At 38.5% G+C, this 144,179-nt stretch overlaps 1 protein-coding gene across 1 annotated transcript; it reads left to right on the top strand.

Moving 5' to 3' along the window:
• Positions 1–89,702: 89,702 nt before the first annotated feature.
• Positions 89,703–92,236, top strand: scrt1a (scratch family zinc finger 1a). The gene is made up of 2 exons (XM_039737353.1): positions 89,703–89,878; positions 91,061–92,236. The coding sequence occupies exons 1-2, from the start codon at positions 89,764–89,766 to the stop codon at positions 91,783–91,785; spliced, it is 840 nt and encodes a 279-aa protein (XP_039593287.1). The 5' UTR covers positions 89,703–89,763; the 3' UTR covers positions 91,786–92,236.
• Positions 92,237–144,179: the final 51,943 nt, after the last annotated feature.

Genomic DNA, 144,179 nt, shown 5'->3' with positions numbered 1-144,179 from the left:
TAACTGGAAGCAGTTTTTCCCCATTTACTGTAATGGAGATGAGCTTCAACGCCGTGGGGGCGGAGTTTCGTGTGACATCATCACGCCTCCCACGTAATCACGCAGTACATAGAAAACCAGGAAGACCTCAAAAAGCGCTGAAGAAAACATGCATTATATAATTGAGAAGGCAGCTAAACAATAAGAAGCGAGCGAAAGTGACATATACAACCATATTCATGAGTTCTGCTACTGAAACAAAGCACGATGTAAACCTACACTTTAAATTAAGTTCATAGACAGGCTGCGCTGGCGCTTGTAATTTAGTGCCTGCCCATATAAGGCCGTCCGTCAGCGCAATCCAATAGCAAACTGCCACTAAATATTCACGGGTTAAGGACTGTGATTATGGAGAGGAAGATGAGATGGTCAGGGTGGTGTTTGACACAAACTCAGCGAAACTGCGAGAGAAAGTTTTAAGTGCCAGGACTAAGGTAACATTAAATACAGCCATGGACATAGCACGAGATGGCACCAGCACAGCTGGGAACCTTCGATGCATGTACACCGAGTGGCTCACGTGAACTGACGAGTGCACAGATAAAAGGCAACAGTTCCAAAGAGCGCTGAACAAAACGAATTACACAATTGAAAAGGCAGCAAAAATATGAAGCGCCTCATACATACAAGCATATTCATAAATCCAACTACTGCGGAAACAAAGCACACGTTGGAAAAGTCAATGTCCCGCTAAAGGAAGACAGTGTAAAAACCCGTGCATGCAGTGTGTCAGGTCTCAGATAAAGAAGAAGACGAGCTGTTTATTGATGCAGTAAGAAACGAATCGATGAATGAAACCTGTCATCTTTACAACGATTGACAAACACGGAATGTAACTTGAACACAACACATCCTACAAATACGAACCTGATTGAAAGAAATAATGATAATCAAATCCTTGATGACAGCAACACTCAGTAACACTCACAAAACAAATACTGTATATTGACAGTCATGTTACGCTATTTTTAAAATGTTCCCTTTTCTTTTCTAGCTTTTTAACACACTACTCTGCGATACGCTGGTATATATATATATGTATATATATATAACCCGATCTACATACTCGAATAAGGGATACTTTATTCGCCATCAGTGATTGTTTTGGTAAAGCCATACTCAGTGTATTCATTAGATGAACGGTAAAAAAGTAAGGGCAAGGGAGGATGACTTATTGAGGCATGCAGGCTGTAGTGCGCCAACTCTATCTGAATTGCGATCACATTTGAAAAATATATCTTTTCAAGTTCTATTTAGTCCATATGTGTCAAACTCAAGGGCGGGCCACATCCGCCCGGCGTAATTATATCCGCCCCGAGATCATTTTATATACTGTATTATTGTTATTAAAGCCCGGTATATGAAGCGCTGGTAACACAATAAACTACAGATCCCATAATGCAGCGCTTCAGCTGCCTTGCCTAACAGTTACCGCGTTAATCAAGTCTACCTTAAGATGCTGCAAGTTATTGCGGCTAGCTCACACGATGCTGAAGAGAAAAGTTGATTCTGAAAATAGAGCCTTTAAAACCGATGGGAGGCTGAGTATATGTTTACTGAACCCGTGTGTCTCATTTGTGGAGCTAATGTGGCTGTAATTACAGAATTTAATCTAAGACGGCACTATAAAACAAAACATCAGGGTAACCTGAAAGACCTGAATGCAATGCAGAAGATACAGAAAGCAGAAGAATTAAATAAGAATCTGACACTTCAGCGGACGCTTTACCCGTGCACAATCACAAAGTGATTTCAATTGAGCTGCTTTTATGGGAGACACAACCACTTGCCCCACTTTCCCTGTTACCAAGTAATGTTAAACCAAGTCGCCACTACGGTGTTCCCAAATACGCACTTTGCTGATAAACTGAGCGCACTGAGTTTGCACGGCGCTTTGGTGACTTTGAAGAACAAAAAAAGTCCGTCTACATGCGGCTCGAACCTTGTGCATGTTTGGTAGCACATATCTGTGTGAGAAGCTCTTCTCAGTGATAAAGACTAACAAAACAGCACACAGGAGTCGCCTCACTGATGAGCACCTGCAATCCATCCTGAGAATCTCCACAACACAGAACCTCACACCAAACAGAAACGAACCTGTGCCAAAAAGATGCCAGGCGTCCAGCTCTAAAATGACATATGAGCAAAGACAACTGAATGATTTGATTTGTTATTGCTGAAAGGAACACATTTTATTTATATTTCCAGGTTTTGTTATGCAGCATGTTCATATTTGAATTTGTATAATTTTGACAGGATATATTTTTATGGAGAGCAAAATCTTTTGGGATATTTAAAATCTAAGTTTATTTTTATAAAATATAAAATTACATAAGAGTAAAGAAATTTGAATGTTTGTTCTTTTAATGTTTACTTTATTTCTAACTTGTATAATTTAGACAGGATATATTTTTATGGAGAGCAAAATATTATAAGTTGTTTAAGGTTTGAGTTGATTTATTCAGGAATAATATTCCTGTCTGTTTTTACCATTCCTACCAAAGATATTTCTGTCGACTAAATAAAAATTCCTTCTATTTAAAATTTAAATAGAACTTGAACAAATACGATAGTTCATAATATCCACGCAGACTTGCACGTAAGAGCGGGTGTCATCCGTTTTAACAAACAGCGTATTGCACTGATACGAAATAGCTGTGTGTGTATATATGTAGATATGTATGTATATGTATATATATGTTTATATATGTGTGTGTGTATGTATATATATATATGTATTTGTGTGTATATATGTGTGTGTATGTATAGATATGTATATATATATGTTTTGTGTGTGTGTGTAAATATATATATATATGACAACAACACTCATCACTCACAACAGTGACAAAACAATAACATTGACAATCATGTTACGTTATTTTCAAAATGTTTCCTTTTCTTTTCATTGCTTCTTTAACACACTACTTCTCCGCTAAGCGCGGGTATTTTGCTAGTCTATACTAATAAAAGGCAAAGCCCTCACTCACTCACTCACTCACTCACTCACTCACTGACTCACTCACTCACTCACTGACTCATCACTAATTCTCCAACTTCCCGTGTAGGTAGAAGGCTGAAATTTGGCAGGCTCATTCCTTACAGCTTACTTACAAAAGTTGGGCAGGTTTCATTTCGAAATTCTACGCCTAATGGTCATAACTGGAAGGTATTTTCTCCATTAACTGTAATGGAGTTGAGCTGGAATGACGTGGGGGGGGCGGAGTTTCGTGTGACATCATCACGCCTCCCACATAATCACGTGAACTGATTGTCAACGCAGTGCGTAGAAAACCAGGAAGACCTCCAAAAAGCGCTTAAGAAAACATGCATTATATAATTGAGAAGGCAGCGAAAAACAATAAGAAGCGAGCGAGTGACATATACTACCATATTCATGAGTGTTGCTGCCTCGGAAAGAAAGAAAGGTGTAAACCTAAACTTTAAATTAAGTTCATAGACAGGCTGCCGCTGGCGTTTCTCATGCCCACAGGAATGCGGGATACAAGTTTAATGAGAGGACGCAGGATATAAACGAGAGTTTTGATCACTTTGTAACTAAGTTAAAATTGTAGGTGAAGGGGTGTGCTTATGCAAATTCGAGACTGTGTTTGTGGGGGATTGACAGTTAAGGCGGGGGGGGGAGTCACGTCATCATCTCCCCTCCCATTTACCTCATTTCGGTCTGAGCTGAGCTCCGCGGCTAATGCCGTCTTTCGAAGCAACTTCAGACTGCCACCAAATACTCACAGAAAAATCCACAAGTTAATACACACGCTATCTCTCGAGTTTCTCCACACTGAATCCTCCAGGCACTACTTACAAAAGGTCACATTGACAATCGTGTTACGTTATTTTTAAAATCTTTCCTTTTCTTAGCACAAGCACAGCTGAGAAGCTTCGATGCATGTGCTCCATAACGCGTTAAAAAATAATGCATTTAATCACACTTTGCATTACAAGCAAAGGGAGCTTTTGTCAATGCATGATTTCCTGGTACACCGATTACATTGATCAGCGCATCCCGATTCATTTTACCCTCACACCACCTTAGTTTGAGAAGAAGTATGAAAAAATATGAGGTTAACACAGAAAAACATCACCAATTCAAGCTTTATGAATAATCGATTTGCCATCAATAATTGTTTTGGTAAAGCCATCCTCCTTCCATTTTATAATTTTTCCGCCAATAGCCATGATTAAATGAACGGTAAATAAAGTAAGAGCAAAGCGAGGGTGACTTATTTAGGCAGGCATATATATGACAGCAACACTCATGACAATGTCAATCATGTTACGTTATTATTAAAATGTTTCCTTTTCTTTTCATTACTTCTTTAACACACTACTTCTCCGCTGCTAGGCGCGGGTATTTTGCTATATATATAATATATGAATGACCTCCAAAGAGCGCTGAGACTTTTGATATCATGAACGTGTGTACAAAAGGGGTCTCCTGCCCAGCAAAGGTCGAGCAGCCAGCGCGCGCATAGCTGTGCCGGCCTTTGAGACGCTGACTGCGCTTCTGCCTTAAGTCAAAGTGAGCACTTTTAATTTTTTTCATCCTCCCCCTGCGCTATAGCCCAGACAAGTGCAAACACGGGACCCCTTTTCTACACCACGGAAAAATAATATTAAGGCGATTCACACTTTCTTTTGCACGTATACGATTATGAGGTCATCACCTCGGATTATGAAGACACGCACACGAGTGGAGGACTGACAGTGCCATCACAGCTGATTAATGGCAGGGACGCCTCACCAGTCTACACAAGACCCACCGCGACTGTCCCCAAAAGGCGATCATAACGTCAGCGAACACATCTCTCTATACTATATAAAAGAAAAAGGCAACTTTCCTTTCTTTACACCTTTTATCCCAAACCAAAGCCCTTCTCTCTTAACAGTGCAGAGGACACAAAACTAATTTTCTTTAAATGCCGGTAAGGCACATTACCAGAGGCACAAATTTGAACGTTCACATAGAAAATGTAATTTCTATACCACAGCCGTCGTGTAGCGCCTTTCAAAAGGGATCTACTACCGAGAGATGATCCATATATATTTTAGCTGCTGTTAGTTACTTACCTGTTGTGTTACACAGTCTTTAAAATGTAGTTTACCCGCAACCACTCCAGTAGGGCTCAATGTACCTGTACTTCTTAAAACGTTAATGTTTTACTGTTTAATAACTTATAGACTATATTTTATTATTTTTCCCTTGCACTCAGTGACCAAAGCTATACACACACATATAGACACATACAAACATACACACAAGTATATATGTGTATATATATGTATGTATGTATATATATATATATACACACACACACCCCTATCTACATTAAATATATATATATATATACACACACACACACACATACATACATACACACATATATATAATTTGTGTGTGTGTATGTATGTATGTGTGTGTATATATGATGTAGATAGGTATGTATATATATATGTGTATATGTAGATATGTATATATAGATATGTAGATATGAAGATATGTATGTGTATATATATGTGTATATATATATGTATGTATGTGTGTGTGTGTGTGTGTGTGTGTGTATATATATGACAGCAGCAATCCAAGCTTTGAGAAAACAGTAAAAAGGAGGCGTGTCAGACGTCGTGGTACATTTTCTGATGCAGCTACCGAAAACAACTTCGTGACGCTGCCGCCAAATACACAAAACAATTACTTTGACAATCATGTTACATTATTTTTAAAATGTTTCCTTTTCTTTTTCATAACTTCTTAAACACATGACATCGCTAAGCTGGTATTTTGCTATATATATATATATATATCACAGCGACACTCATAACAGTGACAAAACAATTACATTGACAATCATGTTACGTTATTTTCAAAATGTTTCCTTTTCTTTCTCTTTCCTTCTTTAACACACTACTTCTCCGCTGCCAAGCGTGAGTATATATATATATACTAGCAAAATACCCACGCTTCGCAGCGGAGAAGTAGTGTGTTAAAGAAGCAATGAAAAGAAAAGGAAACATTTTGAAAATAACGTAACCTGATTGTCAATGTAATTGTTTTGTCACTGTTGTGAGTGATGAGTGTTGTTGTCATATATATATATATATATATATATATATATATATATATATATATATACACATATATACATACATATATATATCTACATACATACACACACATATATACACACAAATACATATATATATATACATACATACACACACACATATATAAACATATATATACATATACATTCATATCTACATATATACACACACAGCTATTTCTATCAGTGCAATACGCTGTTTGTTAAAACGGTTGACTCCCGCTCTTACGTGCAATAACAAATCAAATCATTCAGTTGTCTTTGCTCTTATGTCATTTTAGAGCTGGACGCCTGGCATCTTTTTTTGGCCACAAGTTCGTTTCTGTTTGGTGTGAGGTTCTGTGTTGTGGAGATTCTCAGGATGGATTGCAGGTGCTCATCAGTGAGGGGACTCCTGTGTGCTGTTTTGTTAGTCTTTATCACTGAGAAGAGCTTCTCACACAGATATGTGCTACCAAACATGCACAAGGTTCGAGCCGCATGTAGACAGACTTTTTTTGTTCTTCAAAGTCACCAAAGCGCCGTGCAAACTCAGTGCGCAATAACTCTAGCTTCGCAATAACTTTCAGCATCATAAGGTAGACTTGATTAACGCGGTAAGTGTTCGGCAAGGCAGCTGAAGCGCTGCATTATGGGATCTGTAGTTTATTGTGTTACCAGCGCTTCATATACCCAGGCCATTAATAACAATAATACAGTATATAAAATGATCTCGCGGGCCGGATATAATTACACGCCGGGCCCGGCCCTTGAGTTTGACACATATGGACTAAATAGAACTTGAAAAGATATATTTTTTCAAATGTGATCGCGCAATTCAGATAGAGTTGACGCACACTACAGCCTGCATGCCTCAATAAGTCATCCTCCTCGCTCTTACTTTTTACCGCTCATCTAATGAATACACTGAGTATGGCTTTACCAAAACAATCATTGATGGCTAATAAAGTATCCATTATTCGAGTATGTAGATCGGTATATATATATACATATATATATACCCGCGTATCGCAGCGGAGAAGTAGTGTGTTAAAAATGGTAGAAAAAGAAAAGGGAACATTTAAAAATAACGTAACATGACTGTCAATATACAGTATTTGTTTTGTGAGTGTTACTGAGTGTTGCTGTCATCAAGGATTTGATTATCATTATTTCTTTCAATCAGGTTCGTATTTGTAGGATGTGTTGTGTTCAAGTTACATTCCGTGTTTGTCAATCGCTGTAAAGATGACAGGTTTCATTCATCGATTCGTTTCTTACTGCATCAATAAACAGCTCGTCTTCTTCTTTATCTGAGACCTGACACACTGCATGCACAGGTTTTTTTTACACTGTCTTTCTTTAGCGGGACATTGACTTTTTCCACCGCGGTGCTTTGTTTCCGCAGTAGCTGGATTTATGAATATGCTTATCAGACGCTTCATATTTTTTGCTGCCTTTTCAATTGTGTAATTCGGTTTTTGTTCAGCGCTCTCTGGAACTGTTGCCTTTATCTGTGCACCGCGCCAGTTCACGGAGCCGCTCGGTGTACATGCATCGAAGGTTCCCAGCTGTGCTGGTGCCATCTCGCTATGTCCATGGCTGTATTTAATGTTACCTTAGTCCTGGCACTTAAAACTTTCTCTCGCAGTTTCGCTGAGTTTGTGTCAAACAACACCCTGACCATCTCATCTTCCTCTCCATAAGCACAGTCCTTCACCCATGAATATTTACCCGTGGCAGTTTGCTATTGGATTGCCGCTGACGCACGGCCTTATATGGGTGGGCACTAAATTACAAACGCCAGCGGCAGCCTGTCTATGAACTTAATTTAAAGTGTAGGTTTACATCGTGCTTTGTTTCCGAAGTTAGCAGAACTCATGAATATGGTTGTATATGTCACTCGCTCGCTTCTTATTGTTTCGCTGCCTTCTCAATTATATAATGCATGTTTTCTTAAGCGCTTTTTTTAGGTCTTCCTGGTTTTCTATGTACTGCGTGATTACGTGGGAGGCGTGATGATGTTACACGAAACTCCCCCCCACGGCGTTGAAGCTCATCTCCATTATAGTAAATGGAGAAAAACTGCTTCCAGTTATGACCATTACGCGTAGAATTTCGATATAAAACCTGCCCAACTTTTGTAAGGAAGCTGTAAGGAATGAACCTGCCAAATTTCAGCCTTCCACCCACACGGGAAGTTGGAGAATTAGTGATGAGTCAGTGAGTGAGTGAGTGAGTGAGTGAGTGAGGGCTTTGCCTTTTATTAGTATAGATAGATAGATAGAGATATATATATATAGATAGATATGAGAACAACATATATATATATATATATATAGATACTGTAGATATATATATATATATATATAGAGATAGATATGAGAGTAAATATATTTTCTTTAAAGATTTTTAAGCACGAGAATAATTCATTATACCATAGAATGCAGAGTGTAATAGTAAACAAAATGTAAAAACATTGAATAACACTGAGACAAACACCCAGGCTCCCTGCTCAGCTGCATGCAAGCCTGCGCTCGCTCTCTCTCGCGCTCTCTCTCGCGCTCTCTCTCTCCTGCACCAGCTTTCTCCTCCTGCTTCCTGCCTTCTCCTGCAACCTCCCGTTCTTTCCTGTTCTTTTCTTTTTTCCTTTAGCCGACTCGCGCTTCTGTTTATGAAGAAGAGTGGTAGTCGTGGCAATCAGCAGCTCCTGGGAACAATTACGGATGTGGACCGCTTCTCACCTGTGTACTTAGGTGAGAAACGCCCTCATCATGAACTCCTCAGGAACCGCTTCGGCCACACACCAGCACGCCCCCTCACTAAGCCGCGAGTGCTGTGATTATTTATTAAAACTGGCCTTTTTGACGGGAGCTGTGGACCCGCTATACCACAGGAGGAAGCTGGGTTGAGAGGAGGTTACAGTTTTGAGGGAGAGTCCCTCTGTATGATGCACCGAGAACAATGTACAGTACAGGGAGAGACTGAACACGTGCAGAAATCATCGGCGCGTATGAACAAGAAGGGAAATGAAATAGAGCACAAAGAATTCACAGCGAATGCACAGGGAGAGACTGAACATGTGCGGAAATCATCGGCGTGTACGAACCAGAAGGAAAACTGGCTTGTTACCTGTTACGCAGTGGCTATTTTCCATTTATGGTCAAGTAACTGAAAAGACTTCATAAAGCAGAAACAACTTGCTAATGTAGTTCTTTCTACTCACACACAGCTCAACTTGCAGACAGAGGATTGCCTGCCAGCCCGCCTATACAAAGAGCTCATGACAGAGAGTAACGTTGTACCCAAACAAACAGTCTGCTGGTGTTTCATTAAATTGTATTGGGGATCTGTTTGCCATCAATAGCAGTTATCACAGCTGAAAAGGAAGAAAGTATGCAAGTTGGTATAACTGCTGTTAAGCTAAAAATGAAACTTTAAAGTAATTCATTGTTAAAGAGGCACAGAATGTTTATCTGTTTTAAGATAGAGGAGTTTGTAGACTTCCCAATGCTTTTCAATGGAAAATTGTGAAATTTCAAAACTGTGTAGAGTATGATGTGTCTTGACAAATTTCCTTGAAGAATGAGTGTGTCACATTTCAACAAAACTGGCCCACTGTGGTCCAAGTTGTCTCATGCAGACAGGCAGACGTACTGACAGACAGATGTAGTCTACTACAATGGATGCTTTGCACGTTGAATGTGAACAGAACTAAAAAGGGTTAAAGGTGATTTCCACGATGAAAAGGAAAGAATGTTAAAGACACAACATTTTGGCTGTATAGCCTTAGTGAAGTGTACAACTGAAAAAGAAAGAGCTGCTCACATATATAAGAGGGGACAAAGGAAACAAAGCCAGGAAAGATGAAAAAAAAGGTCGGAGTAGGGGATAAAAAGCAGCCTTATAGAAGACAGGGAGATTAAAAAGTTATTAAGACCTAGGGAAATATGTGATACTGGTCTGTAAATAAGCTGAGCTTCGGATTTTCTTTGAAAAGCATCTCTGAAGCCCTGTGAAAGAACACAAACTGAGAGATCACTGTAGCTCTGATCAAGATGTGAAGTGATCTACAAAAGGCTTAGTGTGGTCTTTGATTTTAATAACTCGAATGTGCTCCCTAAAATATTCTACATTACGTCTCCCTATTTCACCTATGTAGATGGCTGGATAATTCAAACAAAAAATGCAGTAAATAAGATTTTTAGGTGGGCAGGAGGCCTCTTGTTTAATATGGGTAGAGAAGAGTTGTGACTGTGTGAGTTAATCTGAAATAGACAGAGGTTTCAAGTCTTGGAAAACTGAGAGAAAGAATTATATCTAAAAATGGTAGCCTTGTGGTAGAAATGTCTACTGTAAACCTTAAGAGATGCATGTGAACTAATAAAATCATTAATTCATTTCTGCAGGTGGCTTCTGGAACAAGATGAGGCACCAGCACAATTGGCAATATTTCTTTTGTATAGGTTTGGTACAAAGTCTAGGCAGACTTTATATATTAAACAGAGTCTTCTTGACCAATGAATAAGGAGGGGTAGGTGGAACTTCAATTGAAAAGCACAGTATTATGGGAAAGCATTTTTTTTTGTTTATCTTGTATGCTCAGATTTATAGTATTAAAATATTTTAGCAAAAAATTGTATGTATTTTGAACATTTTGAACATGTAAATGGTTATGTGAGAATTGTTTTCTTTTTCCATGGATGTTTTCCACATTGTTTGTTGTTGCCCAGCATTGATCATGATTGGATCAGAATCTTTGTTTTTTACTTTCTCCAAGAAACACATGGGATTAAAAATTTTTGTGAGTGGAGTATTCCTTTAAGGCTACTTCCGCCCACAATACAAATATATGCTGTTTAGTAAATCAGCATTTCCAGCTTGCCATGTGCTGGACTGTTGACCCATCTGTTGTGTTTTTATTTGATAGAATCGCCAACAGCTTCCTGAAATATTTCATGGAAGAAGCAACCATGAAATGCATCTATGAAAAGAAGGTATGTTTATGACGGTAAGTTTTGTCTTCTTGTTTTGTCATTGCTTTCTTTTCCAACAGTTTATGCAGTAATTGTGTATTTTTAAGACATCGTTTCATCCTCTGCTGACATAAATGCTTTATAAAGAGTTTTGAAGAAATGTCACGTAAAATATAAAGATAAGATGAGGCACCAGCACAATTGGCAATGTTTCTTTTGTATAGGTCTGGTACCAAATCTAAGCAGGAAAAAAAGAAACACTCTTCCACACAACCCACAAAGATGTTGGTATAGTTAGATCCCCTTCTGGTACCCACTGCTACTCCACTGATGTGGTGTAGAAAATTTGTTATCAAAAGAGAAGGTATTGGGGGTCAGAACCAGTTCTGCCAGTCTGATGAGTTGTTTGTTGGAGGACCTTGGACTGGATGTCTATTGAATGCCTGTCTGAGGGCAATGATACCTTCATCATGAAAACTGACTGTGTACAGAGAGGTGGTTTCCAAGTAAAAGATACAACAATCAGGACCATGAAACCTGAACTTGTCTAACAACTGGAGAGCATGGTTAATATTTTTTAAGTATGAAGGGAGTTCTTCAGACATTGGTCTCATAAGACTGTAGAGCAGGGGTGTCCAACTCTGGTCCTGGTGGGCTGCGGTGGCTGCAGACTTCCATTCCAACCTTCTTCTTAATTAATGAACCATTTTTGCTGCTGATTAACTTGTTTTGCCTTAGTTTTCATTGACGTGACTCAGACCCCTAAGTTGTTTCTTTTTCCTTAATGAGCAGCCAAACAATAATGAGACACAAAACAAGTCTCCACATGACCAGCTAACCTGAAAATAAAGAAAGGTGAAGGTCTCGGTTGTGTTGGTCTGGTTGTGTGACCAAAACATCTTGACAGTGGTCTTAGAAAAAAACAGAAAATCAACAGTGTGCTGTGGTAGAATGAGAGCAGCAACAAGTCATAATATTCAATAATGACTTTAATTAACAGTAGAATTGGCTTCTCATTAAGAAACTGGTTGGGGTGAAATAGTCTGGAGTTTCTTGTTCCAATTTAGCTGATCATCTGTTGGCTTGTTTCACATCTCATTTCTGTTTGGCTGCCATTTAATGAAGAAATTAATCAATTCAGAGGACTGAATCCTTAAAAACAGGGCTATTAAAATGAAAGGGAAAGGAGTTCATTAGCAGTAAAAACTGTTTGCTGATTAGGAAAAGGGTTAGAATGAAAACCTGCAGCCACTGTGGCCCTCCAGGACCAGAGTTAGAAGCCCGTGCTGTAGAGGAAAGCTGCAATTTGAGTAGTGGGACAGTTGCATGCATGTTGTCCTGGATTGTCCAGTTTGTTGATTTTGGGGTGGGAAGGCAAAATTGGAAAATCTATAGGTTTTCAACAATGAGCTAGTGAGCACTGGGAGGCAATTTCTTTCTGCAATGAGAAGAGAAATGGTAGAACTTACCTACTGCTGGTAATAATTTGTCAAATCCTGTGTGAGGGGAAGATGGGTGGCTGTGTTAGCTATTATTTGAATTAATATATGTATTAATACATCAACTAACAATATAATATCTACAGTATATTAATATTATTATTAATATACGAGGTGCGATCCAAAAGTTCCTGGAATGCATTTATTTAAAAGCATACACACCAAATAACAATTAATGGTGAACAGTTCCTTCAAAATAGTCACCCGCTGAGCTGATACAGCAATCCCAGCGAGATTTCGACCTTTTGAAGCACCTCTGGAAGTCGTTTTTTGTCAGTGTGTTCAAGACGTTGGTTGTTACCGCTTGGATCTCCTCCACTGTCTCAAATCTGCGTCCCTTGTGCCTCATCTTCATCTTAGGAAATAAAAAAAAAATCAGATGGCGCTAAATCAGGGAGTACGGAGGGTGGGGAATGGCAGTAAACTTTGTAGAAGCCAAAAAGTTGCGCACAATCAGAGATGTGTGAGCTGGTGCATTGTCGTGATGCAAAAGAAATGACTTGTCAGCCCACATCTGAGGACGTGTTTGGCGAATTCGATGACTTAGAACATAGACTAAGTAAAATAGACTGTAGGATAATAGACTGCTCCATTCACCGTCTGTCCTTCTGGATGACACCCTTCACATCAAAGAAGTAAATGAGCATTGACTTGATGTTGCTGTGAAGTTGTCAAGCTTTTTTGGGTCTTTCAGATAACTCATTTTCATGAACAACCCTTCACAGACACAACCGAAGTTTAAACGAGAACTGCGACTTGAAAAACAACTGTGCTGATGTTATAACACGTGATAACTGCTCTCAAGGACAACTTAAACTGCTATCTAGCGGCGATTGATATAACCAAACCCTTCTGGCTGCAGAATAAATGCATTCTGGGAACTTTTGGATCGCACCTCGTATGTATATTTAATTATGTACTAAACACAGTCTTCCTGACCAATGAATAAGGAGGGGTAGGTGGAACGTCAATTGAAAAGCACACTATTATCGGAAAGTGTTTTTTTTTTTTTGTTTATCTTGTATGCTCAGATTTATAGTATTAAAAAAATTGTATCATTTTGCACATGTGAATGGTTATGTGAGAATTGTTTTCTTTTTCAATGGATATTTTCCACATTGTTTGTTGTTGCCCAGCATTGATCATGATTGGATCAGAATCTTTGTTATTTACTTTTTCCAAGAAAAACATGGGATTAAAGATTTTTGTGAGTGGAGTATTCCTTTAAGGCTACTTCAGCCCACAATACAAATATATGCTGTTTAGTGAATTTGCATTTCCAGTTTGCCATGTGCTCGACTGTTGACCCATCTGTTGTGTTTATTTTTTTGTTTTTTTTTTGATAGAATCACCAACAGCTTCCTGAAATATTTCATGGAAGAAGCAACCATGAAATGCATCTATGAAAAGAAGGTATGTTTGTCTTCTTGTTTTGTCATTGCTTCCTTTTCCAACAGTTTATGCAGTAATTGTGCATTTTTAATACATCGTTTCATCCTCTGCTGACATAAATGCTTTATAAAGAGTTTTGAGGAAATGTCATGTAAAATATAAAGATAGTTAATTTATTGATTCCCTGATGCACTCTGCCTAAATGACAATATTATTGTTTATTCACCCTTTAGTGCACATTGTGAAAGACACCATAAGGGATAACATTTATTGACTGTTGTATATAACAAACACACATTACATAATTCTTTACTTTTTAAAAGATGTAAAATATTGCATAAGAAACATAAATATATATTATACTCAGAGGAAGCAATTTATATTGATATGGGACCCCCTGGAGTCTACAATTTTATGTTACAGCAGTCACTTGGTCACTGATTTCAAGGTAAATTATGGCATATGGGCAACCTAAATGACATCATCTTACAGTTTATTAAAAATGGCAGTCATCCATTTATTGAAAGTCAACAATATGCTGGAACTATCCATGCCATTTTTTGGAGCAAATGGAAATCATCAAAATTTGAGTTTTTAAAGTGTTTTCCTTGCGATACTAAACATAGTAAATCTATTCAGTTCATTGGGAGGCTAAATTGCATGAAATTGCTGGAAGAATTTTTTTTATATAATGTTTTATTTTTTTATTATAATGGAACAGTACACTTTCATTACATAATTAATTCTATCCATCCATCTCATGGTAACCACAGACATACAATTGACACACACATCAGTGGTCAATTTAGAATCACCAGTCCACCTAATATGCATGTCTTTGGACTGTGAAAGAAATCCAAGGCACTCATCACACAATTCTGCATGATAATTATAAGAAAGAAAGAAAGAAAGAAAGAAAGAAAGATTACATCAGTAATTATCAAAGCCCTCAGCACATTCAAAATAGCATAAGCACAACCCTCTGATATTAAGAAATGTATCTAAGTAAATGTTTTTATAACACAGATTAATTCAGACCATAAATTAAATATAACCCTATTGCAGTTAAATACAATTTAATTTATGTGGTATTTACTGTGAATTGTATGGTCACTAGGGGACTTCGCAGTCCCCCAAACACCTGGCATAATTACTCCAACTTCAAATTGTTTTATCTAAAAAAAATCCCTCCTACAGTTTTATTTTCCTTTAAAATCCCTATAATCGTAATTCTTCCTGACTTTCTCCACTCCTCCCAAGCAAGTGTTGTCCAGCTTCTCCTGACTCTTAACTTTTTGGAACACATGAAGATCTCCCTTTTGAACCTAACACAACAGTACCTCTGGTTCCCAATCAAAGGAAGCACTTCAGGTTCAAGCGGAACCACCCCTAGCCAGGGAACTCAATTTTGTAATAGCTCCCCCTGGCGGTATCAGTGGAACCCAACAGGGCACTCTTATAGAACCACAGCTTGTGTGCTACCCCGCAAGTATTCAAACAGTGATTCTCTATAAGGGATGCTGCCCCTCCAGTGTACAAGGATGTGACATGAGCACAACAGGCAGCTTGTCATTCATTCTAGCTGGGACGCCCCCACATTGTCATCCGCTACACTGTCTTGACCATCCCTGCTGGATCTTTTGTCATTTTGACTGAGACCATCCATTATGTTGGCCTCCTGCCCAATAAGGGAAAGAGGGCCACCATCACATGTAAGCCCATACATCTACGACAACTGTTATTAAAACAAAAGAGCGAACAATAGCCAAATAGTCCAAATTTACATTAATTTATATCCTAAATTATTAATATTGTTCCACAAAAAGACTGCAAGCAACTAAAAACATATCAAGTGTAAAAGTATGATTAATTAAACCACATATATATATATATATATATATATATATATATATATATATATATATATATATATATATATATATATATATATCAGTGTTGTGTTCTCCCTAACATCTTTTAGTGCCCAGCTAATTTAGTTGAGCGCCTGGCTGTCATCTCGCATAACATTGTGAGATGACAGCAGCAGATCTGCAGGCACAGGCAGATCTAATGATCTGCACAGATGGCAAGGGACGAGCGGGCGGGAGGGCAAATATTGCTAAAGCTAATACCAGGGATGAGGTGGAGCAGAGTTCACAAGCAAAGAGTATGGGGAGGTGTGGTTTGGAGAGCATATATATATACACACACAATTGTTTAAGCATTAGGTGTGTTCTGTGGGCAAAAATCCTTGTAGCACTCACTGTGGTTCCTGTTTAAAGTGACCCCATCTGCCGTTCTTATATTTGCTCATATTTGGACATGCGTCCATATTGCAAAAAGTGTGCAGAAACCCTTGCAGCACACACTGTGTCCTGAGCAAAAGTTTTGTCACTGAATTGCTGAGGGTTTTGTACAGAAGCGTATTAGGGCCACGGTGAAGAAAAAAAAATACGGACAAAGTAAAGAAAAAAAACTATATGTCGAGAATAAAGTCGAGATGTTGACTTTATTCTCGACATTCCCACTTTAATCTTGATGTTTATGATGAGAATAAAGTTGACATGTTGACATGTTGCTACATAACTTATGACGGGGTTTGAGAAAACCTAGTAGATTAAACATTCATTTTAAGATGAAGTTTAGTTTACGATGTTCTACTTTAATGACAAACTACGAGAATAAAGTCAACATGTCGAATTTAATCTCGAGATAAAAAGCGAGAATAAAGTAGAAATGTTGAGAATAAAATGGAAATGTCGACTTTATTCACGACATAAGCGTCGAGATTAAAGTGGAAATGTCGAGAATGCATACCTGCCGTAGTGCAAGTTTGAACTGAATATCCAACAGGCTCTCCCTTTCCCACTCAAAAGTCTTATTCATAGGTACTTTAAATTTTTTTCAAACGTTTTACCAACATGAGCAAAAGAAGTGTTCAGAAAACAACACTGCTCAATTATTTCAGAAAAGAGACATCACAAACTAATGAAGGTGCGGCGTCAACTCCTCATGTGGCAATTTCAGATAAAGACATTGCAGAAGCTGGTCCATCAGGGGAAATCTCTTCAGCACACACTCTGCCAATTGATAAATCTAAGTGCCGCTTAACCGGCATAAACAAACAATGGTTTAAAGATTTTGATTGGCTAATGGTCAAAGAAAATGTTATGTGGTGCTCATTGTGCATGAAATATTCAAACAAACACCTCCCAAGGAGGGGTTACTTTGGGTAAACATAACATACACAAGAATTCGAAAAGAAAGCTTGCTGAACCATGAAAAAAGTAAAACGCACATTGAGTCTTCTGCTGACCTTTTAGGAAAGCATGTACTAGAGTAAACTGGAATCAGTCAAATTGAAAAATCTGTATCTGTGTTAAATAACTTACAGAGAGATGCCTTTGTGTGAGCTTTAAGATCCATGCATTGTTTAGCAAAAAATGAGTTGCCACATACAATGTTGTTTGAAAAGCTGTTGGAACACTGTAAAGAAATAGGTTGTTCCTTTTTACAACATCTCAATATTGGTAAAAATGCACATTACATCTCTGAAAGAATAATGCAAGAGCTGCTGGATGTCTTAACATCAGAAATAAAATCTAACATACTGAAAAATATACACACAGAAAAGTTTTCAGTATTCTGTGTGATGAAACCACAGACATCTCAGTTGTAAAACAATTAATTATTTACATTAAATATGTTTGCCAGGTCACTAAAGAGATCAGAATTAGTTTTGTACGAACCCGCAATATGATTGATGGCAAAGCGGAGACTATAACCAACACACTGAGTGAGACTATGGACACTCTAGGCTTTAAAACTGCTAATCTGGTTGGACTAGGGTCAGATGGATCGGCTGTTATGATTGGGAAACAGAAAGGTGTGGCAAAACTGCTTAGAGATAAAATATCTGGACTCTTGGTCAACTGCCACTGTGTAAACCGCCGATTGCCCTTTGCAAGTGCTCAAGCAGCAGCTGCTGTACCTTATTTAACAAGACTGAATGACATCTTAAGGCAGCTGTTCTATTTCTTCCAAAATTCTTCAGTTAGGATGGCTGGTTTAATGGAAATTCAAAATATTCTGAACATTCCCCAAATTAAGCTGAAAAGGGCCAGTAACACTAGATGGCTGTCTGATGACTTTGCAGTACAGTCACTATGACAGTGTATGATGAGTGATCTCCTTGGAGGGCCCAGATCCTGGGGACTTTGATTATGGGAAAGCTGCAGACAACTGGGCCTCTAGGAAGAAAAGAAGAATAAATATTTAACTGAAGACACCTTCTGTATATGCAAGTTGACTTTGAAGAATATTTTAAAATTTTTCTTCATAAGGTTTCCTATACTTTTTTTCATTGTTTTCTCTTTTCTTCCCGACAGCGACAATACTTGTGCCTCTTGGTTTATATCATAACAATTGTTATTTAAAATTTTTGTTAGGGTTGCAGGATCCTAAATTGGATTCTTCTTAAATTTAATAAAAATATTCTGGCACAAGTGTCAAACCTTAAAAAAGGAAGTCATATTGAGCTTTGGAAAATAATTCATAATAATTAACTAATAAAAATAGTGCACATTTAATTTTCCCCACCACCAAATTTCCCCACCCCACCCAGCTACTTTTTCTTGCCACCCGGCTGAAAAAAAATTCTGGGGAGAACACTATATATATATATAATATTTTTTTATGTAAATATACAACAATTTTTTTTGAAGAATAGTGAATATCACACCATGGGGATCAACTTAGATCATTTGTACACAAATTTTACACATTGTTTTTTGAAGAAGCGTGAATTTCAAAGTCAGCCTGTCATTAAAAGTGTGTGTTTACAGCCAGTGGCTTTACAATCGACCGCAATGCCTGTGAATCTGATCTGCGCTTCTGTCACCCATGCACATCTGAGGATCACCTTGCCTGCTTTGATATGTGGTAGCACCCAAAGGGTGAGAGGGGGCGCTGTTGATAACTGTTCTCTTCCCTTGTTTCAGGAATCCAAATGAGCACACCCCCATCATTTTCTCAACTCCCACCCCTTCTGGTTTGGAAACATATACAAAGAGCCCATCCCTGTAACCTGGCATCTCAGTTGGACTTGGACTTGCAGTTGGACGGAGCTCACAGTTAGACTAATTCATATTTTGCGTTCTAGCAACAATCCCGAAAAACTGAACCTGTTTATTAAATTACAACCGAAAAAGATATTAAAGAAGGTGGCCGGGCTGGCACCCCAACTATTTTTGGGACCCTGACATTTCACTCGTTCTCCACATTTCAAGCGATGGTCCTCAATACATTTTTATCCCTGTACTGTACAGTAAGAGCGTAGAAAACCCTGTGTGAATTCTACCTTTGCCACCAGCGTTATGATGAGACAAACAATTTTGCAGTCTGTTTTACTATCTATACTGTAACTACTTCTTCTAAATATCCATTTAACTCTAGAATGTAAATGGATTTAATAGTAATCATAAAGCTTATATACAATCTTCCTCTTAAGTTAGAGAAACTATATAGCATAATTTATAAATTTTCATTTTAGAATCTAACAATGCGTTTGCAATATCAACAATATTATTACCTGAAAATACCCCTGCCATACCTACTGTACTTCTGCTTGCTGATATTATTCCACTCGTAAGCTTTTCTGCTCTTTCATCCATTTTCTAATACCCTGAAAATTCCATGCTTGGTGATTGAAGACGCAAACTTTTATATCATATTCTTATACAGTCTTCACTATTGTAAAACAAAAATGACCTCTGTCCACACTAGCCTTTTCACATCATTTATAAAAGTGTCTCCGTTGCCCACACTAAACAACAGAAAATGCTAATGACATAGAGGTTTCCCTAAACTGGGCATCCACGCATCGGCAGAAAAATCCTTGAAGAGATGGTAATGTCAGCAGCCACGGGATTTCTTACAAAACTGTATCGGCTGGTAAATTACTTGCCTTTTGTGCATGGATGTGGCATTCAGACTGTACGAAACACAAGACAATACGTGCCATGGGAAGCAATTCCTCTGTGTCTGCTATGTTGGATTATGTCCAAAGTTTTCTTCTTTGTTATGGCGACCGATAAGGGAATGATATATAATGAACAGGGTGCAGTCCCAAGAGGACCATGAAATAAGTACAAGCCAATCACAGCGCAATTTCAGTCTACATTTTTAAAAGTACATTTTCACCCATCCACACTGCAACACTAAGTCTGCATTTTCAGAAGAACTTTCAGGGGTAAAAAACACCGGGGTAGAGAGGACAAACATTGAAAATGGAGACAAAAATCTGCATTTTTAAACATAAATGTAGTAATGTGGACATAGCCTACTAAAACTTTATTTTTCTTGTGATGAGGAGTATTTGCAATGAAAATTACGAAACTGTAATGCATGTCCTGCCTATAGTGTAGCTATGATTATGAAGGTATGGATTTAATCCCAAGTAGAGGAACATCAACAGCAGGCAGTAAGAGCAAATCTAATTTAGTATTTTAACAACACAAAGTTACACGTGGTAAAGGAAGCTGCGGAATTCTGGATTTGTTGCATTGAGCCTAATATAACATTCCTAAAAACCTGCTTTGTCAAAATCGGGTTAGCTGGGAGGACACAGGATATCCCTACAACATTGGCTGTAAGACAGGAAGGTACCCTGGATATGACATTTACATTTATTCACTTTGCAGATGCCTTTATCCAAAGAGACTTACAAAAGAGGTCATACATAGTCGAGTGACATCAGCTTGGGGATTCTTTTAAAAACAAGCATTAGATAAAGAGATTACAAAATTGATAATCACAAGTGAAGAGTCCTAAACCAAACAGAGCAACACAAGTCTAATTCCTCTTATCTTGGATATTAAAATCAAGTATCACAGCTAGTATCAATTGGAAAGCTATTCACAGAACTAGATAGTCTTCAAACTGCTCTTAAACACACTGAGGGAGTCAGCAGTTCAGATGGAGGTGGGCAGCTGACTAGCTAGAAACTACACATGAAAAGAGTCTGGATTGAGATTTGATGCCACGCGGAGGTGGTATCACCCGACTCTGTTCACTGGAAGACCTGAGTGGGCGAGAAGGAGCAGAGGAATTTATGAGTGCCTCCATGCACATGAGTGCTGACCCACTGACTACTCTGCAGGCAGGCATCAAGGATTTAAATGTAATTTGTGCTGTCTGCAGGGAGCCTGTGGTGTCACCTGAGAAGAGAAGTGACATGCATCCATGTTGGATGGTTGAATACAAGAGGTGTGGCAGCATTTTGAATCATCTCTAGTGGATTGGTAGTGCATGTATGGTAGCTACTCCTGGCAGTAAGGAGTCCATTGCAAGATTCACTAACACTCACTTCCATACTTGCACTGGGCCAATTAATAATTACTAATTACCTAGCATGCTCATCTAAGGGACTGAGAGGGGAAAAGCGAAGCAACCTCGGAATAACCCATTAAGAAACGGGGGAATGCGCAAATTCCACACAAACGGTGAATAAGCACAGGGTTGGAACTTAGGATGATGGAATTGTGAGGCAGCAGTGCTAACTAAAGTGCTGCCACCCACCAGTTGTTTCCTATACATCAAAACAAGTCTCGGCACTTCTGGATTTAATATAAAGTTGCTTAAATTAAAACATTAAAACAACAGAAATCCTCATACATCAAATACAATATAATACAAAAAGTTTACAGTTACATCAAAGCTGTGACTATACAGGAGCCATTTCTCAGTTCCATCTGTTTTTTTTATTTAGTGAAGTCATGTTATAAACATGTGGTCTGGATTATGGAGACACCTGCAGAAAATAACCGGGTGCCATCAGCATTTGTCACGCCTCTCACCTTATTGTCACTTCTTTCCCAATCTATTCCTGTCACTGTCTTTCTCCTGTAGACTGTTTCATTCCACCTCCCTTGTCTGCTCCTTGTTCAAACCTCTCAAGCTACAAATAGCCCCAAGAATGTTAGAGTCCACATAAATAGCATTGGAACCGTGTTATCAGTGCAGTGAACACATCTATCTTTTGTTATAGATTTTCTGTTATAATATGCCTAAGGGATGTGGGTTCCCTCTAAATTGTTTCTTAATTTTCAAACTGAATTCAAGTTAATTTTCAAACGGAATTATAGGTGAACTGCTGTTAAGGGTGTGGTAAATATCGATCATGTCCTTCTTGAACAAATAAAAGCAATACATTTTTAGGAGACATACCTTAAAATTGAGTCATGCCATGCAAGCTAATTTTTTACAAGAAGACAAATTGATCTTGAAACTGCATAATCTTTACATTTTGTACATCAGTGTCCTTAGTTATTTAAAACCTTGTACTCTCACTTAGCTTTCTATTATGATGCCCCATGCCGTTTCCAGAAATGGATGCCCTGGGTCCTGCTCCTATTTTTTGTCATAATGTATAGTTTTTGATAAAAAAAGGATCTGATTAGTTTTAACTGATTGAAACCAAGTAAGTTTCCAAAAGGGCAAGATGAAGAGTAATCAGGGTTAGGTTAAAAAAGCTTTAAATCATCAATTAAAATCAAATACTGTACAGAACAAAACATCATTAAAACCAAAATCCAAAAAAAAAAACAAAAATTAGAAAATAAGTTAACTCTGTTGAGTTGGAGTCTTTCCTGTAAAGAGATGGAAGGACTGTATGAGGATAGTTCTGTTTAGCCAAAGATAAAAATATCTTTAAAACAACAAATTTGTAACCTGACAATCAAAAATGGACCAAGGATATTCAAGCCAAGTTATGATCAGTATTTTTTATTAATTTTTGCTGCTTTGTCCTGAATGGATCCTGACTGTCTTTGTGTCTTTTCTAGGATTTTAAAACACAGGTATCCCAAATTTGAAGACAAATTTAATTTTTAACACCTTTTTGATGAAATTATAATTTATTGGAATTATGTCATGACATCATTTGGTTTGTTCAATGGCCACTGCCATTTTGCAGATCCCATGACTGTGACATAGATTCCACTTGCTAAGAGAGTGGCCTCAAATGTCAACACATTGAGGGGTCAATTATGTGAAGGGTTAAAAAGTTGCAGTGTTTGACACCATTGACCATTCTATTTTATTACACAGGCTGGAAAATGACAGTGGCTCATAGGCAATGCCTTTGCTTGGTTTAGTTTTTAAGTAAGAAATGTACTGACAGTGCACTATTATTGTACTCAAAAGTTAAATATGGTGTCCCACAGGGCTCAGAACGTGGTTGTAACATTACTGTTCAAATATGATAGTTTTAGTATTCACTGTCCATCAGTGAATAGATAGATAGATAGTGTGATAGACGGCTGCACAGTCGGGATGCCTGGGACGTGGAAGGACCGGGAGATACCAATACCTCCGCTGGGAAACAAGAGGGCTACCGCCCTGGGGTGCAGGGGAGCCACAAAATCGGAGCTGGGGATGCCCAAACGTTCCAGGCAACATGGACTGCAGCACTTCTGCCTGAACAGGAAGTGCTGCTAAGCCCAAAGGCAGATACACCCAGTGTGCTTCCGGGTGCTTGTGCAGCACTTCTGCCAGACCCAGAAGTGCTGCAGGAAGCTCGTCGAGAAGCACCTGGAGCACATCCTGGTACTGTATAAAAGGGGCTGCCTCACTCTATTCAGGGAGCTGGAGTTGGGAGATAGCGTGACGGAGCTTGACGAGAGAGGAGTGGAGGCAGCAGGAGAAGAAAATAACAAAGGCTGAGAGTGTTTTTGCCACTGTACTGGCTGAAGGAAACACAATAAAAGAGTGTGTTTCGGACATAGCTGTCTTGGTGTTTGTTTGTGGTCAAGGCCGGTCTTCACGATAGATAGATAGATAGATAGATAGATAGATAGATAGATAGATAGATAGATAGATAGATAGATAGATAGATAGATAGAATTCTGTTTGTCCTCAGGGGGAAATCTGGCTTTTTACAGAAGCTCTTTAAATGTGAATTTCCCCTTGGGATTAATAAAGTATCTATCTATCTATCTATCTATCTATCTATCTATCTATCTATCTATCTATCTATCTATCTATCTATCTATCTATCTATCTATCTATCTAAATAAATAAATATATAAATAGGTAAATAATTTAAGTAAATATACAAGGTGTGGCAGAAAAGCAATGAGACTGGCAACACTGCAAGCAATCTGGCAACGCTGCGCTGTTGTCCTTGATAGAGCACGTGTATCAGTACCCTCCCATAGCTCAGTGCCAGTTTCAGCTCCTTCCGTTAACTACGTGATTTTTGTGACTGCTATTAGCGAAGTTGTGTTTTTGGTTGTGCGTCACGCAAAATGGAACAGCGGAATTTGGAGCAACGTTGTGCCATTAAATTTTGTGTTATGTTTGGAGAATCGGCAAGTGTGACATTTGAAAAGTTAAAACAAGCCTATGGGGAACATTCTTTATCCCGAGCTCAAGTTTTTCGCTGGCACAAATCATTTTTGGAAGACAGAAAACACATTGAAGATGAACACCGTTCAGGGAGGCCTTCAACTTCGAAAACCAATGAAAACATTAAACGTGTGAACACTCTTGTGAGATCAGACCGTCGTTTAACATTAAGAATGTTGAGTGAACAATTAAATTTGAACAGATTTACCGTTCATCAAATTTTGACTGAACATTTGCACATGCGAAAGGTCTGTGCCAAAATGTTGCCGAAAAACCTCACAATTGAGCAGAAGGACAATCGAAAAAACAAGTGTCTTGATCTTTTTGACAGAATCGCTAATGAGCAAGATTTCTTTAGTCGTGTGATCACAGGTGATGAATCATGGATTTTTGAATACGATCCTGAGACCAAGAGGCAAAGTCAGGAGTGGCACACTGCAAACTCTCCTCGACCAAAGAAAGCTCGAATGAGCAAATCGGAGATCAAATCAATGCTGATTTGTTTTTTTGACAAAAGGGGAATCGTCCACAAAGAATTTGTTCCTCCAGGACAAACTGTCAACCAAGTTTTTTATAGACGTCCTTGAAAGGCTCAGAAAAAGGGTCATTCGCGTGAGACCAGACATTGCAGACAAATGGATGCTCCATCATGACAACGCCCCATGTCACACTGCCCTCTCCATAACAGAATTTTTGACCTCAAAAGGCATTCCTGTGGTTCCCCAGCCCCCTCATTCACCTGACCTCAGTCCGTGTGACTTTTTCCTTTTTCCTAAACTGAAAAATGTCCTCAAAGGATGTCATTTCGGGACTTTAGAAAACATCCAAAAGAGTGTAACGGACATGCCGGTTGAAGACTTCCAGCGCTGCTACCAACATTGGGAACAACGTCTCCATCGGTGTGTAGCTGCCCAAGGGAACTACTTTGAAGGGGATAACATTGATGTTTGAAAAAAATAAAAACTTTGGTAAATGAAAAATCAGTCTCATTACTTTTCTGCCACACCTCGTATAAATATACACACACACTTTGGTCTGAACACACAAAATTCAAAAGAAAGAAAAGTTTTGACTCGGCAGTCCCAGTCCCACTGAGGCATTATGTCTGAACAAACACCAGTATGACTAAAATGGAAGAACATTTTAAACAAGAAAGGGGAGAAACCTTTTAACTTTACAGTCCCAGTTACAGTGAGGCATTATGCAGATGTATTGCTGCTGGTATAAAGGAGTCCCCATAGCGTTTCTTGACACACTTCTGCTGAATGATTCATTCAATGAAAGTACTCAGTGTTAGTGTGTCAGAGAGAGGATGTGCAGCATTGTTCATAATGGCATTCATTTTTGTTTTAGTTCTCTCCTTTGCTACGACCTTCAAGGGTTCCAGAGTTCGTTCTATAACATTTTTAAGTAGCCTGTTGATTAAACTGAAAAATAAAACAACTTTCAGTCTATCATACCATATGAAAATTGATTGTAGCACCTCGTCAGTTGGTTAATGGCTTCCAGCATAGAGTCAATGATTGAGTCAAGCTGGTCTGAGATATTTCTGACCTGTGAATCAGTTCAATGAGAAGAAACAATAGGTAGCCAAAATAAACTGACGAATAACCTAAAAAGTTCTTCAGTACAAATACACAGCATCAGCCTTCTCACAATGAAACTAAATAGAGTCTGTACATCATATGCGTTCCTTTGAGTTTTGATATTTTTATTATGTCAACGTACATTATAATAACAGCTCAGTAATATGAATTATAATACGTGAGGGTCATCATTTAGCCCAGCGTTTCTCAACCTTTAAGTATTCGCGACGCGAGTTTTAATCGCGCCCCCCTAACGTTTTTTTGAAAATAGCCCACTAATACCAATTTGTTCTTTTTAAATTAATGATATATCATAGATGCATATTTTATTATACCTACTTAACTTTTCGCGACATTTATCAAACTATATATATTTTTTTAGTATCAGAATGTAGTTTAAGTTAATTGGTTTCAGTTTCAATAGATGTATTTTTCATATTTTCGATTCTTGTTTTCTTTTTTTCACATCTTTGCGCCCTCCTAATGGGGCCCGCCCCACAGTTTGAGAACCTCTGATTTAGCTTTAGTTGGTTTGGCTGCATTCCCCTACTTCATTGAGGATGTCCGCATTTCCCAGTTTCTCCAAAATTATCTAATCTTCTGGGATTTCCAGACACAACAATCTCTAGAGCGGGGTCCCCAACTCTGGTCCTAGAGGGCCCCAGTGGCTGTAGGTTTTCATTCTAAATGTTTTCTTAATTAGTGACCTGTTTTTGCTACTAATTAACTTCAATTGAATTTATTTTATTTGACTTGCTCTTGAAGATTTTTTTTCTTAATTTTCAGCCAAACAATAATGAGGTACAAAATGAACCAAAAAACTTTATTGATCATACAATATCTAAAAATAAAGAAAGATGAAGGTCTCAGGAATGCTGATCTGCTCAGATCCCCAAAACATTTTGTCAGTGCTCTTAGAAAAGAGAAAATCAACAATTTCAGAAACGTCTGCTATTGCATAATGAGAGCAGGAACAAGCCATGGAATTAAAGAACGGGTTTAATTAATGACAAGACTGGGTGCCTAAGCTGCTTCACTCTGAGAGAAAAGCTATGGTAGCTCAGATAACTCTGTACAACTGTGGTGAGAAGAAAAACATCTCAGAATGTGCAACACATCAAGTTTGGGCATTGATGGGCTACAGCAACACATGACCATGTCAGGTTCCACTCTTGTCAGCAAAGAACAGAATGATAAGGCTACAGTGGGCACAGGCTCACCAAAACTGAAAGGCTGAAGACTAAAAAAATATAGCCTGACCTGATGAATCTCTATTTCTCCTGAGGCACACAGATGATAGCGTTAGAACTTTGGGCCAAAAGAATGAATTAATTTACCCAATTCTGCCTTGTGTCAACAGTTCAACCTTTTTTGTTGTGTAATGGTGTGGGAAATGTTCTGTTGGCGCACTTTGAAATTCTTAATACCAATCAATCATCACTTTAATGTCATGGCCTATTTGAGTATTGTTGCTGACCATGAGCATCTCTTCATGGCCACAATGTACCCATATTCTATTTGCTACCTCCAGCATAACAATGCATCAGGCCACAAAGCAAAAGTAATCACAAACTTGTTTCATGAACATGACCGTGAATTCAGTGTCCTTTAGTGGCATCCAAATCACCAGATCTAAATCCAATAGAACACCTCATGGATGTGGTAAAGAGGAGACTTGAAGCATAAATGTGCAGCTGACAAATTTGCAGAAATTGCATTGATACAATTGTTGTCAACATGGAGGAGAATGCCAAAAGAATGTTCCCAAAATCTTGTGGAATCCATGTTATCTATCTATCTATCTATCTATCTATCTATCTATCTATCTATCTATCTATCTATCTATCTATCTATCTATCTATCTATCTATCTACTGCCACACACATGCAATTGGGAGACAGTTTATGGACTCATATAAGTGTATGTTCCCAACAGACCATAGGTTGATACTGCCCTCTACCTCTTTCCCTGCAGACCAGCCAAAAAACCCTCAGCCTAAAGCAACTTCCAGTCCTCAGAAGACAACCAACATCACTTCTTCTGGTTCTGAAGACCCCCACCTCCTTCTGATGTCATTTCCGCTTCCCAGAATACCATTAGTCCATTACATCATTTCCCATCTGCCACATATACATGGCAGCCATTTTTGTTTTCTCTTCAGTTCTGTTTTAAGCTCATGTCTGTAAGGACCTACTCTATACCAATCTTATTTCAAGTATACAGAGTGGATCCCCAAACCTTTCACGTTGTTTTGTATATTCTTTTACACTATCTATAAATAAATGTATTGTCAAGTATGTGTGTTTAGGGGGCATCTTCAAGTCTTCAATCAGGCTATGAATTTCACCCTGATCAGACAGGGGACACTGTTGCTATCACAATCTCCCTTTACTTCTGCAGTCTGGACAGACGCCAATCAGAAGACGAGTGACCTCACTTCCTCCCTGAACAGGGAGGCCCACCTCATCCATATGGCCACTATAAAATGTAGCTAGCCTTTGGAATTGAGCGTTCATTATTGGACTCTTGCCTTAGAAAGACAGAGCTTCAGCTCAAGAGTGCTCTTCGTATTTGAGAACATTTTTCTTTCATCTGAACAGAAGCTGTTGTTTTGCACCTGTGTCTGCTATTCATTTTCAAACATTTTCTTATACCATCATTAAATGGCGATTCCAGACTGGTACTCTTTGGGATGACTATGTTACATTTATCTTACATTATGCCAAAGTACCCAACATTGTCCAGGCGTATTAGTATAATGGGTTAAGGTAAGAAAGCAAATATTTATGAATCTTTTAAATGTTGTCCCTTTTGTTATTGCTCTGTACTACCTCTCTGATAAATATAAATTACTCTGCTCTCATGTAACCATTCTTGGAATTATTAGCAGAGTTATCATCATTATATTATCATCTCAAGATGTATCCTGTTAATTTCTTTAAAATTTTTTCTTACTCCTATCCTTATACCATTGTATCATAATCCTCTTTTGTAAGTCTCTTCAAATATAAAGTTACACAGAGTTATAATGGTGTGATGGGCAGTACTTCCTTGAGATGCTGGGATGTTTGGAATTACACTAATGCTTTCTTTAATAACGATATTTTAAGTTTATTTGTTGGGTGTACACATAAACAGATTGTTACTGCTGCCGACATGAGAACACAGCCCATACAGTAGCCATCATTCATTACCATCAGCTGAGTCATTTTAATGTGGTAACACAGTTTTAGTTTTGTACACAATGCCATTACAAACCTGTTTCTCAATGAAACTTGTGAAAGGCCTTAAAGTCAGAACTTTAAGTTGTGTCAACGGTAATTTGCAAGCAAAGATTACATGAACTTGGACTCAGCGATCTTGAAGTAATGAACTTTTTGCCCCAAATTAGAACCACCCTGTCTTAATGAAATTTTTTAAATGAAATGTAGCCTGGATTGTTGCTTGGTTCAGCTTTATTATCCATGCAAAATTACGTTGAAGTCAACTGAGCGATTTTGAAATAAGGCACAGTTTTTGGGTTGCCCCCAATTACAATCCTCCCTCCCTGGTTAAATTGTTGAAACACCATATAATCTACAGTATATTGTAAGATGGATCAATGGCATTCTACGTGCAGAATTTCATGAAAACAGTTTCATATATATTCTTTTGTGATTTGTGAACTACTAATTATTATTCTTCCATGGCTGACGCCTTTCTAAGGTGACTTTCAACATTTATTGATTAATGATCATTGTAACAGAAATAGCATTATAGCATATCAAATAGCATCGAAATAGCATATCATCTTGTACAGGACAACTGAAGCATTTTCAAAAATAAAATAGAGATAAAATTGATATAATATTTTTTAAATTCTTTGCCCTTTAAAATTGGTATATATATATAAATTTAAATATATACATCTGAATAGACCAAGTAGAGGTGATTACCGACCGGGCCAGGGGGTGGCGGGGTGTTATAAACCTATTTCTGTTAATTCTGCAGATCAAATATGGGAAAACCTGCCTGATTCAACGTCACTTCCGGTCCCGGCTCCCAGACTGACATCACTTCCAGTTCCGGCTCCCAGATTGAAGTCACTTCCGGGTTACGGACTATAAATCCGCCATATTGCCAAACCGAGTGAGTTCATTTTGGGAACTCAAACCAACAACATCGATGGTGCTCTAAAAGATCCTTTTGCAACTAGGAACAATATACGGGTGGCTGCCCCAAACCTTCTTTTAGTGTGTTGTGACTCATCATTTCACAATATATTTTAATAGTTTGTCCTACTATTAAAACAGACGTAAATACAAATCATTACCTTTCTTTTGTTGTGAGAACAGGCAGGTGAAGTGACTTGTTCCTGGTCACACATAGTGTCAGTAGTGGGATTTGAAACCTCAACTTTAGGGTTTCAAGTCTAACACCTTAACCACTACGCCACACTGCCTGACTAACTAACAGACAAACCAACACACAGAATGCGATCTGAGGGTTGAAATGAAGTGTTCAGTGTGCAAACGAAGCTAAAAAATACAAGAATGGCAGAGTGTATTACGATATTATTTATATAGATATACTGAATGCCAGATATGCTTTTTTTGCATGTGTGCCTTTTGCTGATATGTTCAACTGTTCTGAGAAGACCTGCAAGCAGCACTCTCATAGCACCATATGCACCTCAAAATAAACTTGAAATTTAACTTCATTTTTTCACCTTGAAGGATAATACAAATTAGTGTGTTGCCTCATGGTGTCATAACAACCTGTTCAAAATGGTTGCATGTGTTGATATTGCTAACATATAACTAAAGAAACAGTGAAAAAATAAACAAAATGGAAAAAGTAAATAAATAAAACAGCAAAATATTATTTTTACTAAATCTTGACACTATTTTGCCTCTCACTCCCCATTACGTTGTATGGATTGGACAAGACTCAATGCTATATGTAATTTTAGACAATATTTTACTACATTAGCAAAGACTTAATTATTATAATTTTGCTTTTTTTCAGCAACCTTCACTTTTTTACAGTATGTGCGAGAAATGATATAACTTTTTGTAGTTATATCATGAAAGATTATTGTAATAGAAGTAGCATTTTCACCTTGTACAGATATCATAAACAGGACAATTGAAGCATTTTCGAAAAATAAAACAGATATAAAATTGATATAATTTTTTCAATACATATATATATATTTTTTTTTTAATAAATACTTTGCCCCACAATTAGAAAAGACAATGAAGCACGCACACGTCTTTGTGTCAGTAAGTGACTGATACCCTCCAGGTCTGCTTTGTGGCTTCTGGCTCTCCAAATATGGTCTAAACAGGTGCATTCTATTCTTTTGTTCCACAGTAACTGCCCTTTTCCAGCCAGCTAATCTGGATGCTATGGAGTCTAGCCCTCCGCATCCTCCCTTCAACATTGTTGTAAATGGAGAAAAACAGGTGATGCAATTGTGTAGCTCAGGCAGTGCTCAGCCTGCTGGAACAGCCAGTCTTGCTGGAGCTCCAGTCTGCAATAAAAATGCTAATCTGCTGAATTCCCTCGATGGCCTGGGCTATGTAAAACAGGTTAGAGTTCCTTGCTCCACATGTGTACTCTCAATTTACTAGCAGCCTTTTTTTATTTTAATCTCTTTATGTATTCTTCATTAAACATCCTGCCCTGGATGTTTTTACACCTCTTTTCATTAATGACAATGGCTTTATTTCCCTCTGAGTTCTAGAGATAGTTATTGCATCACATTAATTAAAAGATGAAGTCCTTGAGATTATAATTATTATCATTTCTTTCTAACAGAATGCCCCAAAAAGTAAAAATGAAAGTATACTTTTAATGCTATGAAATAACTAGTTGGATAAATGTGTTACTTATTTTTTAAAATAAAGAATACTACAAAAATGAACAATTTAGGTCTACTGGCCATTGTATGTGTGTACATGTGTCTGTAAATAAATACATGTCCTAGAGATTAGTACCCATCATTGTCAGAAGAAGTGAGCATTAAAATTGGGAAAAGAAGAATTACAACAAGAAAGGCGAATATTCTTTAATAACCTGCTTTGCCTTTAATTATTATTTGTTTCTATGGTATAATTTTTACAGTTATCTGTCAATGGCACAACAACAAATTGCTGTCTTTCAAACAGCATATGTTTAAAGTTAAACATGGATCTCATGAAATTTCAAGATGATTCAGATTTTAATATATTTGCAAAAAGTCCATCTCATTTTTTCAAACCGATTCCTTCCAAGCCAGGGTTTCAGGGAGCTGGGTGTCTAATGACAGGGAGAAGAAACATTGATGGGACACCATTCCACCATGAATCACTGGTGTGTTTGAAATAGGTTCATATCTTACTTTACCTGTGGATTGTCATTAAAAAAAAAAAAAAAAACCCTGAATGTAAAGTTTCAGGGCTAAATATGGGCAAACACTATTGTATAGAAAGAATACACTGAGCCAGTCATACCAAGATCAGCTTGCAACAAGTATGATGAAAACGAACAAAAAGACGCTCTGCTTGATATTCTAAGGGAGCTGACAATCCCATAGTCACCCAGTGGCAGCTCTGATTTTCATTTTGAATGACTTTTGCAGTCAGCGTACAAAGTCCTTGCTGTAAGTCAGCCTGCCTTTAGTTATTTGTACCCAAACTATCCTCCAATTCAGTAGATTCTGAACCAAGTGTGGATGGTGGGGGTGCTGTAGGGCTACTCTGTTGAAAGACAGAAAAAGAAAGAGCGACAATTATAAAAGGATTTTAGTCAAAGTGTCCAATTATCCCAATCTTTGCAGCTGATTCATCACAAAAAGTGAACTAGGGGGGCAGCTCACAGCTTTTTCTACAAGGTCTTTTTTTTTTTATACGTCCAATCTAAAGGGGGAATGAAAGGGAGCAGGGATAGGCAAAAATCAAATAGTATTTGCATAATGTCGCTTTTGTCCCCATTTTAGCCTCTTTAACTTTCACATCTAATTAGGTTCACAGACTGCAGGGATGAGATAAAGGGGTCCAGCAAATCCTCAAATCGAGGGCCCAGGCTGGCCAGGATTCCCTTGGGACCAGTTATGACAAATAAGATTAATGTTGTCACGGTCCCCAGGCACAGAGTGATCTGACTGATAGGTGATTTTCACATGAGAGGCCTGCCGTGCACATGCAGGAAGAGTCTTTATTTGCTCTCCTATGGCAGTACATGTAGAGAAACTCAAATGCTAAAAGCTATCATGACACAGGTTGGGTGATCCCAACAAAAACTTTAAATGAGCGAATGTTAAAATATAATGTGAATAAAGAACCTAGTCTAGCCACTTGAATAGAAATAGAATAGCCTTTACTGTCATTCTACAATGTGCAAAAAAATGGAATGGCAGCTCCCAATATAACATAAACTAAGACAGAGACATAATTTTTAAATAGTAATATAAATATAGGCTGCGCCAACTATATAAAAACAATTCACCAAAAAATAAACATAAATTGCATGAAAATAAGAACATATATAAACATAGCCATAGGCTGGGCTAGCTGTATAAAACAAGTCTATATAAAGAATAAAATGTAAAGTGCATTAAGATAGTTGTGCCCAAAGTGAGGATTTCCAGATAAATCTACTTGTTTCGCTCTGCATTTAATTTAATAATAGCCCTAGGATAAAAACTGATTTTGAGCGTGGAGGTCCGGGCATGCAGGGTTGGGAACGCCTGCTAGAGGGCAACAGGGTGAACAGTTGAAGGCCAGAGTGAGCCGAGTCTTTACAGATATTAGTAGCCCTGCAGAGACGGCGTCCATTAATGGAAGCTGGGTCCCAATAAACATTTTCTTTGGTGGGCCTTTATTTCTGCTGCAGAACAATTACAGTGCCACACTGTCTAAGAGTAAGGACACTCTTTATGGAAATTCAGTCGAAGAACATTAGCAACTACTCAGACAGACTGAATTTTTTGTAATGTTCCAAGGAAATAAAGCTTCTCTTGTACCATCTTGACCAATGATGTAGTGTTGGTCATCCATGAGATGTCCTCCATGATGATGTAAGTTCCCAAAAATGTAAAGGTCAGGATTCTTTCTACTTATTCCCACCAATTTATTGCTAGCGGTACCAGGTAATTCCTGTGCCTCTTGAAATTGATTTTGAGTTCTTTGAGTTTTTTATTGAGCAACAGGTTATTCAGTACCCATTCTGTTAGGCTTTGCAACTCTTTTCCACAGGCAGACTCATCACCCCGATTAATGTCATGTCATCTGCAAACTTAACAATGATGTTATTTACAAAAACTCGGAAAACAATCATAGGTGTAAAGAGAGTCAGAAGAGGGCTCAGCACACAACCTTGAGGAACTCCAGCATTGACTAACAGAGTGGGTGATGAGTGAGGACATAATCTGACTGTCTGGTGACAATCTGTTAGAAATTCATACATCCACGAACTAATGGACTAGCCACTCCAGGTCCTGAACTTTTGTGACCATTCTCTTTGGAATTATACTATTAATGTAGTATTATCTATGCTTGGTTTAAGTTGTTTCCCAGTATATACATTGCCAAAGCCTATTAAAGTTCCATATGAACAAGCATAAGAAAACTGATGCCAGGTCAAAATGAAAATATAAAAACTCCATCTACTTAGTTGTTGGCTGAAGGACGAGATCTAACTTTGTCCTTTCTCAATCTACCTCAAAATTATTATTATTATTATTAATTATAACAATGCCAATAATAATAATAAACTAAATTGGTAGTAATGAACAGATGCTGAAAGACCATACCTACATAAAAAAAGAGGCACTAATTCAAATCAGATGGATGTGTTGAACAGTACTATAATTTAACATTTAAAGAGGAACTACTTTTGTCAAAGAGCGCCTAAATTGAAAATAACAGGTTAATACAGAATGGAATTTCTAGAAATGTCAACATTTTCTTAACCAGAACTCACCAGGACAATATTTTCAAATGTCAATTGAATTCTTTTATTATGGAAATGATTTCTTAACATGTGCTGCAGGGATGTTTACATCACGGGTACTCGTGTTAGAGAAAGCAAACCAAAATGAAAAGTAAATCAGGGTTTGCTTATTCCTGATTTTTAAGAATGACCTTGTCAAAAAAAGGCCCAGCTGTTTCTGTCTGGGTGAATCTCCATACAATAATACTAAACAAACACAGTGTTAATTGCTCTCCTTCTTTACTGGCACTGTTTTTGAATCTCATGCTATTGTCTTGAACTGAGAATGTGAATTTTCAGTTTGTCCTTGAGAGCCAGCAGGCAGTGTGGCATAGTGGTTAAGGCTTTGGACTTCAAACCCTGAGGTTTTTTCTTCAGATGCAACTACTGACACTGTGTGACCGCAAGCATGTCACGTCACCTGCCTGTGCTCCAATTGGAGAAACAAAAGAATTGTAAACCGATTGTATCTCTCAAGAGCTGTAAGTAGCCTTGGATAAATGTGCCAAGTGTAAATGAAAGGAATGCTTTGGAAACTGACAGTGTGGGCATTTTCAAAACATTTGGAGACTTCATATTCATTTGTGGGAAGTGTGTAATATAATTTGTTCACAACAGATAAATGTATTTATATAGTATATTTTCATACAAAAGTGTAGTACAAGGCCTGTTATAAACAGTTAAAGGTAAAGTATTACAATTACAAAAAACAATAAATGCACTGATCATGCAAGACTGCACCCACCACACAACAAATCACCTGGATTTGGACCCGAGTGTAGCAGGTGACACCTCAGCACCACACTGGAACAGTGTGCATTTTTTTTTTTTTACGCTGGCTGGAGTGACAATACTGCCATCAACCCCCAAGTTTTCCCTGTAAGTTGGAGGACCTGCTTGCAGGGCTGGATGCAGATTAACGTCATACCACAAAGCAATTGCAGGTTAAACTTACAATTAAACTAGAAAGTGTGTAGACCTCCTGTCCTAAAGTGAAGGTAGGTTCATATATAACAGGGGTGCCCTACTCTGATCTTGGTGGGCCGCAGTCGCTGCAGGTTTTCATTCTATGCCTTTTCCTAATCAGCGAGCAGTTTTCACTGCTAATTAACTCCTTTCCTTTCATTTTAATAACCCTGTTTTTAAGGATTCAGTCCTCTGAATTGATTCGTTTCTTCATTAAATGACAGGCAAACAGAAATTAGATGTAAAATAAGCCAACAGATGACCAGCTAAATTGGAAAGTAAAACTCTAGCCAATTTCACTACAACCAGTTTCTTAATGAGAAGCTATTAATTAAAGTCGTTACTGAATATCATGACTTGTTACCACTTTCATTTTGCCACAGCAGACTGTTGATTTTCTGTTTTTTCTAAGACCATCGTCAAGATGTTTTGGTCACACAACCAGACCAACATGACCGAGACATTCACCTTTGTTTACTTTCAGGTTAGCTGGTCATGTGGTGACTTGTTTTGTGTCTCATTATTGTTTGGCTGCTCATTAAGGAAAAAGAATCAACTAAGGGGTCTGAGTCACGTCAATTAAAACTAAGGCAGAACAAGTTAATCAGGAGCAAAAAATGCTCACTAATTAAGAAGATGGTTAGAATGAAAACCTGCAGCCACTGTGGCCCACCAGGGGCCTCATGCATAATGCCATGTGTGGAATTCGCACTATAACATGAAGTAAGCACAAAAGCCGAAATGTGCTTATGCACAAAAAATTCCAGATGCAGGAATCTGTGCATTCGCCAACTTCCACGTTCTTCCACTACATAAATCCTGGTCAGTGTGAAAAGTAACGCTCGTGCACGTGCCTGTTGTCCCGCACCAACTCCTCTCAGAATTACACCTCTTTGAATATGCAAATCAATATAAATAGCCCTTAAGCTCAGCGTTCTGTGAAAAGACAATGGGAAAAGCACAGGGGAAACTATAAGAATTTCAGCGAATACCAAGTGGAGGCAAAGAAAAATGTACTATTTGTTGGTTTAAACAGTGGTATAATCAACAAAAGGAAGTTGATCGAGTGACATAGCGTGTTGGAGAAACTCGAAAGCTCAAGTTCACAAAGTCACACAGTGCCCGAAATAAAAAAGTTGTCACATATCAAAGTCGCTGTGAAAAGGCAGGTTGTAGCCCACCGTCTGAGTGTCATATGAAAGCTTATTAGGGTACAGAGAAAAAAAAAGGCACACAGTGGGGGAAAAAGCACAAAATGTCAACTTTAATCTCAAAATTTCCACTTTAATCATGTAGTTTATTTTGTCATTAAAGTAGATCATCATAAACTTCCTCTTAAAATTGTTTAATTTATTAGTGTCTCAAATCCCATCGTTACTAAAATAGCACGCTAAATGCTTTGTTATGTATTTGATCTTCTATGTGATCGATGTGTGTGAATCATATGTGCTTCTTAAACTGACAGGACACAGAATCCATTACATTCGTGATATTACAGCTCTCTGAATAATTAAAATTCTGAGATGTATACGTGATATAATTTTCATGATGATAGGAGTTAATGCAAGTTATTAAACATGGGAACACTGTGGCGCAGTGATTGTTCATGTCCTACGCAAGATATTTGCTGCGCCATGCGCGACCTTCAATGAAATGCTTTATTTCAGCAGCACTGTCTCTTTCAAACATACTAACCTCCAATTCCTGTCCTTACTTTTCTTTCCCCAAATACCCAATCACCATACAATCAGCTCTGTAATAGACGTTAAGCCATCTGTAAGCTTAGAATGCCGGATCTTCAAAACTTTTAAGGAACATTGAAATATCTTTGTAGTACGTGTTTAATTATTCTATCCATCTATCCTTTCAGTGTCACGCCAGCCCCAGCAAGAATACAGCGCGAGGCAGGAACAATCTGTGAACGCAGCTACACCGTGCCCTCACATGTTTAATTATTAACAATATAGATTATTTAAATGAAGTTAAAGTTTTATCTGTATAATATAATAAACATATTTTGCTGCATTTCATCTTAAAAATGATATCGTCATCATATGTAAATACGCGCTTTATAAAGTGGCTCAGGTTGTGCAATATTATAACTGTAGTGCAAGTTTACAGTGAGGTAATTGTACTTATAAGTACAAACAGTTCTACAAGGAGCAATTGATGGAGTGCGTTTATAGTTCTTGGGATGAAACTGTTTCTGAACCGCGAGGTCCATACAGGAAAGGTTTTGAAACGTTTGAAAGCAGTTCAATAGACAGCATGGCTGAGGCAGCGTGTGCTTGATGCTGTATAATGATAATTCTCTTTCTTAGCTTCTTTAGATCTTTGATTCCCTACTCAGATACAGTGATATAAATACTCCGAGTGGTGCAGTGAGAGTAATATGGAAAAAGATGATCCGCTGTGGCAACCCCTAACGGGAGCAACTGAAAGTAGAAGAAGAAGATGCAGTGAGAGTAACAACACTAAAGCAGCTATGGTACTTAGAATAGTTTGACCATTCTGTGGACCATAATATTGTTACAGGTTAATTACAATCAGATGCATTAAACTAATAAAACAATATACGGTTAATTTCAGTGTATTTATAAAGCCGCGTCAGGGATATGGATCTGAAAAAGAATGGGTAACCACACAGGAACAGTAGCACTGCTTTAATGCTGGGTGCCACCAGTCTGCAAAACCGAGCGGAGAACTTGTATGTGACAGGGTATGAGGTACCGTGGAAATATGCGTGGCTTTATGCCAAGTTTAGGTTGTATACATTGAGATTTGAACGTGGAAACATTCTTACGCAACATTTCTGTGCGTACGCACCTTTTATACATGAGGCCCCAGGACTAGAATTGGACACCCCTGATATAGAACAAGCTGAACATTTTCATAATGGCAACACATCGTTTAATTTTCAGTATGAAAAAATACTGCACACATCACCAACCTTACTTTGAAAAATAGTGGTCCTCAACTGAACACTGATGTAAGGATGAAAAAGGAATGTTTGGATATTGGCAGAAGCTGTGAGTATTTGACAGTCTCGTTGTTTGTCAGCATACACTTCTGTGTAGTTGTTGTTCTTGTATTCTGTATCGTAGAGTATGTGTGGCATGTCAATGAGCCATAGTATTAGTCAGCTGTTCAATTACTGTATTTACCTCTTGTCATTCTTCATCACTGATGCACCTTCTGTGTTTGCCTGGAGTTCTCTTTCACACCATCACAGTGTGTAGCATTGTGTTTGGTGGTCATAATGATCACTTTGGTGTGAGGGCAGGAACACAGGTCACTTTGCGTAGGCATTTGTCTGTCTTATCAGTTTCTCCATACTTGATGCTCAGTAGAGGGTGCTGCTGTTCTTTTCTTTTCTGCTATGTTACCCTTTCAAGCAGTTTGTATGAAAGAAGTGAACCCTGATAGCTTTATGGAGATTGATTCTACCCAATTATTTTAACAGTGTGTATCACAAAATAAGCTTTCGATTAAGACCAAGATCACGGTTCTGGCACCAAAGTTTCACAAATATACAGATGGACACAGCCCTTCACATTATATATATATTTAGATTCAGGTACTTATAATTCTCAAATGATTGTAATGAGAAAACAAAAAAAAAAATCAGCTGGTATGTAGGTTGGAGAACTTAAACCCTTGGTGATGCAAAGTTGAAAGACCAACCAGCACAAATATAGCATTCTACTTTACTGAAATGTGATAGGGTTGTTGATTATTGACTATGTATGATGAACACTTTGAGAAGGTTTGACACTGTAGATAGGAAGACAGGAGTAGAATCCTTCATTTGTTTTATTACATGGGTGGGCAAAATCAGTCCTGGAGGGCTGCAGTGGCCACAGGTTTTTGCTTCAACCCAGTTGCTTAATTAGAAAACAATCCTCGCCAATAATTCAATTTCATGGCTTGTTAGTGCTTTAACTCTGCCATGATAAAGATATCATCCAGATGATTTGATGTCTAATACTGATGTGTAATTCTCAGTCCTTCACTTTTGTCTCTTCACTTTCTTTCCAGGTATTTAATTAAACCAAATATTGCATGATGAATATACACAGGTGTCAATGCTAAATGGAGAAATGCTGGCTTATTTTGTCATTTAAGCAATTAGGTTGGAACAAAAACTTGCAGCCACCACGGCCCTCCAGGAACAACTTTGCCCAGCCTTGTTCTATTATTAGAGGCACAGAGAGTGTTAGAACACTTGTGACAAGAGCAGGAAATTTATCGGAACTAGTTTCTCCATCCTATTCACTGTAGAACAAAGTGGGCATTGCCAGTTTTGTTAGGCATTTAGTAGCAAGTATGGCCCATTAAGACATCAAATTTAACAAAGGTGCAGAATTCAGCTGCACCCCTGTGGAAGTAACCATTGAGGAAGACAGGAATAGTTCAATCAGTCAGTCAGTCAGTCAGTCATTGTCCAACCCGCTATATCCTAACACAGGGTCACGGGGGTCTGCTGAAGCCAATCCCAGCCAACACAGTGCACAAGGCAGGAACAAACCCAGGGCAGGGCGCCAGCCCACCGCAGGGCACACACACACACTAGGGACAATTTAGGAATGCCAATGCACCTGATGTGCATGTCTTTGGACTGTGGGAGGAAACCCATGCAGACATGGTGAGAACATGCAAACTCTAGGCAGGGAGGACCCAGGAAGCAAACCCAAGTCTCTTTACTGGGAGGCAATAGTTCAATCAATCAGGTTTTTATTCAGTCACAGCTGAGTACATGGATTCCATGTTGCAAGGCAGAAGAGCAAAGTTCCCACTTTTCAATCGTCTTTTAATATTCATTTTCCTCTGTTCCCCTTACTTCCCTAAAGTGAACAGCATCTAAGCATTTAATCTTATATTACGCCAAACGGCAAACTGTTTCTCTTTTGTTTATGTATCAAGAGGGGGCCCAAAGAAGGAAAAGTCATCCTTCCTGTGTCTAACGGACGCATGCTAAATAAAGAAGCTGTCCTACGTCAGCTTACTGAAACCTGACATGACAGACGCCTGTATGAATAACCTGCCATTATAACAAAACAACTTTTAACCCTTAGTAGCTTGCAAGCAGTTACATTTTCTTTCACAGCCCCACCTCTATTCCTGAGTGAATACTAATGTGAATGGCTGAACTGCAGCTTTACTGACATTTTGGTCAGCCCTGTACTTCATCTAATGACAAAAGAGTATCTCAAAGTCAAGTTGCACTCCTTCAAACAAAAAGGCATCCATTTTAGACATGCAACTGCTAACTGAGTTCTGGCTTGATACGATAGTCAAAATAATGCTCCTGTAAGCAGGCACTGGATCTGTAAAAGGAGGAGACCTTGATCCAATCGTCAGAGGTTACAGCTTCCTTCAACATTACCTACATTCACCTCTTCTGTCTCTTTTGGGGACCTGAACGCTAATGAGCCACTTTTTCCTTTGGGGGAGCTGACCATCTGTTGTGACCTGAAAACTGATGGCTTGCTCTCTTTGAGGGGAAGAAGTCATCCACTGTCTGCAAAGCAAAAAGCTTATAAACCTTCTTTGGTCTGGAAACTCCTCTTCATAGAGCATTGGAGTTAGACTACCTGAACAAGTTCTGAGACCCACTCTATGTGCTAGTGACTAAGCCCTGTCTGAGAAGACTGAGAAGCAATCATTACTTCAAGAAGTGAACTTTATTGCCTGCACTCTTGTGCCAGAAAGACTACTGCTTTTCCACTTTGAAGTTGTGGAGGGCAACGCAAAGAGCCTAACAGCAAGCTAAGAAAGGCAACACCACGGAACAAAGGATCATGTAGCAAAGATAAAGAGTGCACTCCAGCACAAAAAGAATCCTCCACTTGAACATGGAGCAACAACAATTAAATCCATACAGCACAGGACTTCATCCTTAAAGCCTTATTATCATAAAACTGTTTATATGTGCCAAAATAAACTCAAACTCTAAAAGGCCAGTAAGCAGTAAGCCTCTTCTGTGTTACGTGTTTGCCTGTTTAATTTACTGATTTCATAATGAATTTAAAGTATAATAAACTGTTCTGAATGTGCCTGGTGAACATCTCCAAGCTTATTTGTTCCATTTTTGGAATTTATTTGTTTATTTTTGTATTTATATATTATATCTTTTTGCTGCCAATGCTATTTTGTGTTTTATTTTTGGTATCATCACAAATACAAGGCAGAAATTGTGTAAAGCCTCAAAAAAGGTGCAAAACCAGCCCAGGACCTTCACCATTCTGTCAAGAGACAGGCTTTACCCCAAGCAGCCTGACCCCAAACTCAACAAACAGGCTTCAAAGCTTACTCTGACCCAAACATAGGCCACAGAATTCTAAGAGTTGAAAAATTCTTTTAAATGCCCTCCGCACCCCCCAAATCAAAACAAAAATGCACTTCCAAAAAATATAAGGAAACCAATACTCCCAAGAAAGATCTCTGTTCCACAAACTCTAATGACACACCACTGAGACCATCTCCTCAATCTCAGCATAAAAGCTAAGAGGAGGCCTCCAAAGGACTGACACCATTCAAAACACAAAAACTGACATAAAAACCTTAAATCCACAATACATAAATACTAAGTAATTCGTTAACTTACTAGAATTAACAAAAATCACATAAAAACAAAACAAATGAAAAACAATAATTCACAATAAAAGCACACAATAGAATGAAATGAAACATAAGGCAGGGAACAAACCCTGACTCTAACATAACAGTATCTATCATTCTGTGGCTATGTTGTTTACAGCTCCTGGTCATGTAACGCAGAGACCATGTGACTCACTGTTCCCTCACACCTATATAAGATAGCGGCGCATGTCATCATTACATCCAAGTGATGGATCTGTTATTTAAATCCACAAACCTCTTTTCTTTAGTGTTAATGAATGCTAAGATGCACTTCTGTGAAGATTTTTGCATTAGGATTTTTTGCCTTGTGTTTTGGGTTTTTTTGTTTATTTCAACTCTGGATTGCCTCCTGACTGTGTTTCCCTCTGCTCCTACAAACATGTAATCCATCTTTTTGCCTTTTTGGGCTCCAAGACAACACTGAGCACCTATGTATTCTGTACATAAACCTAAAATAAAATACTCAGCCCTGTTATTTGGTTTAAATAGGTGTTTTTTAACTCTTTATTTGTTGGACTGCTAGGCAGATACATACAACATGCAAATCCTGTAATTGCTCTAGTTGGTAAAACCTGGATAGAGAAACCTTGTCAAAAAGGTTTTAAACACAGCCTCTGACTGTTAAATAAAGGTTGCTAGCATATGAATGTGGTTGTAGATATGTAGAAGGTAGATACATACTATTACATATCAATATCACTGAGGCTTCTCATGGTCAATAACTACAGTATAAGCACATAAAAAAGTTACATACTGTACATGAGGGGATCATTCATTCCATCATAGTTGAATGTCTGGTTATTAACTTGATTGTCACAATATATCATCCACATGCTTTTTAAACAATTTCAAGACCCATCCAAGAACATGACTTCGGTATTTCTTACTACTACTCTTAGAAGCATTTCCTAGTTTCTGTCCTGAATTAATTTCTCCTTATCCTCTACAGATGTCATTAATAATTTGATTTTTTGTTTGACTGGATATCAGCAGTTGTACTAACCTCACCATCCTTCAAGTAGCATTGATTTTGTATTGGTCTAGTTTCTCATCTATTTTTGGGACCCACCATAGTATTACAATTTGCTTTAGCTTGACTTTTGTCCCCTTTGTATATTCTAATTAATGATGATGTATGTATTACGGTTGTTATGCATGTGAGCCTGGGGGACCACCTTCCTGGCTCTGGTGAGGTAAGCAGTTCCAACCCGGGGGCAAGAGGTGGGTGTGTTGATGCTAACCTCTTCTCTTCCCTCATAGCATCGAAAAGCCATGTAAAGGTGATGACTAGCTCCACCCTCAGCCTCCGAAAAGACTTTGCCCTTTCCTGCATCTTAAAATAAAAACTGGGAAACCCAGGGAGCCTACCGTTAGACTTTGTCCCTCTAGAGACAAGGACAGAGCTCCAACTCCACATTTAATCAAGTGCTTATTAAGCACAGGCTATCAAGAGCCACATTTTTGTTTCATTTTGCCACTGCATGGCTGTATTTTTGTTCTAATTAAATGGGTGACCCATCTAGTGCCCCAACATTTAGTCTGTTTCCCGGCAATGTTACCTCTTTGTGGTTTATTTGGTAAGTCACCTTGTATAAAGTCGATAAATAAATAATAAATATAGAAAAATAATAACTGAAAAGAGTCTTCTGAATCATCTGTATTATTGTCTTTAAAACTTTGCATAGAACTCGATTAGATGCTTATATACTGTCACACGCATGCACTTAGCAGACAATCAACAAGCCCAAAGGTGAGTGAAACATTGTGAGACAAAGGGTTGATGCACAGAACTAACATCTCTCTTTCTTTCTTTTCATTAGACAAAGAGAAGAAAAATAATGACTTACTTCCGGGTTCCAAGATGGCCGCCAAGACGTCACTTTCAGCACCAGCAAATGATGTTATTTCTGGCCCTACCAAATGACACTACTTCTGGCTCACTCTGATGACATCACTTCCAGTCCATCTTTGATGATGTCGTATCCGGCCCACAGTTCCGACATCATCTCCTGCCAAATCACTTCCTGTTTCCATTTTGCCTTCTGTATATAAATGACATTTTCTCATGTATCTGTATCAAATGCTATACATGCTTTTTGATCCCTGCTAAAGTCTTTCTGTTTTTTTTTTCTTGTCTAACGGACATTATACAGGGATGGCCCCCAAACATTTTTCTTTGTGGCAATCCATTTATTTTGAGGAGAAAACGTATTACAATACACTCCTAAAACTATGGGTGCCAAAGCGGTTCTTCAGTGTAATTCTAAAGGGAGCCATCTTTGGTTCAAAATGAAAACATATCTATGCAAAATACTCCAAATCAATTGCTAATACAAGTTACAAAATAATTGACCACATAAATATTTACATCCTTCAAGTGAGTATTTAGTATTTTTTTTATTTTGACAGCCAGGACAACCTAAAATCTCTGTGCACAGGTCTCTATCACCATTGCACATCTTCAATGTTTCTCCATTGTTCTTTGCAAAACAGCTCAAGCTCTATCATGTTTCATGGGGCTCACACGTGAACAGCCTCTTCCAAGTCCAACTACAATTTCTCAGTTGGAATGATGATCTGAGCTCTGACTTGGCCAGTCCAAGAAATTAACATAGATGTTTTTAAGCTATTCCTGTGTAGCTCTGGCTTAATGCTTGGGGTTGTTGTCTTGCTGGAAAGCAAATCTTCTCCCTAGGCACAGATTTCTGTCAGAAAGTAGAATGCTCCCAACTCTCACAAGCCTTCCAGGGCATGCTGCAAAGAAACATCCCCATCGTGCTTCACGGGTGGGATGGTGTGTTTTGATGATGTACAGCACTTGTCTGACGCCAAACATGGCATTTGATCTGATGGCCAATAACAACAACAACAACAACATTTATTTATATAGCACATTTTCATACACACAGTAGCTCAAAGTGCTTTACATAATAAAGAATAGAAAAATAAAAGACACAATAAGAAAACAAAATAAGTCAACATTAATTAACATAGAATAAGAGTAAGGTCCAATGGCCAGGGGGGACAGAAAAAAAAAAACTCCAGACGGCTGGAGAAAAAAATAAAATCTGTAGGGATTCCAGACAATGAGACCGCCCAGTCCCCTCTGGGCATTCTACCTAATATAAATGAAGCAGTCCTCTTTGGATTTAGGGTTCTCACGGAAGGACTTGATGATGATGGTCACGTAGACTTCTGCCTTTTAATCCATCCATCATTGTTGGAGCATCATGAAGCTTTGAGTAGGTGGAGGTGGCGCAGGCCACCACCACAAAGAAACCGGAAAAAGAAACAGAAGAGAGAGTAGGGGTCAGTACGGATTTTAGAGCCACCATGAATAGTTATTATGATGAATTGAACATATAGAGTATCAGGATTAAGTTAAAGTGAAGTTATGAAAAGGCCATGTTAAAGTAATGTGTTTTCAGCAGTGTTTTAAAGTGCTCTACTGTATCAGCCTGGCGAATTCCTATTGACAGGCTATTCCAGATTTTAGGTGCATAGCAGCAGAAGGCCGCCTCACCACTTCTTTTAAGTTTAGCTTTTGGAATTGTAAGGAGACACTCATTTGAAGATCTAAGGTTACGATTTGGAATATAAGGTGTCAGACATTCCGATATATAAGATGGAGCGAGATTATTTAAGGCTTTATAAACCATAAGCAGAATTTTAAAGTCAATCCTGAATGACACAGGTAACCAGTGTAGTGACATCAAAACTGGAGAAATGTGTTTGGATTTTCTTTTCCTAGTTAGGATTCTAGCAGCTGCATTCTGCACTCGTTGCAAACAATTTGTCTTTTTGGGTTATTCCTGAGAGGAGTGCGTTACAGTAATCTAGTCAACTGAAAACAAATGTGTGATCTAATTTCTCAGCATCTTTCAAGGCTTGTAATTCCTTCAGAGTTTTCAAAGAGTTTTAGTGGTGTCACTCACAAGTTGTCTTCTTGCATGATCATTCAGTTTTTGTGGACAGCCTGCTCTAAGTAGAATTACCACTTTGACATACTCTTTTCATTTCTTGTTGGCTGATTTAACTGAATTTCCAAGGATATTGGTCACTATCCAGTGACCTGAGATGAGGACTGGACTCCTTCAGTACTGCGTCTCTTCAGAGAATCCTTGGGTACCGTTGGTTTGACTTTGTGTTAAATGAGCCGTTGCTCAAGGAGTCCCAAATGAGGCACATTGCCTGCATTGTGAGTGAGCGTCAGTTACGGCACTATGGCCTGTGGTGTGATTCCCCGAGGGTGATCCGGCTCATAGGATCCTCATTTTTGAGGACCCGAGTAGCTGAACCAGGCCAAGGGGATGCCCATGTAACACCTGACAGCAGCAGACAGAGGGTCATTTCTGGAGGGTGGGACTGGACCACATGTCTGCCTGGGGGGGTTGCCAACCAGGATCCCGAGCTGTTTCATCATGTGGTGGATGTAGCAATGCACTGTACCAGGACATGCTCCCCAATTTGATCTGAACCTGACCTGGCCTGACCAAGAATGTTCAGTGAATTAAAAATGTTCTAGTCTCCATCCCCTCACTTGTGCTTTTTAATCATCTTTTCACTCAGTTCTTTGGAGTGTTCTTTTGACTTCAGCATGTGGGTTAGACCACCATTCTGATTCACCACATGACTTATAGATGCATTTATACTACAATCACTTAAAACCCCAGGCAGGTGATCTCTACTAAACTAATGACGTGACTTCAAAAACCAGCTAGTTGCACCAGCGAGCACTTAGCTGTGTCATATTAAAGGGGGTAAATACTTATGAGATTAATTACTTTGTGTTTTACATTTTTACATAATATAGAACACTTCCCGAGGGGAAATTGTCATTTCGCGTGACCAACATTGTATAGTAAAAAAATGTGAAAATTTCCAAAGGAGTAAATACTTTTGATTGGCACGTACATAAAGTCTAAATGCCACGGACAACGAGAAAATGTTATGAAGAATAAACTAAATGAAACTGTCCTCAGATCTAAATAATAATGCTGAATATTTTTCTAATTTTCAAATAGCATTAAACGTTTTTTACTTTCAACAAAACAATAACCATAAATGACCTTTGGTGTTTGAGCTTCATGGCTTTCCTGCTCCTTTGAATGCCACTGATTCATTAACCTGTGTCACAATGAAATAATTTCATAAGGGACATAACGGAATCTGCTAATCTCAGATACTTAACCTCCTTGTAATTCACGTACAGTCTATTTCCTTCTGATGATGAAGCATTTTGCTACAACTTCACCCCTATTGTATCTCCTGATGCTTTGCAATTACCACACCTCTGTTTAAGTTATCTGTTACCGCAGTAAAAAAATAAAATAAAAAACTGATTGGCTGATTTATGCTTGCTACTAAAACCAAGAGCAAGACTATCAGTCCATAACTACAGAAAGGTGATCCCCACTGAACTAATTATGTGATTGGCTGCACCAGATGACTTAGGGGTGTCATATCATTATAAAATCAGTCAGTCAGTCAGTCATTTTCCAACCCACTATATCCTAACTACATGGTCACGGGGGTCTGCTGGAGTCAATACCAGGCATCAAGGCAGGAACAAATCCCAGGCAGTGCGCCAGCCCACCGCAGGGAACACACACACAGCACACACTAGAGACAATTTAGGATTGCCAATGCACCTAACCTGGATGTCTTTGGAATGTGGGAGGAAACCAGAGCACCCAGAGACATGGGGAGAAAATGCAAACTCCACACAGGGAGGACCCAGGAAGCAAACCCAGGTCTACTTACTGCGAGGCAGCAGTGCTACCACTGCGCCACCATGCCGTCCTATTTTTATAAAATGCAATCATTAATACTTTTGAGATCTGTTTTCACTTTGACATTAACGAGTCTTTTTCTGCTGATCAGTGTCAAAAAAGCCATATTAAATTCACAGTGACTCAATGTTGTATAACAATAAAATGTGAAAACTGAAAGGGTGGGGAGGGGGCTACTTTTTATAGGCACTGTAACAGATTCTGCATTAAATATCACATCCCAGTTCCTGACCTATCATTCTGCCTCCCTCAACACAGAAAGAGTAATAGCTCTGGTCACAATTTGCTGTGCAATCATGCATTAGACAATACACAGTGTATTGGATCTCTTCTAAATGCCATCAAAAGGAAGAACGCAGGAGGTAAACAGCTGGGCAAGTAATCGCTTTGCATTCAGCCTCATGCACGGTAATTATATGTTTGAAGAGTGAATGACTACAGTGTCAACAGTCCAGTACAGGTTTGTTTTCCAACTTATTTTATGTTGCTTGTATAATAGCCTGCTTGGTTTTCCAAACGATGCAGACAGCTCTTGCCAGCAGAATACACCTCAACTGGCTGATCAGTATCTGCCAGGCAATGAGATGGATACTCATCACAACCCCAGTACGCTAACTGAGTTACTTCAAGTATTCATTCATGGGGGAGAAACTATAAATGTGGCATTTATATAAGCAGTGAAAAGCAGATCAAAAGGTTCATGGTGGGTATTGCCTACTGAATTTTCTTTATAAACACCCTGGTTGATCAAAACATTTTAGAAATACTGCTATGAAGAGAAGAACCTTATGTGAAACATTAAAAGTCAGAACATTATACATGGAAACATACAGCCCAGTTAATGTTTCTAAGAATATATTCTGCTTTTACATACTGCAACACTTTAGCTCACTTTCAGGGAACTCCATTAATCTCACATGGAGTCATATTTAATCATGAAACAGACTGAAATCAGAAGATTTGCCTGTACCTGGCAATGCCTGAAGCAACAACCCCGGTCCTTCTTTGTTTCTCTCGCACACTGGCAACTTCAGCAGCTCATGTTTTTTTGGCTTTCCAGCTTGAGAGACTTATTGCCTGCAGATGGTCGGGAATGAAGCAGCTGATCTGTTGACAAGGCCTAAATGCTATAAACATATTGTGCCACCCTTCTTATCTCTCAGCTACCTACTGAATCTCAGTAAAAATTCTCTAATGGTGTGTGCAGGCCTTTTATTGTATGAAATAAGCTTTCAGAGCTTAATTAGGATTAAATTGCAGATCTTCTGTTTTTTATTATGCTTAAACTATCATCAAAGGTATGTTACAAAGGCTGATGATTTAAGATGACACTTTTCTGTTTTGCTGATCGCAACATCTCATACTTTTTTGGCTTGCAGTCACTGCATCCATTTGTTGATCTTCTAAGCACATAATCTATCATAGCGGGCTCCGTTTCACTCCTGCAGTCTTTTTTACCTAAAGCGTACTGCTGTCTGCTTTGACACATATTGTCTTGTTTCTCCCTTATTATTGTTATTAGTATTCACAGCAAGTCAATGATTGTATTACTTGAGAATAACATTTGCCTTAATGTTTTACTCTTCCAAGCTTGTTTGCCTCTGCTTAGGTTTGTGTAGAAATAGAATTTGTTCTTGTACAATCACGTAATGGTAAAAATTTTGTGTTACTAACCAACGTATTTGCACCCAGAAGTGGTCATTCAGTTTGTATGAAAGATGGCATAAGGAGCAGGCAATCAAAGAGTAAGAAATGATTTCAAAATTAAGCTAAGAAGCAATTTGTTGTTTTATGGTGGAGCATAAGTAAGGAATAAGGGAGTGCATGTAATGCAAGTAAGTATGTAACATCCAAACAAGCACTGTGTAGATCTAAGGTTCCCATCGGGGGAGGTACTGCCCACCAGTGGGTACTGAAGAAATCTAAGGGGGCATTTCTGGTCCAAGACAAATTAAGGGGGCGTTGAGGACCAGCCCCCGCCCCTTTGGGCAATACTCGCAAAAACACACTGAAAAGTTTGATTAATACTAAAAATCATCAAACGCATGTTTCAACCAATCATTCTAAATGTCCATTAAGAAAGACCCGTCCATATTAAATAGTAGGTATTGGTACATTATATTTACAAGTTTGCACAAATCATGTATTCTCAGATCATGCAAGTCCTTACAAGATTAACGCACGTGCAGAGGACCGAATCTATGCATGTTTTCACAGGTTCATTGAATATTTTTTATCAATACCAGATTGTTTCAGAATTACTTCAGAGCAAGTGTAAACCTAAAATTACAGTGCAGTACCTAGAGATAACATCCATCCATCCATCCATCCATTATCCAACCCGCTATATCCTAACTACAGGGTCACGGGGGTCTGCTGGAGTCAATCAAAGGAAAACTTATGTGGACTTACTTATTAAAAACTAGGGGGCTTCACCCCGTGCTCACTTCGCTTGCCAACCCCTGCCTGAACGCCAGCCTCTTTGCGTCTCTGCCACTCGTGTACTGTATATAGATTTCACTTACACCAAAAAACAAATCTTTTAATTCTCATGGGTAGGCCTCTTCATTGGGAAGAAACACTACTTTTCCCTGATGGCAACACGAATTAGACGATCTTCAAATCTCCCATCATCATATTTAGCCGAAAGAGGATTTAGCATGGTAAACAATCTAATAACAAAGAAAAGAAACAGATTGTCAATAGTGGAATATGGCAATTTAAGATTGCTGATGACAAAAATGGCACCAAACATCAAAAAATATGTGTCATCACACCAAGCTCATCCCACTCACTAATAATATTATATTCATTTTTTTGATAATATATATTTTTTTAATCATACTTTGAGCAATACACCAATATTGCTAATATCTTCTAATAAAATAATTTTAAAAATCTGTCCTTGTTTTTCAATATATATACTCAGCAAAAAAAGAAACGTCCTCTGACTTTCAACTGTTTTTACTTTCAGTAAACTTAATGTGTAAATATTTGTATGAACACTAAAAGAGTCAACACCATAAGACATAAACTAAAAATGTTTCACAATGTGTCCCTGAATGAAGGGAGGCTCAAAATCAAAAGTACCAGTCAGTATCTGGTGTGGCCACCAGCAGCTTGAAGTACTGCAGTGCATCTCCTCCTCATGGACTGGACCAGATTTATCAGTTCTTGCTGTGAGATGTTACCCCACTCTTCCACCAAGGCACCTGCAAGTTCCTGGACATTTCTGGGGGGAATGGCCCTAGCCATCGATCCAAATCGATCCCGCTCCAGGGTACAGGCCTCGTGTAGCGCTCATTCCTTGACGATAAACACGAATCCGTCCATCACCCCTGGTGAGACAAAACCGTGACTCATCAGTGAAGAGCACTTTTTGCCACTCCTGTCTGGTCCAGCGAAAGGTGGGTTTGTGCCCATAGGCGGCGTTGTTGCTGGTGATGTCTGGTAAGGACCTGCCTTACAACAGGCCTACAAGCCCTCAGTCCAGCCTCTCTCAGCCTATTGCGGACAGTCTGAGCACTGATGGAGGGATTGTGTGTTCCTGGTGTGACTCGGGCAGCTGTTGTGGCCATCCTGTACCTGTCACGCAGGTTTGATATTCGGATGTACCGATCCTGTGCAGGTGTTGTTAAACTTGGTCTTCCACTGCGAGGATGATCAGCTGTCCTAGGCGTCTCACATTGCGGACATGGCAATTTATTGCTCTAGCCACATCAGCAGTCCTCATGCCTCCCTGCAGCATGCCTAATGCACGTTCACGCAGATGAGCAGGGACCCTGGGCATCTTTCTTTGGGTGTTTTTCACAGTCGGTAGACAAGTCTCTTTAGTGTCCTGCGTTTTTAGAACTGTGACCTTAAATGCCTACTTTCTGTAAGCTGTTAAGGTCTTAACGACCATTCCACAGGTGCATGATTAATTGATTATGGTTAATTGAACATGCATGGAAAACATTGTTTAAACCCTTTACAATGAAGATCTGTAAAGTTATTTGGATTTTTAAAACATTATTGTTGAAATACACAGTCCTGAAAAAGGGACAGGATAATAATAATAATAATAATAATAACACATTCTATTTATATAGCGCCTTTCCCATGCTGAAGGCACTTCACAGAATTTAAGAAAGAATGGCAGAGTATACAGCATATAGCCATTGTACAAACCAAATAAATAAATAAAGAAGATTAAGACAGTAAATTCAGAGAAAGCCTAACAGACAACATAATTGATGGTCTAGCACACACACATACAGGTTACATGAGCATCTTGACAGAGAGGTAAACTGAGAGAAGGGTAATAAAGTCAAGTAGAGCTAAAAGCCTTCCTGAACAGATGAGTTTTGAGTTGTTTTTTAAAAGAATTCATGGAGTCAGCTGATCTGATTAATTTCGGTAGGTCATTCCAGAGTCTGGGTGCTATACAGCTGAAGGCCCTGTCACCCATGGAGTGTAGATTAGTGTGGGGCACAACAAGATTGCCAGAATCAGAGGACCTTAGTGGGTGGACAGGCACATAGTGATGGAGAAGGTCACTGATGTAGTTTGGCGCAAGGTCATTTAAGGCTTTGTAGGTTATTAGTAGAATTTTATATTCAATCCTGTAAGACACAGGGAGCCAGTGAAGGTGGAGCAGGATGGGTGTGATATGCTCACTGTTGCTGGTTTGAGTAAGGACTCTTGCAGCTGAGTTTTGAATAAGCTGGAGCTGTGATATAAGATTAGAAGGGACACCTGCCAGTAGGGAATTACAATAATCGATGTGGTCTGTGATAAAAGCGTAGACAAGTTTCTCAGCATTAGAAAAGGAGAGGAAGGAGCAAACACAGGATATGTTACGGAGGTGAAAGTAAGAAAGTTTCTTAATGTGATTTATGCGGGTGGAATAAGAAAGGGAGGAATCAAAAATGACACCAAGATTCTTTGCAGTAGAGGCAGATCTGATGAGATCACTGCCAAGATGGACTGGGAAGGAGCTCATTTTATTAAGTTGCACTTTAGTCCCAATTTGCAGGAGTTCAGTTTTGTTGCAATTTAATTTTAAAGAGTTCTGCTCCATCCAGGTTTTAATTTCACTGAGGCAGGTTGTGAGCTGAGAAAGCTCTGATGAAGTTCCACTTTTAACATTGAAATAGAGTTGAGTATCGTCTGCATAAAATGATAACCCAGTCTATAGCTACGAATAATATGGCCAAGGGGAAGCATATAAATACAGAAGAGGAGGGCCGAGGACAGAGCCCTGAGGATCTCCTTGTGTGACTGGTGCTGAGCTGGATCTGCCGTTGCCAAGACTAACAAACTCTTGCCTATCAGTTAGATAGGACTTGAACCAGTGGAGGGCAGTGCCAGAGATACCCAGCATGTTCTCCATTCTGGACAGTAGAATGTCATGTCTGACAGTGTCAAATGCTGCACTGAGGTCTAATAGAATTAATATGCTGGTTTGTCCAGAGTCTGCTGCCATAAGCAAATCATTGGTTACCCATAGCAGAGCAGTTTCACAGCTGTGCTGTGCCCTGAAACCAGACTGAAAGGGTTCCATCAAATTATTAGAGGTTAAGTAATTGGTGAGTTGGGAGGCAACAAGACACTCAAAAACTTTTGGCAGAATAGGTAAGTGGGAAATAGGCTGGAAATTGTTAAGATCGTCAGCATCAAGACCAGACTTTTTTAACATTGGGGTTACAGAAGCGATTTTAAAAGTGAGCGGTACAGAGCCAGTGTCAAGGGATGAGTTTATTATTGTTGTAACAGTCGGGATTATGGCATGAAAGCAGGATTTAAGTAGTGTGCTGGGGATGGGGTCCAGTATACAGGTACTCGGCCTCATCTTACAAAGCAGGTTATTAATAAACGCAGATGTGACTGGTGAGAACTTAGAGAAGAAGCTGGATGGAGTGGGAAAGCATGGAAAGATATAAACAGATGATGTATTTATGGTAGTTGAATCGTTTAGATGTTAAATTTTGCTACAGAAAAAGTGGAAGAATTTCTCACAGACTTCAGTAGAAGAGGTAGTTGGGCCAGATGCGGGTTTGAGTAGTTTATTAACTACAGAAAACAAACTCCTTGAGTTATCATGGCCACTTTCTATTATTTTTCCATAATGGGTGTTCTTAGCTGCAGTTAGTGCTTCTCAGAGAAAGCCTGGATGTGCATGGTAAGGCCAGTCTTACGTGACATTCTCTCAAGGCATCGGCCAGCTGCTTTCATAGATCGCAATTCTGAGTTATACCAGCAGTTCACTCCCAGATAATCAAACAAGGCATGAGCTGGGAGAACTTAGTGAACGTTCTGCGACAGTGGGGGATAAAATAGCAGAGTGCTTGCTGTTTGTCTTAATCGGAACATTTACAGGACAAAAGACGCTGATGGAGAGGTGTGAACAGATTTAAGGTGGGCTGGATTTACAAGTTTTCTCCTAAATTCTTCTTTGATATTTGCTTATATGCAACTCTTTCATTATCACCCCCTTAAGTTTCAGCTCACACTGAACAGTCAGTAGTTGTTAGCGGTTTGTATAGCTTTCCCGTTGCCGCATTTTGAGTAAAAGGCAACTGTTGCACAACACAATTTCTGGAAAATTCTCCTGTGCAGGACAGGGAAGCTCAATCAAATGCGATAAAGCTTTTGAATTAAATACCTGCCTCTCCCCTCATTTGTTGGTTGTTAAAGAACGCCAGTTTTTCAACAGCAGTTTGTGAAGCTGTGCTGGTGAACTGACCTTCTGCTTCTCAGACTTGCACTTATACAAGGCATACTTTCCACCCAATAATGTTTTCAGTCACATTATACATTCACCTTTAACCTCTAATTGTCTGTCTCTCCGATTACACACTGAAATGTTGATATTACGTGAAGTGCCACTGTAGCCAATGAATGAGCTATTCCTGGACAGCAGTCCTGACCAATGACTAATAGGAGAAGCAGCTCTTCAGTACAAAAGCACATTCTCATTTGAACATGCTCCACGTTGGAGTATTGTGGTGGGTGACCCTTCTACATATGTTCCGGGGAAGCCACCATGGGCGTCTCAGTACCTCTCCCAGGACGCTTGGTGGCAGCCTCCCTGGCTGACGATGGTACCTCAGTTTCCCGCAGGGCCCCATGGGAGATGGAGTTCGCCACAGCCCTGTTGGGATCTGGGGTGGCCGCCAGGGGGTGCTGCATGGGTCCCTGAGACGGTCTGGACAACTCCGGGTGGGCTATAAAAAGGGCCAGCAACCACCACTCAGAAAGCAGAATCAGGAGGAAGAGGGCGAGGTTGCCAGGGAGGAGTGGTGGTGCCAAAAAGGAGTGTTGTGGTGATTTGTTTAATGCTTTTGGGACTGTGTTGTGGCTGGAGGGTTCACGGGAATGATGTGCCATCCAGCTGAAGAAAAATAAAAGTCTCTGTTGGATTTTACATGTGCCTCTGTGTAAGTCTGTGCTGGGTCGGGCACTATACAGTGTCCAATCCACAGTATCAAAGGGCTTTCTACAAGTGGTTTGTTTAACAATATTTTAAGAAAAATACATGTTTGGAGCAAATGAGTAGATAGATAGATAGATAGATAGATAGATAGATAGATAGATAGATAGATAGATAGATAGATAGATAGAACTTTATTTGTCCCCGGGGGAAATTTGAATTTTTGCGTAAGCACTTTAAATACATAAATCCATCCATCCATCCATCCTCTTCTGCTTATCCAAGGTCAGGTCGCGGGGGCAGCAGCTTGAGCAGAGATGCCCAGACTTCCTTCTCCCTGGCTACTTCTTTTAGCTCTTCTGGGGGAATCCCGAGGCAATCCCAGGCCAGCCGAGAGACTTAGTCCCTCCAGCATGTACTGGGTCTTTCCCAGGGCCTCCTCCCGGTTAGACGTGCCCGTAACACCTCACCAGGGAGGCATCCAGTAGGCATCCTGATCAGATGCAGTGGAGCAGTGGCTCTACTCTGAGGCTTCTCACCCTATCTTTAAGGGAAAGCCCAGACACCCTGAAAGGAAACTCATTTCAGCCGCTTGATTTGGCGATCTCGTTCTTTCGGTCACTACCCATAGCTCATGACCATAGGTGAGGGTAGGAATGTAGATCGATTGGTAAATTGAGAGCTTTGCCTTACAGCTCAGCTCCTTTTTCATCATGACAGACTGATGCAGAGCCTGCATCACTGCAGACGCCGCACTGATCCGCCTGTCGATCTTACGCTCCATTCTTCCCTCACTTGTGAACAAGACCCAGAGATACTTGAACTCCTCCACTTTTGGCAGCATCTCACTCCCAACCCTGAGAGGGCACTCCACCCTTTTTTGGCTGAGGACCATGGTCTCAGATTTGGAGGTGCTGATTTCCATCCCAGCCGCTTTACACTAAGATGCAAACTGGTCCAAAGAGAGCAGAAGATCATGACCTAATGAAGTAAACAGGAAAACATTATCTGCAAAAAGCAGTGACCCAATCCTGAGCCCACCAAACTGGACCCCCTCAACACCCTGGCTGTGCCTAGAAATTCTGTCCATAAAAGTTATGAACAGAATCGATGACAAAGGGCAGCCCTGGCGGAGTCCAACTCTCACCAGAAACGGGTTTGACTTATTGCCGGCAATGCAGACCAAGCTCTGACTCTGTTTGTACAGGGTCCGAACAGCCCTTATCAGGGGGTCTGGTACCCCATATTCTCAAAGCAACCCCCACAGGATTCCCCAAGGGACACAGTCGAACGCCTTTTCCAAGTCCACAAAACACATGTAGACTGGTTGGGCAAACTCCCATGCACCCTCCAGGACCCTGCCAAGGGTGTAGAGCTGGTCCACTGTTCCACGACCAGGACGAAAACCACACTGTTCCTCCTGAATCCAAGGTTTGACTATTTGACGGATCATCCTCTCCAGGACCCTCGAATAGACTTTTCCAGGGAGGCTGTGGAGTGTGATCCCTCTGTAGTTGGAAGACACCCTCCAGTCCCTTTTCTTAAAGAGGGGGACCACCACCCTGGTTTGCCAATCCAGAGGCACTGTCCCTGATGTCCATGCGATGTTGCAGAGGCGTGTCAACCAAGACAATTCTACAGCATCCAAAGCCTTGAGGTACTCCGGGCGTATCTCATTCACCACCAGGGCCCTGCCACCAAGGGGTTTTTTGACTACCTCAGTGACATCAGTCCGAGAGATGGAGGAGCCCACCTCCGAGTCTCCAGGCTCTGCTTCCTCGTTGGAAGGCATGTTAGTGGGATTGAGGAGGTCTTTCGAAGTACTCCCCCCACCGACCCACACCATCCAGAGTCAACGTCTGCAGCGCACCATCCCCACCATATACAGTGTTGACACTGCACTGCTTCCCCTTTCTGAGACGCCGGATGGTGGACCAGAAGTCGTTCTCCATTGCCTCCCCAAACTCCTCCCATGTCCGAAGTTTTGCCTCAGCAACCACCAAAGCTGCATTCCGCTTGGCCTGCCGGTACCTATTAGCTGCCTCCAGAGTCCCACAGGACAAAAGGGTCCTGTAGGACTCCTTCTTCAGCTTGACTGCATCCCTCACTGCCGGTGTCCACCAACAGGTTCGGGGATTGCCACCACGACAGGCACTGACCACCTATGGCCACTGCTCCAGTCAGCCGCCTCAACAACAGAGGCATGGAACATGGCCTATTCGGAGTTAATGTCCCCCACCTCCCTCGAGATGTGATTGAAGTTCTGCCGGAGGTGGGAGTTGAAGCTACTTCTAACAGGGGTCTCTGCCAGATGTTCCCAGCAGACCCTCACAACACATTTGGGCCTACCAGACCAGACTGGCATCCTCCCCCACCATCAAAGCCAATTCACCACCAGGTGGTGATCAGTTGACAGCTCCGCCCCTCTCTTCACCCGAGTGTCCAAGACATGTGGCCGCAAGTCCGACGACATGAACACAAAGTCGATCATCATACTGAGTCCCAGGATGTCCCAGTGCCAAGTGCACATATGAACACCCCTATGCTTGAACATGGTGTTCGTTATGGACAATACGTGACGAGCACAGACGTCCAATAACAAAACACCGCTCGGGTTCAGATCGGGGGGGCAACTCCAGAGTAGTAGAGAGTCCAACCCCTCTCAAGGAGATTGGTTCCAGAGTCCAAGCTGTGCATCGAGGTGAGCCCGACTATATCTAGCCGGAACTTCTTGACCTCGCACACTAGCTCAGGCTCCTTCCCCTTCAGAGAGGTGACATTCCACGTCCCAAGAGCCAAATTCTGTAGCCGAGGATTGGACCATCAAGGTCCCTACCTTCGGCCACCACAAAAGTCACACTGCACCCAACCTACTCTAAAGAAAAAAAAACTTTGGACAGTGTTTTCCCTCGCCCGGATGTGGGTCACCAGGGCCCCCCTCTGCAGCCAGGCCTGGAGGTGGGGCTCGATGGCAAGCAGCTGGTTGCCTGGCCTGCACCCATGGGGCTCGGCTGGGCACAGCCCGAAGAGGCAACGTGGGTCCCCCTTTCCATGGGTTCACCGCGTGTAGGAGGGGCCAAGGAGGTTGGGTGCAGTGTGAGTTGGGTGGTGGCTGAAGGCGGGAACCATGGTGGTCCGATCCTCAGCTACAGAACTACATAAATAGGTAGATAAATATATATGGATTATGTGACATGAGTAAAATAAGAGTTTTTTTGTAGACATTTTGATATTCATTGCTATTTGTTCTGTGTTGTCCTCCATTGAAGCCTGTTGAATTTGGAATTTTGTTATCTCCTTTCTGCCATTAAAATTAAGAGATTAAAAGTTTCTTTGACCTGTCATCTCACTACTAACACACTGTAAGTAACTAATAAAAATGTTTTTAGGTAGGTTGTGGAAAGGCGTTTGAAAACCTTATGGGGGTCATCAGCTGTATGAACCTTTGCTTCCCCATTACGGGGATCGATCCTCTGATGTCAGTGCCTGAGGCAAAGCCTCTGACGTTGCACCACGGTGGCTGGTTTGCTTATTTGACAGATCAGAAAATCAGAGTATTACATTCTTAGGTCTGAATCTCAGTCTGATTAATTAGGTGGTTACCAACCAGGTATAGATGTATTATACAGTAGATGTATTACGTGCATAACAGCTGCATACAGTACAGTGCCTTGCTAATTGCTGACTATATTTTCTACAAATTTGTCTCTTTTGACAGCAAAGCAGTTTGGTAGTTTAAGTTGAACAACGTTTAAGGTATTTTTTTTTTTTGGGGGGTTTAATTAAAATATTTTAAACTTAAGCATGTTTGTTAGAATCCACATTAGGTTTGCTTATGGAACAGTTACTAATAACAAGATGTCTTTTGAAGCACTTTGAATATGCAGTATATTGAGGATATGTTTGTGCTAAAATGAGTTTTAGCATTAAATTGGGTTTTACACTTCCAACTACTTCAAACACTAACAAGAAAACCAATTTCACTTAAGCCTTTATTTTAAAATGGAAAAATGAATAGAACAGAAATATAATCTGAAAAGTTATGCTATTTCCATACTTGTCATGGATTACCTTCTCAACATGCATCGCACAAAAAAAAGTCAGCGAACAAGAACTGGAAATCCCAGCAGTTCATAGCTCGATGTGCTGCTCAAAGATCAAAGCTCTCTAGGAGCCTCGAGAACAAACCATTTGCTCCGCAATGCTACTCTTGTAACCCTGCAGTATTATCTGTATATCTAGTTTACCTCCACTGGTTGGTATTTGGACTGCTACCTTTTGCTGAGCTAAATCATTGGAAATGATCAGAATTGTTGGCCCATTTTTCAGTTTTTGTCGAGGTTTTTTTTTTTAAATGTGCTTGATAATACATATAGACATATGAATATCACATGATATTGTAAATAAGGCATAAAAGTTTTTATTCATTAATATGTCTGAGACATACATAAAACAAATGTGTAAGTCTGATATCAGAATAAAGTTGGTACAAAAAATCCTTCCTCCCATTGAATGCACACAATCATCAAGAATATGTAAATGTATAATAATTTAGTGTACAGTATATAATGGTTACACCTGATACTTTAAGGCAGTGGTGGGCCTACATTTTTGGGGCTGTGAAGCCCCTTCACAACCAGCAACGAGGTCTGGGCGACCATTGCTATCTTCTTAAATGGGGCTGTTCCATGATAGATCACCACAAATTACATTTTTTGATGCTTTAATAACCTTATAATTTTTATTGTAACTATTATTTTGTATTGAATTATACTCTATCATTAATAGTATTCCTTTTCAAAAGCCCTTTCTCATACAATAGACACTCCAAATTTGTAAGCAATGTGGACTAAAGTCGCTTCTGGGCTCCCTCCCTAGGGGTCCTAAAGGTTCGGCTTCATTAGTTTCAGAGTAGAACCACCCCTGCTTTAAAGGGTTATCAAGAGGAGTAGACTACTGACAATGTGGTGAGGCACTGGTAAGCTCCATTGCCCCCCCCCAAATCCTGGCATCATCACCATGTAGCATTCTCTCCTGCCTTGTGTGATGCTGCTAATTGATGACAATTGTGCACAATCTTTGACTGGATTGGGTGGATGTCTAAAGACACATCTAAAAGAAATGGAACACCAGTCACTGAAAAGTATTAAAAATTCTAAAGAAGGCACAAATTGAGAAAAAGGTGCTGCTTAATAACACCCCAAAACTGAAGATCTGGATACAAAGTACACTTTTTCTACAAATATTATTTTTCCTATAAAATTACACTATTCAATGTATAGTTGTCTCAAAGGCGGAGTGGAGTATAATCGTCAGGAGGATGGACTTAGATACTGTCTTCCACAGTGTGAAGCATTGTGGGAAGCAGGAAAGAAAAGAGAAAAAGCGTGCTTGCTCTCTGTGTCCGCTTACAGTGTTAGTTTGCCCTTTAAAATAGATCAGATTGTTGTAGGGTTCCTTATGTAGTGAGAAGTCAAGCAAAATGACACCTTTTATTGGCTAACAAAAAAGATTACAATATGCAAGCTTTCACAGCAGCTCAAGCCCCTTCTTCAGGTAAGATGTATGAATAATGTGTGTCATATAACTAGCAATCTTATACTTTTTAATTTTGATTTTTTTTAAACTAGGTAATCAAGTTTCACATGGTTGCTTCAATTAAAACTCCCTTCTTTTTCAGGCAAAATAGGATTCTCTTCTCGAAACTGACTATCTCTCCTCCTTAATAAAAAATCAGAGTGAATCTCTAAGTCACCTTTATATGTCATTTGGTCCTTTCCTATCGTAAGTGATAGAATGCGCATTTTCTTTAAGTAAAAGAAATATATTGTAAGTTTTCTAAACTCTTTTGGGACTCCACCCAACGGGACGACACACCGGAGAGTGTCCCGAAGTGCGATCACCGCGTCTGTGGAAGACAGCTTCTCTGTTGACGGGGCAACCACAGGCTCCCAGCACTGCAGCAGCTCGTCATAAAAGCAAATCCGAGTCAATCGTGGTCGCAGTATAAGTGCTTGTCGTCGATGGGTGATGCAAGGAACAGCATTACTTGGCCACTAACCTGGCCAGGACCCTGCTTGCCTGCTGTGTCTGTGTATAGGTGAGAGGTAGATCACGTTACAATAAATAACCGTGCTGTTCCTGTTTCAAGCTGAATAAAGCTGGTTTTGCTAAAGTACTGAGACTGAGCCTCGTGTTTTGGGGTGCAAGACAGGGACTCGCATGCCACAATATGTATTTGTCAGCTGACTGTAATCAACTAGTAACAGCTCTGCGCCTCTTGGTCCTGGACACACAACTACAGTAGTAAACCATTTAGCAGAAGGCAGTTTTTATGCTTCATGGAGAAACGATTTCCCTCAAGCCCAAGCATTGCAAAAAGTCACAGAATGACAATTTAGTACATTTGAGCAGAATCCCGTTCCATCACTATATGCTGGGCCAACACTCTCATCCATATAAATAACAATTATAATTCCAATTTTTATAATAAGACCTGTATGAATGTTGCATAATTATTTAGGGAGGAGATACATACACATACACACCTTGAGAGGTTTTTTCTAATCTCTATAAATATAAAATCGAATCTGTCTGTCTGCTTGTATGTCTGTCTGCTTTTCATGAGAAAACTACTTAACTGATTTAGATCTGTTTTTTTTCTATAATTTGCTTGGACATTCCAGATGATTTTGCGACTTTTCTCATCGGAGTAGGGGGCCGAGTGGGGCCCTCCACACTCATGCACCAGCCTCTGTTCGAGATGTTCTACCTCTCGCCACATGTTGGAGCGTACCTTCCCTCCGCTTAGCTAGCAATACCTGTATGTTCAGCAGACATTATCATCTACAGATTGTTAAGGAGTAACATTTAATGTTCTTGAGAGAGAGATCACAGCTACTTGTGTTTAAGAGGGTACCTGGTCATTGGCAGAGATATCATGGTCACATGCTCTTCTCCCCACGTGGGGGACGCTCTTCCGTCAGAGCTGAATACGATCAGATACAGTGGCAACGTTTGAGGCTGGAGTGTAACTACATTCTGTTTGGCCAGAGATACCCTGTCAACTTTTTACATTTTTTACAAAGAGACCACAGCTACATTCTCGCTTCTGATAGCAAAAACAAAAATGTTGTATATCAAGAGGTCTTCATTTACGAAAGTTATCAATATAAATTATTCTCAATACAAATGATTAAATTTAAATTGTTTTTATTGATTTTTAATGTTTCTACTGTTTCACTGCTACATGGGTGAAGCCGCGGGGGAAAGCTAGTTTAACATATGTGGACATGTCATGATCTGATCTTCATTTAAACAGTATGTTTAGATAAAGGTAATGTACTTAAAAAACTGTAAATGTGAAATTGTAACAATTTATTGAAAGAAAAATGAACAGATACGCCATTTCTGTCAGAAGAAAAAAAAATAAGTCTACCCTTGACACTAACGGTTGGTATTGCCCCCTCAAGTAGGTGTTTCCTCTAACTGTCTTGCAGTCTCTGACATCAACTGGGAGAAAGCTTTCCCACTCTTCCATGCAAAATTCTTCAGCTGTGTGATGTTAGAGGGGTGTCTTGTGTGCACAGCCTGTTTCAGTTGCCCTCACAGTAACCAGTAGTGACTTGGCCAATCCGGAGCCCTCCATTTCTTTCTTTTCAGCCATTCCTTGCTGGATTTCCTGGCATGTTTTAGGGCTCTTGTGACATTGCAAGATCCACTTTCAGTTACACTTCAATCTTCTGACGGATGATCTCACATTTATCCTCTGGAACACTCAGGCAGAAAAAAAGAATTTCTAGTGGATTCTGTGATGGTGAGCTGTGCAGGCCCTGATGCAGCAAAGCAACCCCAATCCAGAACATTTCCTCCACCATGCTTTACAGTTGGTATGAGGTTCTTCTGGTCAAATCCTGACTTTGGTTTTTGCAAAAATGTCATCTGTTACTTTGGCCAAATATACCCATCTGTCTACAGCACGTTGCTCAAAAAGCTCTGGTCTTTGGTTCATGAGCAGACTTTAGTCTTGTCCTGATGTCCATTCTAGACAGCAAGGGTTTCCTCCTGGTACACCTCCATTTAGATGTAATTTGTATATATTCCTTCTAATGGTAGTCTCATGCACTTTGACATCAACAGTGAAAACAGCTACCTGTAGATCTTGGGAAGAAATTCTGGGGTCCTTGGAGACTTGCATCTTGCATTCTGCTCTTGGGCTGAACTTATAGGGCGACACGGCCTGAAAAAGTCGTCAATTGTTTCAAGTCATTTCCACTTGTAGATGATCTTCCAGATAGTGGAATCATTGGTTTCCAATTGTTTGGAGGTCTTTTTAAATCCCTTCCCAGACTCATAGGCATTTACAACTTTCTTTCCGAAGGCCACATAGAGCTCTTTCAGTCTCTCTGTATGGTGATAACACACAGTTCAAGAACAAATCAATCTAAATGACTGAGGATCAAATAAGGTAGGTTCAGACATGATCCTCTCTCGTGATATTCTAATCAATTCTAATTTTAGGCATTTGATGAATTTAGTTTTTCCCAGGGCAGCACGGTGGCGCAGTGGTAGCGCTGCTGCCTCGCAGTTAGGAGACCTGGGTTCGCTTCCCGGGTCCTCCCTGTGTGGAGTTTGCATGTTCTCCCCGTGTCTGCGTGGGTTTCCTCCGGGCGCTCCGGTTTCCTCCCACGATCCAAAGACATGCAGGTTAGGTGGATTGGCGATTCTAAATTGGCCCTAGTGTGTGCTTGGTGTGTTTGTGTGTGTCCTGCGGTGGGTTGGCACCCTGCCCAGGATTGGCTCCTGCCTTGTGCCCTGTGTTGGCTGGGATTGGCTCCAGCAGACCCCCGTGACCCTGTATTCGGATTCAGCGGGTTAGAAAATGGATGGATGGATGGATAGTTTTTCCCACATGTGAAAGTTGCATTTATGTTTATTTAAATTACACAATGGAGAGCCAAATGTAAATGTGGTGTGATGTTTATATTACATCAGTTTTATCTGTGGATACTGTTTAAATGAAGATCAAATCATGATATGTCCATCTATATTAAAAACGAAAGAGCGCTTCATGGAGTGTATTTACTTTCTCACATGACAATTATGTACAGTATATTAATTATATATTAGTAAGTATTAATTTATGCATTATTTATATTACAACATTTATTTATTAAAATGAAAAACAGAAATATGTAACCAATTCACAATTCATTTTTGAGTTTAACCTCTTTAATCAGGATTCATGCATTCGTACATACTGTTTTTTCAGCTAATTCAACCGATACATGAAATTATTCTAGGGAACCCATGGTACGAGAAACAGAATCCACAAATAAAATGGACCACAGGGCTAAATTAACAAGCAGGGCAATGTGACCAATAGTGTTTGGTGGCACAGTGGCTCAGTGATTAGCAATACTGCTTCACAGAAGTTGTGCACCTTTAATACCCCCTCTGTCTTTTTCTGCTGTTATTTTGCATGTTACTCTTTTCTATATATTAATGTTTTACCAATATTTTTGTGATGTCATTGCAGCACAATTTCAGGCTTCGGTTTCCTACCGTGTTTAGGATTCCTACATTACCAGGGGTCTTGTGTTGTTGCTAACAATACCTGCTTGCTATCACTTGACCACAAGTGTTTTATGGCCAGATATAAGGATTGTTTGCATCTCTTGGACTGACACAGACAACCTGTCTACAGACCCACATTGTACTGAAAAACTCATCAGAAACTTCAAAAGACTTTGTTGGACAGTTGTCTTATCCAAAGATCTTGACCATGCATTGTTTTCCTCTCTTGCTAAATGAATCTTAGCCTGAAGAAGTCTATTAATTTTTTACATTTAAGGTGTCTCACTTAAAGGTTTTCCAATGTTTTTATTTGTCCTGGTGTCTATATGAACAAAGTGAACTCCAGTTTCTGTATTACATCTTGCCTGAAAGGCCCCTGAGTTGCCTGAAAGATTGCATATTGTAATCTTTTTAGGTAGCCAATAAAAGGGGTCATTTTGCTTGACTTCTCACTACATTCACAATTTCTAACACTTGACCAATAGAAATTTGATGTCTGAAATCTTCACCATGCCTCTATTTTAGATGGCACTACAGTAAAGTCTTTGTCCAAGTTTACAGATAAAACTGAAATTGCTGCACTGCATTGAGCTTGTTAGGATCTTGCAGGAATCTGAATTTTTGCTTTGTCTTTTGACTTACATTTTTGGCATCTTCCACCTACACAAACTAAAGGCTGTAATTGCTGACTACTGACTGACTACTTCTAATTTCAATTATTTTGTGTTTTATATTTCTAATTCATTTAGAACACTTTGCAGAAATGCATTTTCACTTTAACATTAAAGAATCATTTTCTGCAGGTCAGTGTTAAAAAGACAAATGAAATCCTCTGTGATTCAAAGTTGTATAACAAAAACAAACTTTCAATGGGGTGAATACTTTTTATGGGCGCTGCATATTCAGAAGCCTATTAAGATCTTTATTCTGTTCAATGACTCACCTGAGCCCATTGGTTAGTTGGGCAGGTTGTTGTTACTGATGGTGCCACATTGCTACCTCATGATCTCCAAGTGTGCCAGGTGTGATGGACTGAAGCCCAGTTTACAGGTTAATTGGTTTAAATGTTGTTACAACATCATGGAGTCAGTCTATTTAATGCATTTGGTTCGCAATGCAATTTTTTACAGTATAGCCAGTACTGTACACTTCAGTTCTAAAATAATGGAAAGATGGGAACAAAGTGGATCATTTGTGTTTATTTAAAGTGATTTTTAAAAAGGCAGAAGTTCCTTCTTGCTTACCTTGTTAACGGGCAGTGAAGCAGTGGCAAGTTTTTATATTAAATGTCAAAACGGAGTACTGGCTGGGTCAAGAATTTAAACCATTTGGCTGCAGCCACAATTTGTTTTGGGGAGGTTGAATGGTTCCAAGAAAAAAAAATCTTTGAAAATTCTGATTGCTTTTAATTGGACAAGTACCTGAAGTGACTTTAAATTTTATTATGTTAAAAATGTGAGAAATATATATATTTTTTTTGTGGTAGGAATGGGATAATGTGTTTGTTGGAGTTTAATTAGGCTCTGAAGATCCCTATAGGTTAAGTGGTATATTCTAGTCAGGGCAGATAGCTATATAGCCAGGTGGGGTCAGAGCATGGGGAGGTAAGTTTTAGGTAAGCACTTGTTAAGATTACTTCAAATTTTACTAGATCGTTTACTTAAGGGTATTTTTGGGGCATGGAATGAAGACATTAAGCCCTTTAATTTAAAAAATAAAAGCTTTTTATATGGTGTGGCAGATGCCTGGGGGGGCAACCCGTCCGGGATGCCTTGGAGGACCGGAAGAGGGCATACGCCCACCTCAGACCACGTGGGGGCGACCACCCTGATTGCTATGGGGACCAGGGGGCGTCCCACTGCCTTGGAGACCGTGGACCTCAGCACTTCCACCACACCCGGAAGTGCTGGGGGTAAGAAGAGCAGGGACACCCGGAGTGCTTCTAGTGATGCAGCCGGCACTTCCACCACACTGGGGCATGTCGGTGGAAGATTGCCGGGAAACACCTGGAGCACATCTGGGTGATTATAAAAGGGGCCGCCTCACTTCATTCAGGGCTGGAGTCTGGAGGAGAAGACAAGGTCTTGGAGGAGAGGCATGGAGGCGGCCTGAACTTTGGGGTAAAGTGGGTTGTGTGGCACTTGATGATTGGCTTTGTAAATAGTGTAAATAAACGTGTGGTGGTTGTTAAATATGTCTACCTGTCTGTGTCCGGGGCTTAGTCCACAAGAGTTGTAATGGACACTAAAAGTTTACATTAATAAAATCTAGTTAACCTATTGTGTAGTATTTGGTAGAGGTATTTCTCCCTTGTCTACACAAACAATTCCCAGAAAACACAGCATTAGCCTGGAGTGACCTGGTCCTGTGGGGAAATATATATTTTTTTTATTTTAGCCCAGTTGCTGACCAGCACAGTTCACCACCCCAGGTCTGACATCACTGCACTGGTGCTAATTATGATGATGAAACACTTGTTGTGGCATGTATGTTTTTGGATTTGTGAATGCAAATTCTTTTGTGTGATTGAAGAGGGTTACAAGATAACTAAATAGTTTGAATTTTATTTATTTATTTGGCATTTCATCACTGTCAACTCAGTTTTGGGCTTGGCTATTTAGTTTTTCTGTCTTTTCAGTCTTCTTGCCTCCCAGTCTGTTTTCACGTCTTGCCTCAAGCTAATAAATAGCATAGCAACATATTGAAGAGTTAAATAATATTGATTTAGGAAATGTTATGCAACTTCTGCAATATTTTTTTTTCAAAAACTCAGTAATGGGCACTGAGTGATTTATTGCATTGTAACTTGGTTTAAAACATTTTCCAGAAACACTTGACAGTTTTTATTTTCAGGTTCTCAAGGCATCCATACGATTTATTCAAGGGTTCAAACCTCACCACACTCCCTTCATTTTGCACCTTGGCTATAGCTATCACTTTCAATCAACAATCTCTATTATTATTATTATTATTATTATTATTATTATTATTATTATTATTATGTCCAGTTTTTCACGTTGACATTAAATTTATAATTATTTTGGTAGTAGTAGATTTTCTTACTAAAACAATACATTTTGTTTCTTTTCCATCTGCATCTAATTAAGATGTTAAGGTTTGATGATTTTCCCATATAGAAAATAAAATTCATTTCATTTTAAGTCATCATTCCAGGGGAAATGATAATACTGGAAAGCATTCTTCCTAGAAGGACAACTTAGAATCATATGTATATGAAAAAAAATCAACCTACAATAAATATACGAGAAACGAGAGAAGACCATTCGGTCTATCAAGTGTGTTTGTTTAGCTAATAGTTAAGTTGCCCCGATATCTGATCCAGATTCTTCTTAAAGATTGTTAAGGTTTTGGTTTCAACTACATGTCTCAGTAGTTTGTCGCAGTTTCCCATAACTCTTGGAATAAAGAAGAGCTTCCTGGATTCACTTCCCCTTAATTTCTACCGATGTCCTCAACTACAGTACACAATTCATGTTAAGCTGAAAGAATTTATCTGGATCTACTTTATCAATGCCTTTGAGGATTTGAAACATCTGTGCAGGTAATTACCCAACATCTCAGGGTAAGAAAATTGTACTAACGTACTCAAAAATCTCAGAGTGATGCAAATTTGGTCCTGGTCTTAGGAGTAGGGAGTAAAAGCATTTTATCAATGCTTCTAACTTCACCAGGATTTAGGAGAACTTGTGAGTTGTCCTAACTCACAAGGAGCTGCCAGAAGATAGCATTCAGGCAAAGATGGGCACACACAAATCCTGCAAAAAGGTGAGATGGTTTGGAATGTCTGGACAATAATTAACTATTTAAAAGATATCAATCTGAAAAAAGGATAACTAACATTTATAGCTAACCTTACAAGTTAATTGATTGCTCTATCTATGCAGAGAAGCCATGCGCTACCAGCCAAAATCAAAGTGTTGGTGACGTTATGTATTAAATGCAACATTAATAACTTGGGAATTTCACAACTTTTTCTATAGTACTAGGTTGTTGTACCGTGTTAGCCATTATGAATGTAGAGAAAAGCCGAGCAAAATGACACCTTTTATTGGCTAACTAAAAAGATTACAATATGCAAGCTTTCGAGGCAACTCAGGCCCCTTCTTCAGGCAAGATGTAATACAGAAACTGAAGTTCCCTGAGTTTATATCCACACACTAGGACAAGAAACAACAATGGTAAATTTTTGAATGAAAACTCTTAAATGTAAAAAATTAATAGGTTCATTCAGGCTAAGATTAATTTAACAGGAGATGGAAGAACAATGTATGGTCAAGATCTTTAGATAAGATAACTGTCCATTAAAGTCCTTTGAAGTTTGTGAAGTTTTTCAAAACAATGCAGATCTGTAGTCAGGTTGTCTGTGTCAGTCTGAGAGATGCAAACAGTCTTCATATCTGGCTATAAAACTCTTGTCTCTGTTCAAGCCATGCTGTAATGTATTAAATTTTAACATGAGCTTAACTTCCCATTCTTTTTTCTCTTGCTGCGTTTTGAAGTTGCCCATAAGCACTGTGACTTTAAAGTCCCTCTCACAGTGTCCATGGCTGTTGAAGTGGGCCGCTACAGGAACATCTGTGTTGCCATGTTTAATGTGGAATCTGTGTAAATTCATTCTCTGGCGGAGTGTTTGTCCAGTTTCTCCCACATAGAGTGTAGTGTCAGGACATTTCGAGTTTTCATTCAAAAATTTACCATTGTTGTTTCTTGTCCTAGTGTGTGGATATAAACTCAGGGAACTTCAGTTTCTGTATTACATCTTGCCTGAAGAAGGGGCCTGAGTTGCCTCGAAAGCTTGCATATTGTAATCTTTTTAGTTAGCCAATAAAAGGTGTCATTTTGCTTGGCTTTTCTCTGCAACTTTTTCTAGAATTTTGCACCAAACTCTTATAATGCATGTAAGAATCTGTAATACACAGATTCAAAAAATTCCCCACGAATTCACATGAGGTGAGGTTAAAGCATTTGCATTCATGCAAATGAGCAAACACATAAAGAGCATTGTCTCAAATGTGAATTAGCATGCATCTGTGAATCGAATTGATATCACAGTATAAACACCTAGGCAGTCATGGATATAAACTGCATTGTAGTAGCAAGCATACAACCGTGAAAATGATCAGAGCTGGATGGGTGATAGCAAAATGTCACACAGGTACACTGAGCTCTGCTTTCCATGAAACCCTGCAACATTCACTTTACACCTTACCACCCTGGGAAGGTTCAAGGTGGCAGGCAGAAACCTCCAAGGCATTGTATAAATAGAAGATAACAGAAGATAAGGGGGGGATCACGGAGAGGGAAACAGCCTAGCATTGAGGAAGATGATTCGAGACACTGGAAGAGTGAACTTGACTTCAGAAAGAGCGCATGGCTAGTTTCAGTACATGTTACTTTACAATGTGCTTCCTGTGACCATAATAATAGGAAGGTGATTCTCCTAACAGTATGGCCGTGGGTCGTTCAATAAATAAACTTGCCCAATTTTAGACTTTTCTCTCATTCAGTGTGAGTGTCTTGTTTTTCCATCACAATGGTCAGTATAGTATTAATCTTGATGCTGTTCTGAAGTGACAACAATTAGCGTAACATCCGACCTTCTGTTTTCCTTCTTTTTCTTTATATTATTATTATTGTTATCGTTATGGTGAAGCAGTAGTTTTAATATCAGAAAACTACAAAGCGTCATTCTGATTTCTAAGGAAACTACTAAGCATCACAGTGAGTACCACTTTACTGCTCGGGTTGCCATAAAATTGTGATTGTCATTAATTCTCAACACAAACTCTTACTCCTATCTGGAAGTGAGAGTACATTTCTCATGTCCAACAAATTCATATCCTAGTCTGACTTTTAGTGCAATTCCTAGGACTAATTCAGAGATGCTTGATAATTACGTACACTCGATTAGCTCCTCATGAGGTCTCCTCTGCTCGAGACTAAACAGGTCTGTCAGAATGGGACACGTCCTTCAGTCCTGGGATGCACTTGCTTGCTCTCCTCTGCACAGCTTCAAGTGCTGCTATGTCTTTCTTATAACATGGTGACCAGACGGGGTCTCACTAGTGCATTATATACTCTAAGCATTACACCTCTTGTTTTATATTCAACAGTTTCCAAGACATAACCTAACATTTTATTTGCTTTCACAATTGCTTCTGCTCATTGCTTAGATGATGAAAATGTTGTGTCAAAATAAACCTTTAAATCCTGTAGGACGGTGTCTCCCATCTTGTATTTAAAGTCGATGTTCCTTGTAGCACTTTGCACTTTCCACATTAAATTGTGTTTGCCCAATTCTGATGCTTGTCCACATCTTCCTGAATTGTTTTTGCTGCCTCCTCATTATTTGCCATTCCCTCCATATGTAGTACCAAATTCAGGTCATTTCTAAACATTATAAAGTGATCCTTGCCAAAGACTCTAGCTTGGGAACATCTGCTTTCACATCACACACACAGATCAATATTTCATGATAATCTGAACAACTTTTGCTAAATCTTTTGGGATGAAAAGTCGACATACTGTAGAGCCGTGGTCCCCAACTCCAGTCCTGGAGGGCCACAGTGGCTGCAGGTTTTCATTCTAACCCTTTCTTAATTAGTGACATGTTTTTTCCTACAAATTAATTCCTTTTCCTTTCATTTTAATTGACTTGTTTTTAAGATTTGTTCCCCTAAATTTCTTCATTGTTCCTCTTTATTGCTTCATTTCTTTCCTTAAATGACACCCAAAAAGAAATGAAATGTGAAGTGAGTGAACCAACAGAAGACCAACTAAATCTAAATTTCACTCCAACCAGTTGCTTAATTAGGCTCTCATTCTTGTCGTTAATTAAACCCGTTTTTTAATTCCGTGGCTTGTTGCTGCTCTTATTGTGCAATGGCAGACATTTACAAAATTGTTCATTTTCTCTTTCTAAGAATGCTGTTCAAATGTTTTGGGAACATGAGCAGATCAATATTCCTGACACCTTCATCTTTCTTTATTTTCAGATGTTGTATGATGGACACAGTTTGCTGGTTATGTTTCAGTTAATTTTGTATCTCTTTATTGTTTGGCTGCTAATTAAGGCAAAGAAAAAATTAAGGGGTCTAAGTCTTCAAGAGCAAGTCAATTACAATTAGTTCAAAAGAAGTGAATTAGCAACCTAAACAGGTCACTGATTAAGAAAAGAGTTAGAATGAAAACCTGCGGCCACTGGGGCCCTCCAGGACCGGAGTTAGGGACCCCTGACGTACAGCAACACATGCAGTATGTTTGAACCAATTGTGTAGTCCCAACAGTATAGTATTTTGCTTGCTCAACCACTGCTGATTTGTAAACTAAGGTAAGGCCTCATTATTTGAAAATCAATGATTTCGATATTGCTGCTTACTTAAAGAAAATACAAGTCTGTGCAATAAATATATCAAAACAGGACACTGGGCCTGTTCAATCCAGCAGATTTTGCTATTGCCTCAAGTGACTGAATAGAGAGGATACTGTATCCAAAATAAAATCAACAGCTGACATTTGCCATTAGTTTACTGCTCTGTGACGCTGCATTGTTCTTGAAGCCTGTATTATTTTTTCCACTTTTGGTGCCTCGCTACAATTTACCTCAGAACTAGAGAGAGCTTTACTCTGACAGCTACTGAAACATGTGCATTACAGTCTTATGCATCAGAAATCATGGATGGAAACCTAAATGAGAAAGGAAAAGGAGCTGTTTTCAGATGTGAAGAGAATAAAAATACCTCTGAAACTTTGATTGAGCCTAGTGTGATTAAATACGGAATTTACATAAACGCCATGCAAATGTCACACATTAAATTGTATCATTAACTTTTCCTGAACACATATGCTTGGTGCTCAAAGTGCTATACTTGTATTTGAATAAAAAAATACCATTAGTATTAGACTAGATGCAAATATGAATTTATATCACATGATTTAGACTAAATCATTACGTATGGCTTCCACTTTGCAATAATAAAGTAGTTCAACTGTTTTTTTATAAGTGAAACTATGTAATTATATTTTTTAGGTTAACACTGATACATTTACGCATTATTAAATAAATACATTGTGAATATCTTAGCAGCAAAAAGTAAATATGAAATACATTAATACATAACAGGGTGGCTGTTTTCAACTCTCTTATCCCGTGTAGATAACAGACAGCCGACAGTCCTCCATTTCAAGCATTATATAACCCTGAGCCACAGAGAAAACCGTAAAGCCGTAATGGTAAGGCAGATAGCCCTTGAAATCTCATCTAATTGTGCTTGCTTTAGATTCCTGCAGTACCTAAGATGACACTACAAACAACAGCAAAATTGGCACCTGCTTCAAAAAGCAGATGGCGGTGTGATGAAAGGTGCCGGAAGACTATGAAGAGGTCTTGCTCTTTTATTTCCCAAAACTAGCCCTGATAGCACTACACTATTGTATTCCAGATGCTCCTAACAAAAGCGTTGCTGAGCAATAAAACCACAAGGCAATTTAAAAACAATTACGGCTCAATGCAGGGGGTTTGCTAGTATGCACACTGCTATAATATAGTAAATTATTAGTGCCGGCCTCTCATGTATAAAAAATATAGCAATTAGTGAATAGAGGCTAAACTCTGGGTTATTAGGTTGTATTCCACTGTTAGACAAAGCAATTTTCAAATGCATGTGCAAATAACTACTGTAATGTACTGATTTAAATGAGGAAAAAAAGCAATAAGCAGAACATTTATCAACATGTTATCAAACTCACATGTATACTTACTCGTCAGGATAAAATCTTGGATTTAGAAGTGCTGCTCAAAGTATTCAAATAAGTGATTTGTTTAAGCTTGTAAGGTACACAATTTAAGCAAAATACAGAAAAAGTCAAAAGTACTAGTTTTGATTAATTTAGATTAGATTAGATTAGATAAACATTATTAATCTCATGGGGAAATTCAAAACGTATGTTATTTATATATATATATCATCTCACATTATTTTCTAGAGGGCAGAATGGTGTTGCAGGGGTTAGTAGTGCTGCATCATAGATCCACAGAGTTATTTGTGTGGAGTTTTCCTGTTCTTCCTATGTCTGTGTGAATTTCCTTTAGCTACAATAGTTTTATTTCCATATCCCCAAACACATACTGGGTAGGCTAATTGGTATTCCATGAAGAGGTTATTTTGCATTTTATACACAGTGCTTATTGTAGTTTTGATTTATTTTGATATTTCTCTATTATAAAAGGAAATTCTGAGATGAGACTTTCCCGCGAGAGATCATTTCAAGTCCCGCGAGATGAGACTTTTTGCCAAGAGATTTGGACAAGTCCCACCCTCCTCTGAAAAATTTACAACCATGTCCACTGTCCAATCACTTCTCATTTGTGTGAATGCTATTGTCAGACACAGTTCTTGCGCTCTCAGCTCCAAGCAAGGTAAATAAAATAAAAGACAAAGAGTAGAAGACAAGGTAGAATGTTGTAAAGAGGTTCAAAAACGTTGGCATGATACACATGCAGAGAAAGTACTAAAATTCAAAAGTCTCAAAAAACTAACAGTAAAGATCTCATTAATGCTAACAAACGGAAATTATTACTCGGTGAAATAACGGAACAGCGAAAAGAGGTTGAATATATGGACATAGCTGATATGACAGAAGTATGCAGATATTGTTTGGCTTTAAACTTTAAGTTGGAGACATGTAGATTGTCTAAATCGTGTTGCCTCCCAATTAAGAGGTGTATCCGTGAGAATTAAAAGATTTGTTGTTTGGTTAAAGTGAAATCGACATGCACGAACATCAGAGTGTCTGCCCGGGAGTTGACGAGCAAAGTGAGCAGGGGGCAGAGCCCCCTAGTTTCATATAATATAATCTCACATGTGTTCTCTACCGGGAAGTATGGTACACATAGAGTTATCCCTATAGACTTTGTGTGTTCTTCCTGTCCCTCTGCGAGTTTCCTTTATTTACTATAATTTCAAAAAGTTATTTTGCATTGTTATGCACAGTGCCTATAAAAGTATTAATCCCCTAGGAGCTTTTCACATTTTATTGTTATACTCTATTATATGCCCTTACATGTCTGCAGCTGCATGCTTGCTACACTGAATGGATTAACATGTGTTTACTCAGAGCTGAGGTGTGGGTAGGTTGTTGAACACCATTTGTATGGGGGACTGGGGCTTGCAAATGCCCAATAACAGGAATTCCCAGTAAATGTAGGTCTTAAACTCACACTGATTAAGTCCCTAACCTTTGTACACTCCTCTTCTACGACTACACATTGGTTGGTTTAGTGAAGTCCCCTGCTGTAGTCACTCACGACCTCTGGTGGAGCACCCAAAAGATGAATCAAACATGACTGTAGAGGAAATAAAAGTCATTGCAAGGTTTTGTAGGTGAACCTGTGGAGGGATCACTACAGAGCTAAAGGGGTGAGAGTGGAGAGCCAGCGTGTCCTTTCTCCAGCTGGTCCTCCACCCGAGCAGTCCCGATGGAACCTAACCCTATTTTTCTCACAGGATCTATGCTTCATGTATCCATGTTTAATGTATCTTAGGGGGTTCAGGAAGGTAGTCCCCATGAATAAAGTGAATTGACTACATCATATATAAAATTAACGCCTGCTGGTATGAGATGGTCAAAGTGTCAACATGTGGAGACACCACCAATCTTTGTGTTTAGGGCCTTGTTCCACAATTTAAAGCTATGGATAAAATGATCCTTGAGAAAGGGACCAAGATGGCTCCAAAACTTGTTTGACAATTTATTTCTCTATAGCAGCAATATTTTCACTCTGCCTCTCTTTTGGAATACAAATATTCATCCTGGCGTCTGAATCCAAGATTTGGAATGGCTCCACCTCATACTGGAGACCTTGTGGGATCCGATACTCCAGGTGTAAATGTTTTTTAACATGGCTGTCCTCTAGAACCACGGCTTCTAGCAGTTGCAGGTCTACTGGATTGAATTGATCCAGATACACTTAGTAATCTTTATACTTTATTGGTGGTGTTGGATACAGGTATAGGTTTGGGTTTGTTTATTATTACATTTTGGTTTATTTATTATTACCGAAATATATTTCCTAGGAATTTCTGTTTGTATTACATCCATACACATAATAAGGTAAAAACAATTAAACAACACAATATTCAATACATGACACTGTCATAACATTATACACAGTAGTAGTATGTGATACATTCGGACATTCCACCACGGAGCACTGGATATGTTATTTGTAACAACCCTACCTTCTGTAGGGTATTGTGTATTGTGACCACTGCCTTGGGTAAGGCCAGATTCTTATGACTATCATTATTGAATTGTACACTTGGATTTTTAATATGATAAAACATGCACTTATTGGTTTAGAAGAATGCTACCACTAGATGGCCAGTATTACTCTGAATTCCATTATCCCATTATTTATTCCTTATTTATGAAAGACCCATTATTATTAATTTTCTTTAATTTTATTGATTTAATGCAGCGTTTCTCAACCTTTAAGTATTTGCGACCCGAGTTTTCATAACAGTTTTAATCGTGCCCCCCTAACATTTTTTTGAAATGTAGATGCATATTTTATTATACCTACTTAACTTTTATCGACATTTATCTAACTCTATATTTATTGTTCTAGTATCAGAATGTAGTTCAAGTTAATTTGTTTTGGTTTCAACAGATGTTTTTTTCATATTTTTGATTCTTGTTTTCTTTTTTTCACATCTTCGCTCCCCCTAGGGTCGCCCGCCCCACAGGTTGAGAACCACTGATTTAATGTTTTCTATATTCTGTTGTCGAATCTTCTTACCTTTGATTGGTAGGGTCTCCATAGGTCAACACTTTTGGTAACTCATATCAACAGGTGATAATTCCATACGTGATACATTTGCTATTCCAATCTTGGTCTGGTGTGGTGTGTATCCGTGACTGTGCCCTCTAATGTACTGGCATCCCCGCCAAGGGTTACCTCTCAGCCTACTTCCAGTGTATCCAGGATAGGCATTGAGATACCCTGTGAGTCTGAACTGGATAAGGGGGTTAGAAAATAGATGGATGGATAGATGGATGAATGAATGAATAGATAAATATTCTGTCAACTGTGAAACAGCCAAAATGTTTTCTAACAGGTTAAAATTGATTTACATTCTTTACTGATTTAATAATTAACTACATGTAAAAATGCACTCTATATAAGCTTTTAATATATGTCATAAAAAGGAACTTCTAATAAGTGCATGCAACTCCTTTCATTCTTTTTAAACTCAAATACTATTTCAGCTCCCCTTGACCCTGGAGATCAGTTCAGCAAGTTCAAAGATGGAGCGGACAGAAAAGCCTTAATTTCTGGGGGCATACGAATTTTAACTCTGGAACTTTTACAAATCAATTGAAGTGAAGACTTTTTAACTATGACAGTACATCATGTATGTTAAAAATGAAATGCTTTGCGATTGAGTGAAACTGCTGGCCTGTGAAACATATAAAAAGAGTCAAAGAGCCCTAGCCATTAATGATTTTTTTATTCACATACACTAATCTGAATTTAAGATACTGTACATGCTATTGACAAGTAGCAATTAAAAATGCTGAATGCACAAGTATATTGATTTTTTCTTACATAATTAAAAAGGCTTTCATGTAAACCACCTTTTCTCATTTCTCATAATATTTTGATGGCGAAGTTGTTGTGGCTCTGTTTTAACAAAATTTGATGTATTAAAGATGTGCTTACTGTTCTTTTTACTTTCTCGTTGTTGTGATGTGCAATTTTGCATACAAATTGATAAATACTTTGTATGTCTTTATTTGTAACATAGACAAAGCAATGTAATATTAGTGTTACATTATAGATAATAACAGCAACATTTAAAGAACCCCTTCCCCCTTTTAGGAATGAATCTCTTTGTAATTTTACGACAGGGTTGGGGGAAGTGTCTCAAACAAGTTTGACCAATATTTCTCTGCTAAAGTCTCTCAGTCAACGCCCACAGGAAAGACAGACTGCCTAAGTGACAAGCTTTAGCTTAATATATGGTTTGGAGGGCAGGTGTGAAGGTATTCTGTCCCCCAGTTTTATTTGTCTGAAGTATGGCTATTTGTATCAGAAGCCTTTAAGTACCACGATGCCCTATTGGCTCTAGGGGTTGGACAGAAAATCTATAAATTTGCTTGCTTTACCTCACCTTATCTCTATCTGACCAAACTGATGAAAGACCATCTCACACCCCATTAACTGAAATGGTCAACACCATGAAGAGAACAGCTCGGCAGCCATATTGAGACAGGCATGCGACCTATTCTGAAGAACGCCGACCACAAATGATTAACTAGACACATTTTAAGTAACTAACAGGTTTGTGTGCCACCTGAAACTACACATCAGCATTTATCAGGTTGTATGGTTGACAATATTCACTTGTACTTTGCATATTTTTATTTATGAGTATTATCATTAACACATTATTTAAAGTGTAACTTAACCCCTGCTTGTGTTTTACTACACCTAATTGCCTGAGGTTATGAATGTACAGTAGAATGGAAGGTGGAGAGAAGTTATATGGTACAATACAATACTTTATAAACAGTGATAAGTCTGTGAGATCTGAGACATTCTGACAAAGGCTACATATTAATAATACAAAAGGGGAAAGTAGAGTAAAATATTACTCTACCAAGACAAAACACTTGTATACATAGTATAGAGAAAGTATAGAAATCGTGAAAAAATTCAACCTTGCAATTTTGATGAATCTTGACATTTTAGATCTTCCTGAGTCTGAAAAAAACATTTTTGAAATTATACCTGTCTGTGTGTCTGTGTGTAAACACGATAACCCGGAAACACTTTGACCTCAGTCAATGAGATTTTGTACACCTGCTTTATATCAAAAGTAAGGAGTCCTATTAACTTTTGGACCACTTTACCTGAACATATTTCAGATTTTTCAAGCCAACGGTGGCTATAAATGAAGATATTTGATTCAGATTTTTTGTGATATTAGAAATGACGAAAAAAAAGTAAATATGAAATTTGAGAAAAATCTCGCACCCAGAAGTTGCACCATAACTGAACACTTTCACAAATTTTCAGTTAAACTTTGGTTATAATTGTAGATAGATGATTCAGGTTTTGCCTAGATGTTTAAAATGACAAAAAGCAAACATATGAAGTTTGAGAAAAATTACTCAACTGGAAATAGTATTTTATTTAAACAACCATCCAAATTTTTTCTATCATGGAAATATAAATGTGTACACGACATTAAAAACTGTATTCAATATAATACATATTCTTTCGATAGCTTTTATTAATTTTATTTTAATTTATACATCACCAGTTTAACAATAATGTGTAAACATTGAACATGCCAAGTAAATATAAAGATGCAATGGGAACAATAAGTCTCTGTCATGTTCCAGGTAATACATTTAACTTTATAATTTTTTTTTATTTCCGCCATCATTATCATAATTAAATGTAGCTAAATGCAGTTTTACCTATAGCAATTTATTGCAACAAATATTATATAATCCTAACACTTTTTCTATGTTTGTAGGTGTCTATAACTCTTTTTTACTTTGCACATAATCTAGGTAATACATATGTAATCATGAAAAAGTCCACCACTGTTTACAACCTCCCTAGGTGTGAAAATATTAGTAAAATTTGATTATAAAGAGATAAATGATTGTGTATCAATATTATTAATCAGTTATGATATTTTAAAAATATTGGGCAACTGAAAGTGGTTCTGATGACCTTTTCCTCTGTCTCAGTATACGAGAAAGTCGAAGGGAGCACACTCCCGATTTTTGATTATTGTATAAATAATTCCTAAACAAAATTGTTCTATTTATATGGATGTGTTTCTTCAGCAACCCAATCATGTCGTCTTTTTCTTCATAATATTCAGCATATCCGACCATTCACCACTAATTATGCCACACAACTCCTTGATCAGGCGCTAGTTCTGTCTCGGCTGGTCTCCTGACGGGACTTCCTTCAACTGCTATCAGACCTCTCCAGCTCCTCCAGAATGCACTTTCTCAACTGGTGTTCTCTGCTCCTCGATTCACTCTTACTACTTCTCTGGTTTCATCTCTCCACTGGCTTCATGTTGCTACGAGAATGCTGTTCAAAACTGCTGTCTTGACTTATGGAGGAGCAGAGCCATTAAGAGAGCTGTATCTCCAGTCTTTAGTTTCTCCATATGTCCCTTCAAGAAGTCTCCATTCTGCCTCTGCCTGTCTACTGAGACCGTCCCTTCACTTGCCAGACATGCCAAGACTAGACAGGGCTTCTTCATTTTTGCACCAAAGCTGTGGAATGATCTCCCTTTGTCAATATAAACTTCACCAAATTCACTCATGTATAGACATCTTTTGAAAGCGCTCCTTTTCATGAAATATTTTGGAGCTGCTTAGCGTCTCTTCTACACAGTAACTTCTGTTCTACTGACAAATAGTTTAGGATAAAGATTTATGTCTCAGTCTAGATGCAGGTATAATTATGTTGTACTAGTATTAGTCCTACTCCTTCTTATTTGTTTTTCTTTTTGTTTTACATTGGTCTTAATGCTTGCAACTTCTTATCATTCTTGTATATGTTATAACTTGCTTTGTAAGCCACTTTGGACAATGATGTCTGCTAAATAAATAAATCATCAACATCATCATCTGCACTATTGTTAAATACAATCAACGTTTCTCCTTCTAATTGCAAACTTTATGACGAATTACACAGGTGTAAATTAAAAAAACTGTTTTGATAATTTTTAGCTGCTGAATTTCGAAAAGAACACCATTTTTCTCCATCATGAGACATTTTTCCACAAAACTCATTTTTTATTCTGTCAATTGTAAGCTTTTTTTATTGTTTTTGCACTATAATTAATTAAATGTCCATACTTTATTTGAATGACACTTTGTTATAATTCACTGTTTTTTAATATTAAAAATAGTATCCTTTAAGTAAAACAGTTATTTTTCTTGATAATAAGATCACACTGTAGCTGTAATTGAACACGATAATGAGTCGCAGGCCTATCTTACTGGGTCGGCAGTCAGGCATATAAAATTGCCGATATTTTCTTTACAAGAGCAGAACGAAGAATTGACTTTGGGTTCAGAAAGAATAGCCAACTACAAAAACGGTAGAGGTTGGTGCCAAAAACATCATAGGAATCAGCTTGGTGGCTCCAGATCAATTGCTGCCTCCCACACCCTATCAAAAGATTGAGTGTGTTGGATGTATTTGTGCCCAAAGTCTACGGGTTTGTCTGAGGATACATTGAAAGGACATTTTTGCCAGATCTGATACTTCAAAACAGATTTCTGATGCACAAATGGGAGACTTGGGTATTAGTCAAAGAAGTAATTTGCAAATTTTTAGCTAACAATAAAGATCCAGATTTTAAGTAAACTAGCACAGTGAAATGCCAGTTTAGTAAAATGGTACAATAGTCAGTCTGTTTTTCTCGATCACATTGTATGGTTTCGGGCCTTTACATCCTCCTTTCTTTGTGCGTCTTGTTGGCTTTGATCATTGGACATTACAGCCCTGATGTTTTATATATATATATATATATATATATATGTATATATATATTGTCACACACGTGCGCATGGGAGGCAGCTAAAGGGCTTGAGTGACGTCAGTTCTGAGGCATGCCGGGAGCTGGCAGAGTGCACTGACTCTTTTTCTCTCTTTCCTGTAGACCATTCCTGGGAGATTCCATCTGGCTCTCTTGACGTCACTTCCAGGACTGAGCCAATGGAAGGAGACCTTACCGGCTTCGGCCCCTGTGATGTCACGTCTGGGCTCGAACCAATGGCTAAAGAACATGAGCCTGATCCTTATGACCTCACTTCCTGTCTCCCCCTTTAAAAGCCTGTCCCTTTTCCCTAAATCCTCAGTCTTGTTTTGGACTCGTTTGTATGCACATCAATGCTGTTTATATTGATAAAAAAACGACTTTAAAGCCAGGATACCAGATTATACGGGTGGCTGACCCAAACCTTTATCTGAGTATGTCTCATTATTGTGACATTATATATATATATATATATACAGTAGGACCTCAGTTCATGACCATAATTCGTTCCAAAACTCTGGTCGTAAACTGATGTAAATAGAATTAATCCGAATTAATCCGTTCCAGACCATATGAACTGTATGTAAATATATATATTTTTTAAGTTTTTAAGCACAAATATAGTTAATTAAACCATAGAATGCACAGCATAATAGTAAACTAAATGTAAAAACATTGAATAACACTGAGAAAACCTTGAACAACAGAGAAAACTAACACTGCAATAGTTTGTGCTATAGCGCTACCAACCGCCGGCTAAAAGCACTTTTTAAATGAGTTTTAAGCACAGGGAAAAAAATGAACATTTGAAAAAATCCTTAATTTAAAAAACCACCAAGAAAAATAACACTCCAGCGATCTGTTCGTAGCATGCATTGTTGCAAACAGAAGTGAAAACAAAATCAAGCCCAGTGCATTCTTTAACTGCCTTCCTACCTGAATGCGTCCAGCTCTCTCTCGTGCTGCCTGTGTGTCTGCATCTCTGGCTGCCTCTGTGTGTGTGTGTGTGTCTTTCACTGCCTGTGCGTGCCTCTCTCCTGCTGCCTGTGTGTGTGCGCACCCGCGCCTCTCTGAGCTGCCTGTGTGTGTGTGAGTGCGTGCGGCCTCTCTCGCGCTGCCTGTGTGTGTGTGTGTGTGTGTGTGTGTGTGTGTGTGACTGTGTGTCGCGCTCTCTCGCTCTGTCTCTCGCTCTCTCTCTTGCTCTCTCTCTCTCTTCCTCGCTGCACAGGAAATGCACAGGGAGAGACTGAATATGTACAAACCGAAAGCTTTGGCTTGTTCATATACCGAGTGTGTGGTCATGAACCGAGGCAAATGTTTGGCGAACTTTTTGGTCATAAACCGAGTTGTATGTGTACCGAGACGTTTGTGAACCGAGGTTCCACTGTATATATATATATATATATATATATATATATATATAGACTGCTAGCCATCCCCCTGAGGCTTCGCCCATGTGAAACAGAACAGCAAGGAGGGCCCTGCCTGCCTCCCTACTCCTAATGTCATGCTTCCCCCTCCCCTCGGCCTTCAGCCTCTGTCTCGGATTAGGGTGAATATATCCCTTCAGCAATCGAACTATGATTCTTATTGCAATGAGAGAAGTTGCAAAATGAACCAGAATGTTGAAGCAAATTCTAGAACAAAGCCCAATCTAAATCCATTAAATAGTTCTCTCATTCGGTAGCTAAGTGGACGTAAGATACGCCCCGAGGCTGGCAGGTGAATGAGGAGGGCCCCGCCCCCCTCCGCTCGGCCCACTGTGTCTCTCTTGGATTGACGCAAATAATTTGATACCGCAAGTGAACTATGATACTTAGCACGATGAGAGAAGTTGCAAAATCAACTGGAATGATCAAGCAAACTATAGAAAAAAACCCGATGTAAATCTGTTAAGTATACTCTTGTGAAAAGCGGACAGACAGACAGATAGATGTTGGATTTTATATATATATATATATATATATATATAGATGAAAAATTTACATTTATTTACTTAGCAGATGCCTCTATCCAAAGCAACTAACAAAGTGAAGTCAACATAATCAAGTAACATCAGACTAGGGGCTGTTTTTGAACAAGTGTAGCAGGACAGGGTCCAAAAAGTTGATCACCACAACTGAAGAGCTATATTAAAAAAAGAAAAAAATCAAGTATTGAAAATCATTAATTAGCAATTGATATGAATGCAATAAAAGCTAACCTAACAAAAATCATCAATTAACAATGACAGATCCACAGAGCAAAAAAAAAGCATTCCTTAACAATGTGACAGATCTTCACAGAACAGCAGGATTTTCAATGGCTTCTTAAACACATTTTCAGCCATTTGGATTAAGGTGGGCAGCTCGTTCCACTAACTGGACATCTGGATTGTGATTTGATACAACGCAGAGGAGGCATCACCAGGTGCTGAGTGGGCAAGGAGGGGCAGAGAACCACACCATTGTCTTCATACACACCCATTGACTACTCTGTAGGCAGTCATCAAGGATTTGAGCTTAATGTGTGCTGCTACAGAACCAATGTAGAGATGAGTGGCATCACCCATCTTGGCTGGTGGGATACAAGATGGGTCACAGTGTATTGGACCATCTGCAGTGGCTTGATAGCACATGCGGGTCCTCCAGCTAGAAGTGAGATGTTGTAATCCAGACATGATAAGACCAAAGCCTGGACCAGAAGGTGTATTGGACAGTCAGTCAGATAAGGTCTGATTTTGTAGATGTTATACAGCATGAAACTGCATGAACAACAGGCAATAGCTAGCCCCTTTTGGGCACTGGTTTCACCTTACCCGGAAGTGCAGCCGAATGTCACCAATCAAGCACCTGGAGCACTTCCGTGTACCCAATAAAAGGGAGCCAGTGATCACCACTCAGCAGCCAGAGTCAGGTGGAAAGAGGACAAAGCTTGCTGAGGAGGAGTGGTTGGGGAAGAGAGAAGAGTGCTTGGTGTGACTTTTCTACTATGCTTGGGATTGTGTTGTGGCTGGAGGGATTACGGTGAAGAAATGCCCTCCAGCTGAAGAAAATAAAAGTATTTTTATTTTATACCTGCCTCTGTGTCCATCAGTGTCAGGTCAGGCGCCTATATAGCACCTTTTCTTACACTTGGCAGGCCTTACTGACAATGAGTCAACTGTACAGAGATGCATAGTTGGACATAACAGTTGGCTGGGATGACAAGGAGCTCTGCCTTTGCTGGTTGAGCCAGAGATACTGGTCCTTCATCCAGGCTGAGGTATCAGTAAGACATATCGTTTGGTCCCCAAGAGGGAACGACAGGTACAGCTGAGTATCGTCAGTTATAGCACTGATATGAGAACCCATGGCATTGGATGATAGGGATTAATTTATTTATGACTAATTTATTAGGAAGGTTTAAAGAATTGGGTTGCAACACGTGTCTCAAAGTTCATTGTTTGGATTTGCAATTGGAATTTTTCCAGGAAAACCTTAGAGTGATGAGTGCAGAGCAGGGTGAAAGATTCCACTAGGATATCAAGGGTATGAAAAGAAAGCACCAGGGATGTCCAAATGATGGGACACCAAACAAAGTTTTGAATTAAAAAAATTTGGAAGAACTCATACTGTATGTAAGTCAAAGAATATGTGTTGTTGCTTTGTACATATATGTTTAAAAAATATTAGATTGACTGAATGTTTTCATGTCAAATTATATACACAAATAAATTGTATAATTTATTATATCTTAATTGAATTATTTTTTTTTTCAGTTTTGTACTTAAATGTGGAAAAACATTCTAAATATATTTTTCTTACTTGGTTCATGGAAACAAAGTAAATAATAATAAAAAAAAAACTTTCAGAATTAAGACAATTTATTATGAGTTTAATTTTGCAGACCTGTGTGATTTAATACATTTATCATATTCTTTTCTTTTCACTTTGTGACTTAAATCACTGCAAGGACAATAGCACTTTACGAGATTAAGGATGGGGGAATTGACTGACTGACTGACAGATAGATTGATTGATTGATCGGCTGGTTGATTGATTGGAGTTCCTCAATCTTTAAAAATGAATGGCACCCACCACCTTTTATTATTTTCATTCTGAAGTTAAATATCTTGTTAAAATGTGTACATTCCTTTTTAAGAGCTGTTTTTTTTTTTTGCCCGGTAATTATGTACAAATTCTGCAATCTTCCTTTGTAGAATCCACATGAAACTAATCAGTGCAAATATATTAGAAAGCCCAGCCGTTCCGAGGATGCCCACAGTTTAATAGATGAATTAGAAGTCTTGAGAGACAGGGAGTATGCTTTGTACACAGTGCTAATCCCACACTCGATTCCACCTATATCTTTCCATTATTCAACACTTCACTTTTTTTTTCTATAGCAACAATACAGGAGAGGCGTATTGTTGAATAACTAGTCATCCACAGGTTGAACGTAATGTATGTGTGGCAAAACATTGCGTTTTTAACCATATAAGTCAGCCTTTGAGGTTATTAATGTAAAATCAAAAATCCGGAATTAAATGCTAATGAACCTTTCTGATTTGGAAGTGACAAGACGTTTCAGTGTTGCGGCACATCTCAGGCTATTATTATGCAAATGAGGACAGCTTCTTTTTCTCGTTTTCAGCTGAACTCAGCACTTCTTGGGAACAGGCAGAATTCGGTGAATGGCTCTCCTAACGTCTTTCTAATGAACACGTCAGGTCAAGGCAGTCGGAGAGTTATGTTAACTCCAGATTCTTTCGTTTGATGAGAGCTACTGATTAGATACGTGCGGGAAATTCAGGAAAGCAGAATTAGACGCTATAGCCGTAAACGGTTCGGGGTTGCTGTTATTTCAATAGTGAGGCGCTTTTTTCGCAAATTATTTTAATCGGAACACACAAGCACACACGCGGACTTTTTAGATTGAACACAGACAACAGGTTTGATTGCCACCTTCTTCATTGAGTGTGATGGTCTTTCCATATCGGTGTCAGTTTCTACCAGACCCCTAGCCTCCGTCGAGTGCTGATGATTGGCAACGTGGCTGAATGTCAGTGCGCCCTGCCATTCACTTATAACGTCCCGTCCTGGACTGATCTCACCTTGTGCCCGTTGCTCTTAAATGTGAACTGAGCGAAAGCGCCCTTGAGTTCTGTTTATATGCCAAGAAGAAAAGTGAGTCAGAAAAGGATGGATGGACGGGCAACAATTTTCCAGTAACAGCCTCACACAAGAAAGCGTAAGCTTTCCAACTCGAATTTCATAAAATATACTTAAATAATCCCGGGTAAGAATGTAACCCACAGAAATCGGATAATAGCACAGACTGGCACAACCACCGTGACTTTATAACTAAAGTAACCGACGCGATTCGCTTTGTAAGACACAGTTTTACGGAATCAACCAGTGAATTTGCTTTATCTCGTACAGGAGACGTTTGACTTTAAGGGCAAAGAATCAACAAAAACCAATTCATCAGCACCTAAACGTTAGTTGTAATTAATTAACCAATCATTCAACAGAAACATATTTCTATGTATATGCCTATACATGTATTATAGTAACTTGTTACTAGTAATCCCTCGTGATTTTTGAGTGCAGCCTACAGAACAATCTGTCGTACACTTTCTCTGGCTCATTTCAGTGTAAAAGATGCAATTGTTCCTAGAATAAAGGATGGGGTATTCCGTCCATTGTCTTTGATGGACATTGATGTCGTATCGATGAATTGTATTCACTTCTTTAATGCTCAATAGGACGGGCTAAAAAAAGAGAGAGAACACTATTTTTCCCCGATCTCAGTTAATTACGGACATATGTCTCCTAAAGGAATCATTGAAGAAAAAGGCCTTCTGGTACCCAGTGACATTATTTGCATACACAAACGCGGTTGGTTCACAATGAGTGACGTAGCCGCGTGACCGACACTCTTCTAGCCACATTCAGTTGCTAGTTTAGCTGTTAGCGTTATATACACGGTTGAAAATCATGCGGGAGGGAACAAAAAGTAATTGTTGCATATACATTTTTGAAAAAATAAAGTATCAGGTGTTCAAAATAATGTTGCTCAAACATTAACGTCCATCATTAGGTAGTGTACATCAGTTAGAGTGTAAACGTAAGTTTTGTTTTGATATTTTCACGAATGAAAGCAGACAGTAAAAATCGAATAAACTTCAACACGTGGAATTGTTAAACTAATACGGAATTCCTCCGTAGCAAACATCAATTACCATCCAAACTGTAGTGTTGTGGTCGCAGGACATGTGGTACGTGCACACGTGTTTAGCAAAAGAAAATTAAATCAGGTTGTTGCGTGTACACGTACACTATAACAACAAACAAATCCGTATTAGTATTACATATTACCTGACATAATAATCAATTTCCCAACGCGATTTTAAAAATGACCTTGCAGCGCTGATTGTCAATTAAATAATGAAATGCTAAAACTAAGCCATCGATTGTAGCCGTTCAACTTTTTTTTTTTATCATCGCAGTGAATCTAACCTTTACTGGCCATCTACACCTCATAAGCTCGAACAGAAAATACGAATAATGTGGTTTTAAATTATAGTAATATAATGATTTTCTTTATTAGTACAACATAATTCAAGTAAGCAGTAAGTAGTCCGATGTCTTATATGTGAAAAGAGATACCAACTGCGGGAATAACTGAGAGAACCAAAAAACAAATTCTTTAACTTTACATCAACTGGTGACCGGCAAGGAAATCTCTTTATATGGTATTAGTAAACTTAGCCAGTAAAAAATTTTTTTGGAACAAACCTGTCCGAGTACTATACAATTTATAACAGTATGCTAGTTTAAAAATAAATATTTTTGGAATATGAGATACAATAATGCGACTAACCATGAAAAAGGCACTGAAAAGTACCATCGCTTTCTATAGACGACTCTAATTTTACACTTTTAGCATCTAGCAGCTATATTTAAGAGAACAAGATTCTGTTATAAAATTTAAAGTATATGATAAATCGCATATTCCGTTGTATTGTTTGCAAAATTTCTTTCCGTTTGTTTCCCCCTTCTGAAAAAAATGCAACAGTGGCGACGAGGAACAGAATCAATAAATCATTCTACCCCAATGTTGTTCCCGGGAGATTTTTTGATGGATTAAATTAAGCACTTCCATTTCCATCTACCACCTGATCGCAGCCCTATAAATCCCAACAGCTGATCAACAGAATCCAGAAATTCAAGACCTTGAAACGAAGAGGTTGAGGTGGAGACTGGGAGCTGTCTAGCTATTTTTTTTTTATTACGGGGAGGTTTTCTTTTTATTTGTTTGTTTTCTGTTCTTTGTTTCCAGCAGTCAACTGAACTGCAAGCTTCCGCATTACAGCAGATTTGAAGTAAAACGTGCCAAAAGCTGGAAACCATCCAGTTCTGACGAAGCGAGCCCACAAATAGACCTGTTTTTTGGTGTTTTCCCCCCTTTTTTATGTTTAAGTTGAAGTACCGCAGCATCAACAGGAGAAGGGAGAGGAGTGGACTTTCAATGCGGGAAGCTATCAGATGCTGAATTACATACACTACGCCGAGCGTGCCGCAAAAAGGAGCTATCCAGTGCTGAAGTTGCATTTCTTTACAGCGGAAAGCGAGGATACTGAACACCAGCATCAGTACTGGATTTGCCCTGTGCTGGCATCTACATTTCAGCACAGCAAGGCCACATTTCTATAAAGCATCGCGACGGAGAAGAATTGAGACAACCTGTTCTGTACGAGATTTTTATTATTATTATTATTATTATTTCGTGCAACCAATAAATAAGAGAAAAATACTATACAAAGATATATATTTTTTTAAAAAATGCCAAGGTCCTTCCTGGTGAAAAAGGTCAAGCTTGATGATTTTTCATCCGCAGATCTCGAAAACTCTTACTGCAGACCCAGGACAAATCTTACCGTTCAGCTACACGAAAAAGGTAAATACAATAGTTACAGAGTATAATATTTAATGAGTCATTTTTTCTGTCAAATGCACTTTTCACGTTTTAAAGATATTCACACTGACAGCCGCTGAATTGCTTTTCTTTTCAACTCCTATCACTTGTTTAAAATTATGACAATCAAGACCTAGTTTTCTTTTTCTTTTTTTTTTTTTCTTTCTGTTGTCTTTGAGATTGTATTATTGCAAATGTGTTGCAATTGCAGTACAAAGCAGGCGTAATTGACCCAGGTCACGCTGTGTTCAACAGAGGCTGGGTTTTTGTTGACTCTGCAAATTTAGGCAAAAGATTACACCCCATGGAAAAACTGGGAAAGAAATAATTAGAGTAAATGAATGTCTTTTCTATTTAGCTTGGCTGTCTGTTTTGTGCAATTGTGCACGCTTTTCCTCAGAAATGTCTTTTTTATTTATAGGGATGCCTTAATGATACCACATGAAAGCGTCTTAAAATAAGAAATGTGGGGGGAAAAAAACACGAGCAGAGGGCTGTGCATGACATATCAGCGTCCAACAGGCTCCTATTCTTGAAAGACTGTTGCTCTCTAGACAAACTATTTCCGCTTGTAAATTCTGCTGATTGTTACAGATATTTGAGATGTTTTGTTATAGTTCACACAGTATGCAGTGTGATGTGTGCATTAATATATACTGTATGTCTGTATATGCATATTCACACGCAGACGCATTTACTCACTCGCGCATATATGCGTGGTCTATAAAATGTCCAAAAATGTATGAAAACACAAGAAATCACATTCAGCGTGAGTCTTTTATTTGCATTGCTCTGACCTAATTGTGCGATTTCTTTGTTCAAAAGCCCAGGTGCAGCACATAGCGGAGCCTAATTTATTTCTCGTGCCTTTGTCCTTAAACGGGCTACACTGTTAATTGAAATGGAGTGCTATTGATTTATGGGAGTGATGCAGAAAAAACAAAAGCTTCTTACTGAATCGATGTATTTGCATGCTGCTGGGGTGACCTCGTCTCTTTATTTATAAATAACTGAAATAATTGCAGGGACTGGGCAAATTATGTGGAAAACTGCCAAACACCGCTTGTTGCGTCTATTAACCTGAGAGTTCTCACTTTGGTTCCCGTGTGCCTATAAATAATTGAATAAAGATCTTGTCCTTTTTTTTTTCTTCCCCCGTGCTAGGATATATTAGCGACTACATCACCCCGTCCGTCTACGATGGAGAAAACGACAGTGCCATTAAAGTGCCCTCTCCTGAACCCATCTACGACAGTGTGCACGGCGATTACGAAGCCCCTGACTCAGACCAGCCAGACAGCCCCCAGTCGGAGATCACATCTGGTTACATCAATGGAGACAATGCCGTGAGTGAAGGCTACACAGTGGACGCATTCTTCATCACGGATGGAAGATCAAGGAGAAAAGTCATAAACAGCCCTAGGACGGTACAACGCCATACGTGCAACGAATGCGGCAAGACCTATGCCACGTCTTCCAATCTGAGCAGGCATAAACAAACCCACCGGAGCCTAGATAGCAAAATGGCCAAGAAGTGCCAGACCTGCGGAAAAGTGTATGTCTCCATGCCAGCCATGGCTATGCACTTGCTGACCCACGACCTGAAGCACAAGTGTGAAATCTGTGGCAAAGCCTTCAGCAGACCTTGGTTGCTGCAGGGACACATGAGATCGCACACTGGAGAAAAGCCGTTCGGTTGTGCTCACTGCGGGAAAGCCTTTGCAGACCGCTCGAATCTGCGCGCCCACATGCAGACTCACTCTGCTTTTAAGCATTTCAAATGCAAACGCTGCAACAAGACTTTTGCCCTCAAGTCCTACCTGAACAAGCACTACGAGTCCGCCTGCTTTAAAGGAGCATTCTCGCCTTTAAGTCCGATTGAAGCCTAACTTCATTATTAAGGAAAAAAAAACAATAATTATAATAATAATAATACAAATAATAATAATAACAATAATAACAATTCAAACAAAACTTTAGAGAAGGATCTACTACTTCATTTCCAGAATAGCACATTTCTTCTCAATTTCTCCTTCAATAATGGAATGAAGAAAAAAATAAACACCTGTGGATTTCGTCGCATGTATTTTAAGATGACTTTTGTTTTTTTGTTTTTTTTTTCTTAATGAAAGGAAATAAAAATGTAGAACCTAAATATCATGTCGTTTTGCTGGAAACTCAGTGAAGACTTTAAAATATCTCCTCATTTGTCAAAAAGGTCAAACCTTTTATGATTGGATAATATTGTACTGCTGCCAGTGACCACAAAAGTGTTCACCTTTGAGGTAAATGTATTATTATTATTATTATTATTTATTTGTTTATTTATTTATTTATTTATTGGCGTTTTATTTATTTATATTTATTTATTTATTTAATGTGCTGTATAAATGTATTGATTATGCTAATGCAAATTATTATTTTTATGTTTTGAAATCAGTCCACTTTTATTTTGCACTTTACTCTTATTTTGCCAACCCTTCATTAATATGCCAAAGCATTTGCCACTTTCTGAATATTTTTTTAAACCCTTGTTTTGCCACTTTTTTGAGCGTTATTGCATGCAAAAAAAAAAAGGAAAAAATCTATGCCAATTTATGAAGCTTTTGATTTTTGCCAAAATCTAGATAGTATCTGAGGGCAATATTTCTTATAGGAGTCTCATAATGAACTATAGAGCAATAATGACGTAATGCATGGTATTTTTAAAAGAAATAGTATATCAGTTTAAAAAAAAAATCAGGTATGGTTTAATCCAGTATTCGTAATAGCCGAACAGAAAACCAATATCAGGGAAAATGCCAATGTAGTGTTCTAGGATTACTGATAAATAGAAAATTCTTCCTTTCGTCTATGGTTATGCACTGCCTGCCTCTAATTTAAAGTAGTTTTAGGATGTAGTAGGCTTGTGGTGCTGAAGAATCAGCTCCAAGCAGTTCAGAGCATCTACTCAAACCTGCGGAACGTCCACTCAGGCAAACAAATAATAAAAAAAAAAACAAATATATAAATGTTGGCACTTCCATTCATTTCACTTGGTGAGAAAAAAAGTAGGATTAGTGAATTGCTTCCATAAAATCGAGATCAAAGACTGTTTGCACTGTATTCAGACACCAACTCAAGTTGACCGAATAAGCAAAGCAGCGCCTTGTTTTCAGCCACGTGGAGGTCCCTCAGATTTGTTCTTTTAAAGCACTTCATTTTAGACATTTTCAACTGAACAAGGATAAGTAGCACAAAAAATTAATAAATAAAAATTAAAAAAAAAAAAAACTTATAGATTCAGGTAGAAGGAACTTGTATTAGCTAGACCTCTGTTTTTGTACTTAAAATGGAATAACTGTTTATTGCAAGAAGCCTTGTAAATAATCCTTTGAAACCTAACAAGATTTTTACAACTGTAAAGAAACTAATATCGTAATTTCTCAAGACTTTCTTTTCTTTTCTTTTTGTTTTTTTTTTCTGGGAATTTTTGATCCAGTATTTGAATGATGTAAGCACAATGACACCAGGCATTTTGTTGCACTTCATAATAAAGAAAAATAATAATTAAAAAAAAAAAAAAGTGGTCTGTGTTTGTTCTTAAGAGCTGTGCATTTTCTAACTGAGCCTTTCGTGTACATCAGCTGTACTGAATTCACGTAGCCATATAATTTATTTACTGACCTAGTTAGGCTGAATATGAAACATCACAACAGAGAATCACACGCCAAACCCTCAGCAGTTCACTGTTTAAGTAAATAGATTTTTTTTTTTGTGTGTGTTTCAGATAAAAACACAGACCTTCATCTGCGCCTTTCAGCTTGTCTTCTTAATTTAAAAGCTAACCAATCAACAAACTAATGTCTTTGATAAGAATGTATGGTGTGTTGAAACAGGAAAGCATTCTTTAACCTGGATGATGAATCTGGGCCTTACAACTCTGATTAGCTGGATCGACTAGGGGCCTGGGGGCTTTGGGGGGGATAATTGGGGAGGGTCCTCAATTGTTCCATTTCTGTCGTGCTAGTGTCCTTATGCCCTTCTCTTCCAATAGAATGAAGAAACCTTCAGGATCTGATTTTCATTACTCCATGTCCCTAAGCAGTGGCTCAATTATGCAACTGAGCATTTTTCTTTCTTTTTTTTTTTTTTTTGGTTCATTTTTCCCTTTCATTATGTTAATCTCATTGTTTCTCTTCTTTAAATTACTTTTATGGAAGAATGACAAATAAATTGTTCTCACGTGTTAAGAAGCTATGGATTAAAGCACAACTAACAGTAAATGAAATGTCTTGTCAGTGTTTTCCGTGGGGCATGTAGAGGAAGAGTGTCTCATAAATGTGATTTGGTGTCTTTGTATTCTGATGCTGCTGATAAGATTTATGTTATGTTCTAGTTTAGTCTGTATACATTGCATTTGAAGTTAGGAAACATCTATCTATCTATCTATCTATCTATCTATCTATCTATCTATCTATCTATCTATCTATCCAATGTGTTTGCTGGCATAGGCACCTTATTATGCTGCAATAGTAAAAGCAGGATCAGGAGAAAGATGAATGGATATAAACATTGCAAGTGAGCTGTACTATCATATAATATCTATCTATCTATCTATCTATCTATCTATCTATCTATCTATCTATCTATCTATCTATCTATCTATCTACTTTGAAGTTTTACAGATCTGTTTGTAATCTCTGACATTTAGCTGTGTATGTAAATATTTCTGCTATTTTTTCATTCTGAATTAGACAGGTATCTGCTGTATTAGGTGAATGCTTATTCTCCTCGTAACGTTTGGACGCCCGCATATGACTCAGAGCTGTTCATTTTTAAAAACGTTTGCAGTGGACAGTCTTCAGATCACTGTTTTTGTGGCTACTTACACATTTTCATTACATAGATGGCTATAAATTAGAGGCAAAATGAATAGTTCAGTTGTAAGATCACCTGTTGATTTGCTTTTCGATGCGACTGCTGAATGCTGAAGTGGCAGTTGATTGCTGAATATTATTGGTATAAAGTAATAACTGATTGCCCCCTATAATTTATATAAAGCATTTAGTTACTAGAATGCAGTGCATTTACACCACTGCCAAATTGGAGCACAGTAGCTATGTTATGTTTTAATGAACACTATAAGTGCAGCTGCACAGTGAAAAGGACTTTCTTGTTACGATTTTCTGGTCAAACATTCAGGAGATTGTGGATTTTTCCCCCTGGACAGTCTTGTTTGAAGCGTGAGATCTTTAAAACCCAGAAAGGCCATCTAACAAATGTTGCATGTCCACATGACTCTCAGCTTCCCCATAACAGATAACAGAGAATGGGGAGAGTGAGAGAAAAAAAGCCTAGCGAATACCCCGTCAGGATTAGTAATGGTTAAAATAATCTGCATGAGAGACCACAGATGTTCAGCATAAAATTACAGGGGCTTTTTTTTTTCCAAACAGGGCATTGTCTACACATATAGGAGGCAGAAACATGGCCTACAAGTGGTTTACTCTACCCCATCACGTGCAATGTTTTCATATCACTTAAACACGACTGAACACTGAAAATCATACTGTAATTTTTACATTAGTTAACAGCTTTAAAAAGGGGACAATAACTCTGACACTTTCTAATGGATACTCTTCGTAACGCTATTCAGATGTCCAACATTGCCTTCTTATTTTAAATATGCAAAATCAGAAAGAATTGGCTGGCTAATTTTGTTTTTGCAAGAGTCGACTGCATTTTTACATAATGCAAATTATGCTTCAGAATAAATGTATGCATTTATTAAAAGTAAAGCATTTTATATGGTAATTAGAATGCTTTTGGTAGCCAGGTAGACACTAATGAAGTCATCTGAAGCTGTCTATGAAATTATATGCTTTTAATGAGATATGATTAGACTTTTATTTAACAACTTTTATTAAATTAGGGTTGCATCTGGTTGGTTACAGCTCTAAAAAAATCTCCCAAAACATTTCTTCGGTTTTGTGGCTCAGTTATTTATTTTTTTTATATGAAGGCCCTTTTGGCAAAACTGGCTTAAGTCAGCACTTCATTTCTCCTGTCATTAAACCTAAGAGCTGCAGAATTTTTAAAGGGCTGGTGTTTCATGTTCAGATTACAATCTGATTTTTTTTTTTTTGTCACTGCATTAGAACAAAAACACTTTAGGACATTTAGGACACAAGTGCGTGTTTTGATTGGCCACATAAATGTGTCAAAGGATGTAAACAGGTCTGCCCTGTAGCAGGTCACAATATTATCGTGAATTAGAAGTTCTCCTTTCTTGTTACTAACCTACATTCAGGCACGGGTTCTCAAGTGCTGCTTGTCATCTGGCACACAAAGAACCAGATACAAGTGTCATTGTTGAGCAGTGAACGGGTCAAGGGTTTCTTTATCTTTAATGTAATTGCCTTAAAATTCAATTGGCTACTTTAGCGCTGAGGTCTCCAGTCTATCACTTTCACCTTGTAAGACCCTGCAATGGGTCTCTTATTAACTGAGTGGTCTCAAATAAATTCCCCAATGGACTATCTTTTTTACAAGAAAACCACAGCACAATTGTATCCTAACAGATGCAGTCCTAGAATGAAGAAGTCTATATAAATAAATAATTGACAAAAATAGAAAAAAATATTATTTGGGAGATAATTTCATTTAAACAAGAAAACCTATTAAATAATTACATTCAGTTTTACTTTTGATAATATCACATTAATTACAGTGATATTATGTATTACTGAAAACAGATTAGAGATATACAACATTGAATGCCTCCATTACAGAAACATCTTACCACATTTTTTTAAGTTGAACTCATATAACCAAGCCAATATAGCAGGAGCTGCCAAAACATCTGACACCACAATAATATAAAATGACTATAACATAAATTGCTAACTTATGTTGTTGTAATAGCATGACTTTACACATACTACAGAAGACATAGATATCAAAGACGATGATACCAAGACAGTGCATACTAACGGATTGACAGAAGAACATTTAAACTTATAAACTACTGAAATAAATGGCAACAGGCACAATGAAAACAGTCTATAACTGTAATGAAGCAACAGTAGATAGCAGTTAATGTGTCACCACCAAATACGGGTTACATACTCCTAAAGGGCAGGGAGAATATCTATCTATCTATTATATAGTGCCATTCACATATCTTTCTATCTATCTATTATATAGTGCATTTTATCTATCTATCTATCTATCTATCTATCTATCTATCTATCTATCTATCTATCTATCTATCTATCTATTATATAGTGCCATTCACATATCTTTCTATCTATCTATCTATCTATCTATCTATCTATCTATCTATCTATCTATCTATCTATCTATCTATTATATAGTGCATTTTATCTATCTATCTATCTAATTTAACAATTTGCCTTAGAAGAGAAGTAACTTTTTTAAATAAACCCAAAAGGTGATTTTGCATCCTGTACTGTACAGAATGGAATACTGTCAGCATGGCTTTGTTTTTGCAAAATAACAAAGTTTGGCTGTACATCTAAAAGTGCAGAAACATTATATTTGAATTAAAAGGTTAATTAATCATTAAAATAATAAAGACACATCTCTCTCATTCCCTCTTTCTCTCTCTCTCTCTCTCATCTTTCTTTCCCCAAGGTGTTTGTCTATTACTGGTGCTTAGATGTTCAGGACATCTCCACAATATTCAGTAAAGACCAATGTGTGCATTTCCTTTCTAATCAGTTACTAGTGGGTGATAGCATGCTGTATTTCCTTGTGTTTCTGATATAACTGAGAGTCATGTGTGAGATTTCAGATGTTTCTCCTTGAAGGATGAGATTTCTGATGTTCCCTCGCGTTTTCGTACAACATGTCCGTCACCCGGCTCAACAAGTATGGTATTCTTTGCCGTCACTACGCTACAGACTTGTATTTCTCATGCATTTGTAATAAAGACTTGACCTTGCGGTCATCAATTTGCTGGAAATCGTTATCTATTATAAAAAAGACCGCTAGTGCAGTCTCCAGAGCACTAGATAATTGCAGTAGCATGACTGTATCAGCAGAATCCATTACTTTGTATGAGAATATTGTTTTATTCAAGGTAGATGCCATTGGATAATACCTCAGTAGCTGGAATATGCTAGCTTGTGTAACCTGATGGTGTTATTATAGCCTTCTGCTAGTCGTACAGTCAGTAGCTTCTCACCTTCAGGCCTAATGCAGCAGATTCTGCAAAGAGCCAAGATTTTCTTAATCAGCTCACTAAATTACTAGACTCAGAAAGAACATCCCATAAAAGAAAGGGTCTTTCAAACAATGTTCCATCTGCTTTGCGAAGACTAATAATTCTCAAGGCACTGTGGAGAACAACAGGGTTTTTTGACCTTGTGCCCTTAGCATGCGTTCTCAAGGAAGACTAATTTCCACAGTCACAGCACATTCATTCTGTACCTCTTGTAGAAGACACTTTCAGAGGCTGTGAATGATTCAACAATTAAATTCGGCAATTCAGTTGATACTCTTAAGTAAAGGAGCACAAACGCAGATGTTGTGTTTTACAGTTTTTTTTTTTGGTGCATAAAATGATATATAACTAAAGCTGCTCAGTTAAAATCAGCTTGTTACATGTGAGCTCGTAATACACTGGAGAATTGCTGTACTGTAGAAATGCTGCTCACAGTCAAAAATTCAACAGCCTTACAACTGACTGGTAATTTATTTTGAAGGAAAAATTCTATCGATTGTAGACTGAGACTGAATAACTCTTCACCAATTATTTCTGTAAAATAATATAATATCGGTGATTTAAGTTGTGTTCCAAAAAAACACAGACAGCTATTTTTTATTTTTTTGTCTTGCCGTTATTTGCAATTTCCTTTTTGGAGTTAACAGCATGATCAAATCATTTCTAAGGTTTGACAGAAGATGACTGGTCAGCTGCTAACCTAAAACCGGTGATGCATTATGACCCAAGTAATGACACAACCCAGTGTGACAGTTTTGGGGGTATTGAGTCTGGCTGGGGCTTTTGTTTCATCCTCCTATTCACTTGATGCTCAGGGAATGAAAAGATCATGCATATTCAATGAGAATAAAAAGCAAAAAGCTGCTACAATGAGCTTTGATCTAAATGAGTCAGAGAAAGCAGATTTTCAACAGAAATGGCTAGGCTGACAGTAAGAGACTTCTTTTGGCTTTCTCAGTTGTCCGTGTTTCTAATATTATATGTACTAGGCTGAATATGCCAAATAAGCATCAGAAAACAGTAAAAAAAAATGAAAACTAGTCAGACAGACTAGCTCAGTATGGAGGAAGTGTTAACATAATAACAAAATACAATCCGAAAAGCAAATCAAATCCTATTCCTAATAAAAGAAAAATACAATATTTTGCATTGTTCACAAACTGACAGGAACTGGTGATATTTAATTATGAACCTAATTGAATAAAAACAACTTCACACTTTTCTTTTATCATGACAAACAATCTGTTGAATTATTTAAAAAGAAAAGCTTTCACAGTACTGAAGAGACTTTTATTTTTAACCAAATGCAGATTCAGAAATGATTAATGCCAGTGAATCATATTGGGAGAAGCTAGAAATACTCTAATCAGCTCACTAATAAAAGGACATAACACTTAACTGCCCTGATAACCGAGGGTTTATGTGAACCTTTTTTGCATTTTACCTGCACAGTTTACGTATTAGCGCCATGTCCATACTTTACTTTGGTTGAAGGTTTGGGTGATTGGTAATTCTACACTGGACCAGTATGAATGTGAGTGTGCCCTGCAATGGACTGATGGCCCTTCTGCAAGTAATTCTTGTTTTGTGACTGATACAGTGTAGAGAGGCTTTGGATTGTGACCTTGAATTGGATTCAGCAGGGCTTGATAACAGAGTAATGGATGATAAATACAGTATACTGTATATAGAATATAGCATGGAAGGCTCACAGCTGTTGCTATTGTCTGTATGTAATGCGCACCTGCTAATCACATCCATGTACATTTTCACTTATAACTGATTTTTTTCCTACACTCGAGAAAATTGTGTATAGTGTACATTTTAGGACATACAATAACTTTCAATCCTCCCTCCAACTCCTCCTCCTATCTTAAAACGTTCTGCTCCCTCTGGCAAGCCTCTGAAGAAACTCTCTTGGCAAAACTACATCCTCCCTGCTACTTCCGACAGAACCCCCTCCTTCTTGCTATCTCTGACAAAATGCCCTCCACCTTCTGCTCTCCAACTAACCTCCACCCTCCTTCATACCCAACCCCACAAAAGTCCCCTCCTCCCTTCCTCCTCCATCACAAAACATGCAAAACACATGCAGGATGGATCAGAAGGGAGTGCAGCATCACCCCTCATTTTAATAATGAAGGCAGTTAACTTTTTACTACCAGCTAATCATCTGAATGAGGGATGCACATCTGCCAATCTTTAGTATATGACGCTCACTCTTTCTTTGGATTTATGTAGATGGGCATACATTTTACATAACCAATCACATTTATCCCATTACCATTTTTATTTAAAGCGAACCACACTGCTGTTATACGATGTGTTATTGTGTTTTCATACAATACATTATTTATAATCTATATTACTCTAATGTGTTGTTTTTAAGTGAAATGATTGCATTTGCTTCCTAGACTTTTAACATATTATTTTACCAGTAAAGGCACACTTTAGGATAACATGCAGTGAATATACTTGACTTGAGCATTCCTAGTTTTCATCCTCTTTCTCTGTACGTTTAGCATTCGTTTGCTCAGAGTTTGATGCACTTGCTGCCTCATGTGCAGCTCCTCTTTTCTCCATCCTAACAGCCCGCTTCTTCTCTTCTTCCGTTGGCATCTTTTCACGTTAAAACTGATTAAGTCTTAGTACTTAGTACGTTTTCTTTAATTTTTCATTTAAGTCTTCAATCTGCCTCAAGAATGATTTAAGATATGAAGCGGTAGAGGAAGTGACGGGGAAGGTGGTAGGGATGAGAACGGCGCTCATACATGCGCTGCGCATGGCTGCCCTGCTGGCTGCTGACGAGAGTTGATTCTACAATAAAAATAAAACGAGGAGTAATTTTGGAGGTCAATCATCACCCCGAAAGTGGATAGTAGACGTCACGTAGTATATGTGTACCAAATTTCAGGTCAGTAGTTACAGGTGATTTAAAATCCTGGACAGACAAACGAACAGCCACAGTAGCGTATTATATATAAAGATTTCCTTTTTCCATCATTTGAATTCTTAGCTCTCTATTAAGTAGTATATGGTGAGTTTCAGGACAATGGCATATTTTTCTACCATTTTAATCATTTACCAACACTGTCACAAGGTACAAATTTTAACACAGTTAAGCAAATGCACACAATAGGTAAGTAGGATTCATGTCGTATCTTTCATAACACACACAATCACGGAGGACACACTTTACAAAACTCAATTTTAACTTTATTGTGATGTCTGTTTAAAACAGGCCCAACAGGTGTGTTCATGCTTTATACAGATACTATTATTAAAAAATAGCAACTTTCACCAGTATTAATGTTAAATAACAAATAATAAACGAAAGCTGACACCACTTGGTTGTTTCACAATAATTAAGATTTGGTATATAAGTAGGTTTCACATTTCTGTTATCATTTTAGCCCTAAAATAGTGACTTAACATCAGGGACCTATTTTATTGACCTTAAAGTTAGTGTTTGGGCGAGGGGAAGGCCATCTCAAGTGGCACCCGCTTTCTGCACAAGACCCTTAAAATGTAAAATATACCTTATGGAGGTGCAGTTTTGATCCTGGCGGATTCCAGTGGCTGGAATTTTTCATTCTAAACCTTTTCTTTTAATTAATGACCAGTTTTTGCTGCTTATTAACTTCTTTTGCCTTAATTGGAATCGACTCGCTATGTAAGACATAGACCCACTAATTGTTTCTTTTTCCTCTTAATTAGTAGCCAAACAATAATGAGATACAAAACATGCCAACACGTGGTCATCTGTGTCCATCATACAATATTTGAAAATAAATAAAGGTGAAAGTCTCCACAATGTTGATCTGCTCAGGTCCACAAAACATTTTGCCCTCAGAGAAAAAGAAAGAAAGTCAACAGTTTTAGGATTGTCTGCTGCGGCAGAATGAAAGCATCACCAGGCCATGGAATTAAATAACGGGTTTAATTAACAACCATAATCAGCTTCTAATTAAGAAATTGGTTGGAGTGAAATTTGTTAGAGTTTGAGGCCTCGACTTAGCGGGTCATCTGTCGGCTCACTTCACATCTCATTTAAGGAAAAACCAAACACTGCAGAGGACTTGGAAAAACAAGGCAATTAAAATGAAGGAAAAAGAAGACAATTAACAGCAGAATTTGGTCACTGATTAAGCGTCAGGAAAGAAACCTCCTGGATGGGAAAGGACACTCCTGGTCTATACAGTGCACCAGTTTCCAACATGTTGATGCCATATATACAGTAGTCTGTATAGTTTGCTGTCTATTTTGGTCACCTTTCTGTGAAAGCCATCATATCACACCATTATCTTATCGTGAGCTGAGTCACAGGGGGGCTGGAGCCTATCACAGTAAATGTAGGAACAACCGTAGGGTGAACACTCATACTCACACACACACACACACACACCAGGGCCATCTTATTGTTACCAGTCCACCAGTTCTGCATGTCTTTGGACTGTGGGAGAAAATCAGACTGCCTTATGGAAACAGAGAGAACATGCAAACTCCACTGCAGGACGTGAACCCTGGTCACCTTATAGCGGGGCAGCAGTGTTACCGCTGCACCACTGTGCCACCCCATAAAGGACCTCATGTAAAATAAATATTGATTGATATTCTTTGTCATTTGTGACTGTACTACATTGAGCCTTTGAGTAAGGCCCTTAACTCGCAATTGCTCCTTTCCTAGGTATGCCGTTGACCTGCATCCAGCCCTGCAAGCAGGTCCTCCAACTTGCAGGGAAAACCTGGGGGTTGGTGGCAGGATTGGCACTCCAGTCACCATAAAAAACCTCACACTATCCCAGTGTGGCGCTGAGGTGTAACCTGTTGCATGGCTGCACTCGGGTCCCAATCTGGGTGGTTAGTTGTGTGGTGAGTGCAGTCATGCGCTATCAGCCCATGCTCCCAACCACCTCCTCCTCTTCCTCTGTCATCTTCATAATATTTCTCTTAGGACATTTGTCTTTTGGTTAATTCAACCTACATACTGTATATTTATTGTATTTAGTTTAATTGAGTTATGCCAGGAGATACTCAGTTTAGCATCCTTATGTCCCATGAATGCCTGTACTATCTTTTTCTTTTCTGTTCCGCAATGGTGAAGCTGTTTCTTTTATAAACAAGATGCTCCTTAAGAAGTGGCGTGGTGGTTGATACCATCTTTTAACACTCCTGGAGTCCTTGGTTTGAATCTCCATGGTTGTACTGTTTGACGACTTTGCTTTTTTCCTCCTGCTGTTTGCATGGGTTGCTCTCTGGGTACCACAGTTTTCCACCCACATCCCAGTGACATGTCAGCTTGATTAATTAGCACTTCTGAATTGTATGAGTGAAGGTGTACACCTGATGAGGGCCTGTCATCAACTGTTAACCCAACCAGAAATGTGCTAGGTGCTGCTGGGATAGGCTTTTAGCCCCTCAATGAATTGAAATAAAAAGGTTTAAGAATATTATGGTCTTATAATATCTGGCAATTTTTGCACTTCCCTGTGACCCCAGAATCTTAAAAAATGGTTGGATGGACTTCTTCTGTTTTAACAAATCCTGCACTAATTTGTGTAGCATATTAGGAACGTAGTCTGTGTTTATGCTACATATGTTTTGCTACATAAAACTTATTTGCTAACAGTGTGCATTGGCTTATCTCTTGTATGGGAAATTCTTTCTGTATTAACTAATAATAGTGATTACATTTGGTGTAAAAAGTAACCATACATCCATCCATTTTCAAATCTACTTATCCTGAGCAGGGTCATGGTGAAGCTGGAACCCATGCTGGTAAGCAGTGAGGGTCTGGCTGGTATAATCCATGGTCTGGGCTCCAGTATATTGCAGGTTCAACACACACACACAAACACACCCCAAGTAGTCCTAGAATACATGATATACTACTTATGGAGTTCTCTGATTTTGAATTATAGAAGACAAAAAAACAAACTTTACTTTAAATGTTTACAAAGTAAACTATCATATAACAGATTAAGTCATTTTCAATTTACAAACAAGAAATTACAGAAATACTACACCATTTTCCAAGCCTGCCTAATCCTGAGTAAGGTTACAGGAAACTGGAGCCTGTCCCAGCAAGCACTAGACATAAGGCAGGGAGCCAGACCGTCACAAGAGAGCACACTCACACACCCACTAGGGCCAGTTTAGACTTTAAATTGAGGGAGGTAACCACAATACTCATAGGAAACCCACACAGACACAAAGAGTACAGGCAAACTCCACACTGGGAGGACACAGGACACGCAGCCTGGTCGCCTTACTGTGAGGCAGCAGCGCTACAACTGCACCATTCATAAAACTCCATAAATTCCGACTATAATCAACAAGTTGTTTAGATTATTGTGACAGAAATGGTGATAGATAATTGACAGGACTCTCTCTTCTTGGACCTCCACATGATGAGTTACAAATAATACACAATATTTTAATTGAGCAGGGGGACCCCCCTTGGACTTTCTGGTGTAATGATATACGTATGTTACATCCAATACGAGACTCCTTCAGAGTTTGGTGAGCTCCAAAGTATGTTATATTGAAGGTGGGGGGATACTCCATGGACTTTAGACTGGAATGATATACAGTACATATGTTATATCAGATAGCGGGGGTATAAATATATGTTATATGGGTTTGTGGTGGTCCTCCTTGAAGTTTCAAGAACAAAGATATACAAAAGATACGTTTAATCGAAAAGCAAGTGGGAGGTCCACCATGTACTTTCAAGTCGATTATGTTGATTTGGTAGTTCTTGATATTTTTTAGTTTCAAATTTAAAAACAGAATAATAATCTGAAAATCTAACAACATCACATTAAAGTTCGATAAATTCTGAAAAGAATGATACCAAACATACAGTACAGGCCAAAAGTTTGGACACACCTCCTCATTCAATGTGTTTTCTTTATTTTCATGACCATTTACAGCACTCCATCACTCTCCTTCTTGGTCAAATAGCCCTTACACAGCCTGGAGGTGTGTTTGGGGTCATTGTCCTGTTGAAAAATAAATGATCGTCCAACTAACCTGACTTCTGCACAACACCACTGCTGGTCCCAACCCCATTGATAAAGCAAGAAATTCCACTAAATAACCCTGATAAGGCACACCTGTGAAGTGAAAACCATTTCAGGTGACTACCTGTTGAAGCTCATCGAGAGAATGCCAAGAGTGTGCAAAGCAGTAATCAGAGCAAAGGGAGGCTATTTTGAAGAAACTAGAATATAAAACATGTTTTCAGTTATTTCACCTTTTTTTGTTAAGTACATAACTCCACATGTGCTCATTCATAGTTTTGATGCCTTCAGTCATGAAAATAAAGAAAACACATTGAATGAGGAGGTGTGTCCAAACTTTTGGACTGTACTGTATATAATGTAGATTTTAAAATAAGCTTGATTTAAAGCATCACATAAAATTGTTGCACAAAATCATTGTACTTTTCAGCTTAGGATTTTATATTTAAAGAGTAGATAGATATATATTGCAAGAGCTTGGGTCACCCTTATGAAGAATAGTACTTTACTGGGTATCACAGAGTGTTAAATGTAATTTTTAGGGAGTGGCTGGTAGGATACTTTTGTTATTGTCAAAGTAATATGAATATACACACAGAGAGTGCATATATCAAGTATTTTAATATTCGACAACATTGAATCACAGTGGATTTAATTTGGCTTTTTCGAAATTGATCAGTGGAAAAAGTCTCTTTAATGTCAAAGTCTATAAAATCTGTGCAAAGTGACATAACATAATCACAAATATAAAACACAGAATAATAAATATCCTGTTCGAGTCAGTATGTAGTTACTGTAGGTGCACCTTTGGCAGTTTTGACTATGTGTGGACAGGTCTCTGTCATTTTTCCCTTTCTTCTTTCTAAAGCTGTTATGGCTGCATGGGGATCATGAGTGAACAGCCTATTTTTCAAGCCAAGACACAAATTGCCAATTGTACTGAGATCTAAACTCTGACTTGGCCACTCCAAGGCATTAACATTGTTTGTTTTGAAGCCATTCCTGTTCAGCTTTTTCTTTATGCTAGGGGTTGTTGTCTTGCTAAAAACAAATCTCCTCCCAAGGCATAGGTTTCTTGCAGACTACAACCAGGTTTTCCTCCAGGATTTCCCTCAGAGGAATCCCTTTGCTACTCTCATAAGCCTTTCAGGGCTTGCTGCAGAGAAGCATTCCCACCACATGATGCTGCCACCTCCATGTTTCACAGTGGAGATGATGTGTTTTTGATAATGTGCTGTGATTAAACATGGTGTTTGGCTTGATTGCTAAAAAGCTTAATCGTGCTTTCACCAGACCATAGAATTCTACCAGCTAACGCCAGAGTCATTGATGTGTTTTCTGTCAAACTCTAGCCAAGATGTCATATTTGTTTTATTTTTAAACAGTGGCTTTCTAGTTACCACTCTTCCATAAAGCTTTGACTGGTAAAATACCTGGTTAATAGTTTTGTCTGGAGAGTCTACTCAAACTGTCTCATTGTAGCTTGTAACTCCTTCAGATTTTTCATATGTCTTTTGATGACCTCCCTTACTAGTCTTCTTCTTGCATGATCACTCAGTTTTAGTACATGGCCTGCTCTAGGTAGATTTACAGCTGTGCAATACTCTTTCTAATTCTTAATGACTGAGTTAGCTGATCTTCAAGGGATTTTCAGTGGCCTGCCATAGATTTGTGCTTTTCAGTCACCCTTTCATGGAGCAGCTTGGAGTGTTCTTTTTTACTTCATTTGTTCAGGCCACCATACTGACTCAGCACAAGTTGGACCTTCCACATCCAAGTGCATTTATTCTAAAGCCAACTGAAACCCTAGACAGGTGGTCTCCATTGAAGTAATGACGTGACTTCTAAAATCAAATGTCTGTCAGAGTAATGAATTAGGGTTGTCATATTGAAGGCGGTGAATACGTATGAGATCAATCGTTTTGTTTTTTTTAATTTGTAATTAATTTAGACCAATTTGTAGCGATGTTTCACCTTCAACATTAAAGAGTCTATTGTTCAGTGTGAAAAGATCAACTTAATCTCACTGTGATTTAATTTTGTAAAATGTAAAAGCGTCCAAGGGGATGAATACTTTTTATTGGTGCTGTGTATAGGAAAAATAAATAAACAAATAGATATAAAGTTATATAAAAATAGATTTTCCTGCACGGCTGTCTAAAACATATTTCCACAAATACAAAGAGAGAACATGTTGCATAAAGATGACCGATGCGTATCCTCCAGTGTCCGCTGGTAGTGAAAACTGGTTGGCTTAACTGCATTCAATGTAACAATAACTGACAGCTGACATGTCTCCTTGTGATACTTCGAGCTTGTGTTTCTAATGTTTTATAAGGAGGAAGTAAAGAGATTTGGGAAATGGAAAGGACAAGGGAAGAGGAAGGATTGTTGGAGCTGGCAGAGAGGATACATCTTTACCAGATTGAGATGGAGTGATGTGTTGGAGGGAGAAGAATGTCCTCAAATGAACAGTGTAACAGTGTGTTATGGTAATTGGCAACCCAAAAGTGCCCCAGGCGTACCTGTAGGTGTGTGTTTGTAAGAGTAGAGCCTTGGGATGGACTGGTGTCCTGTCTAGAGATGGTCCCAACCTTGAACCTAATTCTGACAAGAAAAGCTGCAACTAAATCTATCTATCTATCTATCTATCTATCTATCTATCTATCTATCTATCTATCTATCTATCTATCTATCTATCTATCTATCTATCTATCTATCTATCTATCTATCTATCTATCTATCTATTTATCTATCTATCTATCTATCTATCTATCTATCTATTATTTAGTGCCTTATCTATCTATCTATCTATCTATTATATAGTGCCTGTGGTTTCTGGCGTAGGCACCTTGCTATGCTGCAATCGTAAAAGGAGGATCAGGAAAAAGATGGATAGATATAAACATTGCAAGTGAACTGTGTAGTTGTATGAATTTTATTAGCTGTTCCTACTGGAAACATGAGGGCTCATGGTAATATTTTACAGAATTACCTTTAATTTGGTTTCTGTTACTGTGCCTAGGTACACTTCAGGAATTGGTTTGAAGGAATCTGCTAATTTTATTTCTTTCATCAATTGCCTTGTGCTGTAATAGCTATGGAAAATATGCACACACATTGCTGATCATCAAGCTGAGTCAATCCATCATTTTTATGTAATAGAATGTGTACCATTGTGAACAATATCACAAAGCGCTTCATAGAGCAATAAGCCACATTATTTGCATTGGATATCCATTGAAAATGTAGAAGCTGAGTAAATATGGAATTTAAATTGCTAAGTGCATTTTTACAGTTTAAATAAAACAGAATAACAAATGCAGACAAAGTTGTATAAAAGTGAAGAAAAAAAAACAAAAACAAAACAAAGAACAATCCTAGCAATGCCATTTTAAATGAGATTGAGAAGGCACCCAGTAAGTCAGCATTTTCAATACGAATGCTGAGAGCCTCATAAACAGGTGCCAGGGAATTGGGATTTGCTGCCATTAGGAGATCAGCGTGGATTTGTATTCTGGATCTTCAATCTCAGTGATGTGGTTCTGAGTTATAGGACAATAAACCTTATCTTTAAACAAACCAGTTTAGGGTTAGGGTTGTGAAATAGACAGTAAACTCTTTCAAAAACAGTGTGTGCCTCTGTTGTTCTGTTATTACATGTTCTGTGCAGACCACTGAACAGAAAGATTCACTCATCCTAAAGAGAAATAATGAAGCTCTGCTCATTCCTTTTGTGTCGGTGATACAGAGATAAGGGAAGATTTATAGCTAGGATGTAGCTGAGAGAATGCTGCTTCAATTGTGGCTGATGTTTAAAATGATTCCCTACAATTTTTAAACATTTCCTTGAATAAAGCTATTTGTTAAATATAAAATAATATTATAATTGTTATAATGAATGCAATACTGGATATAGTAGAGGATGACCTTTAATGTATTAGCCATGATTCAATATGGAAGATTTAAGCATGTGGAGAGCTGATGTACATCACACTTGAATCCAATCCTTTTCGTTGACCTTCATTTGTGATTGCACTGAGGTAGTCAATGACGTCATGTATGGATGAAGTCCATCAGGGAATGGCATTCTTTGTATCGTTCTTGGTTTCAACTACATGCACGGATCAACCAATCAGTCTTTTATTTTTTCTTATGTGGAACCTTTTAAGAGATGGGTACCTTAAATAGAGGTGTGGTAAATGCAGAGCATTAGGGGATACAATTGGGGTACAGTTGTAAGGAGCTGCTTTAACAGCAGAAGAAAACTGACTGTATGTGACTTACAAGGAGGTTAAGTATCAGAGATTAGCAGATTCCATCTCATCCATTATGGAATGATTTTAGTATGACGTAGCAAAATGAATGAGTGGCATTAAAAGGAACAGGGAGGCCCAGGAGCTCAAGCACCAAAGGTCATTAACCGTTAATTGTTTTGTTGAAGGTTGTGCACAACAGAAAATAGTTAAATGGTGTTATTGAGCAGTGAACTGTGTATGAAAAATAGAAATTTAGATCTAGGAACAATTTCATTCCATTTATTCTAAATAATATTTTCTCAGTGGCCAGGCTCAGAGCTCGGTACACGTTTAGTGCCACTAGAAAGTTTTGACCCCTTTGGACACTTTTACATTTTATTGCTACATGACACACTGAATCACATTGGATTTATTTTGGATCAATGGAAAAACACTCATTAATGTCAACATGAAAGTAGATCACTGCAAAGTGTTCTAAATTATTCATAATTACAAAACACAAAACGATCGCACACTGTATTCATCTCCTTTGACATCTTTTCCTAAAGCTGATTGGACTGATTCCATCGTTAACATTTCACAGCCAGAACAGACCCTCTGTGCTGATTTGCCCCCATAGTGGCTAAATTATGCACCCCCTTTAACACAACAAAAACTAAATTCTCCCTGCTGCAGCCAATTGGTTTTAGAATTTGCATAATTAGTTCAATGAAAGGTTCATCTGATTGAAGTACGTATAAATGCTCCTGTATGTAGAGGAGCCAGTTTGTAGGGTTTAATGGTGGCCTAACCTACACAATGAAGACCAAAAAGAAGACTCCAAGAAAAGGTGATTGAAAGCAACAAGTCCAAGGATGCATACATGAAAACATTCAAGTCACTGAATAGCCTTTGGAGTCCAGTTGAATAAATCAGCAGTAAATATGACTAGAGTAGTCTATCCACAAAAAGTTAGTGATTGTGGAAGAAGAAAATTGGTGAGGGAGTCCACCAAGAGACCTCTGTGAACTATGAAGAAGTTACAAAGTCCAGTCAGGCCAAAACTGGAGAGACGGTGAAGGCAATGACTGTTGGACAGGTGGGTCAACAATTGTTGGTTTATGGGAGAGCAGCAAAGGAAAAGCACCAAGAGTTTTTTCAGAAGGCACAAGGGAGACTCTGAAGTCAGCTGGATGAAGCTTCTATAACCTGATGATACCAAAATTGAGCTTTCAGACCATCAGACTAAACACCGTATTTGGTATAGTCCAAACACTTCACATTCTCAAAAACACACCATAAAGCCTAGTGATGACAACGCCCTGTTGTTGGGCTACCACTCTGTGGCAGGCCCTGAAAGGCTTGTGAAGGTGGAGGGTAAAATGAATGGAGGGAAATTCTGGACCCGGTTCAATCTGCAAGAAACCAGAGCCTTGGGAGATTTGTTTTCCAGCAAGAGAAGGACCCCCAAAAAGAAAGCCAAAGCTATACGGGAATGGCTTCAAAACAACAATGTTAATGACCTGGAATGACTGAGTCAGAGATCAGAACTCAATTCAATTGGGAATATGTGGCTGCGCTTGAATAAGTCTGTTCACTTACGATCTTGAAGCAACCTGACAGAGCGTCGTCACTTTTGCAAAGAGCGAATGGGGAAATGTTGTGGGGTCTAGATGAGCAAAGCTGACAGTGAGAGATCTGAGCACACAGACTCAAGGCTGCCATGGCTGTCAAAGGTCAATCTACTGAATACCCCCTTGAAGGTGCGATCGATTATTTTGTGATTTATATTTGCAGTTCGTTAAGACCACTTTTCAGAGACCTGCTTCCACTGTGACATTACAGTCTTTTGATGTTGATCATTGTGGAAAAAGCTAAATGAAATCCATTGTGATTTAATGTTGTCTTTATATATAATACGTTACTGTAGCTGTTCGTCTGTAGAATCAACTCTCAGCAGCGGCCAGCAGGGTGGCCATGCGACGCATGCGTACGGGCGCCATCCCTACTACCTTTGCCGTCACTTCCCCAACCTCTTCATATCTTAAATCATTCTTAAGGCAGATTGAAGACTTAAGTGCCAGCTTAAGTGAAAAATGAAAGAAAACGTACTAAGTAACTGCAAAACAAACACTGACTTAATGAGTTTTACCGTGAAAAGATGCCGACGAAAGAAGAAAAGAAGCGGGCTGCTAGGGTGCAGAAAAGAAGAGCCGCTCAGGAAGCAGCAAACATATCATCCTCTGAGCAAATGAATGCTAAACATTTAGAGAAAGAGGATGAAAACTAGGAATGCTCGAGTCAAGTGTGTTCAATGCATATTATCATGCAGTGAGCCATTACTGGTTTAATAATAAAATGTGAAAACTTCCAAGGAGGTGAATACTTTTTATACGCACCATAACACAATATAAAGAAATATTGTACATAAACACTCGTTCCTTTACCATGTACAGATATTGCTAAGTTGTAAAATTTTAAATACACTTAAGACTCTTAAGGTTTGGAAGGTGTGTTGGTATAGCAAAAGGTCCATCATCAATCACTTTGCATAGACTGCTGAAGTCAGCAGCAAAGTTCCTAAAAAGTTGTGGACCATGACAGGATGCAAGAGTTTGTGAATACCACCAGAAACGTCGTCCCCAACCTGTAGCAAGCAGGTCACAGCCTGATGAAGATTTTGTACACGGGGGTCAAAATAAACAGAATCCAGCAACAGGTAGCAATGTCATCAATGGACTGCAGGTGCGTTTGTGTCAACGCTCAAAATTCTCCCCCAAGTCAATTCAATTTATACAAAGTAGCTGACGCTACAGACATAAGTGGAAGGCTTCTAAGTTTTAAGGGCTTGTAGTTCGGTCCTAGATATTCACGTATACTATGGGACCAGTACAGGAAAACCCTTGGATGAGTGGAAAGCTTTGAAACAATTCAATGTTTAACCTACCAGACCGATTTTGTGTATAATGTTACACTGACAGCACTAACTGCTTTAACTTCATGCATATCAAATGTGACAGCACTCACCCTCTTGCTGTGAAATTTTGTCTGTGTCCACGATGCCTGTAGAACACTTTTTGGGTTTCTATAATATTGTTGATGGAGTATTAAGAAACTACTACTGTGGTGGCATCATCCATCTAGTCCAAAACAAGCCTGAAGGTCAACCAGTACCTTGATGTACTATACTGCATGTTAAAATGACCATCCTATTGCACTACAGAACAATGCTAATGTAAAGGCAGAATGCAGCTATAGTTGGGCACTTGACATTCTGTCAATGAGATTGATCAGGTCAATACCAAGTAAGAAGGAGAACAAAACAGATGGCACCTCGAAAACACATCAGATGCCACATTGTTTAAGAATGGAAGGTCATAGGCAATGTCTGTACATTACATAAAAACAAAGGATTCTCTTAACTAAAGAGTAAAAACAAATATTTTTATTTAGGACTTACGTTAACTAATTTGCTCATTTGATTATGATGTGTTTCTGACATGCATGTGAGCAACATTGAAACACCACAAAAGCTGTTCTGTCTCCTTTTCTCTTCACTCTGTACACCTCAGGCTATAAATATAACAACAGGTCGTCATGTCACTTGTAGAAATTCTCAGACGATTCTGCACTCATGGGGTGTATCGATAAGGGGGATGAGACAGGTAGAGAACTTTGTTTCTTGAGCCAAAAACAACTGCCTGCATCTTCACATCAGCAAAGCCAAGGAACTGATTATTGACTTTTGCTGCACCAAAGAGCCTTTATGTCCAGTCAGTAACTCAGGGAGTGGATGTAGAGGTGGTGCATTCCTACAAGTACTTGGGGTTTCACTTTGATGACAGGTTGGTGTGGTCTCAAAACTATATAAGAAAGGGCAGAGCAGGTTCTTCTTCTTTAGGAGACTGTGTTCCTTTAATGTGAATGACACCCGTCACATTTTCTACAACTCTGTGACAGCCAGTGCGATTTTCTGCACTGTGGTGTGCTGGGCTGGTGACATTACTTCAAGAGAGCCCCACCACATCAACAAGGTAATTAAAAGGGAAGACTCAGCTATATGATATACACTGGACCCTTCTTAAGGTTGTACCAAAGGAGAGAATTAAAACAAAACCCAGTGTCATTATGAACAATGCTTCACATTCAACTGAGGCCAATAAATTATTCAGCAGAAGTTTGTCAGGAAACTCTATTGGGGCTCCTTTATGCCAACAGCAATATGCCTGTATAATGCTTCATTGTGACTCGGAGCGCAAAGTCAGAAGGTTTGTTTCCTTTCTTTTTTAAAAATTTTCTTCATTTTTAGTCATACTGATGTGTTTTCAGACCATAGTGTGCTGTATGTGTATATATATTGTGAGGTTTCTGAAATCTTTTAGGACTCAAATGGGATGACATGCCAAAGCGCGATGCCGCGTCTGTGGAAGACTGCTTATCCATTGCCGGGGCAACCACAGGCTCACAACGCTGCAGCGGAGCATCACGGAAGCAACTACGAGCTGATCACAGTTGTAATATAAGCGCCTGTCATCGATGGGTGATGCAAGAAACATTAAAAATGCAGGGAACAGTATTACTTGGCCACTAACCTGGTCACGACCCTGCCGGATTGCTGTGTCTGTGTATGGGAGAGCGGTAGATCCCGCTACAATAAATAACCATGCTGTTCCTGTTTCAAGCTGAATAAAGCATGTTTTGCTAAAGTACTGAGACTCAGCCTTGTGTTTTGGGGTGCAAGACAGGAACTCACACGTCACAATATTTATGTGTTTATCTATTTAAAGAGATTATGTAAAAAGCCAAATTTCTCCTTTTAGACAAATAAAAGCTTCTGCACAGACAATGCAAAGTGCATGTGCCGTCTTCAACTAAATCATACAGTATGTATTCTTGTGATGACTCATTTGATAGCCATGTCGATTTTCTTCTGTTCTTTAGGTGATTGTGTTCAGTCAGTGTTGCATACCTTACCATTTTAAAGCAGAGGAAATTAACTGTTTATATAATTGTTCAGAGCATGATGTCAATGGTAGTGGGTGGGTAGCACAGATTGAGTGGTGGCAGTGCCTCTCATTACTGGCTTTTTGCATTAAAAAGAAGAGGGTGTCATGTCAGACCCTTTTAACTAAAATGGTGTGGGAAGATTTTGAGTCTTGTGAGTGGGTAGTGTACATAAAAGAATCGACTTCAAATGTTTTCGCATGTCTTCCTTGTGCTTTGATGACCTGTTGCGTCACATTCAGCCCTTCATTCATCGCTCTGGCACACACTTAAGCCTGATAGGACCACATCTGCCACCAGCCGCTCCTGGAAATTCTCTCTTTTGGGTACGCAGTGCCACATCCATATCATGGCATAGTCAGGAAAAATTCTATGTGTGGGAAAAACCCGGTGTATACAAGCCACGTGAGGAGGCATAGATCCATGTCTGACATCATTATTATCATGTGGCCCTTACAACCAGCATGGGAGCAACAAGCATAAACCAGGCTTTCTCAGTCTTGTGATTCCAGTTTCAGTGTTTGTGTTCTTACCTTTGTCACTTACCAAGTACAATAATTAGAACCACCAGGCAACACTCTTCCTTTTTTTATAGAATTACATTCTTCTTGGTTACACTCACACCCCACACATGCAAGTTACGTTAACCGGTGACTTTAAATTGCATCCTGCAGTGGGCTCAAGGGTTGGGTCCTGCCTTGCAATTGATGAAGCCTGCACACACTCCAGTCCCCTATGAACCTAAAATTGAATCAGGCAGTTCGAGTAAACGAATGGATGGACAAATGGATTTGATTTCCTGTGTATTAAAGCAGTGAGTATCTTTTGTAACATACAGCGCCTATAAAAAGTATTTATCTTGGAGGTTATCACATTTTATTATTATACAACATTGAATCACAGTGGACTTAATCTGGCTTTTTTGACATTGACCAACAGAAGAAGGCTGTTTAATGTCAAAGTGGAAACAGATCTCTGCAAGGTGGTCTAAATTAGTTCCAAATATAAAACACAAAATAAGTATTCACTGCCCTGTTTACGCTGCAAGGCAGAGAGTTCTTTCATGTGCCACACATTTGTATTTTATTTTCCACAATGAACAAGAGTGGACTGGAGGAAAGAATGTGGAAATATTTAGGAGCTTCTTGGAAAATATGCAACTGTTAAATAGAGAAGGTTAGGAATATATGAGTAATGTTAGTGGATTATTTATTGTCATGATTTTTTAATGTTAATCACTAAGATTGCCTTTTGTTTTACTTTGTGTTTAACACTTTGCAAGTTTTTATGCTCAGTATATAATATTGTTTTGTAATTAAATATTAGTGTGTTATAATTGGAAATACACTGCTGGCCATTAAAACTGCAACATCAAGACAAACATAAGATATTAAAGCAATATTAATATGGCAGATTATTTATGATACATGGCATACATATGGCCAAACATGCAGTAATTAATGCAGTAATTAATAACGATTTGCACATGGTCTGTCTTGGCATGGACAGGAAGAGATTTAGGATGTCTGCGGAATGACATGCCAGGCAGCCAAAGGTTCATCCATGGCAAACTGCTGGCAAGCCAATCATTGTCTGGCCATGACCCTGATGGGCTCAATGGGATACAAAACCTGTGAAAATGCCGGCAGGGGAGAAATGGCACATGGTTGTCATACAAAAACTGTAGGACATGTCAAATCATATTTGGTTCACCTGTTGGAATATGGCAACATGTGCCTCCGCAGTGAGGATACCAGCTCAGCTTCCAATACCTCTATGGTCCAATACCTCTGTGGGTAACGGGTACAGACAATGCGTACAAGATAGTGACAGAAGTGGAACCTGATGGCACCCCAAACCATAACACCTGGTGCTGGGCCCAAAAGGCACTTCAAAATGCATGCCCTTAGAAGTTTTTCGTGTAATGCCTTCATGTACAGATCCATCCACCAGGATGGAATAAATTGATCAGAGAGTCCTAAAAATTTAATGCTGCACCAATGCTGTGTTCATGGCACCATTGCAGTTGCAGATGCCTGTACTTAAAGGTCAAGAGTCAAGGGTACCCAAAACAATGGACAATGAGCAAGAATTTCTGCTGCTTCAGACTGCATTTAACAGTGCATGTGGACACCTGTTGATGCTTGACAGACCTCAACTGTTGGGCTAGGGTGTGTGATGTGTCAAATCGGCTCTACATCGCCATGAGATGTCTCTCCTCCCATTTGTTTGTGTGTCAGGGCACACCAAACCCCCTCCTCTACCCACTGACACCATTCTCTCATTACGGTGCACATACTCCATCCAACATGAGAGCCGATGTTCTGGTAGGGTAGACCACCATCCTCCTTTCCAACAATTCTCCTTTTTCTCAAAGTCCAAGAGCTGAATATCACAGTACAGTTGTGGCCAAAAGATTGGAGAATGACACAAATATTAATTTTCACAAAGTTTGCTGCCTCAGTTTTTATGATGGTAATTTACATCTACTCTAGAATGTTATGAAGAATGATCAGATGAATTGCAATTAATTGCAAAGACCTTCTTTGCCATAAAAATGAATTTAATCCCAAAACAATTTCCACTGCTGTTGTGAAGAAGGCTCAGGGTGCCCAAAAAAGTCCAGCAAGTGCCAGGGCTGTCTCCTACAGTTGATTCAGCAGAGGGCACCATCAGTGCAGAGTTTTCTTAGAAATGGCAGCAGGAGGTGTGAATGCATCTGCACACACAGTGAGGTGAAGACTTTTGGAGGATGGCCTGGTGTCAAGAAGGGCAGCAAAGAAGCCAAGAAAAACATCAAGGACAGACTGATATTCTGCAAAAGGTACAGGGATTGGACTGCTGAGGACTGCTGGGGTCAAGTCATTTTCTCTGATGAATCCACTTTCTGATTGTTTGGGACATCCGGAAAAAAGAAAAGGTGAGTGGTGCTACCATCAGTCTTGTGTCATGCCAACAGTAAAGCATTCTGAGACCATTCATGTGTGGGGTTGCTTCTCAGCCAAGGGAGTGGGCTGACTCACAATTGTGCCTAAGAACACAGCCATGAATAAAGAATGGGATCAAAACATCCTCTGAGAGCAACTTCTCCCAGCCATCCAAGAACAATTAGGTGACGAACAATGCCTTTTCCAGCATGATGGAGCACCGCGTCATAAAGCAAAAGTGAGAACTAAGAGAACAAAACATTGAAATTTTGGGTCTATGGGCAGAATACTCCCCAGACCTTCATCCCTTTGAGAACTTGTGGTCAGTCCTCAAGAAGTGGGTGGAAAAGTAAAAACCAACAAATTCTGACAAACTCCAAGCATTGATGAGCAAGAATGGGCTCCCATCAGTCTGGATTTGGCCCAGAAGTTGATTGACAGCATGCCAGGGCAAATTACAGAGGTGTTGAAAAAGAAGGGCTATCAATGCAAATATTGACTCTTTGCCTAAACTTAATATAATTGTCAATAAAAGCATTTGAAACTTATGAAATGCTTGTGATTCTACTTCAGTATGCCATAGAAACATCTGACAAAAAGATTTAAAAACACTGAAGCAGCAAACTTTGTGAAAACCCAAACTTGTGTCATTCTCAAAACTTTTGGCCATGACTGTAAACTAATGTCGGCACTCACACAATGAGCTTTCTTTTGTAGATTTCTTTAAAATCTACCGTAGGAAAGTCCAGGGGGTGTCGCTCGCATTCATCATCTGCTATGTGTGGCACTTGTAATCATTTTCACATTCTATGACTTATCTGTCCTGCAAGTTTCAGACCAATTTAATGCAATTTTAATGGCCAGCACTGTATGTGTAATTACTCTGAGCTTATACTCAGTAAACAGCACCATATATGAATAATTTGAAACTGACTTGAAAAGATCTGAAGTGTAACAGCAAAGTGAAAGGAGTAAATTAGCAAAACAAATGTGAGGCTTGGGCAAAAGAAAGACATTTAAGTGAATATGGAATACAAAAATAAGATTTGGAAATGTAAATAGTGAGGACGTCAAGGCATCCATTCATCTGCATACTAAACCCAGGCAGGTACATTTAATTCATTCATTTTCTAACTTCTTCAATCCATTATACAATTGTAAGGACCCATTCCCAGCAGAAAGCAGCCCAGAATAGCTGCGCACCACACTCATGAACACACTTATATGGCTTCATACTGAACTGATTGAGAGTCTCTTGTGAGCTTAACTTGCTTGTGTTTGGGATGTAGGAGGCAAGGCAGAGTATCTAAGAGAAATCCCCTTTAAACACGAGGTGAAGGTTCAGGAACCACCCAGACACTGACACAGCTCAGTCATTGTGCTAAACATGTGGTACAACTTGTAAAAGTCCTGTTTACAACTGCTTGAACGGGATTTGGGAAGGACTGAATAATTTATACAGGTAGAAAAATACCCTTCTGACCAGGAACATATTTTATGTCAGGTAAATATAATGTCCTTTGAACTATTAACTTAATAGGTAATAATATAGTGTACTGTATGCACAGACTGTTCCCATCCTAGCCTGTGACATTCTGAACTGAAGTGTATTTTTAGTTGTTTGTGGTTAAGTGGAGCTTCTTAGATCTATAAACTGCGTGCTGCATTATTCAGTTAGTGTCAGTGACACAATGGTGGTGGGTCTCATCAGCAAAGGAGATGAGTCAGCTTAAAGAACTGAGATACAATACTTGGCAGACAATAATCTGTCTCCTAACATGGACAAGACAAAAGATATAACTGTTGACTTCAGAAAAGCCCCTGCTGTCCACACCTCATTGTACATTGAGGGCTCTGCGGTGGAACTGGTCAAGAGCGCCAAATTCTTTGGTGTGCATTTGGCAACAGACCTTACTTGTTCAATTAACAACACCTCCATGGCCAAGAAGGTACAGCAGCATTTCTACTTCCTTCATCAGCTGAAGAATGAAGACTGTCTCCTTACATTGTCACCATATTCTACAAGGGCACCTTCAAGAGTGCTCTAACTTGGCTGCATCACTGTCTGGTTTGGGAAATGCAGCATCTCTAACCGTAAGGTTCTACAATGGATAATGAATACTGCAGAAACGATTCTTAGACCCTCTCTGCCCTTCATTGAAGACATCTTTGTAAAGTGTTATATCTGCAAAGCTTACAGCATTGTCAAAGACCACTCCCACCCCTCCTATGGCATCTTTGTCCCACTTCTACCTGGCAGAAGGTAGCATAGCAGCTAAACCAGTTCTGCTAGGTACTAGAACAGCTTCTACCCCGTGGCTGTCCGGACTCAAATCTGTGCTGCCGCCACACCCATATCTGCATTAGTAGTGAATTCATATGCAGGACATTCGTTACACTTGCCACTACTGTTGTTTCTGTTATTAGTTTTACTGTTATTTTTTTTATTTATTACTACCTATTTGAAATTATTACTATCTATTTACAAACATGTTATTTATTTTAATTATTTATTTATCAATTATAGCATAGTTCTTTACCTGTTTTACACTTGTTTTGTGTTTATGTATATTTTGCATTGTGAATGTGTGGGACATTATTTCATGCCACTGTATGTTGCAATGCTCTGTAAGGAAGGTATGATAATAAACACTAGAACAGTCAAGACAAGAACAGGCCATTCAGCCCAACAAAGCTTGCCAGTCCTATCCGTTTAATTCTTCTAAAAAAACATTAAGTCAAGTTATGAAAATCCTTAAAGTCTTACTGTTTACTACACAACTTGCTAACGTATTCCAAGTGTCTATTGTCCTCTGTTTAAAGAAAAACTTCCTAATGTTTGTGTGAAATTTACCCTGAACAGGTGTCCAACTTTGTCTTCTTGTTCTTGATGAACTCATTTTAAAATAACAGTCTCGATCCACTATTCTAATTCTCTTCAGAATTTTAAACACCTCTTGTCACTCTTAATCTTCTTTTGCTTAAACTGTAAAGGCTCAGCTGTTTTAATCTTTCTTTATAATTCACCCCTTGTAGCCCTGGAATCAGCCTAGTCACTGTTCTCTGGACCTTTTCTAGTGTTGCTATGTCCATTTTCTAGTCTGGGGACCAAAACTGCACCCAGTATTCCAGATGAGGCCTCACCAGTGTGTTATAAAGCTTTAGTATAACCTTCTTGAATTTGTGTCCTACACATTCTGCTACATAACTTAACATTTTATAGCCTTCTTAATGGTTTCTGAACACTGTCAGGAAGTTGATAGTGCAGAGTTCACTACGACTCCTTAATCCTTCTCATAAGGTGTACTTTCGATTTTCAGACCACCCATTGTGTATTCAAACCTAACATTTTTATATTTCCTGACATTAAACTTCATATGCCACAAATCTGCCCTGGCCTGTATGCTGCCCAACTCCCTCTGTAATGATTTAAAGGATTCCAGATTATCTGACAATCCTCCTAGCTTGGTATCGAAATCATTTATATTATATTAAAAATAGCAGCGGCCCTAGCACTGTCCCCTGTGGAACACCACTCTTAACATCAGCCTGTTCTGATAAGGTTCCTCACATCATCACCCTCTGCTTCCTCTGTCTGAGCCAATTCTGCACCCATCTAAAAACATCACCCTGAACCCCTACTTCTTTTGGTTTGGTGCTCAAACTATCATGTGACACCTTATCAAATGCTTTCTGAAAGTCCAAAAAAATAACATCATAAGCTCCAATTTGATCGTATCCTTTTGTTGCTTCCTCATAGAATTCCAGCATGTCAGTAAAACATCCCCCTTCTGAGCCCATGCCAACTGTTCAGAAAAAATTCCTGCACTTGCCAGGTGATGCTCAATCGTATCCTTATTAATTCTTTCCATTAATTTTCCTATGATGCACATTAAGCGTACTTGCCTATAGTTGCTTGGATCTGCCCTGTCACCCTTTTTATATAATGGGATAATATTTTCCAGTCCTCCAGAATTTCCCCAGTGCATAGTGACTTCCTAAAAATATGTGTCAAGGGATTACATATGTACTTGTTAACCTCCTTAAGAACTCGAGGGTAAATATTATCTGGTCCTGGGGCCTCATGTATAAACGGAGCGTATGCACAAAAATGTTGTGTAAGCCCATTTCCACTCAGAAGTAGCGATGTATAAAACCTAAACTTGGCATAAAGCCACACACATTTCCATGGTAGCTCATACCCTGTCGTACGCAAGTTCTGCGCTGGGTTTTGCACACTGGCTGGCACATAGCGTCAAAGCAGTACTACTGTTCCAGTGTGGTTTCCCTTTCTTGTTTAGATCCACATCCCTGACGTGGCTTTATAAATACACTGAAATGAACTGCATATTATTTATTAGTTGAATGCATCTGATTGTAATTAATCTGTAGCAATATAATGGTCCACAGAATGGTCAAACTATTCTAAATTTCATAGCTGCTTTAGCGTTGTTACACTCACTGCACCTTCTTCTTCTTCTTTCAGCTGCTCCCGTTAGGGGTTGCCACAGCGGATCATCTTTTTCCATATTACTCTCACTGCACCACTCGGAATATTAATATCACTGTATCTGAGTGGGGAATCACAGCTGTACAGTAGCTGACTGGAAAAGAGAATTATCGGTATACAGAAACTAGAATATGCTGCCTCAGCCATGCTGTGTAATGAACTGCTCTCATATGGCAAATGCTTCACAGCCATTCCTGTACGGACCTCACGGTTCAGAAACAGTTTCATCCCAAGAACTCTAAATGCAATCAATTAGTCCATCGAGTGATCTTTGTAGAACAGTTTGTACTTATTAGTACAATTACCTCACTGTAAACTTGCGATACAGTTATAATATTGCACAACCTTAGCCACTTTATAAAGCGCGTATTTACATATGATGACCATATCATTTTTAAGATGAAATGCAGCAAAATATGTTTATTATATTATACAGATAAAACTTTAATTTCATTTAAATAATCTATATTGTTAATGAATAAACATGAGAGGACATGGTGTCACTGCGCTAGTAAGGAGCTGGCGCTCCATTCACGGATTGTTCCTGCCTCGCGCTGTATTCTTTTAAACATGTACTACAAAGATATTTCAATGCTCCTTAAAAGTTTTGAAGAATTGGCATTCTAAGCTTACAGATGGCTTAACGTCTATTACAGAGCTGATTGTGTGACGATTGGGTATTTTTTATTTTGGGCACTGCAACTTTGTAAACTTGAGCTTTCCAGTTTCTCCAACACTCTATGTCACTCGATAACTTCCCTTTGTTGTTTATACCACTTTACAGTATAAACCAACAAATAGTACGTTTTTCCTTGGCCTCCACTTGGTATTCGCTGAAGTTCCTCTATTTTCCCCTGTGATTTTGCCATTGTCTTTTCACAGAAGGCTGAGCTTAAGGGCTATTTATATTGATTTGCATATACTGTACAAAGAGACATAATTCTGGGAGGAGTTGGGGCGGGACAGGAGGTGCGTGCACATGCGTTACTTTTCACACTAACCGGGATTTATGTAGCAAAAGAACGTGGAAGTTGCAGTTTGCACAGATTTATGCATCTGGATTTTTTGGTGTGTACGAACATTTCCACTTTTGTGCTTACGCCATGTTATAGTGTGAGTTCTATGCACTGTGATATGTATGAGGCCCCTGATGATTTGTTTGCTTTCAGCCTATTTAATCTGAGCAGCACATCCCTCTCTACAATTTCAAAATCCTTCAGTACCTCCTTAGTAGTCCCATTTACTGCTGGGAGGTTATCCACTTGCTCACTTGTGAAGACCACAGAAAAATGCAAGTTTAGGGCGTCCACTATTTCATTGTCTGTATTTTTTAATTCGCCTTTACTATCTCTGATGCACTTCACCTCCTCCTTGACTGAACTTTTACTACTAAAACAGTGAAAGAATCTCTTAAGGTCATCTTTCGCTTTATCTGCTATATTCCTCTCTGTCTTTTAGCCTCCCTAATGTCTATCTTCATGGTTGCCCTTAAGTTCTCATACACCATACAATTCACTTCAGAGTTATTAGTCTTATGTGCCTTATACAACTGTTTTTTTTTTCATTGCAGCTTCTTTTTTAACTCTTTATTAACCCACTGTGAAGTTTTTTCAATTTCCTATTAATTCCAAATTTAGGTGTGCACCTCTCCTGCATTACATGTGAAACATTCTTAAACCTGTTCCTCTGCTCCTCGACTGTCTCCACACTTAAAAGCTTATTCCAGTCTATCCTCCTTGAACTTTGCCACATTTGCTCAAAATTTGCCCTAACAAAGTTAAGCTTAAATGTTTTAGTCTTTGCATCGGCACTCTTACAAAACACAGAGAACTGTATTATATTATACTTAACCCTGCTGGTTCAATCACCTCTACACCCTCAATTCTACTCCGATTATTACAAAATAATACATTTAGACAAGCTTGACCCCACCTTGGTGCTTTAACATATGAGTTATAAAAACAGTTGCTGATTACTTTTAAAAACTCCTGCTCTTGTGCTCTGCTCTTTGCAAGCTTATCCTCGTTACTATTCAGATAGCTAAACTGCCCCATGAGTATAATATCCCCCTGTAAACTTGCCTTTTTAATATTACTAAAAAGATTTGTGTTGAAATTACTATCTGTATTGGGTGGTCTATAACACACTCCTAAAATAAGGCCTCTTTCCTTAATGATTTCCAGGCGAAGCCACATGTCCTCACTAAGATGGGGCTCATTGTCCTTCTGAAGAGGACTTACATTTAAATTCTGTTTGACATAAACAGCAACCCCATCTTCTTTTCTGTTTAGTCTACCCTTCCTAAAATGTGTATCCCTCTATGTTACACTCATCCCCATCTTTGGTATTTAACCAGGTTTCCATTATTGCTATAATATCATAACTATGCTCCTTTTCACACAACTCTAACTCACTTAACTTGACTTGACTATAAAAATAATGCAGGATTATTAATGCTATATGTTGGGGGCCTCCTCGCCTTTCATATATGGTTTTCTTTATGAGCATTTGTCTCATAGATGTAGAAGATAACTATAAAACTCTATTTATTACTGTATCTATGGCAAGAGTTTCTACCAATCTGCTCAAATATAGCCCAACACTTTCATGGAGGGGGTGATAACAGTGATGACATCCCTGGCTCAGCCACATATTCACTTGCTAAAATCCATCAGTAAATGATAACTTCTATCTGCATCTGATTGTAATGGGGAGTTGGAACTAATGACTACTTCATACAACAACAACAACAACATTTATTTATATGGCACATTTTCATACAAAAAGTAGCTCAAAGTGCTTTACATAATGAAGAACAGAAAAATAAAAGACAAAAGAAATTAAAATAAGACAACATTAGTTAACATAGAAAAGGAGTAAGGTCCGATGGCCTGGGTGGACAGAAAAAACAGAAAAAAAACTCCAGACGGCTGGAGAAAAAAATAAAATCTGTAGGGATTCCAGACCATTAAACTGCCCAGTCCCCTCTGGGCAATACTACACCAGCGTTTCTCAACCTTTAAGTATTTGCGATCTGAGTTTTCATAATAGTTTTAATCGCACCCCCCTAACATTTTTTTAAAATGTAGATGCATATTTTATTATACCTACTTAACTTTTATCAACATTTATCAAACTATATGTATTGTTCTAGTATCAGAATGTAGTTTAAGTTCATATTTTTGATTCTTGTTACTTTTTTTCACATCTTCGCGCCCCCCTAGGGGGGCCCACCCGACAGGTTGAGAACCACTGTACTACACTGTCATATTTGACCCTACTTTCCCATTTCCTCCTTTGCATGTTAGAGGCGGTGACTTTACCTTTGCAATGTATTCATTTAGATATGTTGGCATTTTCTACATTTACTGTAACTCCTAGACTTTCATAAATATTCTAAAACATCTCAAAATACTGTTTTGCAATTCTACTTTTTAAACATTTCCAGCCCATTTTTAATGGAGCAGGAAGCATGGTATCATACTGATTAGAATGGCTGTAGCGTTGTTCCATGTGGATATGTGGCATAAATAATAAAAAGGAGATGATAATAAAAAATAAACTTTCTCAGTTCACTTTGAAATAAAAAACTAACCACAAAGTTAAAATCCTTAATAGAAAAAAACACAAACAAAATAAATACTTGTACACAAGGTTGTGCTCCAGATAAGGAAGTCCAAGTCGACACTGGAAAATATTGGGGTGCCAACCCGGTCATCACTGTTTAATTCCAAACAAAATAATTGTTATTAACTCTACTAAAATGAGGGCCACTATGCTTCCAAAACAAGATTGCCATCAAGCTAAATGACAGAAAGGCAGTCAGAAGAGAACTCCATCCTGCGTTGGGTTTGGTGCAAGATTGAACACCTCCTTCCAGCATCAGCGGGATTTATACAGTAGCACGGGGACCGAAGGGGGCAGAATCAAGTGTCCTCACTGGGCATCTTATGTTTGCTGTGGTGGGAACAAGAGAGGGGAATGTTAGCATCAGCGCCTCCTCTCAACACTGAGCAGTAATACATACCTCAGATGAGCCCAGAGAGTGGTCAAGAGAAGCACTTGCATGACAATGTTAAGCAGGAAGATCACAATTTAGGAAGGACTTCATTGATGAACTTATGATTCAATGGACTTTCAGCAAACTTTACTAAAAACGAATAATTTGGCGAAGTACCACTTTCTTCATATTAGAATTTGTTTTGGATACTATGTTTCTCATAGATACTATGTTCATTCTAATATTGCTAATGTGCAGATGGCATCATTTTAGAAGTTTTGCTTTTAAAGGCTCCTTTCACAATTGAAACTACTGTAAGCAACAACAACCTCCTGCCCTTTTGTGAGCAACAAGTGGATGGATCTTTGCAACCTCTGCCTTCTTAAGGAAAGTGTTATTCTAGTAGGTCCAGTAACCATTTTGGGATCTAATGTATGTTCTGTCTGTGTGCCATCTTATCTTATTTTTTATTGCATATCCAATGGGTATATTCATTCACAGTAAGGCAAATGGAACCCACATAAACATGGAAACAATGTGCAAACAAAACAGAAGACTCTCAAGCTGGCCATCATGTAATCCCATGTATCGTATACCTACCTAAACTACCTAAAACAATTTACTGGAACCGGGAAAATCAAATGTATCTGCATTCCTCTGAGAACAACTGGTTCAGTCACAGACTGTGCACCCACAGGAGAATATCTACATTGGACTTTTGTTTTTTATTGCATTGGGATAACACATTTTAGGTGGTGAAACAAAAGAACTCTGAGGGGGTTCCCTTTCATCTCAGAACAATTGTTCAATTTTTCTAATGTCTGCCTTGGAAACTGCAGTGCTCTATTTTAGTTTCATCCCAAGATATACAGGTAGATTAGAAATTATGAGTTCATACTGACACCAGACTGGAAACTTGTTAAGGGTTGATTTTGCACAAATGTTAGAAAGTCTTCACACAAATAACCATAAACACATGGAATACATTACCAAGTTAGGTCTTTAGGGACATTAAAAAATATGATGATGTTGATTTGTTTTGAATCTTTATTTTTTTGGTAAAACTTGAATTATTTGTATGGAATATTATTTGATTTTAATAAAGTCAATACAATTAAAAAATATATATGATGATATTTTGGATATTCTTGGTGTGTAGGGTGGGTGAGCTTGATGGGATGAATGTCTGTTCTCTTCACAATTGTTATATTATTCTAATGTCTACCTTGGAAACTGTTTTATATCCCAAAGACATACAGGTTGATTCGAAAGTATAAGCTCAATATAAATGAGTGTGGGAGTGCTCTCTGATGGTCTAGCATCCTAAAAAGTGTCAGCTCAAGTCAGGTACCCATTGCTTTTGAGGGAAAGAATGGAATAAAGTGAACAAATTCATTCAAAAATGTCTAAAATATTTAGTGTTGACATAAAGAAAACTTGCAAAACTGAAAGAATACAATCCTGTATTTAGTGAATTCAGGTAAGTTGTGCACAAGTAAGATGAGTAACTTGTAAAAAGCCTAAACTGTATTACAAAATTCAATTTAAGTCAGTCAATATAGCTTATCAAACATGCTTTTAATAACTATTTAGAAATTTAAATAAGTTATTAGTAAGTTATAAGTCTGATTTTGTATCCATTTTTGGGGCTTGTATACCCCAGCTCCTGAATCTACATCTCTAAAGGTGTGAGGCACTTTGTCACCCATAGCACAGTTTGTTCTTGTTATACAGATTTATTTTAAGGCATGAAACACATGCTAAGAAACTAGACTTACAGTTAAGATACATTTTTCTTTGAAAACCAGAGTTCTGTAAAGCATTAATGCAGAATTAGGAAAGTCAATCAAAGTCAATCTGTGTGCCATTGCAGTTAGCATTGCTGAACACTGTGATGCATCACTGGTCACACAGGTACTTCGTCAGCAGGACTTTAATATACTAACACACCTTTGGCTATAAAACCATCACAGCATGTAGGAGGTCTCATTTCATCTACGTATAAAATTATGTGTCTAAGTAGAAGCAAGAGTCTGGTAAGAGGCATAAAGCATAAAGATTTTAATTAAAGGGGTTTAGAAATACTCTGTGATCTTCAAAGTCTGATTCACATCAATATGTTTGTTTGAATAAAAATATAAGCATGTATGTTTTCATAGAATATATGCAAAAAGTGTATGAGATTTTATACGTAATACAACCACATATACATATATATATAAATAATTTTACTGTCAAATAATGCAAAGAGTACACAACACGTATTTCGCCCTAATTCTGGGCTCATCAGGCGTACACACTCACTGCACCCCATCTCAGGGAATCGAACCTCGGATGTCAGCGCTAGAGGCGAAGCCATATATATATATATATTGTCACAAGAATGAGACATGGACAGATAAAGGGTTGGGGCAGCCACCCGTATAATGTGGTATCCTGGCTGCAAAAGTCGTTTTAACAAATAATCAGCCTTGAAGTGCATTCAACTGAGTCCAAAACAAGACTGAGGAAACAAAGGAAAAGGGGCAGGTTTTAAAGGGGGAGACAGGAAGTGAGGTCATATGGATCTGGCACGTGGTCTTCCACCATTGGTTTATAGCCGGACGTGACATCAGAGGGACTGGAGCTGGTGTGGCCGACTTCCATTGGCTCAGTCCCGGAAGTGATGTCAGGAGAGCCAGGTGAAATCCCCGGGGATGGTCTACAGGCAAGGGAGAAAAGAGTCAGTGCACTCTGCCACACCCGGCATGCCTCGAACTGCCTTCAATCAAGCCCTTTAGCTGCCTCCCATGCGCACGTGTGTGACAATATATATATGGATTCGCCTCTAACGCTGACGTCCGAGGTTCGAGGTACTGTATATGTATATATATATATAAACAGATAGATAGATAGATAGATAGATGTGTGTGTACTGTATATACAATATGTGTATATATGTATATATGTACTGTATATATATCTATATATTCTTCACATTTAGAAGAGCTCAACTAAACAAATACAAGAACACTTTTATTAGAGCTTCTACCCTACTAACCAGTAGGGAACTTTTAAGTAATTCGATAGGTGACACAATAGTTCTGGGCTTTATGGTGGCACAGTGGTACCACTTCTACCTAGCAGCAAAGAAACTAGGTCAGGTCAGTGCCTTGTTTTGGCTGTAATGCCTTTGGCTTTCATGACGGAGTACCTTTTACCACAGCTGCTTTTATATTTAACTGGGTCTTGTGACTGGAATTGACACACCTCTTGTTGGAAATGATCTAACTGAAATTGACCTGTCTGATTCATTTCAGTCCCGTCCAGGTATGTATCCTTCATTGGATGTTTGTAGGCCTCTCTCAAAAAGAAAGAAGAAGATACTATGAGGCCTCTGAAATTTCTCATCAGGTGCCCTTTGGTTTTCCCTGTGCTGTGAGCTCATGTCATGTGAATGTGTGTACAGAAATCTATCAATACATACAGTATATACACTGCGCATAACACATGTACATACATACATATACACATAAAACAGGTTGAGTAGAAACTATAAGCTCAATATAAGTGAGTGTGGGAGTTAACCAGGTTATGGTTATTACTTATAAATCCTCTATTGGGAGCATAGCGTTTGACTTGTGATTCCAGAGCACAGGGTTCAAATCACAATAATCACAATGTCAATATCTACAGTATGCATGTTGTCTACTGTATGTATCTGTGGCATTTATTTCTCTAAAAACCCTCCAATTATTCTCCCTTGTCCCAAAGATGTGTCTGTTAAGAAAACTGGTGAGTGTAGCTTAATAACATAACATAATAATAATAATAATAATAATAATAATAATAATAATAATAATAATAATAATAATAATAATAATAACATGAGTGTCAGCATGTCTGTGGGAGTCCACTGTGATTTATTGACCCTCTCGTCCACATTTGGTTCTTGTGCCCAGCTATAACGATTCAGAAAGATTCATTTTCCTGGCTTACGTGTATTCCTTATGGAGCTTGAGAGGTGCTGCAAAGAGGAATGGGCGAAACTGGCCAAGGATAGGTGTGCCAAGCTTGTGGCATCATATTCAAAAAGACTTGAGGTTGTAATTGCTGCCAAAGGTGCATCGACAAAGTATTGAGCAAAGGCTGTGAATACTTATGTACATGTGATTTCTCAGTTTTTATATTTTTAATAAATTTGCAAAACCTCAAGTAAACTTTTTTCACGTTGTCATTATGAGGTGTTGTGTGTAGAATTCTGAGGAAAAAAATGAATTTAATCCATTTTGGTTAAAGGCTGTAACATAACAAAATGTGGAAAAAGTGATGCGCTGTGAATACTTTCCGGATGCACTATATTGAATGTTTTCAATATTTTTTATTAAGTTCCATGTTTCTTTATTTCTGTTCTTCGTTTCCTTTCATGTAAAGTGTTGTTCAGATTCATGACAAAAGAATCTGCCACCACTGGCCTAGTTAGATTAGGCAAGTTAGGAAACAGATGGTTAGTGTTATAGAGTCATCATGCATGTGAAAAAGTAAGTACCCCCATTGGAACTGTAGACTTCTCAATACAGCTGAACAGACAAACTGTAGACTGTTACGCAAACAGGGTCTACAGATAAATGAGATATACAGTACTTGAATAACAACCCAAGGAAAATATAACTTTTCAATCATTTACTCAATAAAAATACCAATAGATGTACTGGTCTACTAGGGAAAAAGTAAATCCACCCTTGGCATTGCCCTTTTTAGCAGAAATAACTTTTGACCACTCCTCCTTGCAAAATTCCTTCAGTCACATGACATTTGTGGGATTTCTTGTATGTAGTGCCCATTTCAATAATTCAGTGGGGGTTAAATAAGGGGTTTGACTAGGCTAGTCCATAGTCCTCCATTTCTATTTTTGATCCCTTTTCTTTTTGCATTTGCTAGTGTGCTTTGAATCATTAACGACTTGAAAGGTCCATTTCCAGGTTAACTCCAACTTTTGGACTGATGGCCTCATATTCTCCTGAAGCTCAGTTTTCTATGAAGCAGAATTCATAATTGATTTGATAAATGCAAGCTGCCCAGGCCTGAGAGAGCAAAGCAACCCCAAACCATAACATTCCCATCACCATGCTTCACAGCTGATACGAGGTTCTTCTCCTGAAATACAGTCTTGAGTTCGTGCTACACAGGTCTACTGTTACTAAGTAACAGTAGTAGTAGTCGCTAAACAACTCTATCTTTGATTCATCTGTCCACAATGTCTTAGAAGTTGTTGTCTTTGCCTAGACCGGGGGTGGGCAAAGTCATTCCTGGATGACCGCAGTGGCTGCAAGTTTTTGTTCCAAACAAATTGCTTAATAAGAAGCCCTTATTGCTGAAGTGACACTTCTGCTTCATTTTTATTGTGTCACTCATTAAAATTTTGAACCTTTATTGCTTATTTTAGGCGTAAACAGCTGTATTCTCGATTTTCTCAATTCTCTTATTAGCAATAAGATTCAAATGACAAAATAAACCAGCAGTACTCAATTTAGCTTGTTTCCATTTACACCTGTGTGTACTTATAATGCACTAATTTAATTAAATTAATAATTAAGCAACTGGGTTCGAACAAAAACCTGCAACCACTGCGGCCCACCAGGACTGACTTTGTCCACCCCTGGCGTAGACAGTCTTGCTCTAAAGTTCTTTTGGGACAGCAAAGGCTTTTTCCTGCCATACCTCACATGAAGGTCAAATATATACATTCTCTTTCTGATTGTAACTTTGACACCAACCTTTGTGAGAGTTATCTGCAGATCCTGTAATAAAATTTTGGGTTTGTTGGAGACTCCTTTTAGTATCAAACAGTCAGCTCCTTGCTGGATTTGCTGGCCTGGCCAGTTCTACACAAATCAGCAGTCACTTCCACTTGTAGATGATTTTTCTTAGAGTGGAATGATTGACTTCAAATAATTTTGTGATGTTTTTATATCCAGAGTCTTTTTGAGGGGCTTAGAGAGCTCATTTGATCATGGTGTGAAGACACCACACATGGCAAAACCTAAGAGAACATTAGACCCTCGGTAACTGCACTTTAAATAAGACAAGGTTCGCCTGCATGCTTCCCAAGAAGGTTTTAGCCATTGGGACCTCATCTGGAACACCTGATTAATGGATCTGAAGTGATTATAAATTAAGGGTATTACTGACTATTCCACACTACAAATCTACATTTTTGTTAATTTAGATTACGAGAATGAATACACCATGTCAATTTAATGTAGTATTCATTCAAGTGTATCACAAAAAATAAATTAATTCAACAATTTCCATAGGGTGTACTTACTTTTTTGCTTGATTGTATATACAGCATATACAGTACAGTATAATATATATTTTTAACATTACATTCTCGAACCTGCTTTAACTAATTAAGGGATAAGCCTCTCATGACAGCATCAAAATCAAGGCAGGAAGCAAACCTGGATGGGGAGCCAGTCCAGCCAACCTCAGGACTCAACTAAGCACACAGCAATACGCTAACTGAAAGTGAAGCAGTCATGAAATTAACTTATCACACATGTCTTTGGGACACTGAAGATTAACCAGAGTAAGAACATGGATGTATATTATAAAATCCACCCGTGTGTGTATATCTGTTACTACATACAATAAATATAGTATGTATTTTGTATGAATGGTAAGTGGACATAATAAGTCCAATAACAATCTAAAAGTCTATTGCAACATTCTTCTAATTTCATGAATTTGTGAAGTGCGCCTGCATAAAATTGTATAAAAGTATGCAAAAGTAAATTTATCTGCTGGTATTCCATATTAGACCAAGTAACTTAATTTTCAAGGAGCATGTACAGTACGGTAGAGCACAGCGCAATGTCTAGAATGGGCCTGATCACACTTTTGCCATTCTCCCATAATGCTCTAAGTGTTTGTCTTGTTTTAGAAGTCAGCACTCTTGTTCATGTTTTCAGCTCCAGTGACTCACAAGCCTGCGTTGGAGATCCTGTGATGCTATTTCAGCACTTTCTACTCCAATCGATTCCTCAATCCCTGAAGGGGAAATCAGGCGCATCATGTACTTTACAGAGATACACACACACACACACACACACCGAGGCTGAATCAAATATCACTAGAACAGTGCATCACTGACTTTAAGGATGTCCTCAACTGCATTTTAAGGCTAGATTGTAACACTGGGTCCCGAGGGGGCTGCTTGGCTTTTACGTTCTTAACAAAAAAAAATAGAAATAAATCCGGAGCAGTGCAGATTATGCTTATAATGAATGTACACTGCAAACGCAGGACTTTTGTAAAGAGATGTGTTTTTGATCATCTTACCATTAACAGAAAAAAGCACTTTTAAAATTCAGAGAGTGTGTTAGATGTCTGATGAATCAATGAAAAAGCCCATCTGTTGCAGATAATTTATTAGAATTCATCTTTTCAGGCTGCTTCTATTGACTATTAGCATGCCTACACATTTAATGTGAACACGCTTCTTCTGTTCTTTATTCCTCCAATGAATATTCGATTTGCAATATGCACATCTCAACCAAATCTACAGCCACATCCTGCAATAAATCTTGTACCCGTATCTACCAATCTAGATAATGTTTCTGTCATCATAGTTTTTCAATTGTCTGACATGGAGGATGTTTCAGATTTACTGTTCCAGTGTCAATAATGCAGCAGTGATCTTGACTTCTCAAAATTGCCCACTTATTGTAATGAGGAGTGGAATAAAGGATTCCTTTGTAGTCAAGAGCGCTGTCTATTGCTGTCATTATACAAAGAGATAACGAGATGATTTGTTATATGAAGAAGAAAAAAAGCAGTGTTTGCATTGCTGTGTCATTTGTTATCCCAGATGTAATGAAACACTGTTTTAAGATCGGCTCTTGCGCACAGCATTTAAAATTATATTTCTAAGCAGAATCATTTTTACATCAGCTTAAAATAAATCATTGTCACAACTGTTTTTTAGCAGTTTTTATATAGACCAGCAACACTTCACTCTATTAACTGGGTATGTGAAAGATTTATGTTTAAATATAGCTTATTGCATTGTTTTTCACTTTTCTAATTCTGATGTGATTTCCTGTGGCACATGCAGGTAAGATATTGCCTTAATTGATTAATAACTATTAATAGCTCATTGTCTGAGTAGAGTCAGGGCTCCTTTATAAAATTATAGGTAGTGGTACAGCACTTTGTATTTAAAGGTTTAGACATATTGAGTCTTTTCAGGCAGCTTTTTTCAATTATTGGGCCATTGAGAGCTTGATGAATCCCTTTTGGACATCTCTCTTGTGCCAATAAAGGGAGAAGAATCACGGAGGAACTTGCACAATGTCTGGAGTCTCATGCTATATGAAGAATTGGCTTAAAGAAATGAGAAGAGCAATCAATGAAAGCAACATTTCAGAACATAATTCAAATCATTAGGACAACTATCTGGACACAGTGATACGGTTGGGTAAGTAAGGAGCTGAGTAATCAGTGTCGGAGAAAACAAAAGCAGAAGGCCACAATTCTGAATTTTTGGCTTTGTCCAAAATGGATCTTCAACCTCCCTTTTGAGGGCAGGACCATTGAAGGGAGCAAAATAGTTGGGGACATTTAACAGGCAAGGGGTGACTGGTGATGACATCAACAGAATTCACAATAATGGGACTTAAAGCTGGAAGCCCATGCTATTTGGTCAAAATAAAAAATGAAAAAAGGTAAGTTGTTGATCAGTATGACTGAGGTGTGGATTATGCATTAAAAAAATCAGTCCAATTCTTTTAAACCTACATGAGCTAAAAAGAAATGTTTAAATTAAGGATGATAGGAAGACGACCAAAAAAGTTTTAAAAAAATCAGAAGCCATTAATACAATGAACGTAAGAAAGACTAAGAGACAATCAAGTTAGAGTTGGTCTGCACCAGGGATCTTCTTTAATCCTTACTTCTTTGATCTGGTTATGGATGTGTTGAGGCATGAGATAAAAGACCAATCTTACCCGGTGCTATTTTTTGCTGATGACATTGTGTTATGTAGCACGAGGAAAGAGGAAGTGGAGAGGAAGTTGGAAGAATGGACAAGGCTTTGGAAGACAGAGGGATCAAGATAAATAGGAAGAAGACGGGATGCATTAGATGTAATGATGATCAGAATTCAGAAGTTAGGCTGAAGGAAGAGCTATTCAAAAGGGTGGATAAATTTAAATATCAGGATCAGAGGTAGACCAAGATGGAGAATTAGATGCAGAGATAACCCACAGAGTGCAGTGCAGATAGAACAATTGAAGTAAGGTGTCAGGAGTATTGTGTGATCGAAGAATTAAGGTGAAGTTTAAAGGTAAGGTTTTTAAGACAGTGGTAAGACTAGTAATGCTGCTTGAAACTAAGACATGGGCAGTAAAGGGAGAGCAAGAGGAGAAGTTACAGTAGATGTGGCAGAAATGAGAATGCTGAGATTGATGTGTGGAGTTACAATTTAGGAAAAAATATGAAATGAACCAATCAGAGGTACAACACAAGTGGGAGAGAAAGCACAGGAAAGTAGACTGAAGTGGTATGGACATGTGATGAGGAGGGACAATGAATATGTGGGCAAAAGAGTGATGGAAATGGAAGCACAAGGGAAGAGAGGGAACTCAAAGTGAATGTGGATGGATAAAGTAAAAGAAGATCTGAAAGAAAAGGGATTTACTGGTGAGGAGGTGCAGAATTGAGCTGTTTGTAGAAGGCTGAGCAAGCACAAAAGATGAAGAGGAAGAAGAAGAACTAAGAAAGACTCTGAGACCTTCAAAGGGTTTAAGTAAGTTAACAAATAGGCAAATACACAATTCTCATAACAAGCTGGAAGAAATTTGATTTGGTAAAGCAATTACAAATGAAACATCACTGGAAATATAAAAAAACAGTAACATAATTGATTTAAATTCAATTTAGTTTATTTTTGTAAAGCGATCTTCTCAGAAGGTGACAAGGTCTAAAGACAAATGCAAATCTCTAAATTCTGAGTTAGTACAATTGAAGAAAGAGATTTGTTCGAACACATAGAAAACAAAGTAGAAAATAGCTCACATACATGAAAACAACAATTTCTGTCCATTATTTAAGTGTTGAGCTATGGCTAGTTGACAACAGAGGAGAGGAAAACAAAAGCTCCAATCAGCAGTATCCCTGGAGAAAATAAACGTCTGAGGGGTCCATGGCCAATTGTAAGAGAGGAAATCAAAGACGAAGTCAGACAGTCACATTCCTGGAGACCTCGGATAACTAGCCACCTCCAGGGCATTCTATAGTGGGATAATTCTGTCTTATCATAACTCCAACATCCCACAAACCACCAGCTTCACTACAGACACACATAGAGATAGTCACTGGATTACAGTAGATGAATAACAAGTTTAAGATGATAGATTTGTGTATCATACAGCTCAAGGATTCACACATTTTAAAATATAATAGTGTTGGTCTTGACTGACCTAAGCTAAAGGTGAGCAAATGTTATGATGGTTCAGATCAAATCTTCAGGTCTTTAGATTTTAGTCCGAAACAACAGAGTAAACCCACAGTAGCGAGGTGGAGATCAGTGATTGTAGAAGTAATGCCCTCAACCCTCTTGAACCATTTCGTGTTCTTGAGATTGCTTTCAAAAAACTTTCAATAATGGACCGTTAGACAGTCCGTGTGACACTTTGAACTTTGTCACATTTCTCAGAAATAACATCTTGTCAGCAGACCTCTCATGTAACAGAGTCTTGAAAATGGGTTTGTTCAAGGACTTGAAATTCCGCATGACTTTTGCAACTTGACCTTTTAGGTACAAAGATTAGAGTGATCTTTTCCTACATTCATAACTGACTGCCAATTTTGTAATTTCTTGAAGCTGAATACCCGATTACTAAGGCTACACCATTTAACCTGTTCTATTACTTCATTTCTGTACACAAACACATCATAACTTATAATATTCTTTACAAGAGTGGAGTTATCCGCAAACATGACCACTCTTACCACATTTGAAATTCCATTGTTTATGCACAGAAGAGAAAAGAAGTGGATGAAGGATAAAATAATAATGATAGATAGATAGATAGATAGATAGATAGATAGATTCATAATAGCAATGCAAATAATTCTTCCTTTCTTCTCTTATCCTTTTCATATCCACTCCTCTCAGGTGAGCTTTATCTGTCCTCCATATCCAACTCCACCTTGTAAATGGAGCAGCTCCCTTTACACCAATCACAAAAGTACTTCTGGTGCCACCACAGTGCAACCAGGAAGCACTTCCAGGTCAGTCAGAATCTCTTTGCAATGAGCAATACCCCTTCCCGCTGCTTCTCCTGGCAGCCTTCACGAAGCCCAGCAGGGCTGCCCATTTGGACTACAACTCCCATGTAGCCCTGCAGGTGTGCACATAGAAGATCAACCAGAAGGATGCAACCCTCAGTCTTATTGGGGGAGCACATGGCCCTAGGGGGCTGCTTCCCTCTTCCATCCATTTAAAATGCCTTCCAGCCAAGTAAAAGACCATCCATCCTGGATGGGATGCCAGACAATCAATGTCCTCTCTGAAAAAAGATAAAAGTGTATTTGTCTGCAAGGTGAAATTTGTGACCTACTCTCCACACATTTTTAAAAATCTTGCATTCATCTCCCATGTTTTTGATATGAAAGAATGGTATTATTCTTTATTGCAAGGCAAAGAAAGTAATTGCTAGAAATTTTTTCTTCTGTTTTCGGCTGCTGTCATTTGGGGTCACCACAGAAGATCATCTTTTTCCGTATCTTCCTGTCCTCGTCATCTTGCTCCATTACACCCACCACCTGCATGTCCTCTCTGATCACATCCATAAACCTCCTCTTAGGCCTAATTGCTAGAAATTTCTAAAATAAAATAATCCAGGAAGAAGTAAGAAGTAGCATTAAGGTGCACCCAATGGCCACTTTATTATATACACCTGCTTGTTATAGTACTTTACATTTATGCCTTACTTTATAGTACTATAATGAGTGTTATTAAAGAATTTTACTTTGTCTAGACTCTCCTTTAGGTTAATTTGCCCTGGTAACACTATCAGTTGCACGTACAGCATAGCTATAAAGATTATACAGGCACACAGGCCTCTTCTCCCCACTCCACCTCACCAACTTCATAATTCTAGGAGGAATTATATTATCTCTGATATGACCTTGGCACATACAGAAATCCTCAAGAAAGTATTCGAAGAAATTTCTCAAGACAGAATGACCTGGTCAGCTCAACTCAGTATCCTGCTTCTGCGACCCTCTGCTGGAAAAGTAAAGTGAAAATGAAGATAAATGATGATAAAACTATCTTCAGATTGTGTACAAAAATTGAAATGTGTCCAAGGCAGAAATAACATTCAAAGATTAAATCTAAAAAGTGAAGTTCCCAGTGTAAGTCAAGAGGGAGTGCAAGAGAAAATCATTTAGTGATTGAGCTCGGAGAGCGAGAGGAGCCAGGGTAGTGTCATGGATGCTGGTCATTTTCTCTAGCTTTTGCTTGCTGGTTATTAAACGGGGTTACCCAGTTGATACCCCGACCCTTTATTCTCTCATTTGTGTTTAGTTCTTTACTGTATATAAATAATGAAACAGTCTCAGGTGACTATAACAAAATGAATGCAGCAATAGAATATCAAATGTGATTGACTTTGACAGATGGCCATACAATAAACATGGTACTCTAATATCATATCAACAGAGTCTCAGAATATCTGTCCATGTTCAGGAAATGCATTAAAAGTTTGCTAGCTTACATTAAAGGTTATTTTACCACTACCCAACCATAGACATGCCCATCCAAAACTTTTCATAGCTAGACACAGTAAGTAATGACTATATTGATAATATTCTGCAGCCTTCATTTAGCCATACTGGTAGATGGGGTTAAGAAGGGTTGCTGAAGTTGGGTGGGTGGTGTTAAACCTTTCTATGTAGAATAAATGTCACTAAACCTAGAGTTCTTATTTACACCCCAGATTATTCTCATCTGTAAGATATTATGACTCCCTTCTTTAGAAATTGTGCAAAATTATACACAGAAAGAATTGTTGACTCTTCCTGAAAGTAATGCTCAAATAAAAACTATTCACTTTCTCTACGTTTCACATTGGTACCGTTAGTATTTTTGACAGTAATTATGTTTTTGAGAGCAAGTGAAAGGGTCAGAGCCACTGAAAAATAATATGACAATGCCAGTGGCAAAGAAAAGTGAACAATGCACCAATTGTCAGGCAACAAGCTGCTAATGCTGCCTTCTATGCTTGGTTCAAATTTAATAAGTATGCAAAATATATGCAGCAGAGCCTAGAATTTGCAGGATTCAGTTAATTCAATTCAAGTAATTTTAATATAGTGCTCTCCACAATGGGTTGGCACAGTGTTGTTGCAAAGATTATCAAAATGCAAAATAAGGCCAAAAATGAAAAAATCACCGTTACAGCAACTCAGCATTGCACATTATAAAAAAGTAAAATTCATACATTAACTGAGTGAATGACAGACAGCTGAACAATAATAATGAAGAGTGCTTAAACAGAATTTGGCAGAAAAATCCTTCTGGTGGCAAAACGACTATCCCATGGGATGTCTGAAAACCAGTAGTCCAAGGGGCTTGGGTTGAAAGATCAGAGAAGCTAAGAGTGGGGAACCCAAGTGAGGTTACTGAATTTAAAATACCTAAGGAGTCATCCCCAAATGTTTAACTAACTTTTCAACAGTCTAGTGAACAACTTTAACAACTGTGCAGGTGAATGATCACGAATAACATTTGAGCCTATTTCAGTAGAATCCTCCTATGGTGGAACTGCATAGCTAGGCTGGCTAAAACCTCTCAGGTCCAAGAGACTACAGTAAGCCACCGAGTTTAAGGCTACATCCACACTAACATGTTTTCATTTAAAAAAAAAAACCTTTTTAAACTAAAAATCTCTGTCCAAACTAACGTTTCCATATGGTTTATGAAAACATATCCATCCACACTAAAACAACCAAAAACACATATGACGTAGATGTTTGCTTGCACTGGGCTTGTGCACAACGGTAGAAAAATCATTCATGAGGCGGTAACACTGCAGGCCATGACATTTATCGCAAAACTGTAGTGAGTGGTAAATTATTTGCTTTTGCATATGTATGCAACATTCAAACTGTACAAAACTCAATTTACATGCATACAGGTAAACAGCACAACAAGCACCATGGAAAGCAACTCTTTTTTGCCCTCTATTTTTGAATATGGTTTTCTTTTGTGATGGATGACCAATCCGTAAATGAGATGTTGTAATGAGGATCCAGCCAGGGATGAGCTACATAATAAGAATGAACAAATTACAGTGCAATTAGAGCACACCACAACACTGAGCCCATAGGTTTTTAGCTCTGGAGAGTGCTTTCAAGTCTCCATGTTCAGGAGTTAAAAATGCTGGGGTAGTGCAGACACAGGGCAAAAATGGAGACTAATGTTGGCATTTTTAAGTGAAAATGTGGGAGTGTGAACATAGCCTAAAGTCCACGTTATAATTATGTGACTTTTCCAAGTAATTGTCAGTGGAAGCCTTTATTTATATAATCTTAGCAACTTGTAAGCATTTGTCCATAATACCCACAAACTCACTACATCTAGTCTGTGACTCGCTCTGATAAAATCATTTTGTCTTTAGTTATAGGGGTGTGCATGAGAGCTGAAAACTAATGATTGTTCATTTGGAATTACAATGCATAGAACATAGCAACAAGGAATAAAGAACGCACGTGTTTTGAACCTCCAACCAGATGAAAAGCTGGTCTTTCTGATGTCTCATGTCTTTCATACTAAAACAGAATGGAAAAAAGAAAAAAGGGCAGAGTGCGGCCTGAACTTGCCATACATGTTAGCCATCTTGATAGCGCCAGCTCTGAAAGTTCAGCACTCAGTCAGTAAATGTGTCAAGGGCAGCCATGTAAATTGCCACGCACTCTTAAAAAAAAAAAAAGTTGCCAAAGTGCTATAGGGGAATGAATTTTGCACTGCATCCTCCCTCACCATAACTTATTGTCTATAGGGAAGGAGCGAAAGCTTTAGATTTGTCATAATATCTGATCTCTGGTTTTCGACCTCAACGTTTTAGTGTCCCCTGACACTGAAAACATCGATATCTCGATGATGGGTGTGTATCTGTCTGTGAGTCACAGTTACTTGAGGATGGTCTAGAGCTAAAATGGCTGGATGGAAAAATACCAAACTTGAAACTTAAGACTGTTATGAAATGACAATGTGCTGATTAGTTTTTGAGCCAAATCGTGCAAGAGAAAGAGGCACTCTAGAGGAACCCTCAAATACCGTAATTCTGCAATTAATTATGAATTCTGCTCGTCAATTGCTATCATAGTGACCTATTTTATGTCAAAAAGATCTGAATCAGAGTGGTAAATGATTATTAAAATGTTATAGAATAGTTTGGGTGACTTGGTTCCTAGGGTGCAAAGCCTACTGACGCTCACATCCAAATTTTTGGTCCTCAAAAGACCCATCCACATGACCGTTCCAGAAAGAACCTTTATTTATTAACAGACTCCATATAGTAAATAACCATGAATAAATAGATATTAAGAAATTTGTGAAATACCAATCGATCATGATTTTAAAAGGACTCTTGTTGCACACAATCACACAGGCTAAGTCTGGTAAATATTTCAGTTTTTTTCTACATATTAGGAAGTTTTTCAAAGCACAAACAACCAACTTCATATGAAAAGGACCCATCACAGAATGAAATGGTACTTTGTCAAGCAATGGCTCAATGAGGAACAACTCACCCCAGTAAAGATCCATAAGATGCTATTAAATAACCAGCATTTTTAAAAAGTGTAGTAGATTGGCGATGGCAGTCAGCAAATCCAACATATCCCTTTACTAGAAATTGTGAAATATCACATTGGTTTAAGCTAGCTGAATGGACCTTTAACCTACATTGAAATCTAATTGTTTGGGCAATCATATGAATTAAGATTAAGAAAGTCAATGGTTTAGAAAAGTACTTACACTTGGTTAAGAAATAACACTATGTTGATGAAGAAGGGCAACTTGATTGTTACATGAGTATACAACTACAGTATTTGGAAGGCTGTTTAAGCAAATGAGGAAAATTGTTACCTTAACTTTATATGGTAAGCATTTTTGCCTTAAATGCTTAATGTAAACTAGAATTACGCTCAGTTCGGTTCCGATCAGTTTTTTTGCTTTGTGTTACAAAAATAAAGATAAACAATGTCAAAGTGTACATAAAAACTATTTCAGGAAAGCTGAAGAGAAATACACACATTTCTGAAATTGAAGAATAGATATGAGATCATGCATGGAATAGGGGTTTTCTGAATATAAATATTGTGACAAAACGTTAGTATGGACTGATGCAGTCAAAAACACACATTTCAGTCTAGCTACTGCTCGAAAAGTGGAAAAGCAAATTCTGGATGTATGAAAGTTAACTAACAAAGAAATCCATCCATCCATTGCCTATACCTGCTTAACCAAAGCAGGGTCAAGGGGAAGCTGGAACCTATCCTAGCATATTCAATTTTATTATAATATTTCAGGAGAATAGTCAGTCCACCCTGGCATGCATTATGGAAAATACATTTTATTCTGTCTTGTATGCTGAAATAAGGCTTGGATTTAAAAATTCAGTAACCCCAACCAACATTGTTAAAACTTTTGAAAAGTTTTAACAATGCAGTATAATGTAGTATAAAATTAATATATGGGATGCAAATAAAAATGCCAATTTCAATTTCAGTGGCATCTTATAGTCTATAAATGTTAGTGTTTTAAAAAGTAATTACCAGAATATCTAATTTTCGTTTCATATAAGCATTCATAAAATCTGTGCAGTCCTTAAGTTAATGAAAATAATTTCTAATGGATAATGTTTTGAACAGCATTAAGTTTCAGATATCTGAGATTAGGTGATAAGGACTGCATTTGTGATTAAATCTATTAAATAAAATGTCACAAAAGCTGATAAAAAATTTGACCCTATAATTCTATATAATTGTTTTAACTTTTTTGTTGTTTTTTTCAAACTGCAGCAATTTAATATCGGTCAATAAAAAAGTAAAATATATATAGTAACATTTTTTTATTTTTTATTTAATTCTTTCCATTTTAAAGTTAATTGTTGATTTCAAATTAACTAAGTGTGAGTGTTGGTGTGTGTGTAAGTGGGCATAGTGGAGAATGGTTCCTTGTCCAGGGTTGCTTTTCTGCCTTACTCCAAATGCCATTGGAATAGGCAAGGGTTAGTGTTAGAGATACAGTTAGTCCTGAATTGGGCTAATTGAATCTGAGAATGTTATATTTACATTATAGATGTTGTTCCCCAATAGTGACGAGGCACTGTCACACACGTGCACTTAGGAGAAAATTTACGGGCTTGAAAATAAATGATTCTCAGGTGAGCCAAAGGATGCCGCTGTCCAGTAATACTTTATTCCCTTTTCCCTAATGACTTCACTTTCATCAACCAAGATCCTCCTTTCTGATGATACCATTTCCGGTTCCTGTTCCACCAGCTACCTCCTGTTCCTGTCTCCAATATATATATCCACCATCTTACCTACCTATTTCAGTTCCATTTTGAATTTGTTATATTTAAAGACATTAATTTATTATTTTGCATTTTTTAGTATACAGGGTACAAATTCCCCAAATCTTTATGGTTGTCCCTGCCAGTTCTTACAGTGGCATAGTCAGCAGGATTTTTTGTTCACCATGACTGAAGAACAGGACCTTACAATTGTCTTGAATACCATAGCTACAGAATTACAAAGACGAAAAGCACAGGTAGGGGAGTACCGGACATAGCTCGCTGAGTCTGTGGCACAGTCCCAAATGCATGTAGGTCTCCAACAAGACTGCTCCCGAGCCCCGTCCTAGGTGTTAGTGCCATAGCAGGAAAATGATTTCCTCATCTTTGAGCGTACAGCTACATGTCACCACTTGGGAGCATGCAGAGTGTTCCTGAAGGGTGAAGTGCATAGGACATATTATGCCCTCTGCAAGCAAAAAGCCTACAATTATGATACGTTAAAAATTGAGACAAGATGCTTTGCTGAATCTGAGGCTTTTTCCTGTGATTTTAGGACGAGAATAGTTGGATGTAAACACGGTATCATGCAAATTACTCTAGCAAAATCTTTGGGCCTTGTTACTGGGACTCTGCTTATTGAGGTTTGCTCAGGCCCACTCACAGAGTTACAGTTTCAATTCAGACAAACACTGACTTCCTTTTAAAGGGAACAATTTAGTAATGACTTCTGAAAATTTGCTAAAAATGCAGTAGTTTTGGTAAACAGCCAA

The sequence above is a fragment of the Polypterus senegalus genome, chromosome 15 (genome assembly GCF_016835505.1).
Source record: "Polypterus senegalus isolate Bchr_013 chromosome 15, ASM1683550v1, whole genome shotgun sequence".
NCBI classification, from domain to species: domain Eukaryota; kingdom Metazoa; phylum Chordata; class Cladistia; order Polypteriformes; family Polypteridae; genus Polypterus; species Polypterus senegalus.
This window is presented reverse-complemented; position numbering and strand designations above follow the sequence as displayed.

Bases quoted from the DNA above. Each gene is read 5' to 3' on its own strand.
- scrt1a (XM_039737353.1), top strand. From the start codon at position 89,764: ATGCCAAGGTCCTTCCTGGTGAAAAAGGTCAAGCTTGATGATTTTTCA. The intron at 89,879-91,060 runs GTAAATACAATA...CCCCCGTGCTAG, and splicing joins CGTTCAGCTACACGAAAAAG to GATATATTAGCGACTACATC.